Genomic DNA, 144,179 nt, shown 5'->3' with positions numbered 1-144,179 from the left:
TTATCCTAAAAATCTCTACTTTGGCCTAATATAATCATTAAGTATCCTTAAAAGTGGAAGACAGAAGCAGAAAAATTGAGAGTGCTATAATGTGGAAGGACCAATCATTGTTAGATTTGAAGGTAGAGGAAGTGGCCAAGGGCCAGGGAATGCAGGAAGCACCCAGAAGCTAGAAAAGGCAAGGAAATCGATTCTTGCCTTGAGCCTTCAGAAAGGAATGCATCCCTGCCAACACTTTGATGTCAACTCAGGGAGGCCCACCTTGAACTTCTGACCTACAGAACGAGAAGATAATAAATACCTATTGTTATAAGCCACCAAGTTTTTGATGATTTGTTATGGAAGCAATATAAAACCAACACACTCACCAACCAGTGATTATAATGATTTTGGAAATTTGTGTGTGTGTAGTTGGGGGGAAGTGTACAAAATTTCCAGATCTTTTTATATGCATGTGTTCTTATAACTAGTGAGATCATAATGCTGCAAACTGCCTTTGTCCATTTTCTGCTGCTATAACATAGTAACTGAGGCTGGATAATTTATAAAAAAAAATATATGTATTTGGGATCACCATTCTGAAGGCCTAAAAGCATGGGGTTGGCATTTTCTTGGCTTCTGGTGAGGGCCAAGTGCTGCTCCATGGGTGGCGGAAAAGTAAAAGAGATGCTGCCATCTGTGGAAAACATCATATGGTAAGAGAGGAAGCAGGAGAAAAACCATTCTTATGACAACCAACACACTTCCATGGGAACTACATTAATTCCTTCAAGAGAATGGAGCCTTCAGGACCTGATTACCTCTGAAGGAGCCTCTCCCCTCAACACTTTCACATGGGCAATGACTTGGTGGGAGTAAATCACATCCAAATTGTACTACTGCCTGTTTCTTTTAGTATAACTCTTTCTGTGTTGATAGATTTTCATATCTAATATTCAGATCATACTCCAATTACCCCAGTTACCCCCCAGATGTTCCCCAAAGCTGTCTTTTCAAATCAGAATTTAGGTCAGGATCATGCATTGTATCTGGATTCTATGTCACTTAGGTATTTTAAAATCCGAAATTGTCCTTTTTCTTTTTTAAAATAAATCTTCCTATACAATATTTGTGTGATTGCTTCCTCATGTGTCCAACTTAGCTTGTTCCTCTGGCCCCTACATTTTTGGTAGTTATGTCTAAGTGTTTGACCTGTGTTAATAAACTTAGTCTAGGATACATCTTGGGTACCATAGTGTGTTTCATTTAGCATTACTTAAGAAGGCACATGCCAATTATCAAAAATACAAGTGATAATAAATATTGTTGAGGATACACTCATACGTTGATAGTGGGACTGCAAATTGGGGCAACTACTCTGGAAATCAGTATGGAGATTCCTCAGAAAACTTGGAATGGAACCACATTTGACCCAGCTATCCCATTCCTCGGCATATACCCAGAGTACTTAAAATCAGCACATCAATGCCATATCAATGTTCAAAGCAGCTCAATTCACAATAGCTATGGAACCAACCTAGAAGCCCTTTAATAGATGAATAGATAGAGAAAATGTGGTACATATGTACACATGGACTATTAGCCATAAAATGAATGAAATCATGGCTTTTGCCAGTGAAAGAATAAAACTGGAGGCTGTCATGCTAAGTGAAATAAGCCAATCCCCCCAAACCAAAGGCCAAATGTTCTCTCTGATGGGTGGATGGTAACATATAGGTAGCACAATAAGGAAAGGAAGAATGGAAATGCATTGTATTAGACCAAGGGAAATGAAGGGAAGACAGGAGGACGGGAATAAGAAAGACAGTAGAATGAATGGGACATAACTTTCCTATGTTCATATATGAATACACAACCAGTGTAACTCCACATCATATACAACCACAAGAATGGGAAGTTACATTCCATGTATGTATTATCTGTCAAAATACATTCTGCTGTCATGTATGACTAAATAGAATAAAAATAAATAAAAAAGAAGGCACATGCCAGCCATTACTAAAGTTCAGCTAACCTGCACACACATTGCATAATTCCTTCTATAGAAAGTTGTTAAACAAAATGAACTCATTTGTGGGGACAGAATTCAGAATAGTGATTGCCTCTGGGACTGGTAGGAATGAGCTGGTTGGTACTTGACAGATCTTTCTGGGGCAATGGCCGTGTCCTGTTGCTCCCTCCTCTGGGGTATAGGATGAACTCCCAAGCTTGCTACTGTAGAGTGAAATCATCCTCTTTCAGAATGCATTTTGTGTGGAATTATTTTAACACCATAGGGATAAAAAAGGTTTTCCTCAATCATTCATCTAATGATCAAATTTGATTTCTCTAAATTGATATTAGATATTACAAACCAGTGATTTTCCCAATATTATTTCTATGTCTACTTTATTAATTGTCATTCCTTGATAAAGAAAAGCTTTCTCTAACTAAATCAATTTGTTGCCTTGGAAAACATATGCACTGGGAAAAACAGGGAAGTGCTTTACCCGTTATTAATTTTCAAAGAGACAGTTATTTGTCAATAACTTCAGTGTTATTAGCTCAGAAACCAATAACAATGTTCTATATCTTAATTGAGTAGTAATTATATGCTTGTGTACAATGGTCAAGACTCAAGGCTGAGTACTTAATATTTGTGCAGACTTTTTCATACTATAATATAAATTATGCCTTTAAGTTTTAAAAAATGTATTCCTCAGCAAACTTTATAAGAAATGACACAGTCCTCTTCCCTCATATGCCAACCCTGGCTCTTCCCTTGCTGTTGAATTTCTTAACTCTCTACGTCTCTGACCCAGTCTTACATGTAACCACCATGACTTCTACAGGCCCAAGTTATTGCTCCCCAGGTAGATCGTCAGAGCCCTAAAACAGTGATGATTATGTTCCTTCAACACCCTTTATAACAATGACTGTCAATATGTACTCCATATTATTAGAATCACCTGGTGTGTCAGTCTATCACAACAAAATGTGATGAGTGGTTTAAATAACAGAGATGTGTTTTCTCAGTGCAGTTTCAATGTGGAGAAGAATTCAATTCTGGAGAAGACCATCTTCTTGGTTCGAAGACAGCTGAATCCTTACTATTCCTGAGAGGGAGAAGAGAGAGGAATTGAGAAAAAAATAAATAATTGGAGATTTGGCATCTCTTCTTATATGGGCACTAATCCCATCATGCATTGCCTTCTTGACTTCATCTGTCCCTAATTACCTCCTAAAAGCCCATCTCCAAATATCATCACACTAAGGGTTCAGGCTTTAACATAGGAATATGAAGGGGTCACAATTAAGTCTAAGCACAAAGGGAGCATGAAGATTCTGATTCAGTTCAAGGTGGGACCTGGGCTTCTGTATTTCTTTTAAGTTTTCCCACAACATAGAGCCAGGATGCAGACCTCTACTCTGTACCTTGTCATTCAAAGTGAATTCTGTAGACCAGCAGCAGCAACATCACCTGGTCAAAAGTGCAGACTCTGGTTCCATCCCAAACCTGAGAATCCAACTCTGAATCTCAACAAGATCCCCAGATGATTCGTTTGCACTGTACATTTTAAAAATACCAGTCTACGGCATCTTGCGTAGACTTCTACACAGGTATGAGAATGCCCCATTAATCATTTCTTGTTTGAATTGAAACAGGTGTGCATTTTGTCAGTAAATCCAGTTTCAGTTTTTTTTTTTCATCTTGGAAATCTGTCAAGGTGTGGATCTTGCCTACAAATAATTGCACCTTAGTGTGAAGATTTTATCCATTGCTCGTTTATCATTGTCTATTAGCAAACAAAAAATGAAGCATATATACTCAATATTAACAACAAAGTCCTAATATTTTTGAAAATATACCACCACCCCAGCCATTCTATTGCTATGAATTACTTCCTTGGCTTCAAGTGGATTTTAAAATTCATTATGAAATAGAATATGCACTTGCACTCCAGTTGCAAAGGGGAGAGAAGCAGCACTTAGCATAGAGCATGAGTACTGAGTAACTCTTAAATAAGTCAGTCAACTAGGGAAAGAAAAAGCATGCATGCTTAAGTAAATAGCAGAGAATCCTCGATGTTTAAAATCTCCTTAAGGTAAGGAAATGAGAGGATCATTATGTATAATGATATTATATAGCATATAGTGATAGTTTCCAGAAGATTTGATTACAGTTAACTATGCTTAGTACTAGAAACATTGAAATAAATACAGTCTATCTTGAGGTTTTAGAAAGCCATTCAAGGTTTTGTCATACATCAAGATCATCAACACTGTCGTCAATATGAATGTGGCTCATAAAAGTACTGAATAAGAGACTCCTAGCTGACAGACACTAAAAATGAAAAATTTCTGCTTTCTCTTTTCATATGTATTTAATAGGTGTAGTTCTTTATTTTTAAGAACTACTCATTTCTAAAAATGTCATATAAAACATTCTCTTAATTCAGTATAGCTGCATGTTTAAATTCCAGCTTAAGAGATAATTTCTGCTCCTGAAAATTGAACTTGTCTTTCTCGTTTTCTTTTTCATTTCTAAGTAATAACTCAATTATTACTAATATGAATAAATAGTTTGCTAAACTGTATCAAAATGACTTTCTGGTTTACTTCTGAGCACCATTATATTCTGTCCAATAAGCTCAAAATAGGATGAAAAGTTACTAAACTGTATTAAATATGCATATATGTGTACAGGCAAATAATTCATCTTAAAGCAGGGAAGCTTTAACAATATTTTGTGTTTGAATTCTATTTCCCAATTTCTGAGGGTTGACATCATCTAATTAGTGATCAAATTCAACCCAACTAGATTTATTCAGTATCTATAGTATGTTTAACAGAAATTCATTTTGAAACTAACATGGGATATTCATGATGAGCATTTCTATTCCCAAATTGCAGATTAACTTGGCATTTACTGGTTTAATAAAAATCAATTTGAAAGGATTTACTGGTTATATTTTCCCATTACCTTTCAAAGCAATTCCAGAAGATAGTGTCATTTTCCTTTGAACATATCAGAAAATGCATGCATTGTTATTAGTAAAACAATGGGTGAATTATTTGCTTTTTTCTTTTTAGCAAATATTTTTTCTATATATATTTAATGAAAAAGATTAAAAATAATTTAAACACATGCTAAAAATAATTTAAACATTGGAAAATGTTATTCGGTGGAAAATGAGGAGTTTTATGCATATATATATATATATATTTTACATATAACTATGTATTAGTTCATTCCCTGCTTTCTTCACAAATATAAGTTATACCATGTATTATTCTGTTTCTTAATATTTTTCACATTTTTCAGGATTTTTCCAGTTCAGCATATATTGATTCACCTTGCTTTTAATGCTAAATAGTATTCCAGATATGGATCTAATTGTCACTATCAATACATATTTAAGTTTATTCCATGTCTCTGATGTTATGAGCAATGTTGTAATAAATAGTATGTAAACATATTTGCTCATAGATATTAATATATCTATAGAATAGAATCTTGGAAATAAAGCTACTGTATCAAAGAATATGTGAGTCTAGAATTTGGATATATAATAGCAAATGCATTCAAAAAGCTTGACCAGTATACAGTTCCCCCAGAAGTGCTTCCAAACTCTTATTTGTCTGAATGGGCACCCATATATTACTTGAGCGCTTCTCTCCTTGCTGTCCTACATCATCAGTGTCTTACTCTCTCTACTGGACAATTCCAATAAGAATATAAAGATGCTGTCATTCCTTGTATCTTGAAGAGAACAATCCTTTATGGATACTGGCCCCTTCAACTACTCCCCCATTTTTCTGTCCCCTTTGACTTGTCAGGTCGTAGCACACCTTTTGCTTTACAACTTTGAGAAAAATGATGTCAAACTTCCTGTCTCTGGTCCTTCTCTTCCCATCATCTGAAATCTTCTCCACATAGGACTTTCAGCCCTGCCACTTTACCACAACTTCTCTCAGCAGGTCATCAACAATCATGGGGCTATCCAACACTTGGCTTTCATCTTTACTCTGCCTGACAGCACCTTTGATACGGAGGACTCATCCATCCTCCTTAGACCACTGTCTTCACGTGGCTTCCATGATGCCATGGGGGTCTTCTGACTTTCCAAGCTGCTGCTCCTTCCCTCTTTCCTTTGCTTGTTTCTTTCCACCTCCACAATGTCTTTATGTTGGAGAACCCCAAGATCCAGTCTTTGGACCTTGATCCTGCCTGTGCCCCTCTAATCTAATCATGGGGCATTGAATAAATACTGCCTCACAAATTGTCCCTGGCCCAAGTCTCCATTTTACACACAAGACTTGTGTCTTGAAGTACCTGCTTGACATCTCTACTCAAATGCCATAGAGATGATCCAAATGCACACTTTCCGCGCCCCCCCCCAAAAAAAAACAACTGGTCCTCCAACAATTTCTGGTAATAGCCATTCCATTCTTTGAGAGAAGGACACACACACACACACACACACACACACACACACACACACAAGTATCATTTTTTACCTCACTCTTTTGTTCACGCTTCACATCCAATCAATTAAGAAGGTTTGTGGGTTATATCTTCAAAATATATCGAGGTTCTGTTCATCCCTCATTACTTCATCTCCAACATCCTGGTCAGGCAGCTCTCCTTTCTCACCCAGATTATTTCAATAACTTCCTGCTTCTAATCTTGTACCTCCATAGAACAATGGAGCAGCTGGAGTGACCTGTTAATACTTATCAAGTCACACACCCTCTGATCAAAACCTTACATAGTGGCTCCTATTTCATTCAGAGTTTAGAAGCTGTCTCTGAACCCCTGCTACATGAGGGTGTCTTGCATTCATACTTGTACACATATGCACATACACACCCCATTCCTCTCTGATCTCATCTATTATTATTCTCAATCACTCTGCCCTAATCCCTGTAGAATTTTTGCTGTCTTTCTGCTTTCAGTGAAGCATAGAAAGATGAATAGAAGGCACAAAGCAGAATCCAGAAGACTTATGTATGTACCCATTTTGTCCCATTGTCCCAGATGTGAAACACCTATAAAAACTTAAATAGTATGCAGATATATAACATATATTACGATTATATAATACTAGGACTATAACTATTATAGTAGGTAAGCTCTAGATCATGACTTCCCGCCTCTTTTAATGCATCTGTGTCAATTTCCTTAAAATATCCGCAGAATTAAGAACTTGGGACTTCATGGGCTAAAGACTGTATTTAAACAATTATTTTCTAAAAAGAATGATATTTTTTTTCATTTACAGTTTGGAAACATTCAGGCTTGAAGTTCAGGCAGATAGAAAGTCTGACCCTTTGAGTGATGCTCCATGAAATTGCCATTTGTCTGACCCAGTCTTGTTTCCCACTCAGAAATGCACTAGGGTTGTTTTTGCAAAATGCATGGGTGGGCACATTTGCAAAGTCTTCAAACAATCAGGAGTGAGGGAGGACAAGAGGAATGAAAGACCATGTGAGTGCTTCTTGGGCCTGGGTGACATCCTCACTGCTCATGACAGCATCCATAGCAGCCTATCTCCATGGACCCCTGGGCACCTGGCAAGCTGTGGCTCTGTCTGGAAGCACACTGTCTTATCTACCACCTTCTCTATGGAAATATAACTATCTCCATATTGCCACACTATTCGCCATTATATTTGGTACATTGACAAACAAGTCTTAGAAGCCTCAATTTTAAAGTAACCTTATTTGTATTTTCCAATATCTTTTAGAATCCATGCCAGGAGAGACTTCTTTCTCATTGCCTGAGTAAAACCTAGGCAGGCAATAGTTTCTGACTCCTCCAGGATGTAGGGAGATATCCTGGTAAGAACTTAAAATGTCTTTCTTGATTGATATTATTATGGTCAGTGTTATAGTGTGAATATGAGGTAACCACCACCCATATCCTGTGTTAACACAGGAGGCAAATGACTGGATTATGACAGCCATAATCTAATTAGTCCATCCTTGTATGAATGGACTAATTGGGTGGTTCCTATAGGCAGGTGGGGTGTAGCTGGAGGAAGTGGGTCACTGGGGGTATGCCCTGGCAGGATTATTCCTGTAGTTTCCCACCTGCCTGCATCCTGACTTTCATTAGATGAACACTTTCCTTTGTTCCACCTTTTGGCCATGATGCTCTACCTCATTCTGGACCCTAAGCCATGGAGTTGGCTGACTATGAACTGAACCTCTGAAACTATGAGCCCCAAATAAACTTTTCCTCCTCTAAATTGGTCTTTGGGGGTATTTTGGTCCCACTGATGAAAACTGACTAACATAGAAATTGGTACCAAGAAGTGGGGTTCTTTCTGTGACTAACTTGACTGTATGGTTCTGAAGCCTTTGGAACTGGTTTGAGAGAAGAGTTTGGAAAAGCTTGGAAATACAGGTTGTAGAAGTCTTAGAATATTGTAAGCAGAGCTTAATGGGGGATTCTGGTGGGAGCTCAAATGACTTTAATACAGTAGAAATGCAGACTGTAAAGACTGTGCTCATGAGGTTTAAGAGGGAAATGAGGATTCTATTTGGAATTGGACCTCAGACCATTCATATCACATTTGGGCAAAGGACTTGTCTACATTTTGCCCATTTCCTGAGACTGTGTAAGGCTGAATTTAAGTGATGGACTAATCTGATGGAAGAAATTCCAAGGGGCATTCAGACAGTGGAATGGAAATTGATATCAGCTTTTAGCCAGGTTTATTGTGATAACTGGGAGCAGAAAACAGAGAAGAAGGATTTTTAAAATTTGCAGTTTGTTCAGAAAAGTGTGTGTAAACTGGGGGTAAAGAAGGTAGTTGTTCAAGAGACTGTAGCCATGAAAGAGAAGCTAAGTACATTGCACAGGCAGTAAAACACCTTGAAGGCAGTCTCAGGAATAGCAAGATCACACCCATTGCAGGCTCAAGGATAAAGAAGGGAAAACTCTTTTAAGACCTTGGAAGCACCCTTCTCACTCAGGGGTGCCCAGAAAGTTTTTTCCCCAGGATTTCACTGTGCTCAGCCACCTTGGCACTCAGAGATCTGTGAAGCCTTAGTCCAAAGAGGCCTGGCTATTGCTCAAGCTGGCAGTAACTTGAGCAGATCATGGTGTCATTCATGTGGTGTTGGTTTTGCAGGAATGTAGGATGTTGAATTTAAGAGATCTTGGAGGCTTTCAACAAGATTTCAGAGAAAGGCCTGGGAAGCCAGGCAAAGTGTAGCAGAGTTAGAATCTCTATAGGCAGCCCCCAAGAGGGTAGTACTTGAAGTTGTGAAGCCAAAGCTGGAATGAAGACCCCTGGGATTAAGAGATGCCAATAACACAGATCACATGCCAAGGAAAATTGCTGGCTGTGAACAAAGCTAGTTTGAAAGAGAGCCCATGTTGGCCACAACCAACCAGTCCACAGAGGTGGGGCTGGAGAGCATATGTCTCTGCCTTGTGCCCAGCTGCTGGAGATGGAGCTAAAGGATCTGTTTGTCCAGCTGGTTTGGGTCTTGTTTTGATTGCATTCTTTTTTTCCATTTCCCTTGTCCTCCTTTTTGCAATAGGGATGTTTACTCTGTGCCACTGTATATTGGATATATATAATTTGCTTTTAATTTGTATGGGTGCTTACAGTCAAGAGTTTGTCTTGATTCTCAGCTGAGACTTTGGATTTGGACTTTTGAGCAATGCTGGAACTATTAAGAGGGGGGAGATTCTTGGAGATTAACTAAATGCATTTTACATTGTAATATGAACATGAGCTATGGGGAGACAGGGGAAGAATATTCTAGTTTGGATATGAGGTGTCCCCCAAAGGCTTCTATGTTAATGCAGGTGATAAAATGATTAGATTATGAGAGCTGTAACTTAATCCATCCTAGTTTGGATGGACTAATTGGGTGGTAACTGTATGTGGGTGGGACATGGCTAGAGTAGGTGGGTAATGGGGGTCATGCCCTAGAAGGGTTCAATTTCCTGTGGTCCCTTCCCCTTGCTCTCTCCATTCCTGACTGCCATGAGGTCAGCAACTTTGCTGTGTCCTCTGCCAAGATACTCCTCCTCACCTTGAGCTCAAAGTGAAGGAATCAGCTGATCATGGACGGAACATCTGAAGACACAGCCCCCAAATAAACTTTTATTTCTCCAAGTTGGTCTTGGGTATTAAGCTCACACAACATAAAATTGACTAACACAGTTACGTTTATTAAAATATGGTAGATGTTTCAGTCTGTCTTGTTTGGCCCTCATTGAGGAAAGACTCCTCTATTGAAATAGACTTCTTAACTTTAGTGGATGACGGGTTCCTGGAGGGCAAAGCCAAGTGGCAGTCCTTAACAGCAACAAGGTGGGTAATGTTACTGTCTTTGGCAGAGCCTAGAGCAGAAGCAGAATATCCTAACACTTAGGGATCTTTGATGTTGGTTACTTGTTCATGATTACCCTAGATTAAATGCAGATGGACAGTCTACTAAGAATGACTTGATTTATATAATTGGAAAACATTTATGTCTAGTGAAGAGATACCTGAGTTGTTCAATGTAGGGTCATACACTCTCACCCAAGGTCTAGGCTCCAGTAATTTCAAAGCCATAAAAGGGGAGGGGAACGAGGAAGGGTAGAAGTAGGAAAGGTAGGCATGATCAAAGTAGAATATATGTATGTATTGGAAATGCCGTAATGAAACCCATTAATTTGTACAATTAATATGTTAATAGTTCTAATAAGGAAAAGAAAAAAATGTATCAAAATCCTTAGATGGTTAATTCTCAAACTGTGACCCAAAAGTAGCAGTAGCACCTAGGAATTTGTTAGAAATTCACATTTATAGACCTTATCCAAGACCTACTGACACACAAAAAAACTCTGGAGATAGATCCCAGCAACTTTGCTTTAGCAAGCACTTAAATTGATTCTGCTGCATGCTAAGGTTTGAGATCCCTGAAGTTTGGAGAAAAGAGTGTCTGGCAAACATTGGGGAAGGACTCTATAACACTGATATAGATATCTACTATAAATCTTCCCCAAGGCCTGTAGCTGTTCACTATGGTAACTGTGCACTGAGAAAAGAGGAATATCCAGGGCAGTAAGGGATCTCTGGACATTGAACCTGAATTGATGCCAGTCTCTAGAGATCCACAATACCCCTGGATCACTGGAATCATGGGACAGGGGAGTCTCCTATGGCAATCAGGTTGTAAGTGAGATTTGGGGCTGTAGTTGCCTTATTAGATTCCACATGCTGTGGTTTGTAGTAAGTATCCTCAGAATCTGAAAGAACCCACCTCCATATTGATTCCCTGTCTTGTGTAGTGAGCATTATTATGATAGGCAGGGTCAAGTGGACGTTTCCTAGGATATCCCCTTTCTATGTAAGAGTAAAGTGAAAGCAATATCGTAGCCCTGGTGGAGCTGTAGTATTTCCATCTAACATCCGCACAATACAGTTGTTCTATTTTATATCCTCATTTAACTCCTCTCTTTGGCATGTGTAGGAGCAAGATGGTTGTTGCAGAATAACTGTGGATTCTTACAGCATTAATCAGATGCTAGACCAGATGTGGTCTCCTTAGACTGGAGCTCTTGACACATTGTATGCAGCTAGTGATCTGCAGAATGCTTTATTTTTCTTAACATTGAATTGGCAAACATTACTAGCAGGAGTTTCCTTTCAACCTGCGGGAAGATTGGCAAAATACCTCCCTGTCTTACCTGTGACCTGTGTTGTCTTTGCTGCCTTTGGACAGATCTAATCCACAGAGACCTTGACCATCTTGATAGTCTGCAGAACATTATTATGCTACCCTATTGGCTCATTCACATGATGAGAAGTGAGCTGCACATATTCTAGATTCCTCTTTAAGACCCATGCATGCCAGAGGGTAGGAGGTAATTACACCCCCCAAATCAAAGGTCTAATGCCTGGGGATATTTCTGGGGTCCAGATTCTGGTCTGGAGAATATGACATTTCCTTCTAAAGTGAAAGACAAATTACCGAATTTCACACCACCTTTCATTAAGAAAGGGCTGCCATATTTTGTACCTCATTGAATTTTTGAGATAATATATACCCATTTAGAGGGTACATTTCAAAGCAGTGTTTTGAGTGACCCAGTAGGCTGCAAGTTCTGTGTGAAGACCAGAGCAAAAGAGGACTCAATAGCAGGATTTCTTAACCTCAGTATTATTGACATTTGTGGAGCAGATAATTCTTTGTTTGGGGGGCTTTCCTGTACAAAATCATATTTAGTAGCATCTTTGATGACATTGTTTGAATATGGTTTGTCCCCTATGAAACTCTTGTGGAAATTTAATCCCCGCTTATGAGATAACAAGAGGTAATACAGGGGGCACCTTGAAGAGATGACAAGGGCTCTGTATTCATGCAATTAACGGATTATCCTAGGAGCAAGGTCCTCTATGGAAGCCAGTTTGGCTAAGTCTTTCTCTTGTTTCCTGTTTCTTATCATGTGGTCCTGTGTGCTGCCTCAGAACTCTGCTTATAAGAAGGCCATCAACAGATATGGGCTTTCAACCCTGGACCAGAACCAAAAGCCAAAATAAACCTCTTGCTTTACAATGTCCCCAGCTTGTGTTACTGTGCTATTGGCAACAACTAATAACTAAGAACAGCTAAGAACAAACTAAGACCCTCTGGTCTCTACCTACTAGCAGCACCACTTCCCTTAGTTGTAACAACAAAAATGTCTACAGACATGGCTAGATATTTTCTGGACCTCAAAAATGGCCCTCATTTGAGAATCACTAGCCTTTAGCATGTCTAGTGCAGACTTGGGGTGCCTGTGGCCCTTGCCAACATCTGAAATGCAGACTCTGGAGAGATCCTGAACCAGAGTCTTCTGGCTAAAGTGTTCCTAAATCCCTGGCCCTCTGAAACCATGTGAGAGTAAATATTTGCTGCAGAGTTTGGAAGTAATTTGTTAGTCAGCATATCTTGCCTTCTCAGATAAGGAACCAAGCCATCATGTTGAGCATGCACAGCAAAAAGTCCTTATCTGGTGTAAATAGTATATGCTGGATTGGGTTTGAGCTGGTTATCAAGGCACAGTAAATTTCATAAGCAGATGGTTCTGACTCCCATAGCATCTGCTCTTGCTGCTATATTGATACTCCCTCAGTTCACATCTACAGCCTCTTGGGGTTGACAGAGGAAGAAAGTATTTAGACTTGCTTCAAAGTTGACCCTTGCAGTTTGGAATCACCTGGTATGGGTGAGCTATCTAAGCATTATAGCCCAACCAAAGAAAGTGGTAAGGGAAGTTCTCTCAGGACCCAACAGCAAGCAGGTCACCTAGACCTAGACGGTTACTCTATTACATCCCAAAGGTCACTCATATTTGTATTCCTTCTACAAAGCTTGGATCAGCTGGTTTGAAGGTCTTTATTCCATGGAGAGCATGCTTCAACTGGAGGTTGATTCTGCCATCTGTCCGTTTTAGGTTTCTCATGCCACTGAATGAGCCGACAGAGAAAGGAGTTTCCTTTCAATCTGCAGAAAGATTGGCAAAATACCTCCCTGTCTTACCTGTGGCCTGTGTTGTCTCTGCTGCCCTCTGACAGATCTAATCCACAGGGACCTTGACCATCTTGATAGTCTGCAGAACATTATTATGCTACTGTTCTGGCTGGGGTGAATTGCCAGGAGGCAATTTGATGGCTACGATCCACAAGGAGAGCAGGAGGACTGTGTCTAGAGCTGAGGAAATTCTTCTGGGCACTTCCATATCAAGAAGTAAAAGTTATTGGAATTAGGTTGCAACCTGCAGGACTACCAAAGACCAAGGATTCAGCCTCTTCAGAAATGAGGGTGCAAGTCATCCTGTTGAGTAAAGAACCCCAAACAACCGAGGAGCTAAAAGCAAAAGGAACATGGAATGGGCATTGGAAGAAGTTCATGATGTATTATTATTCAACTTATTGTTATCAGTCAATTTTATTACCAGTTATCAAGACAAAAGATTCACAGCAGTTTGCATGTTTTATTTGCTTGCTATGTACATTGTCATTGATGGTTATCTTTTCAACTTGGCCTTTGGGTTGCAGAATGTCTAAGACGCCACGGTCATTCTATAACTCAGAAAAGAAACATCACCCTGAGATGAATAGAGTAGCTGAAAATGCCTCCTCACAAGGGCCACACTGTGTCACCACCTTTTGGATAGAGTGAACTTATCTTCATCTGCATGAGAAATACAGTTGTTCTGTTTGGTGGAAATATGATATTGTTATTATTAAACAGGTGTAATAGAAAGTGTAGATGCTGAGGAGCAAAAGGGTGGATGTATTGGGTCCTGTCTCCTGGCTCTAAGACTAAATCCATCCTTCCAGATGTTCTTCACCCCTTTCCCTGTCTCACTCACTCAGCCAATTTCATGTTAGATTATTCTAATAGGAAGTTCCCATGTGGGAGGAATAGGATAGCCAGCTTCCCTCCTCTGACAATGGGAATAGGGCCATGCAGCTGGGCTGGACTGCATGCACCACAGGCTCCAACAGCCCGGGGTGGTTCCAGCCTCAGCATCAGTACTGAGTATCTGCTCCTGGGATCCAGCCAAGGGACAGTGGCAGCTTCTCAGTCTTTATTTGCTTCTCAACCCTTGCAGCAGTTTTTAAAATCAATTCCTTGCATTACATTCTTCTCCACTTGAAGTATGTAAAACTGTTTCTACTTTTCTCTTTGGTCACTGAACAATATAGAAATCATTCCACTTCAGTACATAGGAAGCTTCCTTATCCTTGAGGTTTATTTGTTTGTTTGCTTGTTTTTAGAATTCATCATGTTTACATAAGAAGATTCAAGTACTGGATATTTAGGTTGCTTTTCATATTTTCTTTTAATCAGTAAAAGCAATAAGGATATTTTCATTTTAGGCAAGTATTGTTAAGGCGTTTACTTGGCAATGTTTATCTCCCTGCATTTGGAATTACTCATGCCAAAGCTCTTGTGCAGGGATCCAAATGGCTGAAGTAGGATTAAACTAGACTCTGGAATCCAGAGAGCATCCATCTGCAATTGGTTATTTATTGCTTAATATGTGTTCTGAAGTATTGTCCCTGGATGTCCTGCCCTTATCTCTTCTAAATGAATTGGAATCACCTTGAGGCTTAATTTTGTCATCTTTTGAATATGTAAATATGTAGGGAGGGATGTGGTACCTCATCTCTCTGGAACTAATGTCATTGAATATGTCTTCTGACTGGCAGTTTTGGAGGAGGTCTCTGCCTTCATGTGAACAGGGCTTGGGTTTTCTCTGGAGGAAGTGGCTAACGAACAGCACTGCCAACACCTCTATGAAGCGGGCTAGCTCAAATAGAATCCCAGTTTATCATTGGGCTTATTCCATATCCCTTTCATGAGCCAGTGCTCTTTAGACAATTTTTCCCTTTAATTATGAAATATTTTAAATGATTTGTAGGCAATGCAGCAAGTCTCCTGGGTCACCGAGGGACTGGAGGACTTCCAAGACCAGCTAGATATCTTCTGTTCCCTAAGGCTCCCTCATCCCCTCTCAGCCAAAGGACATTCTGCTTCTGCAACATAGAGAAGGAAAGCTTCTTCAGCTTTGTGTGGACGCCAATTCCCACCTCTGTTTTCTGATTTATGTTCTAAAATTAATTAAGCGGCATTTTTGCACTCTTCTCAACTTTAAGGTGTTCAGATGATTGTGCCCTACCATTTCCAGCTCTCAGATTTTCTGGAACTTTCTGAATTGGGCAAGGTTAGGCCCTGTGTGCAGTTGCCATGCCAGCTTTTTCCTCTCAGGAGCATTTCCCTTCTGTGGGTCTACACTGTCATAGCAACTTAGAGAGTGACAGGAATCCTTAAACACTCACAAGCATCTTGGCCAACAGGCATTTGGAGCTGCATTCCTGAAATGAATATTCAGCCTTGTTCCAGAAGGATTCAACTTCTATAATCTTTAACATAATCCCTTTAACGCATAAATCCTTGGCAAATCCAAACTGCTGCTACGGTATGAAAATTCTAATTAAAGACTAAAACCAAAGCTGCTTTTGGTGGTAATGCTGTTACACTGTCAGTCTGGTTGTCAGCCACATTAACAAAATACCTTTCTGATAATCAGCTAATGCTGGTAAGAAATCAATAGCCAAATCCACTTAACTTGAGCAGCATAATGCTGTTAAATCACATTTCCTGTCTGTGGGGCTAAATCCTAGGAGATGTGCATGGATTGTATTTCCACATACTGGGTTGAAAAAGCAAGGAAGCATGAAAAGGAAAATTCATTTACATTTTACATGTCAATAATAGCCACACACAACATTTATATTCATTTTTAATACATTTGACAAAATTGTTAATGCTGCATATTTATTACATGAAATAGTAGTTAAATAGGTTTGCTCATTTTCTAGGAAACCACCCCTACAGGTGAGTTTGCAAATGACTCATATATACTTTTAATAAAAATTGATTTTAAAACTCTCAAGACAGGAGGAACATGGAAATCCATCCTGGCATACTTACTGGTGCATTGGAGATCTCTCAGTGTGGATGTTTCTCTCTTGTCTGGAATTCCATGTGCAAAAGGAACACTTAGAAGCTCCAGATTCAAAATGATTACAAATTAGTTTTATGTCTCGCTGATTGGGATCTGCTCTGTTCAGGTTCAAAGAAAACCCAGAAACATCACAGGTCTCTACCTGAACTTTGTTCAAAGGATTCCATTCTCTTTTTGTCCCATCCTGATTCTGCAGCTGGAGTGACAATGACTTTTTCCTTAGCTATCAATATATTCAGGACAGACTTTTCTCTCTGGGAAAAGGTTATACACCAGTCTGGATTTTACTTTATATTTTCATTATAGATGAGAGAGATATTTTAAAAGTCACTTAAGAATTACTGCCTGGCTTCATGGGGACTGGGGCCAATGGTTGTTGGCATTCTAACTATTCAATCAACTTTTTTTGTAACTGAAAAGTGAAGGTTGGAACAATGCATTTTCTAAGCTCTCAACCATTAGCCCAAGTTCTAAGTGTGATGAAGAATAAAACAATATGGAGTATTTTTCAAACTAAAACACCCTTTTTTAAAATCCATGGATGAAAGACTTGTGAATATTTCATCTTAGTATATCTAATTGAATCATAAACTACCAGAATCTAAAATCTTCTTCCCCAGCCTAATGTAGAGGAATAATCACTGTGTGATTGCTGGCAGGTTTTAGCTTGCCCCTGACAGAGGAGTCCTTGAGTGTTGCTAAAACACAAAATGGAATTTTTATTTGTAATGGAAGAAGGAGACGACTTTCTAAATACATAGTGGGAGTTTGCAAATTTAAAGTAAATCTATTTTAAAGATTTTGCTATCTCCTAAGTGTGGAACTAGGTCAAAATTTTCTTTATCTCTAAGATGGAATAAAAAGTTCTATTTCACATAAAACACCCCCAAATTCAAAAAGTGTTTAAACTAGCATTTTTCCTATTAGAAAACCATTTAACAATAAACATGAATCAATATTTGCAAAATGCCAGGTCTCTACTAGAAACCGTCAATACAAGAGTAAGCACAATAGGCAGAAGTTCCTGGCCTCCTGGGGCTCATGTCACTTATTCTTAAGGGCTTCTGGGTTGAATTAAAACATTAACAAATGGTTGCTGTGAAGAATTAACCAGTGTTCTTCACTAAATGGGTGTGGCCCCCAGCGTGATAAAAACCAAACAAGAAAATACTAAGAAAGAATTTCTGCAGCATTCTTTTCTTTCTGCAATACCAAAATCCCTGAATGTTTTCACCATAGTACGTTTGTAATGAACAGAACTTTTATGTTCATTTGTTTCATAGAAGTTGTTGTTTTCTGGAAACCATCTTGCCAAAGTGGAGGGGGGGGGAAATCCTTTCTGGGGAAAGTCAGACACAGAACTGTAAATGATTCTGGCAGGATGAGCGTAGAAGGGAAAGGATATTAGCAATTGAAAATGACTTTGTTGCCAGAGGCACTGTTGATGACATTAGAAACCACATGATGGAATTAGACTTGAGGTTCTGTGTGGGTCTGCTTCAGCTCAAAGCATCCAGTAACCCTCCACGGATTGATTGTGAGACAACCACAGAGGCTGTAGAATGTACCTTTTATTATCTCAGGGATGGAAGTCTTATTTTGAAATCCAGACTTTGGAGAGTGTGATAAAAAATCATGTCTACAATCCTGGACGGCCACAGTCCTAAACAATTCCACCTACCTCATCCTTCAGTTTTGGTCTCCAGCCCCGTCACACTGAGTCTTCTCATTTAGAAATGTTTCAACATGGAAACTCCCCACACTGCTCCAGGAAAAGAGAAAACAAGTCAAGAGGTGGCAGAGAAGGAGAGAAAGAAAGAAAGGACAGAAATACTTCTCTGCTCTGCAAGTGGTTTGGATGTCTCGGGCTGTGCCAGCCAAGACGAAGCTGCTTCTGTCCTCAGATATCCCGCCCACCTGGGCACCTGGGATCCATTTTCCATCTGGCTCTAATCATCTCAGTCAAACTGAAGATTGTTTGTTGGTGGTGGTGGGATTTTTTTCCTTCCCTTAAATTTCACATTAGTTTTGTCCTGCCTTAGGTTTGTTTTCCTTTCAGTAATTCAAGTCTTGAATAAATCATTTGTTGCTCATGGGCAAAACCTGCTTCAGCGTAGACAAAAAACATCTTCAGACCATAAAAATGTTGGTTCACCTGTAAAATTTGCATGTGCTCCAAAAACAATCAGTGGAGCTTTCCTTTTTGGCCAGAAGCATGCCCTTCTGCTCCTCCTAGGGCTAGGAGGAATCCTTAGCATAGGCCTCACATTTTTTCACAATGCTGTCCCCAAAGTATAAGGAAGGATAGGAAACCACATCAGAGAAGAGCTAAGACTTGCTGTCTGATTTCTATTAAGTCCTTTCTGAATTTTTTTGAAACCCTGACACATGTTTATTTTCATAATTGAAGAGTTGTAGTCTTGGACATTGAAAATAAACTCATTTTATGTTTTCAAATTTATAATTACAGCCATGGATGTTTTTACTTGGTTTGAGCTGTTTCATTTTGTTAACTTGTGACTTTAAGAAGGCACAAGTTGTAGATGGTGAATCAAGCTGCCATTCATCCACAGAATCGGGAACAGTTATTGGGGCAGATGGGAGAGTAAAAGCAGAGGCCTGGGTAGGGTGGGGTGGGTGCATCTCTAGGAAATGTTCCAATGCCTCACATCAAAGAAGAAGAAAGTGAAGTTTTTCCTGGACCCCAGACAAGACTGTGGCATCCTGCAGCAAGGGGCCAGAAGGGGCCATGCTATCCCTGGTCTTGGTCAACAGGGTTTGGTGGCTCATGGGTTAGCTTCCTCATACAACCCAGTGGCTACTGCGTGCGCACCCTCTGTGGCCCCCGAAAGAGTAATTGCCTCATGACCCCTTTGTCCAAGTTGCTGAAGCCAGTTAGAAACAGAATTTCAATGAATTAAAGGATGACATTAAATTTTGTAATGTGATGAAGTAAAGAAAACATGACCTAATATTTTCTCCAATGTGGAAATAAATCAGAATCTAAATAATAAAAGACTGGAAGAATAATTGATAGTTGAACAGTGGTTCTGTCTTTCTGTGAGTCATTTTGTTGTTGTTGTTGTTGTTCAATATATTTTTATGTTATGCATTATTTATCAGTGTGTCACAAAAGCCATATGTGGTCCATCCTTTTTATGGGTTGGGTCTGGAACGTTCCCCAAAGGCTCATGCATTGAAGGCTTGGATCCTAGTGCAGGGGTGTTCAGAGGTGGGGCCTTCAAAAAGGTGAGTGGGCTTTAGCCTCCCAAGTGGATTAATCCATTAACAGGTTCATGATTTAAGGGGACTTCTGGAAGGTGGTGGAAACTGTAGAAGGTGGGACCTAGCTGATGGGAGTGGGTCCTTGGGAGCATGCCCTTGAGGAAGATTTTGTCCCCAGCCCCTTCCTCTTTCTCTCTCTCCCTCTGCTTCCCAGCATCCCTGAGGTAAGCAGTTCTGGTCTGCCATGCTCTTCTGCCTCATCTCAGGCCCAGTGCAATGTTGCCAACAGCCCATGGACTGAGATTTCTGCAACCATGAACTGAAATAAGTTTTCCTTCCTGTAAGTTGTTTTTCCCATGTATTTTGTCACAAAGATGCAGAGCTCACTAATACAATCCTCTATTTACCATACTACCTAGTACATATTGTGTAAGTGGAATTCTGGGGGGTAGGGGGGAGTAAAGGGAGCAAGTCCTAAGTCATTACCTTGGTCTGCCACCCACTGCACATGGCTCTGACAGCCCAGTCACTGCTCTCCCCTTATCCCATGGTTGAGCTTTTATTCTTTTCTCAGGGCCTGGGCCTGTGATGGGCTTTCCCCAATACAAGCAAGAGTCATCAGCCCTTCCTTCAGGCCCTGCTCAGATGCCAGCTGTCAGGAAAGCCTCTCCGGACTGCTTATCCTTTATTCCAGTCACCCCACTTAGATTTTCTTAACACACTTCTCAATATCCACAGGTTTGTATGTATTAACACTGACCTCCCACCAACATGTGATGTCTTTGAAGCCGGGTCTTTGGTGTTGTTTATTGCTATATCTCTACCATCTAGAACAGTGCTTGGCACATTGTAGGTACTCAGTAAGCACTGTCAAATTGATACCAGGTTCCCTTCCTCAAGGGGACAGTTGTGATGTGTGTATTAAAAATATCAGGGATGAATATCAATCTACAAAATCAGGTGATACGAACTATGACTCATCTTTCCTTTTTTGTGGATTAGGGTGTGGGCATCTTTGGGGGCCATTATTCCACTTAATATGATTATAGATAAAATAATATGTCAAAATCAGTAATGAACATATATTTTTAAAAAATAGGAGCTGGGGTTGTGGCTCAGTGGTAGAGCGATTGCCTAGCATGTGTAATTCTCAGCACCACATATAAATAAATGAACAAAATAAAGGTCCATCAACGTCTAAAATGATATTTAAAAAAAATCATCTTGTGACATAAGAACACATTTGTCTTTTCTTTATTTGTTCTTTCTAGTTATACATGGCAGTAGAATCTATTTTATATATTTATGCAAGCTTTGAATATATCTTATTCTAATTAGAATCCCAGTCCATGGTCGTACATGATGTGGAGATTCACTGTGATGTATTCATGTATGGACACAGGAAAGTCGGGTTAGATTCAGCCTAGTGTCTTTCCTGTTCCTGTCCCCTCCCTTCCCTTCATTTCCTTTTGTCTAATCCAATGCACTTCTACCCACCCCCTGCCATTGTGAGTTAGCATTCATATATCAGAGAGAACATTTGACTTTTGGTTTTTGGTGGATGGGCCTATTTCACTTAGCATGATGGTCTCCAGGTCCATCCACTGACTGGCAAATGCCATAAAGTCACTGTTTTAGGTGTTATAGTTTGGAGCTGGACTGTCCCTTTAATACTGTCCCTATGTATTAAAGCATGGTCCCCAATACAGCAAGGTTTAGAGGCAGGCCTTTTAGGAAAGCTTGGGACATGAGGGTTCTGATCTCATTAATCCATTTCATGGATTAATCCATTGATAGCTGGATGGATCATTGGAGGTAGAACCTAGTTGGAAGAAGTATGTCACTGGAGGTGTGACCCTGAAGGGTTTATCTCCCCAGCCCCTTCCTCCTCACCTCCTCTCTGTCTCTCTCCCCACATCCACTATGTTGTTCTGCCTTGATGTTCTGCCTCACCTCAGGCCCAGAGCAATGGAGCTGGCCAAGAATGGATTGAATCCTCTGAAACCATGAGCCAAAATAAATCTTTCCTCCTCTAAGTTGTTCCTTTCAGATATTTTGGTTCCAGTGATGAAAAGCTGACTAACACACTTGGGCAAGTGGGAAATTTCATCTCGGTTCCTCCACCCCTCCAGCCCACCCAGGTATGTTTCAGGATCAGGGAGTCCTAGGCAGTCACAAGGGCTTCAGGGAGGGTCGTCTGCTAATGAGGCTACTACACCATAACTGTCCCCATGGTCCCTCATGTAGGTGGCCTTCTGCTGCTTCTAGGAAGGCTGAAAACCTCGGTGCTTGGAGCCTTGGCTCCCCAGGTCTTCCACCTGGAAGCTCTGCCTGTCTGGGCTACAGCCTCATGGTGGCCCCCGCCAGGAAGCAGAACCCACCGAACTTGCTCTGCTGGGAGAGTTACCTTTAAGTCTGGCCTTTTGTGCCTGTTTTTCCAAGTCGTTCTGCTTCCTCAAAACTTATCCTCCCTTTGGGCCTCGGCCTTTTGGAAAACAAAAGCCAGAAACGCTCTCAGAATCCTTCTGCTTCTCTTCCTGCCACTCACCTCCCTGAAGCTGGGACTCTTGAGTCCTGGAGTGGGCTGGCTACCTGCTGGAATGAGGAAAGACAAAGGAAAACTTCAAACAACGCTGATGGAAGGCAGAAATGTGTGTTCCAGGAGGGAGACAGATGATGCACAGAAGAAAGTGACATTATTGAGCAGGAGGGAGTGGGTAGAGGAACCAAGGGAGGTGGAAGGCCTAATGGTGTCTTATACTGTTACCTGGGCTGTGAGGCTGGATGGGTGTCGTTTGACAACAGGTGGTGAATACATAGAGGTCTGAACAGAGGAAACAGAGGTGGGGTGTGGGTGGGTGCAGGTAAATCTCATCTGATTGGATAGATTTGAGCAGTGGGAAAAGAAACCAAAAAAGGTCAGCTGGAGCCAGTTTGTGGTGGGCCTTCAAAGCCAGAGGGTTTTGATGTCATCTGTTAGTACTTGGCAGTCGTTGACTGGACGGAGCAGAGCCAAGTTGCGCATTAGGAAATGAAACAGCAGCTCTGTCTAGGATGGCATAGAGGTGCAGCCAGGGCAAGGCCAGGAGCAGGCAGACCTTTCCGTAGACAGCGGCCTAGAATCTAGAGGGAAGAGAACAGAGGTGCAGAAGCGATTGCTGAGGTGGAATAGACAGACTTTGTCCCTGGTTGGGGGTAAGAGAAAGGCAGGAGAAAGGTGGATTGGGAGAACAGGAGCATACTCAGCAGACCCCGGAAAACTAAGGGAAACTGCTGGTTGGTCTCATCTTGTTGAATCTGAGTTTTCATCAGGGCAATTGGAGTGGTGGGCAGGGAGCTCAGAAGAGAGGTGGGGATCAGGAGAGAGTGTGGGTCATGACACTGCAGCAAGGAAAGCTTATGTGGCTTGTTTTGGGCTTCTCCATCAGGTAGGGACAAGCCCACTCATTGAGAGAGAAGGGAGCTATGCTGGGGCCTCCTTGGAGCTTGAGAGTGAGCATCATTTGAAACAGCTGCATGGCTGGCCACAAAAAGTGGCAACAGGCGAGGAGCAAGAGAGAAGAGTCCCGCCACCTCAGGTTCTCTCCAATAAATACGGCGTCCTTTAATGGTGGCATTCGGAAATCTGTCCAGGCAGATATAAGAAGAAATAGCCTTCGAGTCAAATATCTAGTTTGAGGCATATATTAAGTTTTATACTCTGATTTTGACTAGAAAATTCTCCCTTACTTATTGCTATGCCACTCATTAGGAATGTATTGTTTGGAAATGTATCATGAGGCCGGAATCCCTCCGCAGGGCACACATGGAAGCAGCTCTTCAATGCCACCATTTCCTTCTCCGTGACATGTTTCTTGGTGCTGAATTTCTGCTCATCATTATTTTTACCCCACTCCAAACGAAGTTTTTTTTTTTTTTTTTTTTTTTTTTTTTTTTTTTTTTGCTCTACTTGGTGGCTTTGGGTGGGAGAGGTACAGCACATCACAGAGACAGAATCACTTGAGGATTGATTGATTGATTGATTGATTTTGGTACCAGAGATTGAACCCAGGGACACTTAACCACTGAGCCACATCCCCAGCCCTTTTTCATATTTTATTTTGAGACAGGGCCTCACTAAGTCTGAGGCTGGCTTTGAACTCACGATCCTCCTGCCTCAGTCTCCCAAGCCACTGGAATCACAGGCTTGCACCATCATACCCAGCTGCACTTGAGGCTTTTGAGGCAGCTGCTGGACTTGCTGGGGAGAAACAGACAACCCCAGACTCACGGGCATTCTCTGTGGAGAGTGCTGAGCACCAGCCCAGTGTTTTAAGGACCCCGTTCCATTCACCTTCTTTTGTTTTTTGTCCCCCTTGATTCCAATCTTTTACTTTCATTCTATGCTGTCTGCTGTTGGTAATGGGGTGATTTGCTTGCAGGGACCAAGAAGGACTTACAAGAGAGAATAAGGCACGTCTCTCTGCATACTTGACCTTCCGGCATTTCCTTTCTAAATGACTCCTCCACGAGAGTGTTGACGCTTGTCGTTTTAAACCACCTGGTTCTGGTTTTCGTAGGCAGACGTGTCCTAATAACAGATTACTGGATGCTTTTTCTCTTCCTAGTATTGCTTCTAAATTGAATATAGGACGGCCTCCTCTTTTCCTTTACCGCAGCCCAAACAGAGAAAAAGAAAAACCCAATGAAGAACTGGAAATAATGGAAAAATTTGGACTGGGCTTCAGAATCGCAGGCCCACTGGGCTCCTTCTTCTTTCTCTCCGACCATGCAGCAAGGGAGGCTTCTGAGCATGGAGGCTCCCTAGAGCTTGGTTTACTTCTGGGGCCAAAAGAGAATTATATTTCTCATTACATAAGAAATTAGAACACTCGGGGACCTATTCAGAGGCTTCAGCCTGACAAACATGAAGGTTTCTCCTCTGGGACAGAGGAGCCCGTCTGGGGAGCAGTGACATATTTGATATCCCATTACCCCTGCTCCCCACAGCCCTACCAAGGGAAATGCATTCTGCTGAAATTTCACTCAGAACCAACTGCCCCACTTGAGTAAACAAAGTCCCTCTCCACTCCTCGCTCCATGCTGTCCAAGATCCTCTTCAATATTGCAGTACAACATCACTCAAGCCGTTTTTGATAGAAGCTACATTATTATTTTTACTTTTGTTTATTTTCACCCCAAAGCCTCTGGCATTTCCCTCCAGTGAGTCACACTATGGAACCATTTCAAAAAGTCCTCCTTAAAGAACATTCCTTTTCCCAGGGGAGAAGGGACCTTGGTAAAGGACAGCCTATCCCACCAGGCGCCTATCCAGCATGTGAGGATTTTAATAAAGAAATGCCATTTCACATGCCACCAAGGCCACTCCATGGATGGACTTACAGGAAGCCTTCTAGATCTTTCCCTGACTCTGCAGAGACAAGATGGCAGAACTGAAGTGTGGCCATTGGGAGTCTATTCCAATCAACCTGAGAGTCAGTCCATCAACTCTCTCCATTGCAGAAGTTAGGGCAGGTGTGTGTGAATTTGGATTTTGCAAAAAATAACTGCACTATTAAAGATGGAAAGATAAAAATGAGAAAAGAGAAGGCAGAGGCAGGGGTGCTCAGAGCCTCACCATCCGTGGCACACTCGTGCTTTGCTGGGCTTGGCCAGAATCAGTCTTTTGCCCTGAAAAGCCTTCAGCATACCCCCTGCTCCCAATGTGGAGCAGTCACACCTTACTCTCTGCTCCCAGAGCACTTTGGGGACTTTTTCTGCTAATGCACACAGTGGGCTGGGTTACAGTTTGTGATGCTGTGGGTCACTCCATCCCCACACAGCCCTCTCCACTCCATTCAGGGTTAGGGGCACAGGTCAGATTTCCCTGTGTCTTTACCACCCAGAAAGTTTATTATGGCACATGGTGATGGGAGAAGGCAAGCACAATGGAACCAGAGGTCCCAGGGAATTTCTGTTCATAGACTGACAAACACAGGTATCTTGGGTTTCCTATTCTCTATATACAGCATCCTTCTTCTCCTTCAGCCTTCACAGACATTTCCTTGTCATGCTTTTTTTGGGGGAGGTGGGTACCAGGGATTGAACTCAGGGTCACTCAACCACTGAGCCTCATCCCCAGCCCTATTTTGTAGTTTATTTAGAGACAGGGGCTCACTGAGTAAATGTTTAGCACTTCACTTTTGCTGAGGATGGCTTTGAACTCAAGATCCTCCTGCCTCAGCCTCCCCAGCCACTGGGATTACAGGTGTACACCCCTGCACCCCGTTCTTTGTCAGGCTTTGATTCACCTATGAAAATTAAAATATAATCAGAAATTATTAGAAGAGTTTTGATTGTAAATGGTCGTTGGGAAAATTGCCAGTGAGCATCTTGCTGCATATTCAGTTGAAGAGACTGGCCTTCATCTTTCTGCTGAACTTTGACATCTGCATGGGGTGGATACTTTTTGCCTTTTGGCTGCCTGGCAGCCAGGCCCCCTATTTCTCCTGGAAACAAAACCTGCCTTTTTTTTTTTTTAATGGTGGTCATTGTCTCTTGTTGTTGGGGTGCCATCATGGTGGTCCTGGGATGTGTTGTTATCAGCGGTCACCACTAGGTGTGGTGTGGGGTTGGTTGGTGAGGGGGAGTTTTTATTGTTTTGTAGTAGAAAGTTCATACTTTTGCAGTTTGAAAATTAAAGATTTAAGAAAAAGATTAATATTTGCTCGAAAGATCAGGCTAGACACAAGGAAGTTTCCTGTGAAATTCCTTTAAGCACAACCACAGTCCTGGCTTCCTCCTCAGACCCACAGAGCCCGAGGGAATGCACCCAACCCCGCGTCACACTCCTGAGGCTGCCAGAAATCCCTTTAAAATGATCGAACAGATGTCTTTCCTTGGGTTCGAGCAGATATAAATCACAACAGTCTGCTTTTAATTCCTGGGCTCGGTGTCTTAGGGGCAACAAAATTAATTGCTTTCAGATTTGTTTTCTGAATGTTTTTCAAGTCTTCAGAATTTTAATAGCAAGAACCATTACAATATGCAAGAAAAAGTAAACACATCTGTGCAGGTAGCTGTATGTCATCCAGGGCACAATCTCCCCACGTGACGGTGGAGTTGAACGAGCCTCAGTGACAAGGCCTCTGTAGAAGGGACTTGTTGACCACAGGTGGTTCTCTCAAGGGACCAGCATGAAGAGCAAAATGTCTCTGAGGGTAGGATCAGGGGCATAAATGGCATAAGACTGACACAGCCACCACCCATGTATCATCAGCTGGAAGAGTAGAGGTCTGGTTATTCACAGAAAGAAAGAAGGGACGCAAGACCTTCCGTAAATTAGGATTTAAGTCAAACAACTTGTTACTAGAGCTCAGACCCTGGTTTCTGGATATACCTGTCATGTTTCTGGTGTCAAGAAAGGATAATTTGGGAACATCCATGAATGAGTAATTAAATGATAGTACTTAGCAGAGAATCACAATTCAAATATGTATTAGCTCCTCTTGGGCAGAAGGGATATAGCTTCTAAACTTTCAAGATTTGGGCACAACGTTCAAAATAAAGCAGATGATACAAGCCACCCTCTTTCCTTCCTCTCTCACTCTGTCTCTCCCTCCTCTGCTAGATGCTTTTTTTAAAAAAGAAATTAATGAAATTGTTATAAATTTTAAGACTACTTTTGAATTAGACTTTTCCTGTTCTCCCAAACAGTGATTTGCAAACTTCTTGCTGTCAAACCTATCATTAAGAGATTGCTAGCTTGATGCTGTGGTGCAAGCCTGGAATCCCAGCTGCTTGAGGCAGGCTGAGGAAGGAGGATCATATGTGAGACCAGCCTCAGCAACTTAGAGACATTTTGTCAAAATTTAAAAATGGGTTGGGAATGTAGCTCAGTGGTAAAGTGCCCCTGGGTTCAATCCCCCAATCCCGAGAGAGAGAGAGAGAGAGAGAGAGAGAGAGAGAGAGAGAGAGAAAGAGGGGCAGGCCCTGGGGCTGTAATTCATCGGCAGGGCAGCGTGCTTGTCCAGCAATGCAAATAAACAAACAAACAAAAAGAAAACGCTGAAGGCATTGGATAAAATATGGGTAATTATTTATAAAGCATGATCAGTCCACTATTATACAAATAACATATACATTATAAAATTTTACAGTGGAAGCTATAAAAGGATGCAGATGAAACTTAAAATACCAAACTTTAAAAAATTTCATTAGATTTTTTAATGATGCAAAATATTTTTGCTTTCTAATAGAACCAGTGTGTTGAATATGCTTTGCTAATTTTGGAAAATCCTGGGTTATTCTTTGGTAATATAGCAATTAAACATCCATTATGTGTTCAGTTTACATTAAAGCTTGGTTTCAGAGTCCATCAGAGATGAAGAAGACACTTGGCTGAGCTGTGTAGGGTCCAGTGGAAGAAATGCCAGGGTAGATGGTCTGCGTTGAACCCACTCCCCCAAATCATTTCTTAGCTTCATTTGTCTCTTATGCAAAGACTTTTGTTGGCTTTTAAGGCTTGTTTTTGTTTTTGCAATGTGCATCCAGAAAGACGGGAACACTTACAAACATCTGTTCTCAAAATGCTCTTGCCATTGTTTCAATTTTTTTTTTTTAACCTTTACCTTTCTCACTAATTGTGAAAGTCCCACTTCTGCCTTGAAAGGGCAGATTATGTGTTTGCTATTTTAAATATACCTGTTAGGTGACACACTCACAGTACTCCCTTGCCATGACAGGAGATCACAGCAAGTCTGTAAGGCTTGTATTCGTCCAAGAAGGAAGGCATGGTTCTCCTCAGGCCCACAGCACCCTGTGGTGTACCAACATGTGACAACCAGGGTGGTACAAAAGGCCCGCGTGCCCATTCCCCACCAAAGTGCACAGTGTTCCAAAGGCCCTGCTAGTGGAAGGGTTGGTTTTAATGAGTCAACCATAGTGATAAAAACATATGTGAACTGGGCACAGTGGTGTGTACCTGTCATCCCAGCAGCTCTGGAGGCTGAGGCAGGAGGATCTTGAGTTCAAAGCCAGACTCAGCAAAAGTGAGGTACTAAGCAACTCAGTGAGACCCTGTCTCTAAATAAAATACAAAGTAGGGCTGGGGATGTGGCTCAGTGGTTGAGTGTCCCTGAGTTCAATCCCTCAAACCTGGAAAAAAAAAAAAAGGAACCTTTATGTGAATCTAAATCACAATTCTTGACAACATGCTGGACCCAGACCATGAGAGATGCTTCGGTTGGACCTCTCTTCCATACAACATCCCCCTTTACCCATATAATCTATTTACATTTATGTTAGTTACATGGAACACTGGACTGTCTCGCATCTAGGCCAGGGGAGAGCATGGTGAGCATCCAATACTAAATATTAATAAAGCTTAACTGTGCTCTCATTTTGAAATGAAATAAACATTGACAGACATATTAGAATTTTCTCCTTGGACACCAGTGGATTGTCTTGGACAGACCATGGAGAATATGTAATCCATGGGAGGTTCCTTACACAAAAGACTTTCTCCAGTTCAATTAAGAAACTTTGCTTTTCTTCAGTCTTAGAACTCTCCTTCCCTCTGTTTTTTTTTTTTTTTTTTTTTTGTTTGTTTTTTGGGGGGTACTGGGACCAACTCAGGGACACTCGACCACTGAGCCACATCCCCAGCCCTATTTTGTATTTTATTTAGAGACAGGGTCTCACTGAGTTGCTTAGCACCTTGCTTTTGCTGAGGCTGGCTTTGAACTCAAGATCCTCCTGCCTCAGGCTCTGCAACCACTGGGATTATAGGCCTGCACTACAATGCCTGGTATTCCTTCTGTTCTTTTAAAATAAAACCTCTAGATTCAGTTTCCAGGTACCTCTACCCTCAGGTAATGGGGGAAGGCTGCTTCTAGATAGCCTAGCAACACTCCCCCCTATTTCAGTACCTGGGGCAGGGAGATGATAAAACTGAACATTTCAGTTGTTTCCATTTATTGAGCTATTGTTTTGTGCCAGTTGCTGTGTTAAAAGCTTTGAAAATACAACTGATTCTCTTTGTTCATGGTAGTGATATTCTCTGACATCTCTGCAAACACTGAATTAGCAAACTCTGAATCATTGCCCCTTGGGGAAATAGAGGATTAAGTTCCTTCCAGCCTCTGGTCACAGCATTTCTGTCAATCAATACCTAATCGTGCTTGATGTGTGTTTTTTAATCACCTGATTTGATACATATCATTGATTCATTAACACTGAACTCTGGGCCAACAGCACAACCCATGCCCGAACAAATCTTATCCAACTCGCATTTTCTCTGTCAGGCTCATCAGTCTTCTTGTGTTTAGGGACACTAGACAGTACCTGAGCACTACGCCTGGGCCACTGTAGATGACAAAATCAGTAATGAAAAGCACACACAGGGCTGAGGTGTGGCTCAGTGGTAGAGCGCTTGCTTAACATGTGTGAGGTCCTGGTTTTGATCCTCAGCACCACATAAAAATAAATAAATAAAATAAATGTCTATCAACAAGTTAAAAAAACTACAAAAAGAAAAGCACAAACAAATAAGCAAAAAGCATGGCACTAAACAGACCTGGAAAGGACCCTTGTTTACAGTTAGGAAAGCTGAAAAAAGAAGGTGAAGTGGCTGGACGTGGAGACACCTTCCTGTAATCCCAGCAACTCTCAGGAGGCTGAGACAGAGGGATCAAAAGTTCTAGGCTAGCCTCAGCCACTTAGACCCTCAGCCATTTAGCAAGACCCTGTCTCCAAACAAAACACCCTGGGTTCAATTCCCAGTACCCAAGCTTTGGGTCGGGGGAGCAGAGCATCGCCTTTGCTTAATCTTTGTTTAATCTCAGCTGGGAATGTATGTGGTGGACAACTCATATTTTTTGCCACGATTGATTTGTGGGTTACAAATAAATTTTTAGCAAGTAGGCCACGATGTTCGCAAATACAGAATCAGTGAATAATGAGGATCAGCCATCTCTAGTGCCTGGTGAGAAATGTAAGACTCCAGTGCTTCCTGAACTGGAAGGAACCTCTGAGATCTGCTCCTCTGGCCACCTGTTTTTGATACTAGTAGTATGGAGAAGTGACTTATCCCAACCACCCAGGGGTATGTGGCCCATTGGGACAAAAATCCCTGGTCTCCAGCCAAGGTCTGGGCCCTTTCCACTATGTATTTATGGAACCAATGCATCCCATTTAGCCTGCTCATAAAAAGAGGTTGTACCTCCATGCTCCAGCTTATCCTCTCCAATAATTGCAATCTGCTTTGACCAGAAGGTTTGATTTGAGGATACCTAACACATGGACATTATGAACAATGTCTCTTAAAAAAAAAAAGAAAGAAAGAAAGATAGAAAGAAAGAAAAGAAAAAGGAAAAAGGTCAGGGAGGGGAAGATCACAAACCTGAGTGAAATCAGGCACAAGATGCAAAATTAAAAGAACAAACTCAACATTTGCAGCCAGAACAGGCATCCATATTTTAAATTTAATTATCCAGTGAGCTAATTCATAGGTGGGATGTGATATTGTAAAGCCAAACATGCTGTAGAATTTCAAAGAGATGTCTCCATAATGCATAAATAGGAGCAATGTTCTGAGATGTGAGTGTAGTTGGGAAATTACTAATGCATGTATATATCTACATATTTTAAAGTCAGTCTATCTCAAATTTCAATTCCAACATTGATAAAATTCAGTTTCTCTTCGGGGCATGGTGGTGCATGCCTGTAATCCCAGAAGCTTGGGAGGCTGAGGCAGGAGGATTGCAAGTTCAAGGCCAGCAATTTAGTGAGGGCTTAACTAACTCAGCAAGATCCTCTCTCTAAATAAAATACAAAATAGGGCCAGAGATGTGAGTTAGTGGTTAAGTGCTCCTGGATTCAAAAGAAAGAAAGAAAGAAAAAGAAAGAAAGAAAAAAAGAAAGAAAGAAAGAAAGAGAAAGAAAGAAAGGAAGGAAGGAAGGAAGGAAGGAAGGAAGGAAGGAAGGAAGGAAGGAAGAAGAAAAATTAAGTTGCTCTTTGGTAAAAGAATTAAGAGAATTTATAAATCAAATTAAAAATGAATCATCTTATGTGGCCTATAGGCTGCCTGGTAAATATGTATCCCCTCAAACAAACCACCAAGAAAGAAGGAAGGAAGGGAGGGAGGGAAGAAGAAAAGTCTAATTAATCTGATTAAGTATGCTCTCTGTATAAGATTCCCTGCATATCATGATATCATGAACTGGTCTATCACTCCTTTTCCATCATTCTTTTTATATATAAGGTTTCTATTTCAAATAAATCAAAGCTGACTTTCCTCAAAGACTAGATATCCAAAAATCTCATCACAATTGTTATAACTTCATCCTTTCCTAGAGGGTGATCATCGGCTCTTCTTATCCAATAATATTTACCAAACACCTTCAGATGCATCATATGAAAAACTTCTGTTATTTAAAAAACAAGGCATTACAACTTGATTTCTTTATTGCACTTTTCACTTACTCTTAAAGGGAGTAGAAATTCCTACTTGTGATCCGGGAAGCTCATCATCCCCTGCTGTCAGGATCAATGTCAGAATCCTTTCCCTCCATCCTCTAAGTTAAGTCATGTGATCCTTCCTCTTGCTCACTTCCTTCGTGATAAACCATCTCCCCGCAATTCAGAAACTTGCTTGTTTCAAGGATCATTAATTTTTATTGATGAGAAACATTTTGCAGATATAAAAATATAATTTTCTTATTTATAAGACATTTTCAGTTTTTAAGAATTTTCTTTTCACGGATTAAAGCTCCTGACATTCTTGTTTAGGAGAATAGTTGTCTGTCAATCATAAGGATTCCACCCTTTTCCAAAGATGAATCGATTGATCATGTCAAAAGATCTCAGAGGCTGATCCAAGGGTAAAATGTGTCCTCCACCTCGAACAATTACCTTCAAGAAGAAAGACAAGAAAACTTGAAATTTAAAGAAGCAGATATTCTAAGTAAATGAAAAGTTTTTAATTTGGATCAGAGGGTTTAAAGTCTCTATAAAATCCAGAAGAGGGCTGGGATGTGGCTCAGTGGTACAGCACTTGCCTTGTACTGGCAAGACCCTGGGTTCAATTCCCAGCACCCCAAAAAGAAATACAAATGTGAGAACATATTCCACCAATCTGAGTTTTTGGATATGGTGATCATCTTATTTCTGATAGTTTTAATAATAATAGGTTAACTTAAAGGTAGGAATTTTTTTAAAATTGTGTAATTATTTGATTTGTATGAAATTGTGTTCATCTTTCATCTGTATAAGATTTGAGGATTACCTCTCTTCTTCCTCTTGGGAGTGATGTGCCTGCCCCCAGGTCCCCTCATTTGGAGGTACTTTGCTGTAAGTCTCACCGTTTGGGGCCTTGGAGGTGGGGAGTTCCACCCCAGGCCAGGTCAGCCTGCAACGGGGTACAATGCCTGCCCAATGCCACCCTCCAGATAGCCAGCCCCACTGGCCCTCACATTGAGTGGCACCTTTCTTTCTAGCTTCTTATCAATCATAAAGAGTGTATTTGGATTCTCTTTAAAAAGTAACAAGAAATCCTTGACACCTGAAAAAAAGTCATTTTTTTTCTTTTTTAGCAGCAGTTAGAACATTATTTTCCCACAATATCATACTAGAAAAATTTCAAATATACAGCAAATTTGAAAATAAAATTCCATATACCCACTACTTAGATTCCCTCATTACTATTAATGTGTTTTTGTTTTTGTTTGATACCAGGGATTGAACCCAGGGGCACTTAACCACTGAGCCATATCCCTAGCCATTTTTTTATATTTTATTTTGAGACAGGATCTCACTGAGTTGCTTAGGGCCTCACTAAGTTGCTGAGGGGGGCTTTGAACTTGGGATCCTCCTGCCTCAGCCTCCTGAGCCACTGAGATTACAGGTGTTCACACCCAGCAATACTATTCATTTTGTTTCACATATGGGTGCCTCCATCCATCCCACTATGCATCCATTTATCCACCTAATCTTTTGACACATTTCAAAGTAACCCCCCGAAGATTTCAGCATCACATCCTTAACTGGAGCTCAGTGTGTTTATACATTTTCTTCTTTTGCATAAAGTCAAGGTGTGATGAATGTGCTGTCCTAAGTGTAGGACATTCTCGTTTAGGAAAATAGTTGTCTATTTTCTACAATAGACTCATCCGTTGGACCAGTGTGTGCACCTGTGTCGCCCAAGCCCTCACCAGGCTGTATGAAGCATTCTGCTAGCATTTCTAGTTGAGGTGAGTTCAAGTGGATGTGAGCCCTTGAACTGGGCTCTATGTAGACAGAAAGAGTCTTGTTGGTCTCTGCACTCATTGGGCATCCAGTGTGGGTAAATATCTCAAGCAGAGGGCAACAGGAAGCCTCCAGAAAGACTGACACTGAGTGTTTGGAGGCCACTTCTGGGAGAGATCAGTATGGCCTGAGTGCTCTGTCACATGTGGGCAATGGAGAGAAGTCCCTAGTGGGTCAAGGGAATAAGGGATCACTAGGCAATAAGGGATCACTGCAGAAACTTATAGTTGTCAAATTATAATCAGCATGTAAAGACCACCTTCACAAGGCCCTTCCCAAGAGTCTGGGTTCTTTTACATGCATCAATATAAGGGATCTGAGGCAGAAAAAAAATAGTATATTTATTATATGAAAATATCTCCAACTCTCAACACTTATCTTCTCACAATCTTGCTAAGAGGTAAGTTGGGATCAACGTTATAAGAAAAAAAATCTTGCCCTGCTGCTCACAGTTATCCATATATAATTGCAGGTAGCACCTGCAATTTACAGAAGCGTGGAGGTGGTGTGGCTGTTTGGGGCTTTTGAGATGGTTTGTCAGAGTCACGTACTTGTAAGATAACTAGCTACAACCCTGACATTTGATACAAATACCATTGCTTTAAGTCGGATCACAGTACCTGCACAATGATTCTTCATGTTCGAACTGAACCCTGCAGCTTAGTCACAGAAGTTCAGTGCCCATTTCCTAATAGCCCTCTAATGGAGGCAGATATCACTTTCAGCTGTGGGAAGGGCTGGTCCCTGCTTCTACAAAGGGACACTTCTGCCATATGCTCACTAGCCCCGTGGTCATTGATACCCTACTGCAAGGACCATGGATTCATCCACCATTTGTGTCCATGTTTGCATCTGGAGAACTAAGATGTGCCATGTTTTGTCACAGACCAAAAGTAAACATACTTGTGACAAGAGACCCTCAGGTAACTCTAGAGTGAAACCTTTGCTTCCCCACAACCCTAGGTTAGAATTTTCTTTCTGCAGATTCTCATCCAAGCTTTCAGCCAGAGGAGGAACTGATGAGGGATTTCTGTGCAGTTTCAGCTTCGCTGAGGATACTTAATGAGTCATTTGTGTGACAAAATACAGCTGCTTCAACTAGAAATGAGTTTGGCAGCAATGGTCTGGAACAGCAATAAACCAAGTACTCAAGAACTAAAGGTCATCCTGCCTCCAAAATCAGAGCTATGGCTAATGAGGGATAACACAGTGCTTTATAGCCAGGGCTCAGAAGTCAGAGTGCAGGAGCACGACAAGAGGGTACAGCAAGCTGTGTGACCTTGGGCGAGTAACTTAACCTGTCGGAGCCTCCATTTCTTTGTACAATTGGGAAAAGACGTATTAATTCTCAGAGTCATTGTGAGTTGTGTAAGCATATAATGGAATAATGTCCATGAAATTCTTAGTATAGTGCCTGGCCTTGGTCTTAAGCATATATTAGTTACTGGTATTAGGCTTCCAACAATAATTCATGCTAAAAATCCAGGATCAAAATATCCACATTGATATTCAGTGTTCCATATATTCGTCTCAGTAAACTTAACTTCAAGCTGTTATTTTAAATAACAGACTCACACTTAAACCTATATAAAAATACATAGGCTCTCCAATTCCGAAGTTCAGAGAGGGGGCTAAGAACTGCATTCCAACAATTCTGAAGCAATGCTGATGCGGCTGGCCTTAAGACTAGCTGAAGAGAAACCCCAGAGAACTGTTCCTGTTCTGTGGTGAGAGGGGACTCGCTGATCCCACCAAGGGAGGAGATAAGCTGAACGTTATCAAGCCTCCTCATGCGGTCCCCTTAGTTCATTCATTCTGCCTGGGCGTCCACTCCTGTCTCGATTCACACCTCCCTGGACGTGTCTGTGACGTCTGTGATAATCGGGTGGAGAAGGCTAGCTGAAGGAGGGTGGGGTCATCGTGTTTTCCCAGTGGCTTGCCTGCACTAGCTCTGACTGCCATCTGCCATCTGCAAGGACCCAGTGACACGGGAAATGGCCTCATCAGGTCAGAAAGTGAAGCTCCTTTAGAAAGAAAGGCTGTTCACCGCCTCCAATTCCCAAGCACGCACGTTCCCAAGCTGAGACCCAAACAGCATTTTACCAACATTAGCCTCGAAAAAATAAATTTCTGAGTGAGGAACCATAACCCACTTGGTTGTGTATTTCCAAGCCTCACCACTCCCAAACCAAGGACACAAAGCACTCGGCAGCTTTGGGAGGTGTGTGACAAACGTGGCAGGGTCGAGATTGCGAAATTTAATTGTGACAAGACTCATCTCAAGGCTTTCTGGATGGAAATCCTCTCGTCACCAGAAACTATGCAATGTGGGTGCTGCTAAACTCATGAGTTCCAGATGTTTCTGGGGGTCACAAATGTGTCATGAATCAAAAAAAAAAAAAAAAAAAAGGTTATGCAAACACATAAACCTTCAAGCCGTTTCATTTTTTAGAAAACGATCGCTAATTCCCCCAGGATCCAGAGGTGCAGGCCTGGTGTAAAGGCTTCCCAGATGTGCCTTTCAAGATGGAGGATTCGAAGTTCACATTGTCCTTGCTGATGCAGACTTGTCAGGGGGCCCTGGAAGGGAGACTTGGAAGAGAAGGTCCTTGGATAGGTGGGGTAGGGATGGAAGGATGCCCCGCAGAGATGAGGAACCCAGTGCAAACTCAGAGGGCAGGATACTGCATGCACCAGCAGCAGACTGTGAGTGTCTGTGTTCTTGAAGGAGTGGAGGGAAAAGAGAAGGAGCTGAACCCTCAGACACAGGGGGACCAAGGACACCTTTTTGACAACCAAGGAGAGGAGAGAGCTGATCCCTACAGGCTGTGTGTGTGTGTGTGTGATAAAAAATACACTTAGCATAACATTTTTAACTATATTAAAGTGCACAATCCGGTAGCATTTAGTACATTCACAATGTTTGCAACATCACCCCTAACCAGTTACAAAATGTTTTCATCAACCCAAAGAAAACCTTCCCTGTTAGCAATATCCTGTCTCCCAACTCCCACAACCACTGATCTGCTTTCTGTCTGGGTAAATCTTTCTCTTCTGGATCCGAGAGGGTTTTGAGTAGTGCTAACCTCAGATATGCATTACAGAAGTTACTTAATATGTAATGAGGAGGCTGATTTAGAAGGGAGTGATACTGGGGCAAGACTGAGACCACCAGAACAGGGAGACTCCACCACATCAGTGTTGACAGCAGCTCAATTCATTATAGCTAAGCTATGGAACCAACCTAGGTGCCCTTCAACAGATGGCTGGATAAAGAAAATGTGGTACTTATACACAATGGAGTATCAGCCATAAAGAAGAATGAGATTATGGCATTTGCCGGTAAATGGATGGATCTGGAGGCTGTCATGCTAAGTGAAATAAGCCAATCCCCCCAAACCAAAGGCTGAATGTTCTCTCTGATATGTGGATGCTGACACACCATAAGGGCACGCCCACAGGGGGTGGTGGGGTTGGTGGAAGAATAGAAGTTCATTGGATTAGACAAAGGGAATGAAAGGAAGGGACAGGGGACAGGAATAGGAAAGACAGTAGAATGAATCAGACATGACTTTCCTATGTTTATATATGAATACACGACCAGTGTTACTACACATCACATACAACCACAAGAATGGGAAGCTATACTCCAGGTATATATGTCAAAATAGACTTTAGTAACATGTATATCTAAAAAGAACAACAAAAAAGAACAGAGAGAGGTGATGTAGGCTCCTGACAGAGGGATAAGCAGCTGTGGTAGAACTAATAAAATTAGAGATCAATCAGAAATATAGATTTAATGAGAACCCTCTGCTACCTTTCCATCTCAGGCTTCTGACATGAGTAGATTTGCAAAGAGTGTGCTATTAATCAGAGCAGAAGAAAGACAGCCATGGGAGGTACAAGTTCGGGAGGTACAATATATAGGTTTATGATTCCTGATTTCCACTATGGAATGATGTGTAAGCTCAAGAGAATCTTGATACTCGCACTTTCTGATTTATCCTAAAACTCTTTTTCTGTTTTCATTCCACGCTGCATTTATTTAAACTTGCTTTTTAGCTTTCAGCTTTTAGTATTACTAATTGATAGTAGAAATAAATGGATATGCACTGAGATAAAATATATTTTAAAAGAAAGGGTAATTGGAAATGAGAATCAAAAACTAGCCAAAGCTTGTTAGCAGACATCTGTTAACAAAGAACGAGGCAAAAACAAATTGGAGACCAAGGCAGAATTGCTCCAGCAATGCACAGGGACAACTATCCTGGGGCTTTCCCACCATGCACTTGTAGCCTAGCTGGTGATTATCAAATAGCAGGCAGAAAGAGGCTTCTAGGTGCTTCAGGAGGCCCAAGTGCTGCCGTCCCTGTGGTATGCTTTCCTGGTGTAGCCCAGAGAGACCTTCGGTGCTTCTTGATTCAGTCCAAAAGGGCTTCCTGTATGTACCATCTTATTACCAGTTGCAACAGTATTATAATTCAGGATTTCTACTTCTGGATAGTAGCCTGTACCAAACTAACCTCACATTACTGAAAAACAACAGAAGCTGAATTAAAAAGAAAAGAATGCTTTTTAGAGAGCAACCAAGATTTGAGAGGCCAAAATCACGGAGAGAATTGCAGAGAAGTGAGCCTTACATCTAGTGCTGCCTTCCCTTTGAGAAATTCACTGATTTCAAAGATTCCTGACCCAGAAGCCAAGCAACAAGTGACAGATTAAAGAATAAAATGCTAAGGAGAACTTTCAGCAGCGTTATGGTACTTGGGGGACCAAAAAACCAAAACAAAGAAAACCCCCAACGAAAAGAAAATTTGGACCTGCAGACCCGGGAAGGCCAGCTGACATGGGAAGACCCCACAAGCTTTCATTCAGGTTCATGAGAGCCAACACCCTATCAGTGATGGAGAACCAGAAATAGGTGAGCCTCACAGACTTTAAAACCCAGCATTCAAGATCCTCTCAGGCCCTGCCTGAATGAAGGTGATTTGTCCCTCCTCTCACTGCCTTCCAGAAGAAATTAAATTCTCTTTAGGAAGAGATAAGGCCTTTCTTCAGACACTTTGTCCAGCATTCAATAAAATCTAGTATATGTGCCAAAAGACATAATCAAATCAAAGAGTTTTTCCCTTCAGCTACTGGAGTTACCAGGTATAGATTTTTAAATAACTGTGAACAAAACATTCAAGAAGATAAGGGGGGAAATAGAGAATTCACCAGAGAATTAGAAAATATAAAAAAGAACCAAATGGAAATTCTAGAACCAAAAGGTCATTCATTGCTAATTGAAGTGAAGAACTCCATAGAGAGTTTTGCAGTAGATCAGATACAGTAGAAGAAAAAATACATGAACTGGAAGTTCATATTTTCTAGATCTGACAAAAATATCCAGACAGAAGCATGGAGAATACAACAATGAAAAATTCAGAAAAGAGAAGGAAAAACTTGAAACTAAAAAACATCTCATTTACATTGACCTGAAGTCCTAGAATAAAATAAGGTAGGAATGGGGCAAAAGTAGTGGCAACATTTACAAATGCTGACAGAGCAATTTCCAAAATTGCGAAAAGTCATTCAGCCACAGTTCGGGAAGCTCAGTGAATCCTAAACAGGATAAACAAAAGGAAAACTTACTGCATTTAAACACATAATGGTATGTGGTGAGCCGTTTCTGCCGCTTATGCAGACTATGGTCGCCATTACAAGATGGCGCTGGCTCCGCTGTGGTTTGTGACAAACAACTTCTTATTTGGGAGAGTTGGCGCATGGCTTTTCAGCACCCTATGAGAAAGTTCCACGTGGCAGCTTTGCATTGGGCCTTGAGATGCTTTATTAAGGCTGGGAGGGGCATCCGAGGAGTAGTAGAAGAAATATCAAGGGCCTGAATAAACCGCTGAAAGAAGATTCCCGAGTTGCGTCTTCCTTGCGGGCAAGGGGTCGCGACAATGGTACATTGCTGAAAGCAAAGACAGCATCTTATAAGCTGTCCTGGGAAAAGAAGTTGACTACTCAACAGAAGCAGAGAAAATTTGAAGACAATGAAATGATATTATTGTGTGGGAGGAAGAAATTTGGGCTGGTGCTCCAGAGCATGGACTCGGGATTAAGCAGATCTGGTTTGAGTCCATCTCTGGGACTTTGCCATAGTGACTTCACTGCTTCTATTTTTCCTCATTTGTAAAATGCAGATAAGATTTAAGGTGACCAGTCGTCTCAATTTGCTCTGGACAAAGGGGTTTCTAGATATACAAAATTTTCAGTACTAAGAGTTAAAAAAAAAAAAAAAGAACTGCATAATCTGGATTGGTTGGTGACTAACGACCTTTAGTTTTCTTTCAGGATTCAAAGAGACAATGCCTATGAAGCATTACATGGCGCTTAGCCCCCAAATATGTACAAACTTTGAGCCATAAGTTAATAGAGGCAAATAGTAAGCATTAGACCAATCGTCCCTGCACCACTATCTGAGTTTTTATGGTCAAAAGAACATTTTTTCCTTTAATTAGTGGAGTAAGAGCAGACATTAAAATGGTAATAAATATGACATTCATTACTGTATTTTTTTTCAGGAAAAAATGATTATAATGCATTCTTCAGGAAGGGCAACATTTATCTCCCAGGTTTCTTTGATTTCCATATTGTGAGTCCTTCCTTCCCACGGGAAAGGTCCCAATTAAAGTAGGCAAGCAGCTTGAATGAGATGGAATCTCCATCCATAGTCTCGACATAATTGTACCTACAGAGTTTTACCTTGAGACTTGCCAGCAACCATGATCCAGCCCATTCTCTTCCTCACCCTTCTCCCCCTGTCACCACACACAGTGCCAAACGCCCTCTGCTCCCTCACAGAAATGTCAGGCAGGCAAGACCTCACTTGTCTCGCCTCAAGAGCAGAAAGCTGTCCTTTCTTTCTCCCCTTTTAGGAACCCACTTTATAACACAGGATTTGATGCAATTAAAAAGTAATTGAGACTTCCCTTCCTCATCTGGTCATCCCGAGTCCAGGTTTTATACTTGATACCCACAGGAGGATTAAAAAGCACAATTCAGTTCATTATTTACCCTTCCCCAGTATCTCGCTTTGGGATCTACGCTTGTAGTTTCTTTTGGAGGAGAGAATGAGAGCGGGGGAGGAGAGGGCAGAGGTTACAGCAATCAATTCTCTCTGCCCGGGGTGCTGCAAGGACTTGGCTCCTGGCTCTGAGCCTTTGGGTATCATGGAACAAGAGCCAGCCAACCTGCTGAAGTTGTACTTCCTGCAAACAGCCATGCAGGAAAGTTCTGGCAGGGGTGTGCTGGAGTTCTCTCTTGCAGGATCATAAAGGACGATTGCACACACTGCTGCTTGGCTCCACAAAAACTAGTGTCGAAGTGTTAGCTTGAAAATGGTCAAGGTGAGAGTATTTACACCTGAAGCTGACAAACAGTTCAAATCCTTCAGGCCACTGGTTCTGAAATTTTGTCTCTCCAAAGACAGTTGAAATGTTCTGGTGCTGTTCCTCCTTTTCAAGATAAACCCCAGGGTTTATAGTTCGGATATGAAACCTCCCCCAAAGACCCAGGTATTGAAAGCTTGGTCGCCAGCCTGTAGTTCTATTGGGAGTAGTGAAACTTTGGGAAGGTTGGACCTAGTCAAGGAAGACATGCCCTACAAGGAGATAATGGGACCCTAGACCCTTCCTGTCTCTTTCCTTCTGCTTCCCAGCTACAATGAGGTGAGCAGCTTTGCTTCACCATGTACTTCCTGCCATGATGTGCTGCCTCAGCACAGGCTCCAAAACAATAGGCTGACTATGAACAGAAAGCCTGGAAAGTTGGGCCACAGTAAACCTTTCCTCTTGTTAAGTTGATTATCTCAGGTATTTTGTCATAGCGTTGGAAAGCTTCTATTCCACCAAGAAATATCGGCAGAAATGGATAGACTATTGTGGTAGAGCAAAATGGGAACTTAACAATTGAAGAGCTGACAGGCTGTGGTTTTGCACACTGAGACACAGAAGCTCTGCTTACTGACATTTAACTATAGAGACTTGCAGTGGTTAAAAGGCACCTATGACAGATAACCATGGTAGCAGAAGTAGTAAACAATTTGGCAGAGACAGAACAATCCCCCTTTAGGTTTAATGAAGTAAAAATCCCTAAGCCAAATGAGCTAAGAGTCCCTAGGCTGTTGATAAGTTGTACCCATATAAAGAATGTAAGATGCACACTCTAATAGAATTGCACCAACTCTTTTGCCTTGATGTATCCCAAACTTACTTATGTATAATAGTAAAAGCCCTGCTGTGCTCAGGGCTCAGACTTTGGGAATTATCCCTCTTGGATATGGCACCACTAATAAATTGTTGCTTCCAGATCTCGATGTCCTGACCCTCACTTTCTGCTACACTATAAGGTCCCCAAATTATCTGAAACTGTGGCTCAGGGAATCAGGCCAGATTTCAAATAATGGCAGAAAGGTGAGGAAGGCCTGTCACCTGCTTCCATTCCTGTCTATACCCCATCCCCACCCTGAGTTCTGGTATAATTGGTGATGACAATGTTTCAAGACCATGCCATCTCCTGCAAGAGATCCTTGTATTTGTATCAGAGCATGCTGAGGTGCTCCACAGCTGGTCTGTTCAGGAAAACTCCAGAGGAGACAGGGTATTTGAATGCAACTGTATTATTGACCCATTGCTGAAAGGGCCTCCAAATACCGCTAAATGTCCCCAGGTCCAGGAATTTAGAATCCAGACCAGGCCTAATGGCAAGACATCTTCATGAAGCCAGTTGATGGAATAAAACAGGACACACACTCTTTACTGCCAAACCAAAATCGGTGCCAGCTAATGAAAGGGCGATGTTTGAACATGAGTTTACAACTTTACATTGCTCCTTCCCACCTCCCAGGTCTCTGTTCCACTCCACTCTCTACCTTATTTATTTATTTTTTGGCTCTGTTGAACATTCCCACAAGTGATTTTGTGAGTCTTTGGTTACACTTTCAGACTAAAACAACAAAAAGTTACTGTTTAAAAAGCAAACCCCTGTTCTCTTTTGTTCCAAAAATACCATTAATTTTTAAAACCTATTCTCCATGGGTGGATAATTCTTTAAACTTTAGACTTCTTAGCATTTACTCACTTTCCATTTAATGAAATGATTCTCTTTTAAATGTCAATAGATTATTAAAAACCACTCAACAGCTAAGAGAAAATTATGCATTGTTGCCTAGCTGTTATACTTCAATAAATAGATCTGCTAGCCAATTTATATTTTGAATAATACAATGAATTAGCTCACAGAGTATTAACTAAGTGCATATTTGGGTAGCTTAATTTAGAAGCATTCTTCTTATGCTAATTGGTCTTCTCTAATGAAATAGAACCACATGAACTAAGAAAGACTCCTGGCAAATAATCAGAGTAAAATTTGGAGTTGCTATTGTTTATTATTTCCTTTGTTTTCAGGAAGCAAGCTGGGTAAATTTTTTTTTTAAGCAAAGGAAACAAAACAAAACCCAAGAATCCAATTTTTTTTTTTTTTTTTAAAGGAGAGGATGCTCCTCAGTTCTGGTAACTTCTACAATCGCTTCCATGAATTTGTGTTCCAGAATTGTTCTTGTTTTTTCCCTCCTTTGGAACACAGAAAGGAAATACTCTTTGGTGGATGTAAAAATGCAACCTTTATTTAGAGGGAGGTGTTCTAGCTGCATGTCTATTTTCTCAGCATGTCTGTTTCCTAGAACACAGTCTGGTGTGTGTACATGGTGAGTAGCCATGACACAGATGCAGTACTAACACACACATGTAAGCATGCACACACACACACACACACACACACACACACACACGGCTTCCATGCACGCACTCAGAAGCATAGGATAGTGGCTTCTACTGCAGAAGCCCCTTGGATTTTAATTCCCTGAGTACTGACTTGGTGCCAGGAGCCCTGGTAATGGATGTGTGGCAGAGAAAAATGATACATTGTTCTTGGCCTCAACCAGCTCAGTATCAAATAGCAAGGAATACAGTTAAAGAATTAAATTATGAGCCTGGCATAGCTCAGGAGGCTGAGGCAGGAGGATCGTGAGTTCAAAGCCATCCTCGGCAAAAGTGAGGTGCTAAGTATCTCAGTGAGATCCTGTCTCTAAATAAACTACAAAAAAAAATAGGGCTAGGAATGAGGCTCAGTGGTCGAGTGCCCCTGAGTTCAATCCCGGTACCCACCCCTTCCAAAGAATTAAATTATGCAGCCCCAGTCATGCAATTGAACCTAGTTAGAGCTGCAGAGAAGATAATCTTGGGGGCAGGAGCATAGTGGGCTTCCCAAAAGGGATGCTGGAGCTTAGTTTTGAAAGGCAAATGGGTGTCTTCTGAGCAGGAAAAAAAAAAGACCTTCAGAGGAAAGGGAGGGGAATGGGAGTGAACTGCTGTTGTGTGATGGGTAAAAACTGGGTTGTTTTTTTTTTTGTTTGTTTTTTTGTTTTTTTTTTTGCCTTTTTCCTTAGGATTCTAATTGGGAAGGAGGGAGAGTAAGAGTTCAGATGGGGAAATGGAGCAGAAGCCAGATCAAATAAATATCTCACTAACCCATGTTCAGTTTAAACTTCATGCTGCAGCTGTCAAACCTTTGGAAGAGGCTTTAAGCAAGGAAAGACACGACCAGACTTGCCTTTTGGAAAAAAAAAAAAACAAAAAACACAGAAAGGAGGGTGAATTGAGGAGGAAGGAGGCTAGTGAAGACCCCCTGAAGAGGCTACTGGAAAAGGGAACAAATTAAACAGCAGCGACTTAACATACTTATTCCAGAATGTTCTTGAACAGCATCTTTCAAAACACCATGAAGCATAAATGATTTTATTTTGGAATTTACAGCATGGGACAGCCCTCATGTTTTTTGAATGTCCCCAAAATGCTGCACTATGTTCATTGGTTTGTATAAATGCAGTGTTTTTCTTTTTAAGTAGTTCTCTGTGGTTTCTATGACGAGCATTAGGAAATGAATAAAATCAGGCTGAGGAGAAGGATACTATAAAGCAGATGTGACAAATTCCAGCTGAGGAGCTGGGTGGGGAGTGTTTACTGATGACTATTCTTCTTAATTTTTCAGTCAAACTCATGGCAAAGGAACTGGCTAACTCACTTTTCTTCCCTGTTTCCATAGATGAGCGATGGAAGTGAGAGATATTCAGCTAGAGAAAGATTCAGATTGTTTTCCCTAGGGTCTGGGGCTTGTCTGCAAATCCAAGGCATACACTGAAATCTGTTGATTGTATTAGTTGCTTCTTATTACTGAGCCAATATTAGCAGAGTTGAATTGCGAAGGTGCTACAGAAATACGTTTCTGACATTTTATAAAGCTAGATGATTTGGTAGCCAACTATGGCACTGGACATCCAGAAAGAAAGAAAAAATGCACCTGTACCCCACATAGCACCACCAAGATATGAGAATGACATGTCTACACCACCGTCATTGTGTGTGTGTGTGGATATTGGAGCCCTTTGATTTGATGGTATCAGAAAAGAAGACAGGAGACGTGAGAGAAAGAGAAAGCACAAAATGAATGTAAAGATATGGGAAAGGACATTAAGCCTCCTTTCGATTTAACAAGCTCAGGTGCAAGATAACAAGAGACAAGTCAAGTGTTTGCTGAGATCTAGGGATAACCAGAACTCTCAGGCATTCTTGCAAAGATAAAATCAATTTGAAAAACAGACATTATCTAGTGACATTGACACAATCACAAGGAGATGAGTGCAAGAATGTTTGCAGCCCCACTATTTGTAGTAGCAAGAAGTTAGAGACAACCTACATGTCCATCAGCAGTAGAGTGGGTGAATAATATAATCCCCACATCATGAAATACCTTGCAGCAATGAGAAAGAAAAAAGCCCAATTGAGCTTATCAGTATGGGTGAATCTCACAAAACAATGTTGAATAGCGTAAGTATGTTATTGCAAAATACATACAAAATAATTCCTTTTATATAAAATTAACACAAAAAGTAAAATGCTGCATATATATGTCATAAAACTATTAATATTAGAAAGGGGTGGGGAGGAAAAGATGAACTACTGTTAGGTTTTATTTCTTAAACTGTCTGATAATTACAAAGACCTTCATTTATCATTGTTTGACCTTGTAACTATTCTTTGTTATGTATTCAACATTTGGTTTAAAAAAAAAAAGAAAAGAAAAGGAAAGGAAAACTGCCTGTTGGTGCTGCCAAACTCACAAAAATGAGTCTTTAAGAGCTTTAACATGTTCTCTGTTGGGCTTTTTTTCTTTTCTCCAACATAGATGATGAGACAGGGCCTACAGTTCAAACCAGCAGGTAGGCAGGATGGAGATGCCACTGAACTGAAACAAAGGCAAAGTAGGAAGTCCCCCTGGGCCAGCAGCTCCAGCACAACAGACCTGGTGCCAGAATCCAGACCCTGGGACCCTGGTTGCTGTGTAAAAAAAACAAATATTAGGAACAAAAATAAATACTGCATCTCCAAGCCTGACAGCAGAAGAGTGGTAAGTGGCCAGATATTTAGGTCTTTTGTTTTGACAGTTTGTTTTTAACACTCTAAATCTAATCTCTTGTGTTTCCCTTCTTCTCTGTTTCCCTATGTTAGAAGCTCAGTACACACACACACACACACACACACACACCAAAAAAAAAAAAAAAACACAAAACTTAGAGGCTAGATGCACTTTGTTACTGGCTGGCAACAGGGACATTTGGGATGACTGTTAAACTAGAAGGGACTCACCGTCATGCAGCAAAATGTGGAACACCTCCCCAGCCCTCCCTATGCCCTCTTCTTCTCAGCAAGACTGTCTCCCTGCTGTGGTGAAGTTAAAACTGGACACAATTATAGTTGCTCCAGGACTACTTGATAAAATGCTACAGGCCTCATTATCCTATTTGAATTTTTAAAAATTTTGGCAGTGCTGGGGATTGAACCCAGGGCCTCTCACATGCTAGGCAAATGCTCTACCACTGAGCCATAACCCCAGCTCTTCATTATTTGAACTTTTAATAAAAAAATGTCTCTTGAGGACTCTGTGAACATAGAGAGACTTTCTTACCCTGTGAAGATAAAATAATGCTAGGAGATATCCTCAAAAGCAAGAGGAACAAATATTTATGACACGCTATAGGTGCCAGGTAGAAAGGCAAGTGGTTTATAAGCACCATCCCAACTCGTCCTTATAATGGGTCCTCCTGTGAGAGCGGTGAGTGTGGAAGGTGCTATTTCCCCATCTACAGGGGACAATCTTCTTGGAGAGTTTAAGTAAGTTGTTGTTATGGTTTGGATGTGAGGTGTCCCCCAAAAGCTGATGTGTGAGACAATTCAAGAAGGTTCAGAGGAGAAATGATTGGGTTCTGAGAGCCTTAACCCAATCAGTAAATTAATCCCTAGATGGGATTAACTGAGTGGTAACTGAAGGCAGGTAGGATAAGTATGGCTGGAGGAGGTGGGCACTGGGATCGTGGCTATGGGGTATATATTTTGTATCTGGCAAGTGGAGTCTCTCTCTATGCTTTCTCATCATCATGGGAGCTGCTTCTCTTTACCACACTCTTCCACAGTGATGTTCTGCCTCACCTTTGGCCCCAGGAATGGAGCCAGCTGTTTATGGACTGAGACCTCTGAAACCATGAGCCTCCAAATAAACCTTCCCTTCTTTAAGGTTTTGTCAAGTCTTTTAGTCATAGCAGTGAAAAAGCTGACGGAAATAGTTGCTCAAAGTCACACAGTTCATAAGTGGTGGAGCAGGGACCCAAGTGTGGCACAACACAATAGCTATTCCCTCAACCCTACAGTATAATGCCAATAGAATATGGTGATAGTATCACCAGGATAATAAACTAGGGACAATATTCAAGTCTACCTGATAGTTTGGTTCATAACATCTGTATGGGATCACCCAAGATGGTCTGTAGTTTGGGTTGGAGAGAGTCTATTATTTTTTCCAATAATTCAGAGTAGTTTAATGCACTGATTCTGTGTGTGTGTGTGTGTGTGTGTGTGTGTGTGCGCGTGCACGCACACGCTATGTTTGTCTGGTGCAGTCTATGGACACTTTCTCATAATAACATTTGAAATCATACGTCATAACACATACACACACACACACACACACACAGTTGTCTCTCCATTCTTCAGCATTTGCAGGGGATTGGCTAGAGAACCCACCCAGGGGTACCAAAATCCAGGGATGCTCAAATCCCTTATATAAAATGGCATGGTATTTGCATATAACTTAAGAACATCCTCCTGTACACTTCAAAACATCTGTAGATTATTTATATGCTTAATACAATATAAATGCTTTGTAAATAATCATTAGAGTGTATTGTCTAGGGACTAAAAACAAGGGAAAAAAAGTTTGTACATGTTCAATACAGACCATCATGGGTCTAGTACATTTTCAATCTGCAGTAAGTTGAACCAAAAGATAGAGAACCTGTGGATAGAAAAGGCTGAATACACGTATATATTAGATTATAAATAAAGCTGTTATTTTGAAACAACCAACACAGTAAAATATAAATCTGTGACACAGCTTGTGTGTGTGTGTGTATGTATATATATATACTTCTATAAGAGCAACCAGTAGATTGATCATCACTATGGTGATGATCATAAAAGTTTATTTCAAGATATCTATGACAGCATATGTGACACTGTATTTGATGTAAAAATATCTCTGCTTTCTATTGGCAACAAAGTCAAAGGTCCAGATGCCACTGTGATTTGTTGCCTATGTTCAACATGGAAGGAAAGGCTATATTTCATAATTCAAAATGGAAGGAAATGCTATTTTGGTAAAAGGTTAGCAAAAATGAAGATGTGAATTTTTTCCCTTGTAAGTTAACTAACCCTTTGAATTCTAACCAGAGAATGCTTACCCTGGATTAAGAATGCTTATTAAATAAGGGACTAAAAACAAGGAAAAAAAAGTTTGTACATGTTCAATACAGACCATCATGGGTCTAGTACATTTTCAATCTGCGGTAGGTTAAAGAATTCAGCTGGGAGCTTGGCTAGAGCTAAAGAATTACCAATGGGAATGATAAAATTTGTTCATGATAAGACTTTACACGGAACTTTTGTTTTTAATTTGATATCAATCCATTATAGTAGTTGATCGACAATTGATATCCAGGAATGAGTTTATTGAGGCTATTGGATGGCACCTTTGCTGAGAACCACCACTCTGGTGGTACTGAAAGCTGACACAACTTAACAGAGTTGCTCTGTTGGAGGGGGACAGACACACTGCTACCTGGTAAGAGCAAATTTTAGTACAGCATGAAACTGCTGAGAAAACAAAGCTAATGCTTTGAATAGACCAAAGAGTTTTTCTACAAGGCTTAGTTACTAGTGGCCTAGCAGGTATTTGAGAAAACGAAGACCACTGATAAACTGACCATGGATGGCAGGGACTGAGGTCCAAAATTTAGCTTAAGATTTGGGCTGAGGATTTCAGGGATCTGGAGCTGTGGACATCACATTTGTAAATGTGATGCTTCAAGATCAGTGGCTACTCTAATAAGAGCAGAACTATGTTCTCCGTTAACCTGTTAGCTCTGTAAGTAAGTAAAATCAATCAAGATTTCGTGTGGTCTTTAGGAATTGGAATAGAAGTTTATCCACACCACACATACCCCACATGGGTTTCCTAGAAGATGGAGGCCATGCCAGTGTCAACAGAAGTTCAAAAGACAGCATAGTACAGAGTGTTCAATCCAGCTGCCTAGTAGAACCCTAAAGAACCTTAAATACTAATGCTCTAGTTGCAGGACAGGAGACCTGGGAATCCACATCTGCAAGGGTTAAGACACAATGGTTTAGGGAAAAGTAGTGGATTAATGAGGGTTCCAAATTCTTTGCCATTCTTGCTCCCAAGAGGAGTCTGGCCTTACTCTGTGATTTGCTTCTATCAAGACACTGCAATGAAAATAACATTCTGGAGCTTTTGAGTGCAGGCCTAAAAGGGACTGGCATCTTTTGCTTCTCAGTTTGGGAGATCAGCTATCATGCTGTAAAGAAGTCCAGGTCCTCACATGACATAAGAGACTACAGGGAGAGAGCACTAGAGAAGAGGGGACCAGCACAGATGCCCAGCTCCAGCCAAGCTCCGAGCTGAATGCAGTCACCCTTTACGAATCAGAACCACCCAGCTGAGCCCATTCAAGCCACATAATTGTGAGAATTAATAAACTGTTAATTGCAGGCCACTAAGTTTTTCAGTGGTTTGTTATTCCACAATCAATAAATGGGAAAGGAACATATTTACAGACAATTCTTGGTTCTTTTTCCTGAAAGATAGGAAATTCCTACCTTGTTGAAAATCAAGGCCTGATCCATCTTTCTAATGCAGTAAGACAGAATTACACTGAATTGATTGCTTGATCTTGGGTCATGTGAAGGAGGATAGATTTCTCACCTGACCTTAGGCATGTCACTAGCTCCTGTCTCCCTGCCATTCCTGAGTATATGGATTACATCATCTGTGTGGCCTTCCTGGTAGACAGAGACCAGCTCCTGAGATACTTCGTCAGAGAATGCAGTGAACCGATAGCCCCCATCTATCAGCCCCATGCAGGGTAGCCTCAGCTGCAGAGAATGGCCCCTGACATCATTCTGGGACAGCCTATATTTGGTGACCAAGTGGGTGCATGTGTAAGGCCTGGCTGTGGTGGTCCAAAGTGGGACATTCTATTGGAAGATACTCTCCCCAGAATTTTCCCTGCATCCTGATTCTCTCTATCTCCCCTGGTCCAATCCTAGTTCCCCATTCCTTCCACTGCGCTGATAATCAACCTGCATCCCAAACCTTGCCTCAATGCCTGCTTTTGGAGAACCCTACCGTGATGCTCTGGTTGGGAGGTGGGGCATGGTTGGATTGTTATGTTCTAGTTCCCTGTTTACTGATTCCCATCAATGGACAGAAGGACTTTCTCTAGGTCTGGGAGACGGAGATGTCAACAGGGTAAATTAGGATACTTCTCTTCACAGAAAGTGACAGAGCTGGGGGGAGGGAGATGAAGGCTGTTTAACAATAGCTGTAACAAAGCCAAACCACTTTTCCAGGGGACTAACTGTATTCGGTGATCACTGTCTCAAATTTCTGTAATAGACACTTTCCTCCATCAGATATTATTTTTATGACTTCTCATCCCCGTGGACCAGGCAAATGCCTGGGTTGCATTTCTTGCTCTTCGCTTCCTCCCATCATGTCAGCACGTTCGAGGGCTTCTGAAGACTTTCCTGGAGCCAACAGTTCATGAAGTTTAAAATTCAAAAAAAAAAAAAAAGTTGCTCAAAGGAAATCCAAGACAGGCAGGTGGCTCGATGTCTGTGATGCCCTCGGTAGATTGCCTGTGAGAAAGTTCAAGTCCTGGCCTGACAGTCCCTTCCTCTCAAAGGGCTATGCTCATTCTTCCCTATGTTTTTGCATTGTGTGTAGTGAAGGGAACACACTGGAGTGAAGGTCATTTTAGAAAGCTGTGTCTACCGTCACTCTGCCTGCATATTGTGCTTCTCTCACCTCCTTCCTATAAGCAGTGCTATTCTTGCCTCTGGGGAACAAAGCAGCCTGTGTGAGCACTGCACCACACACCCCTTCTGCTGGCCACCACTGCCAGGTACTCACCCCACGGGCAGGCATGTGGCCTAGGCATAGCCAACTGGAGCGTTCTGGCTCCTCCCTCCTTCGCTGCTCTCCTAGGTACTTAGAGATACTGTGGTGCAATGGAAGGATCGAGATTTGGGTTATCCAGTTATAGATACTATTCCTATTTGACGCCTTAGGCAACTTTCTTAGGTAAACTTTCTATTTCCTCATTTATAAATTAGTTAATACCATGCCATAAATTACAGAGTAGCTATTAGGGTTTCATGAGCTCAACACACACATAGAAGCATGTGGCAGACCACAGCCCAAGGCCTCACAAAGGATGAATAATTGGTAGCTGTCCTTAGCATCTCCTCTGAATCCCTGCCAAGTAACTGTCCTCATTCAGAGTTGACAGAACCAGTAACCAACCCACAGCCAGTAAATGGCGAAATTGAACTCACACTGGGTTCTTTAACCAACTGCCTCCATGACTATTCCCCAGCACAGAGAAGCTCCAAGCACACTGTGCTCCTTAGTTTTTTCTAAAAGTAGGTTCTAGCTGAGGGTCGGATTCCTGCAGGAAAACAGTGTTTGGGGAGAAGCCCCTTGGGAAAGGGTGGCAGACCCTAGGTCTGGGGGCTCTATGTGGCAAACTTGGGTCAGGGTCAGGGTCAGGACGGGTCAGGGTCAGGCTGGGGTCAGTGTGTAAGTCTTGGTGTAGGACTTGTGCTTTAGGGCCTGGAGGTTCTTACTACGGCTGAGGAGAGGATCAGGGACACCAGCATATGGTTCTCTCCTGGAGATCCCCAGCTTTTAAGGTGGTACGGATACAGTAAGCACCATCTCTCCAAGAGGGAATCCGTACTCACAGCTTTGACACTACAAAGCTATGTCCATGTTAGGGTCTGAGAATGCAGCGGATGGACAATCTTCTCCCAATAAAAGTCCTAACCTAATATCCTGTTTCCAGGGACTCTGGTTCTAAATTTATTCTGTTGCTTCCATTGTAAACTTCCCAAACAACAGTTGTGAAAATGTTCTCAAAAAACCTTCTGTAGCTCCCCAGTAGTGACAATGGAACATGCACCCCTGAGGCCACCATCCATTTGTTTCCCAAGATCCCTTTCTGGGGTGCTTTTCCAGCTCCCCTAAGCTCCCTGCTGTGAACCAAAGGATGTGCCCTGTCCTGCCCTGTGCTCTCATCCGTGACTCTGCCCACCCTCTTGACTGCTCATTTTGCAATTCCAGCATGCATTTTTTCATTATAGCACAGGTTCTTAGATAAAGCCATAACTCTCTCAGCACCAGATGAGTCTGGCCATACCACCAACGACGCTCAAGCATCTTTTTTAAAAAATCTGATATTCTGTGTCTGTAGTGGGTGGTCACTCAGGATGGGACTCAGAGCTGACCCTGGATATGAAATTTATTACTTCTCATGTCTGATTTAATTGGAGCTGACACATACACAGGCTCCGATTCCACCTGTCCCGGGGTACTGCTGTGATTCTGCCATTACAGTGGCAGGTATACTTAGGAAGCAGAGAAAGAGGGATAGCGGAATCTCATCTCAGTAGGGACCTGAAATAGGAAGGAGACTTTGAGAAAGTCACTTAACCTCTGGGCCTCAGAGTTCTCACCTGGGAAATGAGATCAGAGATTTGTTCCAACCGTCAAATTCTACCTCACTGAGATAACCTATCCCATAACTACTGAATAAACCTGAATCAATACTGCCATGAAAACCTAAAACACAAGTCCCCATGGCTCATCTGGGAAATTGGATTTGTGTTGTTGTTCTTGTGGGTTTTTTTTTTTGTTGTTGTTGTTCTTGTTGTTGTTTGTTTGTTTGTTCGTTCTGGCAACTATGCTGACATCCTGGTATGGTTAACAATACAGAGCTGGCATGAGCCAAGAACACAATGCCAACCAGCTGTTGGCTTCTGTTTTCCAGGCTGTGTAAGGCTGGACTAGATAACTAGGAGGCTACTACAGTGGGGGTGGAGGGTTGTAGATTTATTGTCAATTTATGCAAAACTCATGATGGCAGAAGCAAGAAGAAGGAAAACTCATCAGTGACTCCAACCCTTATTTCAATAAAAATATTTTCAGTAAAATAAAGACAAAATTGGAAATGACCCTGTTGCTTTCTTTGGGACATTTAGCTTAATAAGGGTTAAGCCAGAAACATGCTTTTAAAGAAATTCATTCAATGTGGCCATAGTACTGATTAAAATGTCTTATCCTAAGTGTGGAGTCAAAATATCCTTGGGGCTGATACAAGGATTCAAGAACCTAGGTATGAAAATGGTCTGATTTCTAAAGCAGTGTGAGAACATCAACGCAGACTGGGACATTGAAATTTGGAGAAGGGCACGGGAAGATTCCAAAAGGAGCAGGTGGGTGGCCTTGACAGTGATGGCCACGGGCTGTGAACAAGGAGAAAGGATCAGATCTCTGGGACCCAGTGATAACATCAGAAAGAGCTCAGAGTCATTGCCAGTGTGGAGGCCACCCATGATCTTGGCTCCGTTAGCCTGAGAGTTGCCTTTAAGATAGAGAGTGTTTCTCTTCCTCTCTCTGTGGATAGCAACATAAATAAATACATGTACACATATACGTAAGTGTAGAGGGAATTATGACTTGTTGAAAGTCATTCTACTCTTCCACGTTTCTTGCTAACTGAGCACCTCTGAGCATTCATGAAACAAAAGTTATTAATGAAAGTTTCATTAGAAATTATTTGAGAGATAATTCAGTCTGAATCCTGCATTTTACCAACAGGCTCAAAGAGTCTTTGGCTCCAGATTACATTACAGAGCAGGCTCTGATTCTTAGAATGGTACCCATACCAAAGACTCACTACCTTCCAGGCTAGAACCCACAGGTGAAACTACATTCTTCCCATCTCTGAAGCCTGATTGGAGCTGCAGATGGCCCCCTGGGGGCATCGTGGGGAAATGGCTCCTGCTCTGGGCCCAGGTTCAAGAGCACTCCTTGAAGCGGATGTCTGAGGTAACCATCCGGAGACAAGACTCCTTTCGATTAGATTTTTTAAATTAAGAGCTGTGGTGTTTGGCAGAGCATTCAGTTTCTTTCTTGGCAGACACATCCACGTGCTTCTGTTTTGTGTGCTTGATGTTGAAAAGCAAGTCCATGGCTGAGGTCCGTTTTTTTCATTATCAGATGCTTGACATTTGGACAGTGTTCCCGGATCCGAGCCTTACAGAGAATGCCTTTGTTCACACGGGAGCTGTCCCCCCTCCTTCCGTCCTCCCATCACCACGCACCCACCCTGCAGTCCACCGCTGAGGCACTACGGGGGGAGGGTCTCTGCCAACATTTTAAAATCACCTACATAAAATGCAGAGCCCTTGCTGCGTAGTAAAACACTCCCTATCGCAAACATATGTGGGCCCTGCTTCTTTTGTTACCCATTTTTTTTTTTTTGGCAGTCAGAGAAGTGCCATTTCATCTCTAAATGTGTTTTGCATTCACAGAAGAGTCGGCAGGTTTAGTGTGATATTTGCCACTGGTTTCTGACTGGCAGCCAATTCCTTTTCCCACCTCCATGGCTCATGCTGCCCTGAAGCAGCAATCTGGCCTCCCAAGCTGGACGTTCTGTGCAAAGAGCCAAGCACGACACGTGTGCAATGCTAGGCACTGGAGCGTGTCATGAGGCTGATCCGGGACCTAAAATAACAGGTGTTGGACGCAATCCTCACAGAAGCTTGAGGGGAGCCTGTGTGTTCCTGGGAGCTCCTCATCAGGACCGGGAGGTGACATGTCCATTGGTCCTGGCAGCTCAACATTCATATTTACCCTGAATGGCCTCAATATTAACATTACAACTTGCCCTGATGGTTTGGTTTTAAATAAAATATTTTCCCAGATCCTTTATGTATCTGGGAAAATATTTTATATATATATGTATAAAACACTTGTAAGTGATGTAGGGTAAGAAAATAGCAAATTTACTATGTCAGGTAAATTTACTATGTCTAACCTTTTTAACTTAGCTGAATCCTCTCCACAGTTCTGTGCAAATACCATAAAATACCATAGACTAGGTGGCCTCAACAAAAGTAACTTATTTTTAATGATTCTGGAGACTGGGAAATCCAAGATCAAGGTGTTAGGCAATGTAGTTCCAGGTGAGGAATCTCTTCCTGGTTCATTGCATTCTTACTGTGTCCTCATAAGGCAGAGAGAACATAAACCAGTAAGCTCTCTGGTATCTTTTCTTGAAAGGACACCAAGGACATTAGGTCAGAATCTCATCCCTACAACTCCATTTAACCTTAATTATCACCTGTAGATTTTTAAGTCTCTACATTAGGGGTGAGTCATATTAGGGGTGAGGACATTAAAATGGGGAAGGGTTATGTACAGAATCCAGTCCACAGCAGGTAGGTTAAATGCATTTTTAAAAATGAACAGATGGGTTAAACCAAACCTTAAACATAGCAGTAAGAGAAGAACAGAGATCTAAAGGAAAGATCAATAGAAAGTCTCCAAATTGAAGCATAAAAAGCTATAAGGGATAAAATGAAAAGGTCTAGCATTTGTGTAAACACACTCTTCAAGAGAAAAAAGTAGAGCACAAGAAATATTTGAAGAGATAGTGTCTGAAAAATCTTCAAATATAACAGAAGATACGGTTTCAAGAAGTTCAAGAAACGCAAGCAGGATACATACATATATTCACTCTTTATAAGAACAAACAGGAAAATCTCTGGAAAATGAAAATCTTAATAAATAATCAGGTGGGAAAAAAATCCCCAAACAAAAATAAAACAAAACATGGATCACCATCCAAAGAGAAGCAATAAAACGCATTGTTCACTTCTCATTAGAAACGATGCAAATGTGAGGATAACAGAGGAATATCTTTCAAGTGCTTCACGAAAGGTGTTGCCAAGCTAAGATACCACTACATGGGAAATGTCCTCCACAATTAAAGTCAACATAAAGACTTTTAAAAATAAAAAGCAGAGAAAATGTCAACATAACATTTCTAAAATAAATGCCAATGAGATTTCTATAGGTAAGAAATGTAAGAAAAACTGAAGTGCAAATGAAAGGATTAGATTTATGGGTAACTTCCAGGGGCTCCCAGTATCAAGGGCTGCAAACAGCATCTTAGCCTATGTAAACTAGATACGGACTTTTCAAAGAATAATACAAAAAATAAAAAAAAATAAAACACCACTCTATGCTGCTTAAAAGAGATCCCCTAAATAAAAGGATATAGAAAGATAGAAAGGAAAAAGTTCAAAAAAAGTTAAAAAAAAAACCATGTCATGTACATGGTTTCAAAAGAAAGCTCATGTATTGTGCTATTATCAACAAATTAAAGACAAGAAGCATCATTACAGGTAAAAATTTTTTTCAAAAGAATAAAGATTTAATACTAATAAATTGTAACACGTCTATAGTTGTATATAATTAATTAACAATATAAAATAAGGGGCTGAGGTTGTGGCTCAGCAGTAGAGCAGTTCGACTATTGGTGCCAGGCTCTGGGTTCAATCCTCAGAACCACATAAAAATAAATAAATAAAATAAAGGCATTGTGTCCAATTACAACAAAAAATAAATAAATATTTTTTAAAAAACACAACACAAAATAAAGTAAAAATAGTTATAAAAGGAGAATAGATATATCTTCAATTATAGTGAGATAGTGAGAATTGTCTTTGTGTGTGTGTGTGTGTGTGTGTGTGTGTGTGTGTGTGTGTGTGTGTGTGGTGCTGGGGATTGAACCCAGGGCCTTGGGCACGAAGCAAGCACTCTACCAACTGAGCTATATCCCCGGCCCCTATAGTGAGAGATTTTTAACAGGACTCTTTTGTTAACTAATAGAACAAGGAAAAGAAAAAGGAAAATAAAATCCAAGGTGGGCAGGGGTAAGAATATTAAGAATTGAACAAAAAATTGTTAGAAACTGTCCTAATAGACACATAAAGCAATATAACCAACAACCGCAAAATATACCTTCTTAATAAGTATACAAGGAGCATTTACCAAAAATAACCATCTTGGAGGGCAGAAAGTAAATTTAAAATAAACAAAAGTATAAGGAATATATTTTCTATGTAAATTAAACAGTAATTACACTATTTAAAAAGAAAAAAAGAATATGTTTTCTGAACAGCGTATGTTTCCTTATGCTTGAAATAAATGCAAAAACAAACAAAATGTTGGGATACTAATAAATACACTTTAATTAAGTAAGACACCTAGGCCAAAGGAGATAAAACACCATGGAAATTAGGACTTTTAAAATACTAATTAATTAGCTAATATTAATGAGTGTTAAAATTAATTAACATTTTAACTAAATCATAATAAAACTATGAAAAATTTCAGGTGTACTTGAGGCTAGACCTAACAGATTCATCCCATTGAGTGTATACTAGAAATGAAGAAAAGCTTTAAATTCATAAACTAAGTAACTGAAAAAGTTAAAAAAAATAGTAAATCATATATGAGGAAAATTATAGTAAGACGACAACGGTATAAAAGCACAAATTAATAAAACAGAAAGTAAAAATACAATAGAAAAAATCAACAAAAACAAAAATGGTTACTTGAAAAAAACAGGAAATTTGTTTTACCTCAGGCAAGAAAATAGAAAATGTCGCCATACATCTTAAGAGACATTAAGTGATGACATCACAAAAGCAATTTATGTTAATGAATTTGAAATTTCAGATCAAATACAAAAATTCCTGAAAATATTACAGCCTGTGGAAACTGATACAAGAAGAAATAGAAAAGGTGATTTCTCCCATATCTATAGAAATTGAATCACTTCCCCTCAAAGAAACCCTCAAGCCCTGCTGAATTTTAAGAATTCACCAATGAATTTTCCTGACACTGAAAGATTATGTGAGACACCTGACAGAGAAGACACTTCCTAATTCATTTGATGAGGCCAGCAGATCCCTGACTCCAAAATTTAAAGAGGACATTATGAGAAAGGAAAATCACCAGAGTAACATCTAACCCATGAAGGGGAGGTCACACAGGGGTACCATTGAGAGAGACAGCCTTAGGGCTCCATATGGAAATATAAAAGTGTGGTCGCATATCTTCTAGGGGAAATTATATTGACCCTTCCTCAAGTGATTTGTCAAGCTCCTCTTTGTTCCCAAATGAACTGTAATTATTTAGTTAATGATCTGTCACTTTGGGCTAAGTATTCTTTTTCACCGCAGTGCCTATACTCTGTCTGCTTCCACATCAAGTCCTATGTCCTTTAACATGAACTCAGACCCCCCTCCTCTGTGGAGAGCAGGGCCAGCCACACCCAGGCCTTATTAGGATTCAGACTTTGTTTTCAGTCCTACTCTCCCATTTCGACGACCTGCATGCTGCCACGCGGTTCCATACCTGATGGAAGTTTTCCACTTGCCGGACGTAGCCAGCCACTTCATTATCAGATTTAAAGATCTTCCAGACTACTCTTCTTGACTTCTTGTATTTACGGGATCCTTTCCAGTTCATGGTCATCAAGGAGCGCTCTGTCAGGGAAGCTGCCACAATAATATCCAGTTGGCCATTGTAGAGAAGAACCTGAAATGAGACCGAGCTGTCAGCAGAGGGAATTCAGAAGGTAAGGCTGACAAATTTAGCTAGGTAGACACAAAGAGCCAGTGAGAGGGAAAAGGCCACTTGAACTTCTTTGATATCGTGCTCCAAGAGTCTAGCCCCACAGATCAGAGGTTATGTCCTTCCAGGTAGGCATACTCCAACCACCTGTAATAAATTCAAGCCCTGTTTCAACTGTTGTATCCTTCCAAAAGTTTGATTCTTTATAGAAATCTGCAAAAAGGCCTCACCTGATTGTAAAAACCATTTGAGCTATATTAATTACCCAGAAATATATGTTTATTATATGCACACATATTTATACAGATATATATGAATATATATGCACAGAGAGAGAGACTATGTGTACCTGTGTATGTATGTGTGTGTATCTGGGCTTCACATGGATGTCTGGTTCAACGACGACTGTGATTATCTTTAGTGGAACTAAGGAATACTGCACCCTGGAATTTCATGTGGCCTGTGATTCATTAATCGCTTTCAGGCACTGCTGGAGCTGCAAACTGAGCTTTTTCTCAGGTGCTGCTGATCAGTGTTGCTCTGTCTTCCTACCTCAATCGAGTTCCTTAGCAACTGTGATTCATGGAAGCAAACAGATGCAGGTGCCTCAGCTCTGTTACTTGCTGGAGGCAGTGATGCCCTCCTTGTGGTTTCTCAGACTTCCTCTTGTTAAATAAGATGCCATTTGCCCACAGTGGGGACTGTCCTTTCTTCCTAGAAGGCAATTTCCCCCTGAGCTGATGGACAATATAGGAAAAACAATGCTGAGGCAATGCTACTCTTTTCTCCCCAATTTTTAACTTGTGTGTGAAACTGACTTACAAGTACTGAGACTCTCTGGTCCAGCAATCTCAGTTGAGGAGTTTACTCTGTGCAAATAAGCTCAAAGGAATGAATGAAATTTCTATATTCACTGAGTCTCATTATAATCGAGAACTCAAAACACAATCTGAAAGTCCTGTAATTGGTGAAGAGTTAAGTACATAGGAGTTCTATGGGATGCTGTAAAGCCATTTAAAACGTTTAATGAAGTCATGCCACGATGCAGGAGATGGCTTGTCATATAATGTTAAGAATGAACCCTGAAAGTCAAATACAAGGCCTATCACCATTATAAACATAAAATAGGAGGACACATTGACATACGTGGAATGGAAAGTTTGATAATGTTAATAAAGTTGGTTAATTTAGATGGTAAAAATCGGAGTCCTTTCCCCCCTTTGTTTCTTATTCTTCTTACGCTATTGACACTCTACTCAACAAAGAGGTTTCCCTCAACTCCATTCGACCTTTGATGTATCTGGAGGCTTTGGCAGAATCCTCAAATTGGATATCAAATGTTTCACTGCATATGTTTCCATCTCTGCCTTCATGGCACAGGCTTCTTAAAAGGCTTAAGCATAATTAAAAAGCCCAGGACTTTACACACCCCAAATCCTCAAGCAGCGGCGAGACAGGATTCAGGCTAAGATGAAAGAGTCCTGGGCCTCTCCTGCAGGAACTCGGGGCCTTTCATGTTCCTCAGTCACCATCACCACCCCCACCCTCCTCCACAGAAACCCAAGGGAAAAAATCCTGATAGATTTAAAATCTCTTTTCAAAAAAAATTCAAGTCAACTACAACAATAAAATATTTGCATTGTTTATACAAAGAAAAAGTGGGCCTCAAAGACCTTGAGTCCTTACTTCTGGCCTATGCAAAACCTCTACAGCTGCGTTGGCCAAAAGTATGGAAACAATTATATATGATGGGTACCAGCGAACAAGGCTTAAATACTTCAACGTTCTAGGAAGGCCTGTTTATAGCTGATTAACAAAGATAATCCTGTATAAACTAACTCCTCTTTTAGAAATCAATGAAAAGATGCTGATTAACTAGCAAATACACAAGTGCAACTATTTATTTTTGCTCTCCATGGCCCCATATGCAGCTTGCATCTGCTCCCAGAAGTGTTTCTTGCAGCTACCTTTACTATCATCACTTTCTTTCATTCTTTTGGCACAATAGTGAAATCCACGGATTATGGTAAAAATGGGCTTCAATGTACGGTTTATAGTATGTGTTTCCTGAACTGGAAACCCAACCTTGAGCAGTTTCTCTTCGTATTCAATACTCCTCACAAATAAGAGCACAAGTCTGTGGAACAAGGCAGTGAAGAACCGAACTTGTAATCTGGCTTGTGCAATGTGTAGAGGGAGGTAAATGGAATGACTTTGGGAGGTAAATGGAACTCCTTCCTTTGCAAAGCAAAGAAAACATGTTTTAACTTCTAAGGAGCACACAAGCCCAATGCAACAGGAAGGAAATCAGATTAATGATTGTGATGGCTAACCTTGCTTGCCAACTTGATTGGTTGAAAAGATGCCTAGAAAGCTGGTAAAGCACACTTCTGGATGTGTCTGCAAAGGTCCTTCCAGAGGCAGTTGGCATGTGGGTCAGTGGACTGAGTTGGGAGACCTGTCCTGGAGATGAGGATCACCATCCAATCGGCTGGGGTCCCAGATGAAACAAAGGAGCAGGAGAGGAAGTGTGCTGTGTGCAGGCTCCACCCTTCTTTGGCAGGTGCATTTTGTGACTGCATCTTCCATGGGCAGCAGACTACATCAGACTCCAGATTCTTCAGCCTTAGAATGGGGAGTAGTGCCACCAGCTCTCCAGGGGGCTTCCAGCCTTCAGCCTCCAGCTGATGCTGCATCACTCTCCCTCTTATTCCGAGGCTTCCAGCCTCTGAGACTCAGCAGCTACTAGTTTCCCAGCTCTTCAACCTACAGCCAGCCATCATGGGACTATTCAGCCTCTGATCAGGTAGGCCAATCTGATAAAGCCCCTTCTATAATCATATACGCTCTTGGCTCTGTTACCCTGAAGAACCCTGACAAACACAATGATCAAGCAAAGTGATTTTAGACCTGGTATTACAAGTGGCCAGCTTTCAGTGTAAGATTCCCAGAACTTTTATTTTATCTTTAAATTCATTTATTTTTTAGTATTAACCCGGAGCCTGTTTACCATTGAGCCACATCTCCAACTCTTTTTATTTTGAGACAGGGTCTCATAAGTTGCTGAGGGCCTCTCTCACTTGTTGAGGCTAGCCTCAAACTTGTAATCCTCCTGCCTTAGCCCCCCAAGCTGCTGGGATTACAGGTGTGCACCACTGCACCTGGCCCCAGAGCTTTTAATTTTATCTAAGTGTCATATTTACTCCTATATGCCCCTAAAGAAAGATTCAATTGTGTGCCTCTGGGGTGGAGGAGTGGGTGAGGTATCCCAGGATCCAGTGCCCCTGAGCTGAAGTGGCATGGCATTGTAGATGTGGTCCTGAAGCCAAGGACACATGCTGGCTATTTTCACCCTGAGTCAGAGAAGGTCCAGATCAGCACCTAAGCCCAACATGTTGGCCGACCACTAAAGATGGGCACCTCACTCGCACTAACTCTCCCCTGGGCCAACTCTTACAGTTCACCTGGACTGAGGAGTTTCCCAGGATGCAGGACTTTCAGTAGTAAAACTAGAACAGTCTGGGGAAAATCTACCCTTGAGGCTTGTTGGCAATTTTTTTTAAAAAAAAATATTTAGGTGTATATGGACACAACACAATTCCTTTATTTTTATGTGGTGCTGAGGATCGAACCCAGGTCCTGCCCATGCTAGGGGAGCGCTCTACCACTGAGCCACAATCCCAGCCCCTTGCTGGCATTTTTAATGACAAGGTCTACAGGCAGAGAATAGGCAGAGGTGAATACAGCTTTTAGCTACACTTGCCTTATCAGTGGTGATCTGAACAACCACAAGAAGCAAGCAAAAGAAGGGCTGGTTGGAGGTGTTCCAAGTGACCTACCAGACAGAGTCCCAAATACCCACTTTCCTCGCTTTCCCTCCTGGTCAGCTCTGGGGATCCAGCCAAGGAGCCAAGGCATTCCTTTGTAAGAACTTTCCTTGTGAGAGGGCTGGGTGCTTAGCCCATTGAAACTGATGGTTATGCAAAAATGCTTATTTTATTAAAAAAAAAAACAATGGAAACCTGTGATCCTACTTGTTTGAACTCTATAATTACCACATTTTAAAAAACATTCTTCAAACTTGGGGCGAAATACATCAAAATACTAGCAGTTATGGTATTTAAAGAGTAGTTGATTTGTTTTAGTTTCACTATTGTCTGGGAGTTTTTTTGTTTTGTTTTGTCAATGTGGTTAGGATGCTTTAATAAGGAAAAAAATTGCAAAACCAACAATAACACTAAGAGGTTGGGCGCCTCAGTTTGACAAAAGATGAGTCTTAGAGGGGGGAATAACATGGAAAAATTCAAAAACTACCAGCTCTCAATTTTTAATAACAATTAGGTAAAAAGCTTGATTTTAATTTACAGACAATCTTAAAAAACTCATCCCAGATCCAAGTATTTATGAGAGATGGCATTAGGTGATTTGGATCACAAGCATCTTTTTTTTTTCCTTTTATAAAAGGCAGAGATAAGGAAAGAATTTTTATTTTTATTTTTTAACTCTTCAAAGTGCTTTCCTGAACACGTCTTCATTCTCACACTCCTCCACGAGGCAGGGATGAAGGGGACCACAATTGCTACTAAGGAAACTTTGATGCTGTGAGTTCTGGACCCTGGACTTCCAAACTTCCACCTAGAGCTCCTTCAGAAAGAGGCTCCATTCTTTCGAACCAACATGTACTTACTGATTTTCACAACTCAATGTTTATTGCTACCAAAAGCCTCTGGAAACTGAGTTGGCTGAGTATGAGACATGGTTCCTATCTCCAGTTCTGGACTAACCTTGTCTGTTTGTCCAACTCTGCTGACATCTCTCATTTTTCACTTTGGTTCTATGGACAAAGATGTGTATAAAGGTATTATTCACTCTCTGACTTCACTGGGCCTGTATTTCCACCCAGCAAAATGGGCAGATATTGTACACTAGCTGTCCCCCTTGGACATGGCCCCAGTCTTCCCTAGTGTCCTCACACCCCACAGAGTATGCTGCGGTTACCATTTATTCAACATCTGTGCTTTTGTTTTTCTTAGAAGAGAAAAATATTTTTTTGTACCCACATCTCTGTCATGGGTAAAAAAAAAAAAAAAAAAAAAGGAAGATCAATAGGTCTCGATCCAGCTCTGTTCATTTATTTTATTTCCTTCCTGGACCTGAAAGCCGTGAGTGTCACTTCCATCTGAAATGCAAGGGAGGCCGCCTTTCATCTGAGTTGGCTAAGAATGCATGCTTGCTTAGGTATGTAGTGTGCTTGTTTATTTGTTTGCTTGTTTAATCAACTCATGGGAAATAAAACAAATATTTATGGAGAACCTAGGGACAAAGCCACCAGAGAAGAGATATGAGAAGAAGTGACCTTGGTCTTTCTCAGGCTGCAGGTTTTTAAAAAAGGAAAAAAAAAAAACTTTTCTAAACAGTAGACACTCAGAAGAAAAAAGGAAACTTTGCTTGTTCATTCTTGAAATGTTTCTTAGAAAAAGGACCAAGAAAAGTCACTTTTTATTAAACACTTAGAAAAACCTAGTCATTTTCACAATTCAAACTATAAACATTTCAGGTTCTAGATAGACATAAAACAGCAGTTTATTCATGAATTTAACTCTCTCACCAAGAAAACCTCTCCCTAGCATAGACCTAAGGAGCAAGAGCAGATGAGGATGAGTCAGGGTGTACGCCTCAGAGGGGTCACTGTTTCCAAGGCAGGTAGAGAGCACCCAAAAATGTTGACAAAGAAGAGGATCCTGCACACCCACCTAGAGAGTCTCCATGCCCACTAAACTTGGATTTTCACTTCAAACAAGTTAAGGAGTGCCACTAGATACTCAAAGGTAGAAAAAAATAATGGACATGCATGGTTTTTAACAAGAGCCTATACATATAGCTTGGATAAAGGGGTTTGGGACAAGATTGCACATAAATGCATTTTGATATATTTTCATTGTTACCAGTATTAAAACATAAGATTGAAGATAAACCATGTCAGGTCTGCTTACAGATCTAAACTTTACCTATCTTTTTTTGTTGTTGTTAAATGAAACAAAATGCAACATACATTACTGACAGAGAACACAAACTTTTTCTCCTTATGCTCTGAGAATACTCCTCCACTTATTAGGAAAATTACAGAAAGTGCTTCAGGAGGTAGCCTCTGTCTCTCTGTATACACAGGAAAGCAAATTGTGCTTTTGTGAGAAGCCTGAATTTTTGTTGTTGAGTTTTTAGTCGAAAGATTTATGCTTACATTTTGGCCCATTTACAATACATCATAATACTTTGCAGACAAAGTTATGCTCTTTCCCCCATGATCTAGTGACCTTAATCTCTAACATTTTGTGGTTTCCTGTTTGGGGAAATGATTGAACAGCAGCCTAAGCTATTCCAGGCTGCATGGCATTCCCAGTTGGCCTCTATCTGTCTTACTTTTGAATGTTCTCCTGTTCCCTAATCAAAAAAAGAATTTTTTTTTTAAAAAAGCAACTTTCCCTACAGATGCTAAATCAATGAAACTCCTACAACACAGTCCTCCACACTTCCTCTGCTGACTGCTTTACTTATCATTCTTCTATTACAAACTCCAATGGAGCCAGGAGATTTTTCTGCTTGAAGCAATTAGCATGACCCCACCGGTGCCTTTCCTCTGAACAGAAGAGAATTGATTTCACTAATATTCTGCTTCACAAATGATAATTCTCCAGGGTTTCCCAAAAGCTCACTGGCAAAAGAACTTTAAATCAGCTGAATAGAACATTTCAGCAACGTTCCTGACTGAAGGCAGAATTTTGACCCTTCCTTGGACAAGGTCTTCCTTGCCCAAGACTCAAACCTTTGACCTTCCTTCTTCTGGTGATTTGGCAGGGATTTGCAGATGTAGTACTCAGGAAGCCTGAGTCCCCAGGGCTGTTTGGAGAAGACTGGAGTAGAAAAAATTATGCAACGACTGCATAAAACAGTAGTTACTTCTGCAACCAAGGTGTTCTTAAAGTGAGATATTTTGCTTCCAAGTTTAAGCAAAAGGGAAGATAAGGCAAGAGGGAAAATGACAGAGAATAAATAACCTCAATGTACCTGCCACCTCCCTACCAGGTGGTTGTGCCAACCTGTATGAAGAAAAATGGAAGTACATAATAAGTTTGAGTGGGTGTCCAGGAATGATACAAATAATGTCTTTTAGCCAAAAGAATTATGGCTACTTTCATTTTTTTTTTTTTTTTTGGTACCAGGGATTGAACTCAGGGGTGCTTATCCACCGAGCCACATCCCAGCCATTTTTATACTTTTTATTTTGAGACAGGGTCTCTTTAAGTTGCCTAGGGCCTTGCCCAGTTGCTGAGGCTGGCTTTGAACTTGTGATCTTTCTGCCTCAGCCTCCCAAGCTGCTGGGATTAGAGGCATGCACCACCACACAAGGCTTATTGCTGCTTTCTTGAAACTTAATGCTAAAAAAATTTTAGCTGTTTTTAGAGAGAACGAGAAGCCAACTTGAAAAGGATCCAGAAAGCAAGCGCTCTAATCTAGGGATCTTTGAAAGAAAAGTTTAACTACCTGGAACAGCACACTTAAAATGACTTTTAATAATGACCCAGGGTAATAGTTTCTCTTTAATTTGAATATAATAGTCTTGGAGGCCCCACTCCAAGGGGTCTTTAACTCTTCTTCATGTTTCAAGGTCTATTCTCATAGCTTCTGTCCCTCTGATCCCCTCAGTTCTTAAGTATCTCCTCTGACCATCATCAATAACTGGATTATAATGAATTGACAGTACCCCCTCCCCCCCACACCAGGCAAATCTCTTCAGGAGAGTATTGTTCTCCTGGTCAATCAGAAGTCAGCTTCAAGGTCACACTCAAGGATCATCTCCAAAGACTATAGTGTACTTGCCACAATGTTATCACCCCACTAAAAGGCTGGGAGGAACCAATTTATGTCTCTTTTCACATCATTAAGTGTTCTTAATTAACAAGCATACATTTGCACACAACCCAACCACCACAAATAGCCCTATAGAGCAAGGAACAAAAATGTTCTACTGTATACAATCTAGAGTTCCAATCTATACTGTTTGATACAGTGGCTAGTGAGCACTTAAAATGTGTCCAGTCTGAATTAAGATGTGTTATAAATCTAAGATAAACTGATTTGAAGAACTAGTACAAAGTAAGGAATATCAAATACTCCAATAATTTCTTTATATTGCTTTCAAATTGATGTAATAATATTTTATGTATATAGAATTTAAGGACAATATTAAAATATTAAATCTTAAAAATATTAAGTATTAAAATTGGTTGTACCTGCTGCTTTTATATTTTTAATAAGCCTCCTAGAAATTTCAAAATCATGGTCAGGCATGGTGGTGCATGCCTGTAATTCCAGTGGCTCAGGAGGCTGAGGCACAAGGTTTGAGAGTTCAAAGCCAGCCTCGGCAATTTAGTGAGGCCCCAGGCAACTCAGAGAGATCCTGTCTCTAAACAAAATATTAAAAAGGGCTGGGGATATGGCTCAATGTTAAAGCACTCCTAGGTTCAATCCTGGTACCAAAAAAAAAACCATGAAAATTATATATGTGGCTTGCAATATATTTTTGTTGGACAGCCCTGGTACACCTTGGGTTTGGTATATCCTAGAAAGAATCAGTCTCTTTGTCAACAGTGCCCAAAAGAGAGAGGTAACTTTCAAGGAAAATCACTCTTAGCAGTCTTCAGGTCTTGCAGCTGGATTAATGTAACTAGAAAACATGTCATTGTAGAGGAGCAGGAGATGCTCCTGTAGCATCTGTCATTACAGGGAAGTAGCCAGGAGCTTTGGGAAATGCCCCTTCCCTTCACCTTTGCCCTCGCCCTCACCTGCAACTCCCCTTGCCACTGTCTGCTCTTATATCACTATCACCATCCCTCAATTTCAAAATATAATAGCAATGCTAGAAATTGAGTAGATTCCCCAAAGATTATTGGAGAGGGGGACAGGAATAATGGCATGGATGCCTCTTCCCAACTAGAGTTACTCTCAGCACTAGCAAAGAGCAGAGAGGGCCTTGCTGCAGGAGAACTGCTAAACAACTTGCAAAAGTACATGTAGAAGCTCTCAAAAGGAACAGGGACAGTGGCAGGCGAGGCCCGGAGTGTTCAGTGAGCCGCACATTCGTCAAGGTGCATTCAGTCCACTGTATATCTGGCCCGTGGCATTCCCTTCTCCCATAATGTATTTTCTTTCCAGCTTGAGAAAATACTAGCTGTTTGTGCATGAAGATTACTTTATCTTCCTCTTACAAGAGCACCTGAGAGTGACAGCATGGAGGCACTCATCCAAAGAGCTAGATAAAGCTACACCCAAGAGTCTAATTCCCATCTGCTGTTATCAATCCCAAGACCCCCAGGCAGGTGGGTAGCAGAATTAATGAAGGGTTTCCAATCAGGTGGATTTCATAAAAGAAGGCAGGTGTCTGGTGGCAAAGCTTACTTTTCCTCACCAAGTTGAAAAGAGAGAGAAGACTAACTGCTGCTGTGCTCTTTATGTTTTTATCTACACAGGAAAACCTGGTATCAAGTCAGGTGTGATTCTCCGCCCCATTCTCTCAATGACTCTATTCATCAAAGCTTCCCCATTAACTTGCAATTAAGTTTTTTGGTTGTTTGGGTTTTTTTCCTTCCCAAAACACAACAACTCCCCCCTGTTTGGAGAATAAAGCATCCTTTCCCCATTTTTTTTTCTAGTGAATGTCAAATAGGCACAAATGGGTGGCACAAATCACTGTAACAATGATGGTGACTCTCAGGAGTCTGCAGAAACAGACTGAATACACTCAGTGACAAGTGTGCTGGGGGCGGGGGCAGGGAAATCAAGACAGAGAGGTGAGGGATACCTACCTAGAGAGCTTTCTGAATGCTTCATTGAAGCTTCCAGCTTTTGTTCAGTTATGTGTCACTCAGCAATCCTGTGCAGTTGTGTTGACTGCTCCCCAACAACAAGACTTGGGAACAATAATCATAACAACAACAGCAACAATAATTATAATAATAAGCAAGTAGATGGCACAATCACCTCGTGGAAGGGGTGAGGTGGGACAATTTCTACATTATAGGCCAGTCATATCCAGAGATGAGATACTAGGAAGAGCCTAGAAGTCCGAATCGTGGTTCCCTTAGGCAATTAACTACAGAATGCTGTTTTCTCTTTTTGACAAAGAGATCAGGGCCCATTGCCACGGGATAAGTCATTCATTCTCAGATAGAAGAAGAGGAAACTATCATGAAAAGAACACTGGACTTGGAATCAGACTAAGAGGCAAATGGTTTTAAATGATGATGGTGATGACAATGACTAGGGGCAGGGAGAAGCCTGGCTTTGCATTCTGATTGTCCCGTCTGACTTGTGACCCTCTAACATAAATAGACTAAATCAGCATCCCAGGCCCAATACATACAATAAACATGGGTAAAGTTTGAGTAAAATTTGTTATTTCCTCTTTTCAAAAATTTTAAGCTAGAATTTTACTTAATCCTTCCATACCCCCACAGATGGTGGTGGGCCCACACTGCTTTGAGACCACTGATTCCCAGTGGTCTAGACCTTTAGAACATTCCTGTGTTCTTTTTGCATCTGATCCAGTTAAACTATGACACAATGAAAAAAGGCCCAGTGCAGACTACACTGTGGTGACATTTATTGCATAATAAATTCTACTAAATGTATCCAGGGAGGAACGGTCCCTCCAAACCTTTCCCAATTTTTATATTTTCAATGTAAAGTCAACTGATGGAACTGCCCGTGTTTCAAGACAGTTGGATTTCATAGCAAGTGGATTTGAATTTGTATTTCTTAGCTTATTGATTTTTAGTTCTCTGGAATCTCAAAAACAAATGGTATTGTCATTTATTATCTCTCTCTCTCTCTCTCTCCAGACCATCCTCACTCACCCTGCCATACTTGTATGACTCCAGATTAAATTCTGCTTTTCCTGCTGTCATAAATCACAGCATACTTTTTAATGTTTTGAGCAGGAGTACTTCAAACAACAAAATAAAGCCCTTGAAATTATAATGGTGTTCTACCAAGCAAAACAATGTGAAACAAAATAAGTCGTGGGGTAGAACATCTTATCGAATGGCTTAATGAAAGAAGAGAAAATAAAAATGTGCACTGGCTTTCATTTTCAATGTTCCTCAGGATAAATCTGAAAAAAGCAAACAGGAAATCAAACTCCTTCGAAATTTATGGATCTTCTCTTTTTCCTCTATTCATTAAAAGGCTTAATTTTTAAAAAAATTAAAGCCTAGAAGAAGTATGCTTCATAAAAAATAATTAACACTACTGTTGTACTTGGGTTATAACAAAAATAAATAGGAACTCAACAAGGACCTCTACAGTATAAACTGTTTTTCAAATGTACTATTATTTTTATTTGCCTGCGAAGCAGCAGCTACTTATCAACAGGCTAAAATGACATAAAACAAATGTCCAGGTTGAGCTTCCTTGTTCTCAACCATGCTTCATTGGGCACAACTTTCTCCTCCCAGAAGTTTCCCATGGAACAGTACTGGCATTGCCCCCAAGGTCTTCACAGGGCTTGGAGAAAAAGTGTAAGCAAAAGTTCAGGGTCAGTAAAGTCAGACTCTTCCTTTGTGGCTGGGGAGAAGCACGGGTCCAACTAACAGTTGAAGAATTAGGCTCATTTAAGTGTTAAATTATTCTTAGAATGCTAGGCATTTATCAAATTTGGCTTTCTGGCCACTGGTACATTAACGTTTTACCATCAGAAGATGTTCATAAGGAAAATGCCACAAGCAATTAGAATGACTGCTAAAATGAGTTGAAATTACTAGAAATATCTGCCTTTCAAACTTCTAAAGCATAGCCATTAATCAGGAAGTGCCCATTCCGAAATGAAGATCTTTTGATAGCCTCGGCTGAGTAAATAAAACTCTAATGACCTGGGTGTTAAGATTTCAGTCTGGTAGTGAAGCTGAGGAACATTAAGATCCTGAATTCTGAACATGCAATTAGGTGGAATTTAATGAGCTGTAGAATGATAAGTGACAGGGAAATGTAACTTTATATTTACAATTTCCTGACTACATGAACTTTTAAACACAGCATACTGAGCCCTATCCCAGGGCCACTGAACCTTTGAAAGCATAAGCATGTGTCAGTAAGAATTAGCATTTGGTGATGGTACCCTCGAAAACTGCAGTAGCTTTCCAGACAACTCTGTAATAGGAGTGACATCAAATCCAAGAGCACTGCATGGCTTTGAATCCAAATGGCCTTTTGGTATATAGCCATGGCTCTTATTTGTTGAAATAATGGTTTCAAACAGGAAATACACAACAACACACACACACACACACACACAGAATCATGAACACATAGTCTTTGAAAATAAATTCCATATATTTTTTAGGAAATCAAGAACCATGACCAGAAAAAATGGAAGTTGAAAACACGTTCTGCATCTTAAAAAAAAAAAAAAGAAGAAGAAGAAGAAGAATAAAACTCTTTTATCACAAAGGACTAAGGGACCAGGGGAACTTACAAAGAGAAATTTCAAAGCCAATAGCTCTTAAGAGTATGGACTGTGTTTTCAAGATTATTAAGATGCTCTTTCCATCCACCACCAAATTTTACTACTTTAAAAATCAAGATATATTCTTATGAAGAACAGAAGAGCGTACTTATACTTGATTCTTTTAAATGCTAATAAAAAGAGGAAGGAGCATAATATAGAAATAAAAGCAATAGTGATTGAGGAGGTGAATTATGTGCACTTATTATGATTGAATATATTTACTGCAAAGGCAGCTTATTGTAGAAATAGACAGGCATTTTATTTATTTCAATTAGCTCTGTCTTTTCTTTCCCTCTTTTCCTCCCTTCTTCATTCTTTTCTTCCAATTTCACTGTACAGTGCAATATGCTACTTGCTATCCTAGGCAACTCAATCATCACCTTTGGTGGAAAGGGCCCTAATTATGTGTCTTTAACACTCCCTAGGTGCTTCTACTGCAAAAGGAGCCAGGGGAACCACAACTGTGGTGAAGTACATTTTCAGTATGAAAGAAAAGGAAGCAAAAGGAAGGAAATCGTATTAAGCAATGTCAATTCTCTGTCAAGGCTTTTATCACTTTATTACAATGCCAAGTCTTCCATTTATTAAAGATAATATTGAGTGTCTTCAATGTACCAGGTTCTGTGCTAGTCCACTGATACAGAGTGGTGAACAAGACAGGTAAGATAGATGCCCTTGAAATGTTTATGCTTAAGATACATATAATTTGGGGGATTAGAAAATAAAAGGGAGACTGGGGTTGTGGCTCAGTGGTAGAGCACTCATTTAGCACATGTGAGGCCTTGGGTTCAATCCTCTGTACCACATAAAAATAAATAAAATAAAATTATTGTGTCCAACTACAACTAAAATAAATAAATATTTTTTTAAAAAAGAAAAGAAAAAGGAAACTTAAGTTCCAAGTAGTTTGATTTCTGATACTGAATGCACTTCAACCCAGCCACCAAGGAGATGTAAAAATATACCATGGGCCAGGTCCATCATCTGGGCATGCCCACCACTAAGCATGAAGAGGCAGACTCAAAAGATTATTTAAGCCCAGAATGGTGGCACATGCCTGTAATCCCAGCGGCTCAGGAGGCTGAGACAGGAAGATCTCGAGATCAAAGCCAGCCTCAGCAATACAGAGGTGCTAAGCAACTCAGGGAGATCCTGTCTCTAAATAAAATACAAAATAGGGATAGGGATGTGGTTCAGTGGCTAAATGCCCCTAAATTCAATCCCTGATACTACTACTACTACTACTACTACTACTACTAATAATAATAATAATAATAATAATAAAGTTATTTGAGCCATCTGCTATTTTGGATGATGTCATTGTTTTCTATCAGTGAGGAAAAGTGGCAGGATCTGTGAGAATAGCTCAGTTTCTTTGTCCCTGTCCCCATGCTCACAATTTTTTGTAGGATATTGAGAGATGCTCAGGGCATTGCTATATATTAGCAGTCCAAATGCTCACAAGAGACCTATGCAATCTCTGTAGATAATCACAACTTGCCTCCTTTAAATTTTTATTATGTATATTTGATGCAGGGAAAAAATATATTGTAGCCTATCTGTAAGTTTGTAAGCATAATAATGAAGACTGCAAATGTACCACCACTTTAAAAATGGCCTGCTACTAACAGCACTGAACCCACCTAGTGTACTTCTTCCCTGTCCCCATGCCAATTGTCACACAGAGGTGACCACTGTCTTAGGTTTAGAATTCCTTTCCTTGTGAAAAAACTTTTTAACATAAACAAATGCACCTCATAATGGTATATTACGTATGTGCTAGTTTCCATGCATACTTGTGCTTGTATTCTTTTGGGACATGCTTTGTTCACTTCAGACTATATTTCTAAGAATCTTTGTGTTGTTGCATCTAGTTATAGTTTATTAATTTTCACTGATGAAAACCGAGAGCTAAAACTGTCAAACTCCCAGGAGTAAACTCAGAACTAAATCCTTGTTACCTTGGGTTCAGCACTGGTTTCTTAGGTATGATACCAAAATCATAAGCAATGAATGAAAACACCGACAGATAAGACACCATCTGAAAATGAAAAGACAACCCAAAGAAAGAGGAAAAATATCTGCAAATCGTATGTCTGGTAAGGGACTTGAATTTGAAACAAGTTGTGTTTACAACTCAAGAGTTAAAAGATAAATAACCCAATTAATAAAGGGGCAAAGGATATAAAGATGAATGGTGGAAAGATGCATGACATCATTAGCAATCAGGGGAGTGCAAGTCAAAACTCAGCAGGACGGCACTTTCCCACTCCAAAGATGGATATAATTAAGATGTCAGACAAAACCAAGAGCTCACAAGGACATGGAGAAATGCAAACTCATCCACTGGTGGAGCTGTAAAATGGTACAGCCAATTTGGAAAACAGTTTGGCAGTTCTTCAAAATGTTAACTATAAAGTTAACATATGACCCCGTAATTCTACCCCAAAGTATCTGAAAACAAATGTTTAGACAAAATCTTGTCCATAAATGTTCATAACAACATTATTCATAACAGCCAGATAGTGGAACCAAACTAAGTGTTCTTGAACAGATGAATGCATCAATAGAATGTAGTATGGCCATACTAAGAAATATTATTTGGCAAATATTATTTGGTATCCTGTTTAGTACAAGAGCAGAAAGCTTCTTCTAAGTTTTTGGTAGACTTTTATGAGATCAAGGAAGTCCCATATTGTGGTAGGCTGAATGTGCTTGTCCCCTCCAAAGACTTCCCTTGCAAAACCCTAGAACATGTGAATGTTGCCTTATATGGTAAAATAGAATAAAATGAAAGACTTTGAAGATGTGATTGCATTAATGATTTGGAGGTGATTATTATCCTGGATTATCTAGGAGGGTCCTAAACTACAATCACATGTATCCTATAAAAGGGAGGTAGAACCTAAAAGAAGAGAAGATAATGTGACCCAAAGGGCAGAGTGGAATGATATGACCATAAGCCAAGGAATGCCAACAGCCACTAGATACTGCAAATATGAAGAAATGGAACCCCAGGAGGAGACTGTCGTATCAACACCTTGATTTCAGCTCAGCAAAATTGATTCTGGATTTCTTATCTCCACATTTGTGAGTAAAAAAAAAAAAAAATTCTGCTGTTCATCCCAACTTGGTAGTAATTTGTCTTTTGAGATAAATGTTTTCTCTCTTTTAATATTTTATTCTGGTGAATTACATGATAGACTTTCTCATGGGAAAATATTTTTGTACTTATGGGTTCAACTCAACTTGATCTTTTTTAATCACTAGTAGATTAGGGTTCTTAAATAATATGTTTAGGATTTTTACATACATATTCATAAAGAAGATTATTCTAAAGTTTTCTTTTCCCTAACTTTTTTATCTGCTTTTAAATGTGACATACTCCTCCTGAACAGTTTGAGGCATTCCCCTTCCCACCTCCACCTTATTCTCTGTATAAGATTGGAAAAATACATTTTTGGAAAGTTGGGTGGAATTTAATATACAATCATTTTGGTATGATGCTTTCTTTGTAGTAGAATTTTTGGCTATTGATTCAATGGTTAATGACCATTAGAGCTTTTGATTGCTTGAATCACAAATTGTAAATTATGTACTAGAGAATTTTGTCCATTTTAGCTATTTGTTGGCATAGTGTCCCTGCATTATCTTTTAGAATTACTGCTGTATATGTAGCAATCTTCCCTTTTTATCATGTTTTGTTTTTGATCTATGAGTTAAACAGAACTACATTTTTATTTGTACTTTTGATGCTTTTATGTTTCTTATTGACTTCTAAGTTAATTGCATATGATCAGGAAATATGGCATGTATGATGCAAATTCTTTGAAATATTTGAGATTTGCTAATTATGGTACTCAGAGGTACATACACATTCAATAAATCAAGCTAATTATATTGCTCAAATATTTCCTACCTCTACTCATTTTATATGCTAGATTTATTAATAATTAAAGGGGGTATCTGACTTATTCAGTGTGACATTTATTTTTCTCTATATATTCTGAAGCTATTAAAGTGTACATCAGTTTAGAATTTTTCTATTGCTTAATGAGATGAATGCTTTATTTTTATCATAAAGCTTGTTTTGATATTAATAGAGCTATTACGTTTTTAACTTTAAAAAAAATGGGGGGCTGGGTGCAGTGGTGCACACTTGTAATCCCAGCAGCTTGGGAGTCTAAAGCAGGAGGATTGCAAGTTCAAAGCCAATCTCAGCAATTTAGCAAGGGCCTAGGACTTAGTGAGACCCTGTCTAAAATTTTTAAAAATGTTAAAACTTGCTGGGAATGTGGCTCAATGGTCAAGTACCCTTAGGTTTAATTTCTGGTATAAAAAATTATTGTTATTATTATTTTGCCTAACCCTTTACTTTCAATATATTTATATTTCATGCATAGGTCTTAAAATCTTTATGTAGTTTTAAATATCTTATCATCTAAAATTTAGTCTATTTATATTTACTATATAAAGTTTCCACCATCTTACCTTGTACTACTGGTGGCATGATTTTATGGTTTTCATTTTTTACTCTATGTCTTCCATCAAGCTCAGAACTGCACAATCTATTTCAATTCTTCTAGAGCATAACCATCACATTTAGGTTTTAATACCTAATAATATTCCAATCTGAAGTTAATAAGCATGTTAATCTCTTCATAAACCCTCAATAAACTTTCTGTACTTCAGTTTAAATTCCTGGGCTCTAAACTTACATGCTATTTTTGTTCTTTCTTCTTAAATGGCACATGTTAAGCTTTTGAAAAATGGCTGGCATTCTTTAATGCTAGTTTAAGATTTTGTGTTTTAAAAATCATCAGTTTTTCATGTTAATATTTCTTCTCTGTCTCAGACCCTCAGGTCTGTGATTATTCCTTTTTCCTGAGATATATTCTCAGAAGTGAAAACTATTGATTCTAAATGCACTTAAAATAGCTGTTTTTGTTCAATCCAAAATTACTTTTATTCTACCTTATTACTTAAAATGTAGCCTTGACTAATCATAATTCTAGTTTATTGCTGTTTTAACTCGTGGATGATATTACTTAACTGTTCTGCCTGCCACTATTGACAGGGAATTGTCTTTATTAGTCTAATAGACCTCCTTTTAAAGATGGCCTTTAATTTGTTCAATTTTATTAAACCCAACTTAAGTACTAATATTTTTTTCTCTCTTCTCTCCTGCTGCTTCATGTGCTTGTGCTTCTTGTGCCTGTGGATTAATAATTGTTATCAAGATATGGAAAATTATCAGCAGTTGTTTCTTAAAAATTGCTTTTCTTCTTTCTATTCTTACCTTCAGTGATTCTGCTTAGAGAGATATTAAATATCATCTCTTCAATGTCTATTGATCTCTCCCTTTAAATTTAATATCTCTTTTCTTCCTGTGTTCCATTTTGGTTAATTTCTTCATAACTACTTCCTGATTCAATAAATTTATTTCAGCAATGCCTAATCTGTTTACATACATTGAGTTTTAAATTCAACAACCATTTAATTTTTAACTGCCAATTGATTCACTTCCAAATTGGCCTCGTCATATTTGATAGTTTCTTGTTTAATGCTTATTTTGTAATTCAATTTTTTGTCTTAAAGTATTTTACATACAGTTATTTATATTCTAGACCTCATATTTTCTACATTTTAAGTACCATGGTCAGGCACATCTGTTTGTAAGTGTTTCTATTTATTCTCAGTTATGGTAACTTGTTATTTAGGTGTCAGGGAATTTTTTATTACTAACTTACATTTTTATTGTGAAAAATCTGAGAAACTAAAACACCTCTGGGTTTTTCATATTTGCTTCAGCTGATTTTAAGAGAGCACAGGACCAAGTTAGTCCTTCCACTGGTCCCAGGTCTGGTGCTCAGCTCTCAAATCAGCGGCCTCACTTTGCATGGATCCACAGCACCATCACCAACTGCAGAGCTGGGGACCTGGTTCTCAGGGCCACCCAGCCTTATTGCTTCTGCTCCACAGAATTTACTTCACTGCTTTTTGTTTTTCTGGTGGCTTTTTGGATTTCCCTTTATTTTGTTAGAGGCATTACAATTGCATCTGTACTTATTTATCCTGGATTTGGTTGTACTTTGGGGGTCCTGCAGAATGTCTACCATTCTCCTAAAAGAAGAAATTGAGTTCATCTTTTATCAAACTTACTGACATCTACCTCTTTCACTGGGAAAAAAATCAAGTCTTGTTTTACCCAATAAATTTTAGTTAAAGCAGTTTTAGATTAAGAGCAAAAGTAATTAGAAGATACAAATTCTCATACACTTTTTTTTTTTTTTTGGTACCAGGGGTTGGACTGAGGCACTTGACCACTGAGCCACATCCCCAGCCCCATTTTGTATTTTATTTAGAGACAGGGTCTCACTGAGTTGCTTAGTGCCTTGCTTTTGCTGAAGCTGGCTTTGAACTCACGATCCTTCTGCCTAAGTCTCCTGAGTCACTGGGATTACAGATGTGCACCACTATGCTCTGCATATTCATGTACACTTTGTATCTCATTCTTCCGGAATATTTTCCTTGGTACATTTATTGCAATTGGTATGCCAGCACTGAAACATCATCAAATCACCCCAAATCCATATCTTACATTAGAGCTCACTCTTGTTGTAGTCTGTGGGTTTTGATACATGTATAATGACATGTATCTATTACTGTAATATCCTACAGAATATCCTCACTACCTTAAAAATTCTCTGTATTCTCCCCATCATTCCTTTCCCACCTAACCGCCGACATCCATTACTATCTCTGTAGTTTTGCTTTAGCAAAAATGTCTTATATCTGGAATTGTGCAGTAGGTCACCTTTTCATATTGGCTTCTTGTACTTGACAATATATATTTATGTTTCCTTCAAGTCCTTTTATGCTTTGGTTGCTCATTAATTTCTAGCACTGAATAAAATTCCATTGTCTATCTCATAGTTTATTTTCCCATTCACTCACTGGAGGATATCTTGGTTACTTCCAAAATTTAGCAATTGTGAACAAAGCTTTTATAAACATCAGTGGTTTTGTGTGGACATAAGTTTACAATACATTCAGGTAAATCCCAAGATGCATGACTGCTGGAATGTATGTAATACATGTTTAGCTTTGAAAGAAACTGCCAAACAGTCTTCTAAAGTGGTTGTACCATTTTGTATTCCCACTAGAACATGAGTTCCTGTAACTACGCATCCTAGTCAGCATTTGGTGTTGTCAATGTTTGGGGTTTTGACCTTTCAAATAGGATGATAATGGTATCTCATTGTTCTTTTAACTTTCAATACTATAATGACCTATGCTATTAAACATCTTTTCATGTACTTACTTATTATCAGTATCTATTCTTTGATGAGTTACCTAGGTCTTTTGTCCATTTTTTTTCCATTTTTACAGGGTTGAGCTATAAAAGTTATTTGTAAATTCTGGATAATAATACATTATCAGATGTGGGTTTTATTTTCTCCCAATCTGTGGTTTATCTTCTCATTCTCTTAACATTGTCTCTTGTACAGAGAGTGACTAATTTTAATAAAGTCCACCTTATTAGCTATTTATTTCATGAATTATACCTTTGGCTCTGTATCAAAAAAGCCACGACAACTGGGCATAGTGGGACATGCCTGTAGTCTCATCTATTCTGGAGGCTGAGGCAAAATGATCACTTCATCCCAGGAGTTCAAGTCAACATAGCAAGACCCTGCCTCAGAAAAAAAAAGAAAGAAAAAAAAAGAAAAAAAAGTGATTGCTAAACCCAATGTCATCTAGGTTTTCTCTTGTTATCTTCTGTTTTACATTTAGATCTATGATCCATTTGGAGACCATTTTTTGTGAAGGGTATGGACATCTTATTCTAAATTCTTTTTTCTTTTCTTTCTTTTAATTTTTTTTCATGTCACTGTCTAGTTGTTCCAACACCATGCATTGAAAAGATACCATTTGCTCCATTTTATTGCTTTTGCTAATTTGTCAAATACCTGCTGCATAGAGTCATATGGGTCTATTTCGGGGCTTTTGATTCTGTTCCATTAACCAATCTGTTTATTCTTTTGCCGATGTCACATTGTGATAGGTAGCTTTATAGAAAGTCTTGAAGTTAGATGTTGTCAGTCCTCCAACTTCATGCCCCTTCACTATTACATTGGTTATTATGAGTCTTTGCCTCTCCATGTAAATTGTGGAATCGCTTTGAGTGTATCTACAAAATAACTTGCTGAGAGATTTTGATTGGGGCTGGTTGCACTGAACCTATGGATCAAGTGGGGAAGAACTGACATCTTGGCAGTTCTCCTCCTATCCAGGAACATCTGTTTAGTTCTTTGTTATTCTTTGTAATAGTTTTGCAGTTATCTTCATACAGACCTTGTATGTATTTTATTGAATTTGGGGTGCCAATGTAAACAGTACTGTGTTTTAATGTCAAACTCCACTGGTTTATACAGGAACAAGTTATATACCCATATGCTGATATTGAGGAAAGTGATCAACTCTTGTACATTAACCTTACATCCTGAAATCTTATAATTAATTGCTTATTCATTCCAGAAGATTTTTTTTTCCTGGTCAATTCTTTTGTAATTTCTACATAGACAGTCATGTCTTCTTCACTTCCCTTCTTTATGCAGATCCAAAATTTCTAATTTATATTATTTTCTGTCTCTCTAAAGAACTTATTTTAACATTTTTTTTGCAAGGCAAGTTCACTGATTAAAAAATTCCTTCAATATTTGTCTGTCTGAGAAAGGCTGGAAGATGATATGCCTGGTTAGTTTTTTGGGAGTTTGTTTGTTTTGACATTTATGCTTGGTTTTCTCTAAGCTTTCTTGATCTGTGGGTTTGGTGTCTTTACATTAAATTGGGGAAAGTCTCAATCAGTATTGCTTCAAATACTGCTTCTATGTCATTCGTTTCATCCTCCTTTTGGTAGTCACATTATGAATAGGTTACATCTTATTTAGTTGTCCCAGAATCTTGGGTATTCTCTCTCTCTCTCTCTTTCTCTCTCTCGCTCACCAACCCCTCCCATTTCTCTTATCTGGGGTGGGTGTTCCTTTTGCCTCTCAGTTTTAGAAGTCTTTATTGTCATATCTCAAGCTCAGTGCTTCATTCCTCAGCTATGTCTAATCTATAATAACCCATCAATCAAAGGTGTCTTCATTTTTGTTACAGGGGCTTTTTTGAGGGAGAGGGTACTGGGGACTGAATTCAGGGGGACTCAACCACTGAGCCACATCCCCAGCCCTATTTTGCCTTTTACTTAGAGACAGGGTCTCACTGAGTTGCTTAGTGGCTCACTTTTGCTAAGGCTGGCTTTAAACTCGCCATCCTCCTGTCTCAGCCTCACAAGCTGCTGGGATTATAGGCATGTGCCACCATGACCAGCTTCAGGTTACATATAAACCCTTTCAGACTTTTTTTTTAGACTTCTGCAAATATTTTTGAATATTCTTTTTTAAAAATAATTAATTTATTTATTTGTTATACATGACAACAGAATGCATTTCAATTCATAGTATACATTTGGAACCCAATTTTTCATTTCTTTGGTTGTACATAAAGTAGAGTCACACCATTCATGTCTTCATGCATGTACCTAGAGTAATGATACCCATCTCATTCTACCATCTTTTCTAGCAGAATACCACTTCCCTTCCCCTCTCTCCCCTTTGCCTTATCCAGAGTTCTTCCATTCCTCCCTGATCCCCTCTCCCCAACTATGGATTCTTAAAGAAAACATTCAGCCTTTCATTTTGGAGGGATTGGCTTACTTCACTTAGCATGATATTCTCCAACTCCATCCATTTACCTGCAAATGCCATGGTTTTATTCTCTTTTAATGCTGAGTAATATTCCATTGTGTTTTTTTATTGGTTGTTCAAAACATTACAAAGCTCTTGACATATCGTATTTCATACATTTGATTCAAGTGGGTTATAAACTCCCATTTTTACCACGTATACAGATTGCAGAATCACATCGATTACACATCCATGTTTATACATACTGCCATACTAGTGTCGGTTGTATTTTGCTGCCTTTCCTATCCCCTACTATCCCCCCTCCCCTCCCCTCCCATCTTCTATCCTACCCCATCTACTGTAATTCATTTCTCTCTTTTTTCCCCCCTTTCCACTCACCTCCTCTTGTATGTAATTTTGTATAACAATGAGGGTCTCCTTCCAATTCCATGCAATTTCCCTTCTCTCTCCCTTTCCCTCCCACCTCTTGTCCCTGTTTAATGGTGATCTTCTTCTCTGCTCTTCCTCCCTGCTCTGTTTTGAGTTGCCCTCCTTATATCAAAGAAGACATTCAGCATTTGTTTTTTAGGGATTGGCTAGTTTCACTTAGCATAATCTGCTCTAATGCCATCCATTTCCCTGCAAATGCCATGATTTTGTTATTTTTTAGTGCTGAGTAATACTCCATTGTGTATAAATGCCACATTTTTTTAATCCATTCATCTATTGAAGGGCATCTAGGTTGGTTCCACAGTCTAGCTATTGTGAATTGTGCTACTATGAATACCGATGTAGCTGTATCCCTATAGTAAGCTCTTTTTAGGTCTTTAGGGAATAGTCCAAGAAGGGGAATAGCTGGGTCAAATGGTGGTTCCATTCCCAGCTTTCCAAGGAATCTACATAATGCTTTCCAAATTGGCGGCACCAATTTGCAGTCCCACCAGCAATGTACAAGTGTACCCTTTTCCCCACACCCTCACCAGCACTTGTTGTTGTTTGACTTCATAATGGCTGCCATTCTTACTGGAGTGAGATGGTATCTCAGGGTGGTTTTAATTTGCATTTCTCTGACTGCTAGAGATGGTGAGCATTTTTTCGTGTGTTTGTTTATTAATTGTATATCCTCCTCTGAGAAGTGTCTGTTCAGGTCCTTGGCCCATTTGTTGATAGGGTTATTTATTTTCTTATTGTTTAATTTTTTGAGTTCTTTGTATACTCTGAATATTAGGGCTCTATCTGAAGTGTGAGGAATAAAAATTTGTTCCCAAGATGTAGGCTCCCTATTTACCTCTCTTATTGTTTCTCTTGCTGAGAAAAAATTTTTTAGTTTGAGTATATCCCATTTGTTGATTCTTGTTTTTAACTCTTGTGCTATAGGTGTCCTACTAAGGAATTTGGAGCCCGACCCCACAAAATGTAGATTAGAACCAACTTTTTTCTTCTATCAGACACAGAGTCTCTGGTTTGATATCAAGCTCCTTGATCCATTTTGAGTAAACTTTTTGCATGGCAAGAGAAAGGGATTCAGTTTCATTTTGTTGCATATGTATTTCCAGTTTTTCCAGCACCATTTGTTGAAGATGTTATCCTTTCTCCATTGCATGCTTTTAGCACCTTTGTCAAATATAAGGTAGTTGTAATTTTGTGGATTGGTCTCTGTGTCCTCCATTCTGTACCATTGGTCCACCCACCTGTTTTGGTACCAGTACCATGCTGTTTTTGTTACTATTGCTCTGTAATATAGTTTGAACTCTGGTATCGCTATACCGCCTGTTTCACTCTTCCTGCTTAGAATTGCTTTTGCTATTCTGGGTCTTTTATTTTTCCAGATGAATTTAATGATTGGTTTGTCTATTTCTACAAGAAATGCCATTGGGATTTTGATTGGCATTGCATTAAACCTATAGAGAACTTTTGGTAATATCGCCATTTTGATGTTAGTTCTGCCTATCCATGAACAGGGTATATTTTTCCATCTTCTAAGATCTTCTTCTATTTCTCTCTTTAGGGTTCTGTAGTTTTCATTGTATAAATCTTTCACCTCTTTTGTTAGGTTGATTCCCAAGTATTTTTTTTTTTAGGATATTGTGAATGGGGTGGTTGTCCTCATTTCCATTTCAGAAGATTTGTCGCAGATATACAGGAATGCCTTTGATTTATGTGTGTTGATTTTATATCCTACCACTTTGCTGAATTCATTTACTAGCTCTAGTAGTTTCTTTGTAGAGCCTTTTGGGTCTTCTAGGTATAGGATCATGTTATCCGCAAATAGTGCCAATTTAAGTTCTTCTTTTCCTATCTTTATGCCTTTAATTTTTTCGTCTAATTGCTCTGGCCAGTGTTTCGAGAACTATGTTGAATAGAAGTGGTGAGAGAGGGCATCCTTGTCTTGTTCCAGATTTTAGAGGGAATGCCTTCAATTTTTCTCCATTTAGAATGATGCTAGCCTGAGGCTTAGCATATATAGCTTTTATAATGTTGAGGTAAGTTCCTGTTATATACATACCACAGTTTATTTACCAATTCATCTATTAAAGAACATCTAGGTTAGTTCCACAATTTAGCTATTGTGAATTATGATGCTATAAACATTAATGTGGCTGCTTCACTGTAGTATGCTGCTTTAAGTCCTTTGGGTATAGACTGAGGAGTGGGATAGCTGGGTCAAATGGTGGTTCCATTCCAACTTTTCTGAGGGATCTCCATACTGTTTTCCAGATTGATTGCACCAATTTGCAGTCCCACCAGCAATTTATAAGTGTACCTTTTCCCCCATATCCTTGCCAATACTTATTGTTGCTTGTATTCTTAATAGCTGCCATTCTAACTGGAGTGAGATGTAATCTTGGAGTGGTTTTGATTGGCATTTCTCTAATTGCTAGAGATGTTGAACAATTTTTTATACATTTGTTGATCAATTGTATATCTTCTTCTGAGAAGTGACTGTTCAGTTCCTTAGTCCATTTATTGATTGGGTTATTTGTGGTTTTGGTGTTAAATTTTTTGAGTTTTTTAATATATCCTGGAGATTAATGCTCTATCTGATGTATGTGTGTGGTAAAAAATTGCTTCCATTCGTTAGGCTCTCTACTCACCTCACTGATTGTTTATTTTGCTGAGAAGAAGATTTACAGTTTGAATCCATCCCATTTATTGATTCTTGATTTTATTTCCTGCGCTATAGGAGTCTTGTTAAGGAAGCCGGGGCCTAATCTGACATGATGAGGATTTGGGTCTACTTTTTCTTCTATTAGATGCAGGGTCTCTTGTCTAATAGATGTTACTGATAAATACTTCCTAAGCACCAGGCACTTTTTAAAAGTATTTTACAGGAATAATCTCAATGATGTCACAAACAGTCATGCATAAATATTATTTCTATTCCCATTTTTAGCTAAATCACAAAGAATCAAGCATCTTCCTCCAAAGGGCCACAGTAGCTGAGTGGTAGAACCAGCCCTTAGACTCAAAATGTATGACTGGAGAGCATGCTGTCAACCCCTATGCTCTTGTACAGATAGATCAGCTCTTAAAAGTCCTGATAATATTTTGACCTGATGTAATAAAAAAAAAAAATTCAGATAGTCAGGGCTGGGGTTGTAGCTCAGTAGTGAAGCATGTGCCTAGCACACGTGAGGCACAGGGTTCAATTCTCAGAACCACATAAAAATAAAGAAATAAAATAAAGGTATTATGTCCATCTACAACTAAAAAATTTTTTTACAAAAAGAATTGGGGGAATCTAACACATTGTTTCTCATTTTAGTTATTTTGGAAACTTGCCGATACAATATTTCCATTTACCACCTAAACATCTGAAATTACCAAAAAGAAAATGATTTGGACTGTGCACCTCCTGTACATCATTAGCAGAAGAGAATTTTGTTTTCATGCAGTTTACACAGAAACTACACAAAAATGCACCAGATGCACAGGAGGACATTCCTGGTCCTGTCCGAGATACTACATATTGGCTAAAAGGATTCTAGTGCTGGAAAGACTTCTATGTTCCTGCGAACAGAAACAGGCACACTGCTCTGGATGACAAATTAGAACTGAGTCTTACATAAATAGAACTTTAAGGGTACTATAATGTCTTAAGCCAACTTAAGTTGTTCTGGTTCCATTATACACACGTTGAGGTTCACCATCAATAGCAGACAAGCCAAAGATAATTTCTGCCCACAGGGCTGTGCCAGCTGCCCCAGTGAACACGCTGCCTGTTCTGGAGCAGCCACTTAGGGTCTGCATGCAGATTGACTGCATAGTTTGTCTCTTCCTTTATGGAAATGTGGTTTATCTGCATCACTAAACTTTTCTCTTTTTCTGGAAATGAATTCAGAGTTAAAAAGTGTAGAAAATACTCTGGTTTCAGTGGAATTCATGATGGTAGGTGTTATGGTCTGAATGTGTCCACCCAAAATGATGTGGGGACTTTGGGGTAATTAAATCTGAGGGTGAAACCCTCAGGAATGGAAAATTAATAGTCTTATAAAAGAAACCAGAAGGAAGCCTGTCTGCCCTTCTAAAAGCTGGTAAAGATGCAGCAAGATGGCACCTTCTATGAAGCAGAGTGCAGTCATTACCAGATGCTACATCTGTGGGCACCTATCTTGGAATTCCCAGTTTCCTGAACTGTGAGTGATAGATTCTTATTGTTTATAAGTGACCAAGTCTAGGGTATTTTTGTTAGAGCAGCCTGAATAGACTAGGATAGTGGGTTTGGGTTATGTGGGCAACAAGGACAGAGGTGTAGGATCATCTCTAACCAATATGTTCTATTTTATCAAATGGCGAACGGTCTGTAGCAATTGGTCAACATTAAGAGGATTTCTGTCATCAGCTGAGCTCTATGCCTCACCCTATCCTCTTATAGCTGAGAGGGAATCATATTCTAGTTAAATTTATACAGTGAGCCAAGGGCACAAATAATGTACATGGGAAATTTTTTCACTCAACAAAACCACATGGCATTTCTCAATGTTATATTAGATATTTTTTTTTGTCTTAAAACCCAAGTGCTAAGCTCTTTTTGGTTAAATAAATTTGTGAACCATAAATACCTCATGGATTATGGAGGAGTGTTAGATATATTCTTTAGTGTAGCACCAACCTTTCTTTCACTCATTCCCTGGTCATGGACATTGGCTCCTAGCTGGTGCCAGGATGGATGACAGGCTGAGAGCCCATAATGGCAGGACCATGTGCCGAGCATAACCATGGAGGAGACCTCAGAGAAGAAGAGAGGCAGCAGTGCTTTGAGGAGTTGTTCAGAGAAGGCTGGAAGCAGGTAAGCACAAAGGGCCGCTGCATTTCCCCAGCAGAACCAAACCCAAGAATGGTTGCAATGCTGGCTTGATCCAGTTAGATACCTACTTTCTTTCCTAGAAAGTATTCCATCAAGTTCTGTGAGATTATAATGGGTGTGCAGTCTCTGTGTGCCATTGACCATAGATTATTTTAAACAAGGGTTCCATGTCAAACTCCGTATGGAGGCAGGATCAGAAAAGTGGACTTTCCAGGGTTGCCATGATCTGAAACACACTATACTAAGGATGCATTTGAAGTGATGTCCTGAACAGTAGCACAGCTTGTGCACTGAACCATCCTGAGGCATACGGTTCCTAACAGGCATCTTAGAAATGTATATTCCTCATGCCAGCAAATGGTAAAAAAGAGTCAGGTAGTTGGAAATAAAGTATCTTGAGGATGAATTTTCTTTTCCTGATTTAGAAGTATCTTACAAGCTACTGGCTGCTCTGGTTTTTGTTTATCCCAAGTTCATTAGCCTTGTCTCTGCCATATAAAAATAAGGAAGCCTCTGCTGGTTGTCTGTTCTGTCATTAGTACATTGGCCCCATAGACCATCCCCATGACAAACAACAGCCATCCTGGGGGATCAGAGCAGGAGGGGAGACGGGATGGGGACAAGATGACTTCCCCTCCTCCCCTATGGGGAGGACACCGAGGGCCCAGGCCCCCTCTGCCTGAACCTGCAGGGCCACTTCCTGTGAGCTCATCTCCTCTCCTGTCTCTAGCAGCTGAGCAGGCAGATCCTCTCCAGGTGGACACACAGAGCCGGACTCATGGGGCCTCAGAATAGGACCTTTCTCTTCCTCTCTTCCGTTATTTCTGCCTGACAGCCTGGCAGATCATCTGGTTAAAGCAGATACTGCAACAGCTACTGCTGAGCAAAGTGAATGCACACGATTATTAGGGAAAATGAATTTTTGGAATAACCAGTTGCTGTCCCGGATCCCTGACTTCACTGAGATTCATATGATACGGCAAACACCGAAGGAACTGGCTCAGGTACACCAGACCAGTCGGTTTTTTTTTTTTTTTTTTCTGCTCTGAGAGTCTCTTCCCAAGAAAGAGTGAGAGCTGGCAAGTGCACAGGGAATTTCATTTTAAGGAATGATGGGGGAGGGGAGTGGGTTAATTAAAAGAAAAAAATCTTTTAATATAAAGAAATCCAACAAACCAGAGATTATTTATGTTTGCAAATAGTATAAATTGTTGTTGTTGTTGTTGTTGTTTGAAGACAGAGGCAAGTTACAAATAATAGAGTCAGCCCTGCCCTGGGAAATCTGAAAAGTTCTTCAGAGACAGTAACTGCAGTCACCTTCCTACCTTGTAGTCGTTATTCATGATCTCCGTGAGCCAGGTCTTGACCGACTTCATCGTGTCCTGTCGCAAGTACTTTTCAACATCAGCTCCATCACTGAAGGTCTGGTTTCCCACGTGGATGGCTCGTCTCACTTCTGAGAGTGACAGAAACTTCCCATAGTAAGTTTGGTCCCCAGGTTCCTGGCAGAGGGTGCATCAGAAAGATATTAAGAAACAGCATGCCGGGGAAAGCTGTGGGTTTTTCATAGCACAGAATACAGTAAGTAAGAGAGGACAGGTCTCTTAACGTGGCCCCACTCTGGAAATTTTTAAAAAGAAGTTTGTGAGGTGGTTTAAATGAAATCCTCGTACTAAGGACAAATCAGGATGATCTGACACTCTTGGAGCCAATATCCAATTCGCAAGTGTGGGATTTTCCTTTTCAGAAACTAATCTTTTGCAACCTGTGACTCCACTTAGAGGAAGAGACAGGGAGGGCAAAGGGTAGGGGTGAGATGGTCCATATCAACTGCTCCTTGTTGGTGGCTCCATGGAAAGAAGGTGAAGTAGCTCTTGGAGGCCAGAGGGGTAGTAGATTAAAAGCTAAGGATTTCTTCTCTATGGTCTGCTGTTTATTAAAGCCACACAAACAATACCAGCTGAGTACAGGGGGAAATACATCAGGTGTAAAAACAGATATTTTATGAGGAAGATAAAAGAAAAGTAGTTCATGAGTCTTATTTTAAAAAAATTCGAACACAACACTGCATAAAAGCCTCTGTAATAATAATTATACTGAAAAGGAAAAAAAAAGAATAAGGGCTTTAAAAATACTTCAAGTTACAAAAGGATAAAAATTTGGGGGTTTGAGTGTGCCAATTTTCTGCTTTGTTAGCAATTTTTGTTAACTGTGAATATATTATGTTGTGGAGAAAAATGAAAATCACAAATATTGTTTCTCTCTTCCCCGCCATATGTTTTATTCATGGTACCATAGAAACCCAAAACCATCGGTTAGACAAATTCCACTGAAATTGAATTTATAATTAATAGTTCACAAAATGTGATCATTTTAAAAACAGAACACATTGTCAGACAAAGATTATACAAATCCCAACCCCCATTTGGCTCCCTTTCTCTTACTTGGCTAATTCTACACAAAAGACATGACTCTGGCCTACTTTTAAGAAAGAAACTACTTTGGTACTTTAAGAAATATTCTACAGGACTTGAAGTAGGGCTGAACTGAATGCACTAAACACCTCAAGTTAAAACGAAGACAAAGCAAATATTTTCATACAGGCTTTGGTAGCTTTGATTATCCAAGCCATCTTAAGTACAGAACAAAGAATGTGGGCATTTTCAAGAGGTTCATGAACAGGCTTGAAACTCTGAGACCTCATACCCAGAGCTGCAATCCCAGCTTCCACCCTTTCCACAAGCTCTTCTGCAAAACAAGCTCTGGAGGGGAAATCGCCCCATCAGGAATTGTTCTGTGTGATATGGGATATCACACATTGTGGATGGTCGGATTATAACACATACAACATTGGTGGGAAACAGACTGCAATCAGTTTAGGAGACCAACTCAGGCACTCCACTTTGGATATCTCTGTCTAGTAGAAAGCCAGCTACCCTATTTTCCAAATCAGAGGAGGTTTGGTTTTGCCAAAAGTTTTAAGCAGACGTGACTACGGTTTGAAAAAATGTTATTACCGTGCACTGTAAAATGTTGTAGTAGTTAGAACATCCCGTCACATTCTCGAAGTAAGAAATATCACTCGTCAAGTCGCCATCCAGTAGTCTATCCAGGATCTGGGTTGAGAAGCGGGAAGGAGAGAAGGAAACATCTGGGTGGATGAACATGCATAAGTGTTTGTCATTCAGCTTCTCATTTCCTTTTCTGTTTCATTCCTTGAGCATTTACTACACATCTTCTCTGTGCAAAAAGCTGTCCTAGGCATTGGGAAAACTTCAGTGAACAAGACAGATCAAGCTGATATTCAAGGGGAAAACAAAATCCCCAGCATTTTTAGGTGAAATATGCAGTATGTTAGAGTGTACAAACTCTATACGTTAGGGAATGACAAGGAGAGGTGTCATGGGTATGTGCACACGTCTGTAGGGGACCCTAAAGAGAGGGCATCTCTTAGAAGATGGCACTTGATTTAAGATCTATTGGAAGGAAGAAAGCTATACAGACAACTTGGGGAAAACACATTCTAGACAGAGAAAGGAGCAAGTTCAGAGGCCTCAATTATAGGAATGAATCTTGTGGGAAGGGATGCCTTAAGATGGATCGTGGACCACTCGCCACAGTACTAGGAGAGAGGACAGAGGGTGTGGGCATACATGCAGGTGCCTGGAACTGATAGAAGTAACCTTTGGATGGCTGACATTAAAAACTTGGTCATCAGAGGAGGGCAAGAGCAGTCAGTACGGCTGGGTGCTTTTCTCCAGCCAGGTGCAGCTGCCTGGAACAGGCCTGGGGTGCAGGGAGGTGGATTCAGTCAAGGCTGTGGTTTAGCCAGAGGAGCAGGAGAAAGTGCTAAAGGGGTTCAGGAGTCAGGAAGGTCTAGACCTTGGTATTAAGTTTGGTAATTAGAGAAATGAGGACCAGAGAGGGTTAGTTAGATCATGAAGAGCTAGATGGGTCAGTGGATTTAGAGACCATGGGGCTGTAGGACTCCTAGCACTGGCATGTCAGCACAAGTGAGCTGGAAGGGTAGGAGGTGGCAGTTGGAGAAAGCTGTTTAAATTTGAGATTGTGAGAATTCAAAAAACTTAACAACAACAAAAAAAACCAAACAACCCAATCAGCAAATGGGCCAAGTAACTGAACAGGCAGGCACTTCCCAGAAGATGAAGTACGAATGGTCAACAAATATATGAAATATGTTCAACCTCTCTAGTTATTAGGGAAATGCAAATTCAAATATACTAAGATTTTATCTCACTCCAGTCAGAATGGCAATTATCGAAAATCCAAGTAACAATAAATGTTGGCAAGGATGAGGGGGAAAAAGGCACATTCATACATTGCCAGTGGGACTGCAAATTGATGCAACCACTCTGGAAAGCAGTATGGAGATTGCTCAGAAAACTTGGAATGGAACCACTATTTGACCCAGCTATGTCACTCCTCAGCATATACCCAAAGAACTTCAAATCAGCATACAGCCATATCAATGTTTATAACAGCTCAATTTACGATAGCAAAGCTATGGAACCAACGTAGGTGCCCTTCAACAGATGAATGGATAAAGAAAATGTGATTATATATATACAATGGAATATTATTCAACCTTAAAGAAGAATGAAATTATGGCATTTGCTGGTAAATGGATGGAGCTGGAGAATATAATGCTAAGTGAAATAAGCCAATCCCCAAAACTCCAAAGGCTAAATGTTCTCTCTGATATGCAGATGCTAAAACACAATAAGGGGAGGGGAGAGAGAATAGAAATTCATTGTATTAGACAAAAGGGAATGAAGAGAATGGAGGGGATGGTGTGAATAGGAAAGACAGTAGAATAAATCGTAGGTAACTTTCCTATATTCATGTATGAATACACAACCAGTGAAACTCCACATCATGTTCCCACCACAAGAATGGGAAGTTATATTCCATGTGTGTATAGTATTCAAAATACACTCTACTATCACGTACGCATCTAAAGAGAGCAAATAAAAAATTTTTAATTGAGATTGTAGAATGCCTAATGGCTTTTGGTAACAAGGAATGAGCAGCTGAGTAGAATGTGATTGTAGCAAAAGAGGAGGCCAAGGGACTGAGGGATAGAGTATTGAAAGGATCATCAATGCAAACACCATGGTCACCAGGAGTCCTAATGAGAGAGTCGCATGTTCCTTGTCTCTGAATACACAGCATACCTGAACTTCCCCCAGGTTCTCTAGCCCTCTGGGTGTCTGAGCCTGTTGGGCCTCAGTCATCTCCCTGCTTTCTTCGCATCTTTCGGCCTCTCATATGTTCTTGCTCTTGACACTGCTGTGTGCTTTCAAATCACTAAATGTCTCATGGGAAAACTGGCCTTATGCCAAAAAAAATTAGTATTAATTCTAAATTCTAAAGGTTTCTTTTTGTCCTGTTCAACTACCAACAGTGGAGGGCCTAAAACCAATCTTGAGAATATTGTCACGGTGGGTTGGGGCGTGATCCTACACATCTCCAAGAGAATCCCTCTTCCTTCGCATTCCTTCCTATGACACAAAAAATCCTGAATCCACACTCTGCAGCCACATTTGGTCACAGAAGAGGAAGTCCATAAGCATGGCGCTGGATGGCTATGACTTCTCTATCTCAATCTGTTTGCACAGGTTGCCGCCATCAGAATCCATAGCAAGAATGGCCACTGCCTTGGGTGACTTCGGGTAAGTGTCCTCAAGTTTGAATGTCTCCCATTTTGATCTGAACAGGCTGATCTGGAGTGTCCAGTAGACTATTAATATCAGGCTTCTGCCTTAATAAACCATAATGAGTCCTAAAGTCCTCAAAATTCAGTCCTTGCCTCATCAAACCAATATGTCAATCAGGATGCCTCTATAGAAAACATGACCAAAAACCCCAGGAGAATTGTTTACACACAGCCTTTGTCTGCAATTGTCCCAAACACCTAACTTCCTATATTGTAGTTTAATGTACTCTTATGTTTTAAATACCAAGAAAAGGCTGAAGAATATAAGCATATTATCAGATTCTCAAGTTTGCTTTTAGAGGAGCAACATCATCATAACTACAAATACCAATGGCTCTTTGCAACAGTCTTAGATCACTACACTTCACAATCTCTTGTTCCCGACACATGGGAACATGTGCTGTTTGTCAAGCACTGTGGTCACTTCTCCAGCTGAAACCCTGTCTGTGGACATAAGCCTTCTAAATGGTTTTGCACACATGTTGAAGTTTATGCATTTACTTCCGAGGTTGCCTTTCTTCTGATTTCCATATGATAGGAGAGGCCTTTAAGTCCCACACAGCATTTAAAGAAATCAGAACACTTAATGAACACACAGCTAGACAAACACTCCAAGATGACCTCAGGCTTAATACAGCCAAAGTAAATTCAAAGAAACACAGACAGTTCGTTTCTGCACGCCGTGCCCACTCATCTCTCCAAGCAGATATTCCTTCTCTCATAAAAAAATGCCTGAGCACCATGGGGCTTCACTGACCCCTCCTCTCCTCAGATGGTTTTAATTGCTTGAGGGCAGCACAGGGCCCCAGAACTCACTTCAAAGGCCCGTAGCCAGTTCTCCTCCTTGATGTATTTTATACACTTATTGCACTGCTTCTGGAAGTACTTTCTCTGCCTCTCATCCAACAAGCCAATTTCGTAGAGGAATGGCGCGTAGCCCTTTATAATCTGAGGACAAAAGAGACACACATAAGTGCCAGACACTGAGAAGGAGAGAAGGCAGGAAGCCCATTTGCTTTGTGAAGTCACACTTCATAACTTTCAGTCTGGTGCTAGAAATAGCCAGATAGGACAACTCTACACACACGCCCCTACAAAATACACACGTGCACACGTGCAACACACACACACACCCTACAAACACACAAAACCCACCCAACACAAACACACAAAATACACAACACACATAACAAACACACAGCACAACACACATAGTACAACACAGTCGGTGTAGGCTGGCAGAGCAAGTTGAATGAAACATGGTAAAAAAAAAAATGGAAGAGTTCAGTCAAAAGGTCTATTGGTATTGCCCTTTATCAAGTTAAGCTTTTAAGGTAAAAGGAGCTCGTCCACCTGGCCCTCTGATCTCATTAAGTTACAAAAGGGAAACAAACATCATCACACTTACTGATTCAGGGTCAGAATATGCATTTCCAAGAGCAATTCCTTTCAGGTGGATCTTGACCTGCTCCTTGGGGTTGAGGGCGTGGATGTAGTGCGCAAGCGCGGGTACGTACTTCCCTGCATAAGACTGAGGGGGACAGATATTGAAGGGAACAGTCACAAATCGGAGCTAGTACAGGTACACAAGCTTATGCTGATGAAATAACAATGAAGCTTCAATTAATTCTGTAGAAGGTTTACCTTGGATTTCTTAACCTCACATTGAAACCCCCAATAGAAAGGAGTGTATTTGCATGCACATATTTTCTTTCCTTTCTTCCTTCCTTCCTTCCTGCTTCCTTCCTTCCTTCCTTCCTTCCTTCCTTCCTTCCTTCCTTCCTTCCTTCCTTCTTTGCTTCTTTCTCTCTCTCTCTCTCCCTCCCTCCCTCCCTCCCTCCATCCTCACTTTCTCTCTCTCTCTCTCTCTCCCCCCCCCTCACTTTTTTGGTCATTACCAAATAGCACCCAAGTGACATGCCAGTCGGGGACAGGTGCACACATACAAAAATTAACAACAAACATGTAATAAGGGAACATTCTAATTTCCTTATGAAATAAAATAACGTGGACCAGTGAACATGATTCTGCCATCAGTCAGGCTTTTCTTACCAGAAAGTTCTATTCAAAGCCTTAATCAAAAGGGGAAAAAAAAAAAGTCTCGCATTGAAATTTAAGACTTAAAAGTCTGTATAATGATACAGATTTTGAAATCAACAGGCATTAAAGGAATAGGAGAAGGGGAAAAGGAAAATAATGCCTATTGGCCACTAAAATTTTCACTTAAATATATCTTTATTTCCAACCTTTTCCAGCACAGGGTCTTTTTCCAAAGTCAAAATATCTTGTAGACATCCTTTCACCTAACAAACATAGTAGTTCTTCTTTTAGAGTATGCTGAAAAAGTGCTATGTTGACTCAGTAATATTTTAAAACAGTTCCTGTGTATTTTCCATTGAGAGTTACATTCCTTGGTGGGGGAGGCAGTACCAGGGATGGAACCTAGGGGTGCTTAACCACTGAGCCACATCCCCAGCCCTTTTTTATTCTTATTTTAAGACAGGATCTCACTAAGTTGCTTAGGGCCTCGCTAATTTGTTCAGGATGGCTTTGAACTCATGATCCTCCTGCCTCAGCCTCCTGAGCCCCTGGGATTACAAGTTTGTGCCATTGTGCACAGCCAAAGTAGCCTTGTTAACATCTCCACTTGTTATTAAACTTGCTATGTTCAAAATGAAGCCCAAGTCCCCAAACCTTCCCTTTCTTCCAGACCAAAAGTCTTCAGGCATTCTCCATATCTTTTTCTCATGTACACCCCACCAGAAATCCACCAGCCAAGCTTGTCAACTTTACCTATTCTATCAAAATGTGTCTGGAGTCCATGTCTCCTCATGCCCCCACTCCTCACCTTGCTCCTGGTCACCATCATATCATCTCCTGCCTCCTCCATCTTACTGCAGGAACCTCCTCAATGGTCCCCTTGGATCTATTTTTAGACAGTAGACCTGTAAGATCTAAACCAGATCACGCCAGTCCTTGGATCAGATCCTTCAATGACTTCCTCCAACCCTGAGTAAAAGCAACGGGCCTTTTTCTGGGGCATAAAGGCTAGCATGATCTGCTCCCTTCCCCAACCTTCCCCCTATCTTCTTTCTCATTGTTCCCCAGTCCTTCTGGGTTCCACAGTGTTCCTTGCACATGCCACCCACGTGCCAGCTGGGGCCTTCACGTCATCCATCCCCTCCACCTGGACGGCTTCTCTCCCAGGCTCCCTCCCTAAGAGAGGCCTTCTGAGCTACCCTCCCTGGCCACCCTACCTAAAAGTTAGCATCCCTTCTTTTCCATTTTATATACCCCCCCCTCTCCTTCCTCTTCCTCTTCATCCTTATCACCATCCAACTTTAATTTTTTATCTTGTATATTGTTGTTTTCCCACCCATACTACAGGATAAGATCTCCAATCTCAGGGGTATGGTCCGTTTGGTTTATTTGTGTCCACTGTGCATTCATATTGTGAAATGCTGTCCCTTTGTCAGGGTTCAATACACAGTTGTTGAATGAATGAATTTACATATATTTGAAAAAAAGTGATGCATGTTTGTTCAAAGTAGACCAGAAACCTTCTGTGGGTACCTGTGTGTCAACAGGTCCTTTACAATATCTCCAAGGCTTTCCAGAGGTCTGTGGTTCAAAGGCGGGGAGCTCCGGAGGGCTTTCCTTTAATCCATAACATCATCACAGGGAGACAACTATTCCCTTTTCAAGATAGGACAGCAGGCAGGATTGAGACATTAAATAGAACAGCCAGAATTATACCTGGTCCAACCTACTCTAAAAACCTCAACTCCTTCCAAGTTATGGTAAAAGAACATAATTTAAGTAATCTATTCACCACCTCCTTACTGATGCAGGCTTCTTAGGCAATAATAATTATTTAGGCAAAAGTATTGAATCATAGTAATTTATTCATAGTAATTTAGTCATGAGTACATTTAGCTGCCTTGTGGTAATATAGAGATGTGTTTTCCTGTCAGAAATTCAGTTTATTTTATAACTGTGCTATATTATCATTAGTGGCAATAAGTGAACATTTATCAAATAAAATTTCTGTAATGACAAAAAAAAAGCACATTTTCTTGAGCGATCATTTTACTGGTAAAGATGTACCACATACTCTTTATTCAACAGCGGCATATTGAGCAACTCTGCTGTCAAAGTCATTATATAGATACTTGAACAGACACAAAAATGAGCAGGCACAAGACTTATCCTTGTAAAATTCACAATTTCTTTTGAAAATACATTCTGAAAACTTTGCCTCCAATGTTCAGAAGGCTTACCATTTCATGAATTATTATTCCCATAATATATGTATATTGACTGGCATAAAGGAGATACATAAAAACTTACTTGATAAATGAACAACCTATCTGGCACGACTTCTAAATATTTTTTCCCTCTGGAAACTGGTACAAACGCTTAAAAATATATGTTCTAGTGATATTGTTATTGAAGTTGTCTTATCGTGAGCCTGGTAATAAAACTCCTCTTTTCACCTCTGAGATGGAAGGGCACAGACTTTAAGTTGTTCTATAGTGATGACAAATTAAGTCTAAAGCATCCACATTTTTATGGCACCTTCCCCATGTGACCATCTAGGATATCACCAGGCAGGAAATTAAGAAGGAACACGCATTTGACTTTTGAGCATCTACTTATACACCAGGCTACTTCACCTATTGTAATCTGAGTCCATTTACCGTCAACATTATTTTCCTATATTTTACAATGATGAAAACAAGGGTTTAGGTGTCTCAAGTCACATGGCTAACTGGAACTCCACCCAGGCATGGCCCCTCCCCCGCTCTCATTCCTATCAAATCCCATTTCAGTGAGTGGCCCTGGAATGCCTGGGTCTCTGGCCCCCATGCTGGGACCCGATCTTGTTTTCATCCTTTCCATGCTTGCTCTGCTGACCATTTGTGAAAAACCTGACAGCAGGATGGGCAGTACTATAATCATTTCCAAAACCAGATTCTTCAATATTCAGTCCACATCTGCTAACCTCACGGTGATGATGTTTATCTCATTTTTTCTGCTTCTAATGACTATCACACACTTCCTTGCTTTGTGACAGTGTGACAAATCCTTCATTGCCTTTTTCATTAATCATTCCACTGGTTGAGCGACTCAGGCTGTCACACAGTAGACAATTATAGGATTATTCTATGGAAAACAGGCACCAAAACATTATAATGAAATTTTCAATTATTTTCACCTTCCTTGTTGAGATATATTTCTTTTTTGTTTGCGAAAGCAAACTTCTTATCCTTGAATCATTTATTTCTCAATTGAACAATTTTCTGACCACCACCAGCACTTCAAAAGACAACCAGGCAATAAATCAATTATGTTCTGTTTTACCTAGGTTTTCACTTCCTGTCTATATTTTAAAATAGAATAGAAACTCATGTTTGGGGGGAAGCTTTAGATGTGACTGCCTAATGGGATGTGATCCTGATTCTAAGAACTCTTGCTCCTTTTCTTCTGAGTTCTGCCCATACTTATGACAACAGCAACTGCAACCAGAACTCTTGTCCTGTGGTTTCTCGGACCTGTCCACGGTGCTCAGCAATGTGGGCAGCAGCCGGTCAAGGAAGGCCCTAAAGTCTGCAAATTAACATTGACCTTCTAACATCAGATCAGAACCTGGCCTCATAAAAGCTCAAAGCAACATCAAAGCAATTATAAGAGGAAAGAGAAAAAGCACAGCCAGAAACTGTCTGATACGTATTATTTCAGAGTTTGGCAGTGACCTTCAAGTGAGGAATTCAGCCAGATAAACATATATACCTTACACAACAAATAGGACCAGGTTTGCAATCGACACATCTGGATTTTAGTCTCCCCTTATTATTCCTTTCTGATATTTAAAGCTGCCAACTCTAGCACTGCTCTTGTTTGGTTAATTTCTCCCAGGGTGACCCTATTTGAACACACCTCCAACAAGAGGGAACAGAGACACTAGGGTGTGTTTGTACATACTTCTATTTGCTGGAGCTTGGCGAAGCAATAAACTTCCAATTCTCCTACGACATCAGAAGGATCTCAGAATTCAGTTCTCAATTTTTTATTTCCCCCATGAGAATAAGACCTCCACATCATAGCTGAACTGTAGTTTTGCCTCTTGGTCTGCAATCATTCTAAGCACTTAAATGATGTTTGGAACAGCCTAATGCAAATCACATGAGGAGCATATTGTACTTGTAAAAATAGTCTAGAGAGAATGTAATGTTTGGTTAATTATCCAGATATTTAAAAGTACAATGAAATTAGACTTAAAGAAACTTGTAATTGTGTGTTCTCAGTCTCTCCCCTCGTACATGTTTCAACAATATCCACTGCTGACTTACTGCACCCCTGCAGCCCAGTTACTTGTAAGGGAAGGGAAAAAAAGAGTACATATTTAAAATCCAGTTTCAATCAACTCCTCCAGAAGGAGGGAAAAAAAAAAGAAAAACAGTGTCAGAGAATAATATTATAATGGAAACAATGTTCTCTTGCAGAAATTTCACATATGTTCACAGTTACTATTCTTTAAGCTATTCTCAGCCAGCCATATATTTCTTATTGAGGTTTAGTAGAAAAAAAAAAGATACAGTTAGACTCCTTCTCTGCCTTGATTCTCCATATACATTTCATGGGAAAACATTCAGAACTTTATAGGTGATAATAAGCAATGGCTTTGGGAAGTGAGGCACACCTCCACCTGGACACAAAGATCCCCCATCCACAGCTCCTAACCTCTGCCTGGCAGAAATAGGCAGGGGGTGTTGTCAATGTCAGCAATGATGTGTTGAGGATGCTGAGGGACATTCTGAGCCCCTCTGCTCTGTCCCCCCTTCCTCAGATGCCTCTCTGAAGAATTCTGAGCTGGACGGTGAGAACTCCTGTCACCTGAAGGAAATGAAGTGGGCTACCTTCAGGAAGGAGTTGTGCACATGCCCTGCCATCCCACCCTTCCCAGCACAGACTATGGAATAGCCACTCCCAATGATGGTGGTGAACCAGAGGGAAGAGGAGAATTGCAATTCCCTGAAGAGAACTGAAGAGAATTTCATACACCCAGAAAAACACACAGAAAGTCACAAAAACTGGTAAGAGCCCTAAGAGCGATGGTGGTAACACCAGGTAGCAGCCAAGGATTAGGCTAGGGCAGCGTTGTTGACTTCATCTAGCCTGAGGGTAGCTAGACTCTCACATCACTCAATACCCTTATTTCCTCTGAGGAGAGAATTGTGTCCTTCGAATGGCCAGTTCAGAAATTTAATGAATCAGGAAAGCTGGAACTTCAGTGTTGTGGTAATCTCTACAACTTCCTAGACATTTCTAGACCGTGCGTCATCTAATTTCGAGACCACATTGCTGCAATTAAAAAAAAAAAAGGCTTCTAAGAAGAATATGATTTTATCAAAGCAGCTATTTCTCTTGAAAATGAGCTTAAAAAGACTCTTGCAAAATCTACAGGCACAGACACATAGCAAGAAGATTTTGATCTGTAGCCAACTTTTAGTCACATAAACTGAAGCAAAGGTACGTGCTGCCTTCTGAATGATATATTCTCTTTTAGTATTGAGAGGATGCTTCTCTTAAATAAATATTCACCAGGGTCAGATAGAGGTGAACAAGATGCACCCTTCCCCCAACTTACTCTGACTTTTTTTTGGTGCCAATTTGGAGAAACCTAGCTTGAAGCCAGGTGATTCAAGGAAATGAATAAACTCTTCTGTTTAAAATGGAGAAGACAGTTAATTTGGCCTTTAAATAAAGAGATGGAACATTCTGGGTCACAGACAACAAATGGAGACCTTTTTTAGATCCCTGTAGAGAATTCAGAAGGCTAAAGCTGAATAATAGATGTAACTTAACATTTCCTGTCCCCAACCTGGACATCTCATCCACTCAGGTACTGCTGATGTCTCTACACTGCTCAGTCTGTGTAGTAGTTCACTGCAGACAAAGCTTTCCATGATTTCTGATTCCCTTCTCCATGCAACTAAATCAATATGGTAAATACGTATTGATTTGATTTGGATTTGCTCTCCCAAAGCCAGCGGCCCAACTTGCAAACATTTCCATATGTCTTTGTTCAGTTCTTTGGGTTGCAGCTAAACCTTAATTTTTATAATATTAAACTCATTAAATAGTCACAAATCCGTTTTCAATTCTAAAAGAAAATATTGGCAAGTGCAGATGGACATAATTGAAAATAGACATTTGTCATGGGCTCAAGAGTTAAAACAGCTTGAATGCTATCTAATAAAATTCAGCAAGTTCCAAGCCTTGAGAAATAATTGCATTCCAAGGACTTCAGGTCTTTATATCACTTGAAACTTCCACTTAACTCTATAAAACTTTATGATCAAAGCCAAGTCTTTATGATTAAAAGTAAGTCTTGGCCAGAAAGACAGAGACATTCAAAGAGCTAAGGAGCTTCTTTTCTGTTTGTATAAGGTTATAACCCTAGAGATCTGCAGGAAATATGAAAGTGGATGTCTGACTCCCTTCCATGGAAAGAGGATCTGCTCTGCAGGGAGAGGCAGGTCCTGGAGACCAATGTGGTTTTGAGGAGGGGGCCCCAGCTCCATGGAGCATCTCCCCAGGCAGGGCTCAGCCAATTCCTGCGATGCAATTCTCAGGCTCTGGAGTCCAACCTTGCAGGCTTCAATTCTGGCTCCTCCACTTTCTAGCTGGGTTACCTTGGTAAAGCATTCCTAACCTCTCTAAGCCTCATTCACCTCACCTGTAAAATAGGGGAAATAATAATATCATTGATATTATAAGTTGGCTGTGGGACTTTAATGAAGTAATACATGAAACCATACTCAGCAAAATGCCCATCATATAATCCTTTCTGAATAAATATCTTTTATTTTAATATGAGATTTGCAAATAAAACCTGTAGCTGAGATGTTCTTAAAGCTGTCTTTTAGCCACCTAATTCAAGGAACCCAAGTCCGGACTAATAGGATAACGATATAGGCCTTCAGAGCATGATGACTGGCCTATTGCAAGTAGAGATCTCCACTCCACCCCTCTGCTTGCACTCAGTGCTATGAAGTCCCTATTACAAATACCTTTCCATGGGCAGGTGCTGTCCTCCATTCAAATGCAGACATGTTGATAGTATACCACATTGGCTTCATTTATCAGATCTTGCTAATGGACAGTGAGCTAATAAGTCAAAGTGGGGACAGACCAAAGAATAATCACAACAAGGATGGAGAAAGCTGCAGAATTAAACCTGAATATAATACAGTCAAGGCAAGCAGGGCTGGGGTAGGAGGCTGGGCATAAAATAGGCCTGGAAAATAAGAGTAGGAAGGAGAGTTCTGAGGGACCAGGACATAGGAGAGCAGCGGGGTATGGTCAATGAGAGGGAGATGAAAAGATGAGGGAGAGAAATAGCATCAATATTTTAATTTTATCTAATGACAACCTTTCATGAAGCCACTCTATCTCATTCATTAAACAGCGTGCTTAGTATTGCATGATGCACATTTTTAAAACATGGTTCCCACATACAAGGAGCCAGCTGCCTCAAAGCAACAGACCATTGTGATCTCAATGAAGGTCATCCGACATCATGTTCCCCACAGACCTTCACTTGTGTGGGTGAAGATAAAGCATCCAATTAAGTTCACTAACTACTATATAAGTAGCTTTAAAATTCTGTCTGTATTGGCCTCAAATTAACCATGCTTGAAAAACTGCTTGTAGAGAGACTCTGGCCTTCTCTGATGCTGGAGAAGCAATGCCCAGGTTGACCCATCTGCCCTGCCATTTTGGATGGTTTCCCATCCATCCATAACCACTCAGGAGCACAGCCTCTTCCCTGGGAGTGGCTCAAGGAAGCCACATGGCCCAGGGATAATGGGCCATCCCTCCGTCTTGCCAGCTTTCTCCTCCATGAGGCTGTTCTGCTTTACCATCTAGCTGGGCTTCCAGTGACTGGAGAGGACTCTACAGTGTGCCTGTGCTTCAAGAACAAGGGCAGGCTCACTAACAGTTACTGGCTTGGGAAGGATAACACTTAAAGAAAGTTAATTATGGGAATTAAATGGAGCTTGTTTCTTTTTGAAGTACATTTTTTTCATGCCTTGAGGAGGGTGATTTACAGACACATTTGTCTCTCTTTAGAGAAAATTAATTCCAGTTGGTGTTCTGGGCAGGAATAAAGAGAAGGAAAGGGGACAAAGAGGCTTCTTCCATCTCCCTCACACCCACAGCAGGCTCCCTCTGGGGTGCCACGCCTGGTGTATACTACAGGGGCAAGGAGCCTGGGGTGGATCCTGGCACATCTGCTGTGCTATCCATATGAAAAACAAATAAACCCAACCCTAATATCAACTTCTAAGCTCCGTCTTCATCTTTTAGATGAAGCAAGTTATTTCTTTTAAAAATGATTTCAGCTAGGAATGTAGCTCAGTGGTAGATCATCTGCTCAGAATGTATAATGTCCTGGGTTCAAATCACATGCACATACACACACACACACACACACACACACACACACACACACATTAAAAAAAAAAAACATAGAAAACACATTGCCACGTCCCAACAATAAGAGGCAGAGCATAACACTCAGCCCCTGTCTACATGCTTTGGGCCATATGCTCTGGAGCCATAATAGATTAATCCAGCTTTTCAACATGGATGGCAATAATAGGCATCAATGTTGGGTGTTTGCCACAGCTGGTCACTAGGCTAAATATCTGAGGAGGATTACCTAATTAAATGCTCAAAACAGTGCTAAGAAGTAGGTACTATTATTATTTCCAGACTCCCACCAAAGTCAGGGCTCTGAACAGCTGCTCCAGACCCTCTAGCATGGCTTCCCCCATTCACACACTCACTGTGCCCCGCCCCACACAGCACACAAGATGAAGGGTTTGAGGTCTGGGGTGTGTGCACAGAAGGCAAAAGACCACTTCTGAATTTATGCATTCATCTTTCAAGAATGATTCTACAAATTGAGCAACATTATTTATTCAGTCCCTCTAAGAGTGTGGGCAAATTAAGAGCTCAGAAAAGAAAGGGTTTTGTTTGTTTTTTTTTCTTGAAAAATATGTAATGATTTGTTTTGGCAGGGGGGAGCTGAGAGTGGTGAGAGGAAGGATGGGTAGGCACTATGTTAAAACTGCAATTATATATAGATGCTAGAAGAGTTAAGTGTAGATAACCACAGTTCCACTTTCAATGAAGCAAAATATCCCTAGAAGTGATCTAATTTAAAAACCAACCCCTCTGATTGTAAGATTAAAAGCAGAAGCCCAGAGAAGTTAAAAAGCTTTCCCAGAATCATCCGGTGAGGTCCCAAGTCTCCTAATTATTGATCCAGAATTCCTTCCACATCTTTATTCTGTTTCATGGCCTTAAAACAGATGACAGACCAGATGAAACCAACTGGACTAGAGAAACAGAGCATTGTAATAATGATAGACCATCATGGTGTTATCATCTGGTGCTCTTCCTTCTGGAAAGAGACGGACCCTCAGGCAGAACAGACCCCACGCCATTCATTGCTACCTGGCAACCTGATATCTCTACCTCAGGCCTAGCCTGCCCGCTTACATCTTCCTTCATTGATTAGAAGGTACAGGTTCCCTCAAGTGTATTCATCCTGGCAGCAAAGAATGTAAAAAGAAAACTGTGCATTCCCATACACATTTGGAAATTACATGCATAAAACCACCAGGCAGAAATAAAATAGACAAGTCAAATTTTTCATCCGGGATTTGGCAGCTTTGCTGAGCATTCAACATCATGGTTAAAAACAGTGCCATATTACTTGCAAGACAAGGAATTACACATTAAACAGATCGCTCTTCTGTTGCAGAGGGAGAGAGGGCATTTTCCAGGGCTGCTGCCAGATGACAGGAGTGTCACAGCCTGCCCCATCTCCAACCTGCCTCTGAGACTGGTTAAACAAGTGAGAATGAGAGGGAATTATTGGTAGAGGACTAAGTAATCTCAACTGGAGAACTAGCTATAGAAACCCTGAAGCACAGTGTGAAGCAGTCCATATATTCTTTCCAAATGACTTAGAAAGAGAGGAAAGCAGGCTTTAAAAGAAAATGTTCCTAATTCTACTAACTTATCATTCCCTTGAAAAATGGACATTAAATTTCTCTCAGTCCTTTAGAGTGCACATTTGCAGATGCTCTTGCTCAGCATCCTTCTAGCCCTTCCTCTGGAGCTCAGTCATCCCCTGACTCAGGCTGTAAGCTTCAGAGGGTGAGGACCCCAGCATGATCCTTCCCTTCTCAGGCATTTGGGATCAGCCTTGGGCTCCATACTAGCCAATCTACATGTTCCATTCCTCCAACCCAGTTACTGGTTTTCAGATGGACATGGGACCCAAATGCATCACATGTAATTCAGGAATATGGATGGAATTAGTAGGAAAGAGCTTGCAGGCTACGTGAAGAGAAGAGACAGGGACTTCAAGTGAAAAGAAATTACCTGAGAATGAAATCAAGGAAGTGCAAAGCCAAGTGAAAAGATCAGGAGAGAATGAGAGGCAAAGTCCTGATGAAAGAGACTTACAGGTTTCTTGTTGGCCATACTGATATAGGAATTCTGAAGCTGTGTTAGGTGTATTATAGAACTGGAAAAAATAAAGCAAACATGTAATACTATTGGGAACCATGGTCATCAGTGTGGGAGAAGGCGTATACAAATAAGTAATAGGGAAAAGGAGAAGAGAACCCTGTGGTGGGAAATTAGAATTATGGGTCTTGGTGTGAATTTTACTTTTCTAGCTCTGCCCATAGTCAAGATCTAATGATACCCCAGTGGCCATGAGCCAGTGGCAATGAGCACAATAAGTGCTCAGGACTTGGCTTTAATAACATCCCCCCCACCACACACACTAAAAGGAACCAGGTTTGAGTAAATGACTGATTCCAGGAGTGTTAGTCGACTTTCTGTCACTGTGGAAAAATACTGTATTAGCTCTCTGTCTTTGTGACAACAATACCTGACATAAGTAACTTATGAAGAGGAAGTTTTTATTTGGCTCACAGTTTCAGAGTTTAAGTCCTTGGTCACTTGGCCCTGTGGCAGCGCAATATATCATGCTGGGAGTGCACGGTGGAGGATGCCTATTCACCACATCATGGCCAGAAAGCAAAAAGAGAAGAGGAGGGGTTAGGCCCCAATGTCTCCCTCAAAGGCATCCCCCTCGTCACCTAACTCCCTTCCATTAGGCCCCACCTCCTAAAGGTTCCATGGGCCAGGGACCAAGCCTTCAATACATGAGCCTTTGGTGGACAGGCCAGATTCAAACTATAACACAGGGAGAGAGTAAGGAAAGTAGGAGATGCTTCTGGAACACTTATTTGAGCCAAAAACCAAGGAAGTGTTCAAAGACAAAAGGACACTGGAGCTATCTTGTTGGGGCTCTCAGTGAACAAAATTAGAACAATTTAAGCATCAAAACCTACAATGATCACAAAAATTTTTGACAGATCAAATAAAAATGATACCTTTAAGTATATAATAGAAAGAGGTTAGGGTAAAGATTGCTACAGAAGGATACCAGAAAAGCAAAATGGTTCCTGATTTCAAATACGAAATCTATTGCCAAAGAGTTAGTTTTGAAAAGTCATTATATTCATGAATAAAATCACCATTTTATAACTCCTGGGTATAATAACAGATTAAGATAGGGATCATCAATGGATGTTAAAAGTATTGGCAGACAAATTCAGGAGAACAGATGTTCACATGGTCTTGGATTATTTATTAATTACAAACAGAAACAAGTGTGTTTACAATGGTGAGATCCAGCAGAGACCACCTTGGCCAAGTGATCAAGTTTAGTATTTTCATAAGGGGACAAATTGACATCCTCTGCCTCCTGATGGCATTCCACAGAAAATACCACATCATCTCTGCACTGTTCTTGCTGGTTCTAAGCACAAAGGGCAGAATCCAACAAGTTCAGAATATGGAGTACTCTGCAAGGCACTTGGTCTGAATTCTTCAAAATCACCCTTAATAGCCAGGTGCAATAACATAATCCCAGAAGCTTGGGAGGCTGAGACAGAAGGATTGTGAGTTCAGCTACAGTGAGGCGCTAAGCAACTCAATGAGACCCTGTCTCTTAATAAAGTGCAAATAGGTTGGGGATGTGGCTGAGTGGTTAAGTACCCCTGAGTTCAATCCCTGGTATACCCCACTCCCTTAATGACAACAACCAAAAGGGCAGATGACTAAGAAATAACAAACCAACACTAAACCTAACACATGAATCTTTATTAAGCCCTGGATTTCAAAATATGTTATGGAGGATCTTTGGAAGATAGTTGGAAAATTTTGAGTATGGGCTTACTCAATCTTTAAATGTACACACACAAACACATATGCACGTATTTATTCATATATGCATTTTTTAGATGAATATACCATCTACCAAAACAGTCATAGTAAATTTCAATCTTGATGATGTTTAAAGCACACAAGAAAACATGACTTTGACTCACCTCGCCAGTGGCATAAAAGTCATTAGTTTCATACTCAGGAAACAACTGGAAAAACTGAACTAGTGCACTGCAAAAAGAGGAACAACAAATACACAATTGAAAATGGAATCAGAATCATTTCAGATGATGCCACCAAAACTAACTCTTTGGCAATAGGTTTCACATTTGAAATCAGGCACCAGTCTGCTTTTCAAAGACTCATGGACATAATAACACTGCATTCTATGTGGATAGTTAGAAAATAAATATGTATGGGCTTACATTGAGATACTAAGAAGTTTGGACAGTGGACATCAAAACTTTGGGCACATTTCCAAATCTCTGGGTTACCACTTTGGATCACCTGACTTGAGGGGACCTTGATCCAAGGATATTAGGCTTTCACCTATTACTTAACATTCTTATGCAAACCTTAGGATTCCATTAACTCAGATTTGTGGAGAGGTATGGGAATCTTAGTTCCTTACGAACCCCCACTGTAAGAGGCCCTAAATATTTCTAATGGAGCTCCTGGAATTTTCTAGTTTTAATAACCAAAAAAACAGAAAATCTGTAAAAGGACCATAATTTAAAGGGAAACCAGCAAATGACCACAAGTATTGAAATACATGAACAGTGGCCTCTGAGCTCAAAAAAAAAAAAAAAAGAGAAAAATCATATTTCCTAAAGAGTGCCAGCAGCCACAGAAATGAACAACATGAAACAGAGTTAAGTCAACTCAAGGAATTATTTCAAAAGAAGCAAGAAAAGGGGAAATGTTTGAATGATTTCCTACTTGACTAAAATCTTCCCCAAAAGGAGGGGAAAACTCGTGACACTCAGATATTTTATGAATGTTCTGACCCAAACTGCAATGCCTGAGATGCTGGGGATGGCTTCTGTCCCAGCTTCTTGAGGGACTGAAAGCCATGAGCCATACAGGGAAGATGAAAGGCAAGGAGACTCTAGGGAGGGAGGAAAGGGAGAGAGTTCGAGGGTTACAGAAGCAAAATTGGGTCATTACAACCACTGTGATCTTGGCTATACTTAATTTTCAAAGGCTCCATAAAAATTCAGCATGAGCCACTAGTGCAGAGTTTTGGTGTTATTTCTCTATTTATAATTTATAGTGGCCTCTGTAGCAACTCAATCTGGGAAGCTGCAATTTTATGGCCTCCATGTTAGTACTGACAATAAACTGGCTTTAGAGCAGGGATAAAAATAGGAGTTCATCCTCCACCCTTCCCTCTCCAACCTTCAGGCTAAAAACTGCTTCCCTTGCTCTCTTCCTGATTCTTGGAATGGCAACAGACAATGGAACAGAGTAAATCTGTTGAAAGCTTGCTTCCTTGTGGTGCTGGCTAGAGAGTTGTTAGGATTGCTAGATTTAGCAAGTAAAAAATATAATATGTCCAATTCAGTTTGAAGTTCAGATAAATGAAAAAACAATGTTTCAGTATAATTGTGTTCAAATATTGTCTGGATTATACTTACATGAAAAATTATTCACCACTTACCTGAAATTCAAATTTAACTGGGTATTCTAGGCCTCATCTGGCAATCTCAAGTGAAGGAGTTAATCTTTCAATTTCCCCATTAGAAGTTTTTAAATTGACTGCTTTTTTTTTTTTTAAAGTGAGCCCTTGATAGGTCTCTCTTAAATGGGAATGAAGAATGGAAAAGGTAGATTTACTAAAAAATTAGATTCACATATGCAATTGCTTATTTAACTGTATTTTTATTCAGGGATATTCTTATTACCTGGTGAGGGTCTGCTTAAAGATAGAGTCTAGAATAATGTCTTCATGAACATTCAAATTTGAGAGTCAGAGTTGCTAAAATATACATAGCACACATCATGTGTGTGCGCGCGCACACACATCATGTGTGTGTGCGTGCACACATGTGCTCCATGCATTTATTCAGGTGGAATTATGTGGCACAGAAAACATGCATCTGCTATAAGATTCCATTTTGCAACCTTACTTGTCTAATAAATAGAATCTTAGCTAAAGGCTATCTGCTGGCAGACAGATATATTAAAGGACAATACGGAGAAACGGAGATTGCAGGGAAAGATGACCAGGAGAAAATTACTCCTTTGATAAGTTTTTTGAAAATGGAAGTTGGTGTGTGCAGAATAGAGAAAGTGAAATGATCAAGCACTATAGACCTAAAGAGAGTACAGGAATCTGATCAGTTCTGGTGGAGCCACAGAATAATACATACAAATGACATTCAGAAAGATTGAGGTTCTGATCATCTAAGTGGGAATATCATCCTCACTAAAGCCAAGCAGGAGTTTGACAGCCACCCACAGTGGACAGAAACCAACTCAACAAGGAAAACTGTGGCTGTTTAGTGGTGCTGGAGAACACAAGAGCAGCCTCTTCTCATTTATTTTACACCCAGGGTGACCTTGCTGGGATCCTCTCCCTCCTGTGTGGATCATAGTGTCTTCTTTCATATATGAAACCTGCTTCATGGCAGCATTGCTGGGAATTTTCGTGTGGCCAATCAAAGCATTTCCCATCAGAAAGCAACATGGTGGGCAGAACAGCAGCAGCACATCCACTTGGCTGCCAAGGTGACTTCAGGCACCCTACTAGACTGCACATCAGGAGGGCAAGGTCTGCCTGGCTGCATCGCCTGCACCCAGAACAGTGTCCTGCAGACAGTGTGTGTTCCCGGATGGAGAGCAGCACGACACGATGGCACCGGCCACTCTATGCAAGTCCAAGTGAGCAAATGTATTACGTTTTGGTGGTTTTATTTTTTTCTAAGCCAGAGAAGCACTAAAGCTCTCTAACACATTCCAAAGAGTGAAGAGAGAGAGAGAGAGAGAGAGAGAGAGAGAGAGAGAGAGAGAGAGAGAGAATCCTAACACTTTGTTACTGAAAAAGTTTTATTTTCAAACACACACAAAAGATGCGCAACATCAAAGTGAATTTGGGAGGCTACTCCTTCCAGACACACACTGTTAATAGGAAAAAGGAAAGGGACTTTCAGAAGAAGGAAAGATAGTCTTCAAAGGGAGAGGAAGAAAGGTCTACTCTAAACCCTCAGTAGCCCATTTACAGGTTTCAAAGCGACCTTATTATTCCCAGTACCCATCTGGAGAGCTGGACAGAAGAATGTAGGCACAAAAGGAAACGAATAGCGTAAACTATAAAGGAAACAGCTGAAATCAGTTTTCTGCACTACTCTTGATTAGCTATTTTCCAGTTCTAAGAGCCTGAAGCATAAAGAACTAAAACAGCTATAAACAATGGATGCTTTGAAATAGGTTCTCTTTACATGTCATGCAAGTGGAGATGTACCACATGTCAGCAGTAAAGATCCACACGGAGGGTACTGGAAGCTGGGAGCTTCTTCTGGGAAGGGGAGGGAGGGGGATTTTGCAATGCTGTGTCTTCCAAGAGACTGACACATTTCTTTAATACAGAACCTCAGCCCTCAGGGCGTTTGCTAGTTAAACAATTGAGCTTGTTTGGATTTAAGCCAGAAGGGGTTGGAGTCCGGTGGGGGGTAAAGAGTAGGTTCCTATCAGAAGAATGAAAGCTCCAGAGACAGGGTGCTGGAGGAGACTTCTGAGGGCAGGAGGAGAGAGTGTCTGTGGGGGGAGGAGAGAGTTTGGGAACTGGGGTGAGGAAAGGGGGCCATTTGCAAGGACAGGTGGTTATTATGTTCCCAGGATCTACTGTACCTGGGAGCAGAGGTGTGGGGACCTAAGAACTCCCGTGGAAACTGAGGAAGGGTTAAAATCATAAGATGTGGAAAAAGGAAAGTGAAGAAGATATACTCTTTTCAGGGTCAGCAGAGGAAAAGAAAATTGCCTTTGGGGAAAAGGCCAAGAAGTTTCTTTCTACCCTCCACTAGCCATCTGCCCTGGGGAGAAAGAAGAGTAAAATGGAAAGGTTTTATCAGAGATCAGAGAACTCTGACTTCTATTAGAGACACTTTCTCTTTGGGGACTAGTGGATTTTGCTCACCAAGTAATTAGCAGCTGGATGGTGGAGGTGGGGTGGGGAAGCACCTAGTGAACTCCCCAGGCCACTAGGGCTCTTTTAATAGATTACCATGATGCAGCAAGTGCTCCCCTAGTGACCTGAAAGGACTCAGAACTTGATCTCAAGGAACAATTTACAGACTGGAAAAATCTGACCAAATAAGAAAGGTCGCTTACATTTTTTTTTAATGTGCTAAAAATAGCTATAATAGATGTGAGTAAGAAAAAGGAAGAAACTCTATGTGCACTGTTTAATCAAGCTAACAATTTTATATTTCCCCTCTCCCCTTTTTAAAGCAAAATAAACATTTTGTAAGAGGAAGGGGAAAAGGAAGAACGAGCTAATAAGCTGTTCAGCCTGAAAAAATCATGAGGGAGAAGCAAGAGAGTAAAAACAAATGCGTATGAAGGAGAGATCCTGGGAAATAAGACCCACCTCCGCAAAAAAAAAAAAAAAAAAAAAAAAAAAAAAAACCACCAATTCTCGGAGAAGATGCTATTTCCTAGTAAATGCAAAGTTAAAAGATAATTTTGGGGGAAAATAAAACAACTTTAAGGCATTTGGTTGAAAGGTTTAAAAAAATCTTTGGTTGAAAAATTCTGACTCTTAAAAGGATTTTTTTTTAAAGATTGGTATTTATTTTATTCATTTATTTTTATGCGGCGCTGAGAATCAAACACAGTGCCTCATACATGCCAGGCAAGTGCATCATTTCTGAGCTCTTTATGTTCTCTGCTGGCCAATTATGCAATTATCAATGATGAGGTAATAACAGAAAAAAAAAAAGACTACAAGTGTGCACATGTGTGTGTGAGTGTGTGTGGCCCTGGGTAGAAATTCTCCCAATCTTTCAGAAATTGGGCAATAAGGACCCATCAATAATAATTCCAGCACTGGAAGGGGTTTTCCTATTGAGATAGAAAAATGTTTGGTCTGAAGAGGTCCAGAGACAGCCTACACATCTTACCTGTGCAAATTGTGGGCCACATCATCCTCATTGACAGCATATCCCTGGGAATTATTGGTAAAACTGAAGCCAGTGCCCACCTGAAGGGGGAACAGACCAGCAGGTGAGCAGGCAGACATACACTCCCTGCGGGTCTTTAGGTGGAACTTGTGGGGGGGAGGGGCAACCTTACTTACTCCACAGGCCAAACCTCTGACTTCAGGTTTTTGCCATCACCTAGGTATGTTGGCTGTCCTCACAGGGGCACACTGGCTTCACTCATCCCCCACCCCAAACACAACAGCAGCAGGAGCCTTGCCCTGGGGTCTACCCTTGCGGGCTGGGCTGTCCTGATTCCTCAGTGGGGACCTGCCCTTCATCTTTCTTTGTCCAGCCACAGCATCAGAAGATCCAAAGCAGTCTCCTTTCCCTGAAGGGTGTGCTGCTCTGTCCTGCCAAGAAGGAGCTCTCTGGCTGGAGAAAGAAGAGAACTGGATGTATTTTCTTCTTCTTTTCTTAATTTGTGATATATACGACCATCACTCCATCTCATTTTCAGTAGGTGAGTTTTAAAATAATTAAGACTAAATCTAACCCAATATTGTCTCTGCCTAAGATTTCATAGACAACTGAGCTATCAATCAAAAGAAGAAGGTACAAGTGAGTTTGTGTCAATAATTTGTGTAGGAATGCACTCCCCACTAGCTGGAAAGATTTTTTTTTTTTCATTTATCCTGCTGCCCCCAAACACCCAAGATAACACATTTAAATCACCTCCTGTTTAAATATGTAATTATAGACTAAGGAAAAGGATGACTGACAAAGGATCAAGGACAAGTGTGTTGACTTTTTTTTTTTCCCTTCCTAATTGTTTTCTCCTTGGACCCTCTGAAAAGAGAGAAAAGTTTTGAGATTTTAGTAAGGGAGTAAAGATACTCTGAATCTGTAGAACCAGACCCTGAGCCACTGTCCTATTTTATAGTTTATTGAAAACCAATTTCAGAAAACTTCTAAAGGAGAATATCCGTTTTTGTCCCCAAATAAGGCATACTGCTTCTCCTGATAAGGGAAGGAGACTAGTTTGGGCTTTATTTATCTAGAACACTACAGGACAGATTAGGAATTCTGATACTAAACAATAACCTATACAGGAGCATCCTATTCCATCCGAAAAAAGACACTAACCCCTGATCCTCAACAGTAAAAACCAGTGAACAGGACATTTCCTGGGATTCAAAACTAGAAAAGAGAAGAAAGCAAGAAAAATTCCCCAACACTAATTATGACAAAACATGCTATAAATCTCAAAATAGTCTTCATTTTTATAGATTAAATTCTATTTTATTCATTTATTTATCTTAGTTACAGATGGACACAATATCTTTTATTTTATTTATTTGTTTATCTGGTGCTGAGAATCAAACCCAGTGCCTCACACGTGCTAGGCAAGCACTCAAACACTGAACCACACAACCCCAGCCCTAAATTCTACTGTAAAAAGAAAAAATATCTCTAATGTTTAAAATGTACAGTCATGCATTGCTTAATGATGAGGGTACATCCTGAGAAATAATGTATCCTTAGGTGAATTCATTGTTGTGGGAACACCCCAGAGTATACTTACACAAATCTAGAAGTTGTAGCTTACTACACACATGGGCTAAGGGTTGTGTGTATGTGTGTGCACTATACACAAATATGTATATATAAATTTTGTATAAAAACACAAGTGTATATAGTATATATTTATACCAAGCCCTTGCTCCTAAACTACAAACCTATATAGCATGTTACTGTACTGAATATGACGGGCAATTATAACATAATGGTAAGAATCTGTGTGTCTAAAAATATCTAAACATGAAAAAGGTAAAAATACTATAGTGATGGGAATTTTTCAGCTCCATTAAAATCTGAGGGGACCACTGTCACATATGTGGCCTATTGTTGACTGAAGCACTATTATGCACATGACTAAATTTAATAAAAAGTAAAAAAGACAAGAGAGGCCAGCACAGAGACACTTCATAGACACAGACATTTCATTCACAGGTGGCATTGTACTCACCGGATTATCCATATATAGCATGGACAAGGTGGTGGTCCAAGGGAAGTTTCTGGGCAGGACTGTTAAAACAGAGGAGGAGTCTGAGTCTGAGTTGCTAACAGAATATACCATGTAAGGCCCTGCTGCGGTCAGGAGTCCAGCACCCTCCTCCCCCAGGAACTGTGGGTGTGCCTCTGATACTGTATCACACTTTCACAGTGGGGACCTGGCCCCAGCACCCTGACCTCCTCTCCTCTCTTCTCTTTTTCTCTTAGAAGGATTCTACATCTAAGACGAAGCTTGAATACAGAACCCGGTACAACTGGGCCATGAGGAAATACCCAGGGACCATCCATGTGATAATTCCCATCTGTCCAGTCCTATAAATCATCCTTAACAGTCTAATCCTCTTGAATTCTCTTCTGACCACCCAAGACCGAAGAGAACAACAATTTCAACAAGCACAGAAGCTTTTTATGAGTCACAAGTGGGTTCATACTCTGAATTCTGACCCAGGGAAAGTAAACCATCTCCAAAATAAGACAATGACCTGGAGATGAGCCTGGGTGACAGATGTTGCTTGTTCTGCATCCTTCCTCCACCACAGCATCCTGCTTCCAAGGTAACAGGTCGTTTCAGTGACTGGAACCATAAGGTATTCAGTTTGTCTGAATAATCCCCCCATTAGGCCCATGCAAAAGAGCTCTCCCAAACGATAACAAATACCAACTGTTTCTGCAAGCCGAGAATGCTTGAGTCAGCCAGCAGAGCTCTGAGAAAAGAGCTTAGAACCTTTCACCCAAATTTCAAGGGAGAAAGTAGGCCAGTCAGGACACTCACCCCAGTGGCTCCTCCTTGGACAGGCATTGCCAGAGAGCTGTGTTTTTATAATCTGGAGCTGTTAAAACTATTCCCAGTGACTCAGTGTCTACCTTAAGTTAGTTCTCGATTAGATATAAGGCCCTGGTGAAGGATTCTCCATAGGAGACACAGTTCAAGCCACACTTACCAGTCATATTACTTGTGATGACATAAGGTCCATGTTCCACAAAGAGTCCAAACATGGATGAGCCTCCCGGCCCGCCCTGCAGCCACAGAACTACTGGAGCAGTCTCTGGTTGTACCTAGAAGGAACGGAGAAGCTGGTGACCACACAGAACACTCACCAAGGCTACAGAAAGCCTGTGTGTCTTCCATGTCTTGACTACATCCCATTAAGTCTTGCCAGACCCCCAAAATGAACACATTTCAGCCATGAACAAGGTACTGGTCATCTCTTGTTTCGCATTCGTACTTGCCACGCATGATGGTGTCCTCTTCTCTTGCAAAGAGATAGAAACCACCTTGAATGTGGAGGTCTTGCTTGTGTATGCTGCTAAACACTTAGCACTCTGCCCGGAATCTGGGTTAATTTTTGCAGCTGTTTGAGTTGGGGCTAGGCGGGCATTCCGTTGGACCTGCATATTCCCAACAGAGGCACAACAAAGAATCCATCCTCAGGGATGGTCTCCCCCATAACTGAAAGCCCAAACTGCCAGGGATTAGAGCAACTTCATTCAATATGGGAGAAACTGAGGAGCTGTGGACAGGCCTGGAGTCACTCAACCAATGGAAAGAGCAATAACAAACTCCCAAGCAAGGAATGGGTTTATTTAGGACATAAGAGACATGAATTAGAAAGGGCCATGGGCAGAACCTGGATGTTGACCATCAGGAACTGGTAGTGGTGTCGATGCCATCAGCTTCAACGGCAGAGGGATTTTCTATTCTTTGACTCAACACATATTTACTGAGCACCTAATATGGGACAGGGTATAGGAGCTAGGTACCTGGTCAAGCAGTGAGTGACAGCAGAAGACTCAGAATTCTTTTGGAGCTTACAGTTTTGTGGGGAATGCAGACAGAAAATAAGGAAGGAAAAAATAAGTAAATTCCATGATTAAGGATTGTGAAAAGAACATAAGGGTGATGTAAAGAAGGTCCCTGAGGGCTGGGAAGGACCTGGACTCAGGGAGGACCTGAGTCCTGGAGGGAGACCTGGAGGTGGAGGAGGATCCAACCACAACAGAGCTGGGAGCAGAGCTGCAGCCGGAGAGAGAAGAGATGGGGTGGGGGGGGGGCTCCCAGCAGAAAAGAACTGGGTGCAGAGGGTCACATGGCCCTAACATGAGTCCTCCACAGCCTGGGCCCTACAGGGCTCAAGCAGCCCCAAAAGTGGATCTTTATTTGATGTCCTGGTTCTCTAGATGTTTGGTCCACGAGGCATGCCAAACAAGGACGCGACTGGAATAAGATAAATCCTGCATCCTCCTATGCAGCCCAGACCAAACCCACCAAGGCCAGTTCCACTGAATTGGAGCAGGGAGCTCCCTCTGCCTGGAGGATGTGAGAAGGCTTGACTAACTCAGGAGGAGACTGGGATGCCATCCAAGAACCAGGCACTTCTCCAGTCACCAAAAGTGTGATGTAGGCTCCTGCAGTGCTCTAGAAAGGGGGTCCTGAGGGTCTTGCTGGGACAGAGTGCTGGTTGGCACAGCCATGGGCTGGAGAAGAGCCCCCGGGGCCCACTCCCAAGCACGATGGATTAAGTGACATCATCAAAGCCCTTGGACAATGCCTAATGTACAGTAAAAGCACAATAAGTGAAAATGATCATTATAATTAAAAAAACAGGCAGACATAGTAGAAGCTGGAGTCAGCCTGGGACCTCTGACTAGCATAGCTGTAACTACAGGAGCCAACTCTATGTAACAGATAAATGTGTGCGCTCCTGCCGCAAAATGATTAGATGTAAACCTGGGCTTCGCTATCAGCAAGCTGGGTGATTTGGGGTGAGTTGCCTAAGCTCTCTGGATCTCAGTTTCCTCACCTGTAACATGGGGAGTAATCATAATACTTACAACAAATGCCTGGCTATTGGGAGAATTGAATGAATTCCTTTTCATAAAGCCCTGCAAGTGGCACCAGGCATGTGTTCTATAAATGCTAGCTACTGCTGTGATGGAAGAATACTAGGGATTCATGGACAGTTTGAACACAAACCATCTATAAATGGAAGAATAGGAAAGAGTGTTGTTTGGTGGGTTTTACTTGGTCCACATCTTTCCTGGTCAGCAGGAAAAATAACATGAAATACAGCTATTCATTTTTTTTTTTTTTAAACAGGGAAGCAAAGCGAGCCGTGGAATTTGGAGCCAGGCAGATTGTGGCTCTACTTGGCCACACAAGAGCTAAGATATCCTGGCCCTCCACTTCTTCAGGCCTCAGTTTCCTTATCTGTCAAATGGACATAGCGCCAACCTCACAGGCTTGCCCGGATGCTCTGATGAGAAGAGGTACGAGCAATGATACCATAAACTCTAATGTGGTAAATAAGTAGAATGAGCTCTGCCCCAACCTACCTGAACACCTGCTATGGGTTTTGTTTGAACATGTGATATCTTTTTCCTCTCAGACCCTCTGCCTTCCTATTTAATAGCTATTTAATATTTAAACTCAGTCCCATCAGCTCTTCCTCCAATACACTCACTGAGACCGACTTCTACTTGTATTCACTCAGTGGGAGTACATTATCTATTTCAAAAGTTAGGTAAAGCATAGGACCTGGAAGGAAGCTGTCCCTGATCTTCCCCAGACTCACAGCAATGTCAGATGCTTCAGGTCCACTGATTCCAGGGCATGTCCAGCCTCCACTTTCTTCCTTATGTCCCAGGGAAATCCCAAAGGCCCCAGTAAGCTGAGCCTCACATGAAAATAACTGGGAGAGCTTTTAAGAAATACTTCTGCCTAGGCTCAAACCCCAGAGTTTGCAATTTTCTTGGCCAGGAGTGGGGCGGGCACCCTCAGTCTTTCTCAGAAGCCCCCGCATGGCTCTCAGGGCAGGGCTGAGCATCTGTGAGCTGAATGTGTGCCAGAAGTTTCTGGTCTCCACTGGTCCTCTCCTATCCTCCACCCTGTTCTTCCCTGGCTTCCCGTGACCCTTCCTGTGACCTGGCACAATGAAAGGAACCTCTGGACTCTCAGAAAAAATAACCTGACCCTGAGAGGCCACACTACAAAGTCAAGTCAAACACCTCAGTGCCAAACAACTTTCTTATGCAACTGTGAAGCCCAGGACACTGCATTCTTGAAATGCTTAAATAATAAGAGATCTGCACACACCTCCAACCTCAGCTGACCTGGCTCCTCAGTGTACTTTCCTGAAGGAGGTGACTGAGGCTCAACAACCCTTGAAGAAATTGTTTTCAAAGAAAACCTCACACATACATCTTTGAACCAACCAGCCTGTGAATGAATATTGCCCTGACCTGGGATAGAATGCAAAAGTCAGATGCCTGAAAATAAAGGTGTGCACGTTTAACGCCAAACACCCAAGAGTGAGTATGATTCATGCAGACTTTTATAATATAATGTGGCATCATAACATCATGATACATAATATTATGTCCATAGTGATGGCATGGAATTATCATGTGATAGTCTTTAAAATAAATAAATCCAGCTCTCAATTATAAGAATGCAGCTCATCTCCCATGCCCTAACCCTTACTCAGGCAAACATAAAAGTAAATGAAGAACAAAACCACATTGCAAAAGTTTGGGATCAAATGAAACAAGAAGTAACTACTTCAAAAATATTCATTACACTGAAGCTATGATTCAGGGTCCATGAAATAAGAGAATGGGTGCATTTATTGTTTTCAAAAGCTTTAAAAGATTTCCTTAAAAATTTCCATCTTGCAAAAAGAGACTACTTATTTTTTTCTTTTGGTACCAGGGATTCAACCAAGGGGTGCTTTACCACTGAGCCACATCCCCAGTCCTATTTAAATTATTTTTCAGGTTTTTTTGAACAGGGTCTTGCTAAGTTGCTGAGGCTGGCTTTGAACTTGCAATCTTCCTGCCTTGGCCTCCCAAGTGGCTGGGATTACAAGCAGATGCCACCGTGCCCGGCAAGAGTACTTATTCTTAACTAAAGCTTTTTTTTTTTTTTTCAATTAGGGGTATTTAATCCCCCTCCCCCACCAATCTTACCCACTAAGGATGATCTTCATACTCTCCTGGGTATTTCCCTGTGCTCCCCATGCCATTGTATATGTATCTTGTAGCTCTTATATATGCAACATACATAATTTTTTATTGTTTTCAAAAGCTTTAAAAGTTTTCCTTAAAATCTGTCCCTTGCCTTTCGGGGTGGATATGTCTCCCTTGGTTAGGAGGCCTCGTCTTATCCAACATCAGATCCTCTTTCAAAAAACGGATCAGGCTCTACCTAAACTGGTATATTTGCTGTGTTCACTTAACATGTTCAACATGCTATGGACATCTCTTCACAGAAGCACACATATTATCAGTTGGCTCACCAGCATCACACTTGATCAATTTACCACAGTGTACTAATTCATTTAACATGTAACACCAACAACTCATAGGACATGGTCTAGGGCTGTGAGTGCAGACCAATTCCTACTCACAGTTAGTTAGAATACTTCATGATTAGTATATAGATTCTGGAGCCAGACTTCCAGGGTTGAAATTCCAATTAAATTATTTTACAGCTGTGTGTGTCCTTGGGCAAGTTACTTAGCTTCTCTGTGTCTCAGTGTCCTCTGCTTGCAAATATGGATAATAATAATGTCTCTCTCATAGGATGACCATGTATATTTAAACAATAGACGTATGCATAGCACTGAGAACAATACTGAGCACATCTTTTATGTGTTATTTCTGATTATTTTTTCTGGTGGGGTGGCAGTAACTAACTAGATGGATAGGTAATGTGAAAGAGTAAATGAGTACTCAAAGAGGGTCTCTGAGGATGAGGTTACATTTCAGCTAAGACTCGAAGGATGCGTGAACCCCCAACAGTGAACAGTTATATATCACTTAAGAAGAAAATCATCTCTCTATTAATGACTATAGGTCAGAGTACTGTGGCAAGAACTTATGATCAAAAAGAAGAAACAAATAAATTCTGAGTCTTAAAGAATGGACAAAGGGATCCTAGGTCTTTAGGTGGAACGACTCTCTAGCAACCTAAGAGGGTGGGCCAGCCTACAAGGCAAAACTGAACCCTTCCTAAGGAAACAAGAAACAGCACTGGTTTTGCCTCCAAAGCCCTTTCAATTCTCCTGGCGACCCCTGGTGGTCAATTCATGAACCTGGCCACACCTGCCTCAGGGTTTGTTCCAGAATGAACAGCCCTGAAGGAGGCAAATGATTGGGTCTATTAGAATCTCCTGCAGAAGAGAATTTCCCTGCCTCCATGTTTGCAAGTTCCAGAGGTCAACAAGAAAATCCACCCTCTGTCTTCATGAACTGTCATTCCAAGGAAGCAACATTCAATGCAACTGAATTAGCGCCTGTCTATCCCTTGCCTCTCTGGGTGGATATGTCCTCCTTGGCTAGGAGGCCTCATCTTATCCAATATCAGACAGACCCCAGGTCCCCCTTTTCAGAGAAAGAAATGGAGAGGCAAAGACAGTGACAGAGAGTAGAGAAAACCTTCTACCCAAAGTGCACACTGTCACTGAAACAGTGAGTTAAGATATTGTGGTGGGGGCTAAGCACTTGACAACTTAAGTATTTTGAAGTAAAACAGTTTACACAATAATATGTCACACAGAGGATCTGATGGGGTGACTTTAGGGAATTGTATATGCTAGGGCCATGATTTGGACCAGGAAGTCACTCAAAGCAGATGGGCATCTGTCAGTTCCCAGGACTAGATGTGCCTGTAAGGCCCGACACCTGGTGAGAAGCAACAGCAACGAAACCACTGAGAGACCCAAGTGGAAGTTGCCGCTTAAGATGCACAAGGGCAATTAGTAAATTAATGAGGGCCTTCTTCACACTTCTATATGCAGAGGCTGAACATTTGCTTGGTTTAAGTAACGTGTTCTGTCTTAATTGAAGTCATTAGTACCTCAAGTAAATGTCTTTAAATTCCCCCAAGTATGTTGAAATGGACTCCCACTTTGCCATTCAGATCCCAGTTCTGCTGATACTACGGCTGCCACACTGATGGTGTTAATCAAGGCAGAGCGTTTATTTAAAGCAATTAGTTTTGTGACTAGAATTGTTAAATAGGTATGTAATGCCATTTTGATTCTACACACATACTCCCAACATATATGAACAACCTGCTTGCTTACGACATCTGTGATTTTCAAAGGAAACTTACTCGTAGTGTTTGGTGTTAAGTCTTCCTTCTCTGTGATCATTGCCACTGTCTTATCATATGAAAAATTAACTTTCTCATTTTTTTTGCAGCTGGAAGGCTCCTTATGTCATTCCCAAACTCCCGGATTCTCATCAAGCTTTAACCCGTCCCTTCAATTTGAACCAGATTCCAGCCTGCTGGAATCCTCCCTTTCATCCTCCTCCTGGTTCTCCTGCCTGAATCAGTCCTTCATGGGGCAGTTACAGGTTCTCTGTGCCTCTCACCAGAAAGATGTGCCTTAAAGGGAATGGGATGGGGTAGGTGGAGAAGAGGTTTTATCTTTGCTTTCTGATGCACAAGAAGAAAACGGCTAAAGAAGTTAGTTACTTTCTTTCTTGTGTTTAATTTTCATTCCCCAAAAGGAATCTGACACACAATGGTTTTTGCAGAGTTCAAATGTACCTATGAGTGGAGTGACCTATAGCACCATTTGTAGTTATTGTGTTTTGTTTCATATATACTCTGTTCTTCCAGATCCCTGATGCTATAAGAATACAGCAAAGAGAAGATAAATAGGGAAAGCTCTCTAATGGTTTGTTTCATTGCCAAAGGATTTGCAGCCCCCTGAGATAGACAAATTTTAAGAAATCTGTCCAAGCCACATTCCATCTTCTAAGAACTGACTCTCTCCATCAGGGAGAGGGTCCTTTAGCCATGTTTATATCACATGACATGCACCTTAGCTGATAAGTTCAAACTGGGCCCATAACACTGTGCCTCTAGGAGAAGGGCTAGTGAATCCCTGTGGGTTGATCCAAGAAAAGGTAAACTGGAAACTGTAGTTTGGCCCATTCAGCCAAATGCCTGGAGAAGCAGAGAAGTTGACCAGCCAAGAGAAGCCTGGAGCTCAGATGGGGTGATCCTGTGGCTGTGGATAAACAGGGCAGAGCCAGAAGTACTGGCTGCTCTGGTTCTTGAGGCCTTTCTATTTCCTGGCTCCTTGGGCCGGTCCACTCTGCCCTGGGTGCCGCTGAGCAGAAGAGAAAGAATGAGTGGCTAACTCACTTAGGGTCCAATCAGAAATGGAAACCACATGTAATTTTCACTTTATAATTAAGCAATCATTTTTTTTCAGCTGGAAACATCAGCCTTTAATTCTGCTAAGAGTTCCAGTGTTTGCTCTGGTCTCCGTCAGCAGGAGTGTCAGATACCCTGGGGCAAGAGGAGGAGGATCCGCCAGCAGTCTTGCTCCTCCGTGAGCCACATCTCAGTGACAGCAGAAGACCAGAATGGAAGAGTTCACCATGGAACAGAGGAACTTGACTCTAAAGAAGTATAACTACAATAGGAGATTAACCATGGGAATGTAAAGAGACCTCTAAAGAATACCCTGGGCTAAGGGGAGAGTTCTCATGGATGGCCATGCCCATAAGGAGGGGACCAGGTTCTTCCCAAGGCTGAGGTCCAGACCTCATTGGAGGAGGCATGATTGCAGCCTACTGAGTAGCTCAGTTCACAGGTCATCTGGCCCAGGGTGTTTCAGGCCTGGTGAGGGGGCTGCAGAGAGAGCAGGGCTGTCAGGAGCCTGCTGGCAGGCAGGGCCTGGGGTGCATGTGTCCATGTCGGAAGGGCGACAGCTGGTCAATCACCTAACCAGAACTAGGGCTATCCCCTTGCTGAGGATTTCCGTGGTCTGGGAGCACAGATATAGCAGAGTGCCGCTGGATGTTCCCACACACATACTGCTGCAGACTGGGCAGCCGGGCCAAGAAAAACCAAAACACAGGACTGGGAGAAGGAAGGGAAGCCAACTTCCTCCTGCAGTGTCCCTCCAGCGCCCTCTACTGACAAAGCTTAATATTCTATTCAGTGTATAGGGAAAACGCTTACAGCTCTGATCTCCTGGAGCAGGTAAGAGGGAGATTTGGAGGCAAGAGGCAAAACAACAACAACACAAACAAGAATTCCCAAGGTTCCCATCCCATAGGGGTAGGAAGTAGAAGCTGGCTGCCACAAGATACACCCACAGCCCCAAAGTTCCAGACAAGGGCCTCTATTAGTTATCCAAAGCTGCATAACGTCTCTCTAAACCTCAATGTCTTAAGACAAAAATGATGATGTATTATCCCTTATGCTTTCTGGGGTCAGGAACTTAGGGATGCCTGGCTGTATGGGTTCTGGTTCAGGGTCTCTCATGTGGGTGCAATCAATATATCAGCTTGGGCCGGTCATCTGAAAGCTTGACTGGGACTGGGTGTACCTTTCCCAGTGTTGAGTATCACTGGTCTCATTTCTCCTCCATGTAGACTCTTCCAGGTGGCTTCTTTAGTGCCCTCCCATTGTGGTGCTTGGCTTCCCATAGAATGGGATGTAAGAGACCAAGGTACAAACAACACCGCCCTTTATAATATAGCCTGGAAGTCACACACCACCATTTTTGCTGTGCTATTGTAGTCACGAAGTCTAGCCTTGGTTCAATGTGGGAGGAGACCACACAAAAGCACATGTACAAAGTATTATTGGGGATGATCTTAGAGGCTGGCAACCACAGAGACCACAAATCTGAGGCTTGTTCCCTGAGGCCACACTCTGGTTTGGAGTTTTCGGATGTCTTTATGCCTTAGGTAGCACATTTAAGTATGTCTCATAGGCAAGCTCATTTGAACTACGGAGCCATAGAATGTAAGAGTGGGATAGGACCTTAGCCCTCAACTAGGTGAAACATCTTAAATGCCCATCCCAAGTTATACAGCCAGGAATTGCTGACCTGGAATTAGATCTCCGTACCCTAACATCCCGTTCTCTTTTCTCAGATTCAAGCCCACTGACTAGGTACACTGGACTCACTGTGGAGTGTGTTGGGTACACTGATCCCTGGGCCTTCTCTGATCAGCAGCACCAGAATCCCTGATGACAAGCAGCGAAGTGAGGGAGTGCTGGCCACTGAGCAGGGACCTATCATGTTTTCCAAGCTCCCTATTGTATTTTTCAAGCTCTGAAGGTAGTGTGGATGAGAAGCATTAAATTGGGAATCCCTGTCCTCTACTGCATTGACTGAAGAAGTTCAGACTTCAGAGCAGAGACTACATGACATCACGTGGAGGCCCAGCAGGTCCTGAATCCACGCCTATACTTCTGGGACAGGGTGTCCTGCTGGCTCCTGGTGATGGTTTGGAATGTACTCTTCTATCACTAGGAGCATCAGAGCAGTTCCTATTCTCTTCACTGAATTCTTTTTTTAAAAAATATTTATTTTTTAGTTGGACACAATACCTTTATTTATTTATTTTTATGTGGTGCTGAGGATCAAACCCAGGGCCTCGCATGCGCTAGGTGAGCATTCTACCACTGAGCCACACCCCAGCCCTTCACTGAATTCTTGATTCAAGGTGCTGTGTTGACTTTATCCTGGGCCACCTTGATCTTCCTGGGGTCTGATGAAGCAGGGCTGACCTGATTGGTGGCCCCAGGTGGCTAGCAGCCTCACCAGTCACAGCCCTTTGCAGGACTGCAGGAACCCTGGCCATTCCTGGGCCAGAGGAGCAAGTTGGAGCTTTCAGTAAAGGGGCCTAGGCCTAACTCGGAATGTCTTGAGTTGGGGCTCTGTAGCACCTGAGGCAACTACTTTGCATATCTTGCTCAAATGAGTCCAGATTATCTGTTCCTATGAGACAAAGTCAAATACTCTCAGGATATCTCTTTCTAAGGAGAAGGATGATCATTTCAATACCAATCTATATGTTTCCTATCTTCTTAGTCCCGATTTCACTTAGTAATTTCCTCGTCCAGTAGCAATTAATCTACATTTTTGGCTGGTGATCCAGTCCCTCTGATTCAGAACTTCCCTCCATTCCTGTCTTCTTTAACCTCCGAAATTGTTACTGGGTTTAGTTCTACACAGTATTTGTGTTAATAACATCCAAATTAATCATAATCATGTTGAAATAACTATAGCAACTCCACCTACCCGTGTATCAGGCACTAGTCCTATGACTTTGCTACATTGAGTCTTCTGGTCTGAAAACCACTGCCAAGTAGCTATTTTAATCACCATTTGTGTGTGTGTGTTTGTGTGGTGTGTGTGTGTGTGTGTGTGTGTGTGTGTGTGTGGTATGTGTTAGGTCCTGAACCCAGCACCTCAGGCAGGCTAGACAAAGTGCTCTACCAGCTGAGGTACAGCCCCGTCCTTGATCCTCCATTTTAAATGAAGGAAACCAATGCTGAACAGCATTAGGAAATGTGTCCAAGGTCCCAGGTGGACCGCAATTTCTACCCAAGCCCGACTAACTCCAGCAGCTTCTGACCACTGTACTCTGGAGCCTCCCATGACTACTTTTACAGGATCTATGATACATGATGGGCCAGAGCAAAGATTTCTAGGTCAGAGACCAAAGCTTCAGATTCCAGTTCTGCCAGTTTCTGGTTGAGTAACTTGGGGCAAATTATTTGCTCTTTGTCATACTCTTCATTTATAAAATGAGGAAAACAATTCCTCTCTCTTGGGGGTTCTTGTGAGAATAAGGAAAAGCAGGGTGCTTAGCGCATCGCTGGTGTTCACAACAGCCATTCTAGCCGAGGCCTTTTCATGGGCTTCATTGTACTTTTAGCCCGTGCAGAAGGCCCAACTCATCTCTCCTGCAGTATTCCCTCTGCACACCAATTTCGAGTCCTGGGACTCATTAGGCCCTGATTTGTATACAATAACAGGAGAATCTCAGCAAAATAACAGGAAAGCAAACCTAATTTGAGAAACAGCATCCGAGAAAATGACTCAGAGGACATGACAAGTGTGGCATCCTTCCTGGATCTCTATTTTCTCTACCTTCGGATTTTTTTTTTTAAGGGGTCATTTCTTTCCTGATGAAAATGTCAGCTGCTTCCCCTGCGACAGGCAAGGAACTCATATTTCTGCCAAATGAAAGGTAGTCTCCCCTGTCTCGGTGACCAGTGCTTCTCCTTCTCCTCTTATGCTTTATCTGGTCCTGTTCCATACTTCCAGCTGTAAGTCTCAGGTATCTGACTCCACGTGTAGGCTTCCTGGCAGGGAGATCTTGGGACAATCTAAGGCAGTGCCAGGCGGTGACCCCTGTCTGTGTACTGTCCTTTCATCTCTGTACCCTGTCCCTGAAGCCATGTCTATCACTTCTAATAGAAAACTGTGCTTAAAGTCCTCTTTCCTAACTTTCCTAAATAGGAAAGAAGTCATGTCTTCCAGAAACATCTTTCTGGATAGAGAACTGGACCCAAAAGAACATAATTGGGTTAGAGGATGCACAGTAAGGTTTTCATTTAGTTAAGGGCGGGGGGGACTTATAACCAACTGCTCCACCATTGTTTAATACAAGGAGTTTCCAACCTCAGTCTTGCAATTGGCAAAGTATGCAGAACCTGAGCAGCTTCATGGTCCCAGTTCTTTCCCCATATTCTAGACAAAGCCATGCTAGACAAAGCCTGATCAGAGGCAATGGAAGAAAGAAAGAGAGAGAGAGAGAGAGAGAGAGTTTTTGTTTTGTTTCTGTCTGATCTATTCCTGAGATCCAGCCACTCTGGGTGAAATACCAAGCAGGATTAGGAAAGCTGACCCCTAAAGGTTGCACTTGACTCTCCACATCCCCATTCTAACCTGCACTCCACCTGAGGAGGCAAGGCCCAGCACACCCCTCCATCTGCTCTAGACATTTCCTTGTGGTAGAATGTGGGCCACTTTGGGGCCAGGAGCTATGGGCACAGGCCAGTAGGCTGGAGCACTGGTTTCACAAAGCATGGTCCCCCTGGTAACTCTGAAACTTGCAGGTCTCTCTCAGTTTACAAGACAGAATTTCTGGGGGTAGTTAGAAATAACTCTCTCTCTCTCTCTCTCTCTCTCTCTCTCTCTCTCTCTCTCTTTTTAGTTGTAGATAGACATAGACATGATACCTTTATTTTATTTATTTATTTTTATGTGGTGCTGAAGATCAAACCCAGTGCCTCACACGTGCTAGGCAAGTACTCTACCACTGAGCCACAATCCCAGCCCCAAAGTAATTCTTATATAAAATAAAATGCAAGAAACACCAAGAATGAACATAAGAAGCAGCAATCTAACAAATTTGTCAAGTATTCATTATGCACAAAATAACGGCTCCCTGAAGATGTCCATGTCCTGATCACCCGAATCTGTGACTATACAGAAGAAAAAGGAATAAAGGTTGCCAATCAACTGGACTTAAAATGAGATTAGACTGGATCATTTAGGTGTAGACACAAGAGTCTTTAAAAGTAGCAAGAGGCAGAAGACAAATCAGAGAAGTTCAAACAGTGATGCAATGGGAGAGGGAATCAATCTGCCATTACATGCTTGGAGGATGGAGGAAAAGCTGCCAGCCAAGGGATGTGAATGGCCTTTAGAAATTGCCAGAAGCAAGGCTATACCCCTGTCAATGTCTTGATCTTATTTCACTGAGACCTGCACCAGACCCATGACCTACCAAACTGAGATCATAAAGTCTGAGTTGTTTTAAGTCTAAGTTTGTGGCAATGTTTTATAGCAGCAGTAAAAAACCAGTACAAAGAAGTTAATAGTAAACAATTACATTCAAATACATTGATAGATGTGATATAATGTGATATAAAAAAATGAGCATGTACAGAATTATTTCTGAAATGAATGAGGTTTAAGAGACTTCAAAGAGCACAGGCCCAGGCTGATTCCAAATCTTGGCTAGTGTGAGGATCTTGAACGTCCCCCGAGGCCCACTGTGTTGAAGGCTTGTTCTCCAGCCCATGGCACTATTGGGAGGTAGTGGAACCATTAGGAGGTGGGGTCTAGCGGAAGGAAGTCAGAGCATTGGGTACATGCTCTTGAAGGGAATATTGGGACGTCAGTCTATTCTCCCTTCTCTCCTGCCCTCTCTTTTCACTTCTTGGCAGATTTGGGAAAATATTCATCAATGGTCCTAAGTCACAGTTAGGAGAAGTAAGTTCATACATTTCAGTACCTGTAACTTTCTCCACCTCCACAATCAGACACTCTCTCCATGATATCCTGTGCTACCACAGGCCCAAGACAACAGGGCCAAGCAACTATGGACTAAAACCTTTGAAACTGTGAGCCAAAATAAACCTTTCTTTCTAATAAGTTCATAATCACAGGTATTTTGTTATGATGACATAAAGCTAATCCGAGAATGCTGCAATAAATATGTAAATGCAGTTATTCTTCAATATACTGATTTCCTCTCCTTTGGATACATACATACCCATTAGTGGGATTGCTAGATTGTTATAGTTCTATTTTTAACTTTTTGAGAAGCCTCCACACTGTTTCCACAATGGCTGTACTAATTTACATTCTCACAAACAGAAGTGGAATCAACCTAAGTGAATATCAACTGATGAATGAATAAAGAAAATGTATATATTAAATACATATATGAATATTATTTGGACATAAAAAGGGATGAAATCCTATTATCTATGACAACATGGGTGGAACTGGAGGACATTATATAATTACATTGTTATATTTTTGCAGCATTGCTATATGCAAATAATATGCAAATATGAACACCACCCTTTATGAGGATAAATTTTTCTTTGATTTCTCTGGCTTCTAAAGCAAATCCCACTTGGAAAATAAAAATAGAAAATTAATCTGTGTTGGGTTAAATTTTGTTCATACATTTCAGTACCTGTAACAATGCTCCCAATGGCACCCCTAAGCTTAAAGTGCCTTGTTCATGCAGGAGAGTATTGTGAACTTGAATTGAGTTAGATAGTACTAGTGATATATAAATATTAGATAGTACTAGTGACATATAAAGAAACCAGGCACAGAAAGACAAATACTGTATGATTCTACTTATTTGTGAAATATAAAATCGTTAACTTATAGAAGTTGATAGCAGAACAGTTGCCAGAAGATGAGAAGAGTAAAGGGTGAGTAGGCAGATTTGGGAAAATATTCATCAATGGTTCTAAGTCACATTTAGGAGAAGTAAGTTCTGATCAGTTATTGCATACTAGTGTGCCTATACATAGCAGTAATGTACTGTATATGTCAAAAAAGCAAGAAAAAAGATTTTGAATGTTTTTAACCACAAAGAAATGATAAATGTTTGAGGAGATAAAATACACTTACTTATACAATGTATGCACATATTGGAATGTCACATGGTACCCATAAGTGTGTCCATTATTTATATGTCAATTAAAGTAATTTTAAATAAAAGAAAAGAGTAAATATATCTTTTTATTTCCCCAGATAAGTGTGACTTGGGGATTTGTTATATAAATAAAGAGATGAATTAACAATGTGTAAAAAGAAGAGATACTTATAAATGCTGAAGGCAGAAAAAAAAGGTGATTCTGAGAATAAAAATTTGCTAGAAATTGGATCTGAGTATAAATCTGAGATCTGAAATAAAATCAAAATTGAAAAAAAAAAACAAAAAAAAATTCCCACCTGTTAGAATGAGATCATATTTCTAGGTCCTGATTTCTATCAAGCCTCCTTATGACAGCTGCACTGGTTATTTCCATGTTAGCTTCTGAAGGTCCACTTCCCACCCATCTCCCTGAGGCTCTGTGCCTGGTATAGGTTTATGGATGGCACCACCAACTCCCCTACCTTTTTGGAGGCAGCTGGGTTCCACCAGAGGGCAGCACCTGCAGGAGACTGGAAGGCACTCCTGCTAGGAGCTGACCTTGTTCTGGTTCCACCCTGAAAGGGTATCCTTAAATTTTATGCACTAGGCACCTTCCTTGCCTCACTCCACAGTAACACCAAGGAAGAAATAAGGTCTATCTAGGATGCAGGAAAATCTTCCAGAGAAGGTGGCAATTTGATGACTACTCTGAGCCCAAAGAGTATCTAAAATTCTCACGTTTTTCACATAACCTATTCCCACCCCACCCCACAATAGACTAGTTTGGATGAATTACATCAACGTTCACATAGTTAGGAAAGCAAAAATGAAGTCATGAAAATATAACCTGACAGTACTGCTGAAAACAATTTAACTTCAAATGACCCTGGATTAAGCAATTTACATTATTATTATGTATATGCAACATTGTTATATGCAAATTATATGCAAATATGAACACCACCCTCCATAGGGATAGCCTTTTATTTGATTTCTCTGGCTTCTAAAGCAAATCCAATTTGGAAAATAAAAATAGAAAATTACTCTGTGTTGGGCTAAAATTTGTTTATGCATTTAAATGCCTATAACAATACTTCCAATGGCACCCCTAAGATAAAAGTGCCTTGTTCATGAAGAAGAATATTATGAATTAAAATTGCACTAAATGGTACTGGTGAATGACAAAGATATTTCCATCTGTGTCTATAGGGACTTCAGCAGGTGAGTAACCCAACCAGCCCATAGGCAAGGGTGGTCATGATAGATTAAATTTATATATGCTTAGACATGAGTTTCCTGCTAATTTTGGTAATTTCTCATTCCTTACCCTCCTTGGGATCTTGAATGTCCATCTCAACCTCAAATATTTTTATGAAAAATATAATAACAAAAGCATAGGAAGAAGACTGTGGCAGAAGAAGGTGGTAATATTAATGTTCCAAATAAGGCTACAAGAAATTCAGAAGTGGAACTTCCTCTACCTCCACAAGCATTTGTTTCCTGCCCATAAACAGGAATGCCATACAGAGTTGCTTCCAATTATTTTTAGAAAAAAAAATGTAAAAAGATTTTTTAAAAATAAACCCCATGGATCTGCAGGCTAATGTTTCCACTCTCCAGTGAGCAGCACAGCCAGCTTTGCTTGTTTGTTTTGATTTGTTTTTGTAATGGTACTGGAGATTAAACTCAGGGGTGCTTTTCCACTGAGGTACATCCCCAGCCCTTGCAATTTCTTTCTTTTTCTTTCTCTTTTCTTTTCTTTTCTTTCTTTCTTTCTTTCTTTCTTTCTTTCTTTCTTTCTTTTTCTTTTTTTTTTTTTTTTTTGAGACAGACCCTCCCTAAATTGCTGAGGCTGGCCTCTAACCTGAAAACCTCCTCTTTTAGCCTCCTAATTGCCCATGGTGCCCAGCTAGCTCCTGAGCATCATGTTCCTTCTGATGGCTAACTTCACAGGCCTACCTGAGCCGGGAAGAACCAGAAGAAGAGGTTGCTGTTGTAGGTCTTATTCACAGTGAGGTAGCCAGAGTAACTGTGTATGTTCAGTCCTAGAAAAGCAGTGACTGAACTCAGTTTTCTTCCTAGTGGGGAAAAAGAAAATTTACCCGAAGATTAGAGAAAAATATACAAGGTGAGCTATCTCAGTCTTGGCGAGTCTTCACCCAGGTACCAGATTGGGGATGAAGTGAGCAGAGAAGTCACAAAGGATTTAGCAGACAGGTACTTAACTCAGCCAATGCCAGCTTCCTCCACTCATCCCACATATTCCACATCCACAGTTTAGCCAGGAGCAAGTGAAATTTTTAAACCCTTTTTTTTTTTTTTTTGGTGGGGGGGATATATTGAGTTGTATAAGAAGGAGGGAAAAGAAAACCAGCTATTATCACATCGCGAGTAAATTAAGGTGTTCGCACTGGGCCACATGAAGAGGAGCAGGATAAAGCTACCTGACCCCAAAGAGTCATATACAAGAAAAACAATGTGGTCACAAAGGTCTGGGTCCTGGGAGCCCTATGTTCTCCACACTCTGGTTCTCATGAAGGCAAAGATCTGCCATGTCCATTCAGGGGAGCAGATAGAGGCCTACAGGACCAGGGGTAGTTGGAGCTGGAGGGAAGAAGCAGGCAGGGAGCCTGGTGGTGACCTATGGCTACTCAGAGAGAGCCAAATAGGACAATGGGGCAGTTGTAGAAGGCAGAGTTCTGGGCTTTAGGACCAAGCAAACAGACAAGGACAGGAACAGGGAAAGAGGGAAGGAAGCTCAGACAGCTGAGGACACCCAGGAGTAAATACTTGGAGGAGTTAACACTTCTAAGGCAGTGGTACTAAGGGCCTTACATTATGTGGGAGTTTTACAGCTGAGAAAGATGAAGCACCGAGAGGTTCAATAACTTGCCTGAAGTCACACAGTCAGTGTAGCTGGGATTTAGACTTAACTGCAGGGTTTGTTCCTTCCCACCCCCTACTACAGGGCCGCTCAATTAGTTAGTGAGTAGGTGTGAGCAGCAGGGAGCAGAGGGGAAGCAGTGATTAGGAAGGGCGTGGAGAAGGAACAGAAAGTGGGTATCAGGGTGTGGAAGGAGGAAGCAGAAAGGGATGTCTGAGTGGAAGATGAGAGTCCTTCAGTGGCGATGTGCAATAAAGATTAACTACTCCAGAAAGGCTACTTAAGTCTGAGACAAGACAAAGAATATGTCCAATAAAAGTCAATGCCTCAAGAAAGGCTATTTATATCTGACACATACAAAGTTGGAGGCTGGTTAGTTTACATGCCACCAACTAAAGGTGGCTTTGGTGGTGGACTAGAGCCCACAGGCTGTGGAATGCTGAGTGCTGATCCCCACATTCAGCCACATCACTGCCCTGGTGAGAATATTTACACCCAATGGAATGGGTGCTACAAATCAGAGCCCTGAGCCCCAGAGCAGTTGTTGACCTTTCACCAGCACAAGTGGCTCTGAGACCGCAAGCTCCTCTTTTACAATAAGCATGCCTCCCAAAGAGGAAACTCGTCTTGCACACACAGTTCTTTTTCCCTAGTACTTTGCTGTTTCTAGCACTACTAATGGGCCAGTTTTGTGACCCCTGGAGCAACCATTTAACCTTCCTGTGCTTCAGCTCCTCCTTTATGAAAGATGGGCTCCAGATGGTACAGGAATACAAGACTCCCCATGTGCAAAACCTGTGGGGAGGAGCCGGCATGCAGCGGGCACAGCCATCATCTGCGAAATACATCTTCTGATGAACAGGAGAACCTGGGAGCAGAGGTCATGGTGGGGATAAGGGAAGTCTCCAGGGGCAGTTGCCTGAGGGTCCTGCTGGGCTGGCACAGAAGAGGAGGATGGGTTTCCAAGTTGGCCACCCCTGGGTTTGTGTCCTCACTAGGCCCCTCAGCAAGCTACTTCATCTTGGAAACTCTTTTCTTTGATGCAAAATGTGGATAAGCATTCCATGGCCATGCTTTCTGTGAGCATTTGATGGAAAATTTGCATTTACAGGGGCTGGGTTTGTGGCTCAGCAGTAGAGCGCTTGCCTCGCACGTGTGAGACCTGGGTTGGATCCTCAGCACCACATAAGAATAAACAAGTGAAATAAAGGTATTGTGTTCAATTACAACTAAAAAATAAATATTAAAGAAAAGAAAAATGTACTTACAAACGTTCCCAGCAGGGAGCTGGACACAAAGAAAGTTCTGTTCAATGGGAGGCTGGGTGTCCCTAGCCCATGGACCATCCCAAAATGGCATCTAGAAGTCTGGAAGACCTGCCTTTTCCTAGATCAGCCCAGTTCTCCCAAACTCTATGTTTCACACCATTCTCTTCTCGGTGAGACCTACCCCTCCAGGAAAAAAGAAAAGAAAAAGTGGTGTTGGGGGTAGAGAAGGGCTGTAGGAGAAAGAGATTTCTGGGAACCAGGTATTTGCTGGCCCTCCCTCGACCCCTCTAATCTTCCCCCCAGCTGTCATTACCTCCTCTCCACTGCTTCTACTCTCAATTAATCCAAAGAAAGCTCACCCTCCAGGGCTGGACAGCCTTGAAAATGCTTTTGAAATATTTTTAGCAAAACTATTAATCTCAAAGTCAAACAGAGACACCTCTCCCCCAACCCAAAAAGAGAGAGAGAGAGGAAGAGAACAAAGACATAAAAATTGAACATTTGGAAATGGGTGAGATGTGGACCAGAGAGAGGCAAATAGTCAGGAGGGGATTTGAGGAAGAAGACAGAGAAAAATGAGAAGGGTCAAAGTATAATGAGAAAAATAGAAAATATATAATGGAAAAGAGCTGGAGGGAATGGAATATGGGCGAGAGATGATTGAATCAATCTGTCTTGAGGCCAGCACAGCACAGGGTCCACTGGCCTGCTCAGGGAAGGTTCAGAGACTCACCCCTCCCTCCCCTCCTGGGAACACCAAAGTTGCTCTCTTGCTACTTTGTCCTTAGGTCCATTCCATGGTTTCCCTCCTCCATTCCAAACTGCCAGAAAGCAGGAAATTCTTCCTATTTCTCTTCATATCCCCTGGGATTTAGCATCCTGATTCACAATCTAAGACACTGAATAAATAATTCTTAATGAATGCACATTAATGAGTAGGTGGATGAATGAGAAAATAAATGCATGAACTATACCAGGCCGCGTGACACCACACTAGGATTAGTTTACTTCCACCCCTGTCATCCCAGTAGCTCAGGAGGCTTAGGCAGGAGAATCGTGAGTTCAAAGCCAGCCTCAGCAACTCAGCAGGCCCTAAGCAACTCAGTGAGACTCTTGTCGCTAAATAAAATTTTTTAAAAGGCTGGGGATGTAGTTCAGTGGTTAAGTGCCCTTGAGTTCAATTCCTGATTAAAAAAAAAAAAAATCTAATGAAAGACAACTTCATTAGTATTTGAAGACACTTAGAAGCCTTCCCTGTTGTCTATAAAGATGTGTTTGGCCCCTTTCACATCTTAAATTCCTGTTCACCAAATCATAGTAAAACAATTAAAATTTCTTTCAATCAATGGGAATTTTTGTATTTTCAAAGGTCCTGTTCATCCTTCCAGAGTCTATTAATGGAATGTGGAAAACAACCCACCAAGATGGAGGAGTTTTTATCTTTCTGGCACCGTGACTAACCATACAAATGTTTAAAAAACAGTTTTTCAAAAAGGAAGAGGTTTTCTTTGAAGTGATTTCACTTCCTCGTTGGTATTTACTGCTGTCACTGTGTTTGTGATATTAACACTTAAGGAAGATCGGAGTGTGGCCAAGGCAGGCTGGATCCAGCTAATCAGGAAGCGTGTCCTGTTCACCAACACTCATCACCACCTAAACAAGATGCGACCAGCCCATAAGGAGTAAGAGGACCCAAGAGCAAAATACCCTTTAGAGTTTGGGAGACGCCCTGTTTGTAAACATGCTAAAATCTGTCTTCTGCATTCATCTTGTTTCAGAGAACAAGGATTTATTCTAGCTGCAGAGAAAGTAAACATGCAATTACAATTACATAAAACTAAGCCAGCTAATTGGGGATTAAAAAAATAAAAATTTCCCTTGTCTTTTTGTGAACTACTGTTTATCTCAAAAACGCTCAGTTGTGATACCAAGACTCATGTTCCTAGGGTTCTGACAAACTCGATAAACAAAAGGGATTTAGGGGAGTGATCTGACCATCTGTCCAGAGCTTCCTGAACTTTCAGCAAAGCGGATGAATAAAATTATCCTTAATTATGTTGTCAGGGCTGCATCTGAATACCCAGATGTACCAGCTTTTGGATCAGCCACTTAAAATTCCATGCAAAGATTTTGACTGCATAACAGAACTTTAGAAAGTGACATTCCATACAGATTCAGTGTCTTAAACGTTGTCACTCATAGGGTGAAGATCTACCAGGGTTGGTGCAGAAGGACAGAAGATCAAACTATACTCCCTGGATTCTTTCTCCTCTGCTGCTCGTACCCAGAACTGTAGAGGGCTCATAGGCAAGAAAAACAGAACAGGAGAGATGTGGACAACTCGATATTGTTTTCACTTGGTTCTACCAGATTTATGACACAGACAGACACACCAAGGTCACTTTCATTGAATGCCTTTGTTTAAGCTATCTTCCTCTTTCAGGGGGCACAGACCTTTCACTATTTTCTCAAAATTTCATACATACCCTCAAGTCTGGAGCTGATCATGCAGCACAGGGTTTCACAGCATGGGGTTCTGGGGTTGGCAGGCACAGGTTCTAATTCCGGTTCTGCCACTAATGAGCTTTATAGCTCTGGATAGGATACTTCATTTCTCTGAGACTCATTTTTCTCATCTACAAAATGGTAACAATAATTATGCATACTTTTTTTTTTTGGACCCAAGATTAAACTCAGAGGCACTCAACCACTGAGCCACATCCCCAGCCCTATTTTGTACTACATTTAGAGACAGGGATTCACTGAGTTGCTTAGCTCCTCACTTTTGCTGAGGCTGGCTTTGAACTCGTGATCCTCCTGCCTCAGCCTCCCAGGCTGCTGGGATTATAGGCATGCGCGACCACACTCAGCTCACATTCTTCATTAAGGTTGCTGCAAGGACTAAATAAGCTAATGGATATAGAAAACCATGCCTGACATGTGGCTGGGACTCAAATTTAAATTCATGGCCAGGCACGGTAGCACTCACTTGTAATCCCAGCCTCTTGGGAGGATGAGGCAGGAGGATGGCGAGTTCAAAGCCAGCCTCAGCAAAAGTGAGGAGCTAAGCAACTCAGTGAGACCCTGTCTCTAAATATAATACAAAATAGGGCTGGGGATTTGGCTCAGTGGCTGAATGCCCCTGAGTTCAATCCCCAGGACAAAAAAAAATGTTTTTCAATTTGCAAATATGTACTAAGTGCTTATGATATACAGGTACTATGCTAGGTACTGGGGCTATAATGACTAAATGTTAATTATTTATTATTTTTACTAATATAACTACCATTATCATTTTCTTCCTAGATTATGTCCACCAACAGCTTCCTTCTTCAATTTTCCAGCACACCTAATTCAGATGTGATGCTTCAGTGTGCAGTGCCTTAATTATGTCATGTGTGCACATCTGATCACTTCAGAAAACCCCAAGCTTTTAAACAAAGGAAAATAACTACAGCAGGCAAAACACAGCAGAAGTCAGAAGATTTGGGCACTACATCATCTCTTCTAGCCCATCTCTATTACCTGTACCCCCTTGGGTAAATCATGTCAGGTATTTGAGTCTCAATTTCCCCATATGTGATTGGAAGAAATCCTACTAAATTGATTATCATGGTTATTCAAATCCTTTTATATATATATTTAGTGTAGATGGACACAATAGCTTTATTTTATTTATATTTTTTATGTGGTGCTGAGAATCAAACCCAGTGCCTCACACGTGCTGGGCAAGTTCTTTACTGCTGAGCTACAACTCTAGCCCCCGATTCCTCTTAACTTAAGCGGTTTGCTTTGATTTATCATTAGTGAATGTAGCCTAAGTCATCAGTGTCCAGTAATGAAAGGAGCTGAAGTATAGGTATGTGATCCAATTTTGGGCTTGGGTGAATGATTTGATGCCTCCTCACACACTTCCTAAGGAATCAGCCTCAGGCAACAGTCTTGTAGCTTTTCCACATCAAGTGAAAATGAGTCCTTTTTAGAAATATACTGAATACATTGTCAAAGTTTTTCCACCTTTCCTTAGGAAAGAGATGGTGAAACCTGGAGCCAATGTGCCTTTCAGGAAAGGACACATAAGCAGAACTTCAACCCTTAAAATATGAGAATATCTGGATTTAAAAACAAAAAAAAATGATGACATCCTATTGGCTGAAACCATTTCAAGTGAAAAGAAAATTGTTTCCTTTTAAACTTCCTTATAGAATACTCAGATTTGTTTTCAATCTTTAACAGTTTTCCTAAACTTTCCAGCACCATCCATTCCCATTCCATCTACTAGCACAGGCGGAGACTCAGCCTTAGGCCCTGAGACTAGGGATGAGCATACTCCACCAAGGTCTCCCCTACTTAACCAGTCTCCACCAAGGGATTCCTCGACACCCCCCACCCCCTGCCCAGCTCCTGCTTTCCTCATTTGTGCACATTATCCCTGCCCTCTTCAAGCAGCTTCCTTGACCCCATTGCTTCCACTGACCAACACCCCATCTCTCTGCTTCTCTTTACAAGAAACTCCTCAAAATAGCTGCTTGTAAGCCACTTCAGAGTTCAGGAATCTACTGAGATTAAATCACTCATCTACACGTTGATTTACCTGAGTACAAAGAAAACATAAGGGGAGATGTGGATCATCAACTTTAGTCTCTGATAACATCAAATGACATCTTTCTTTTTATTAACAATAATACTAGAAAAAGCTACGATCTATAAAATAAATCCATTCGAAAACATTAGTGTTTAGAGGGCAATTTATAAGATCAAAGAGTTTTCAGGTGCTTTTTCTCATTGAATTCTCATAACATCCCTGCAAGTTGGGAGAGTTATTAAATCTCCATCTTATTAATGAGGAAACCGAGGTCTAGGCTGGGTGGGTCACTTGCCAGGTGACACCTTCATTCCCTCCACAATCAAGTGGAGGGAATGAAGGTGATACCTCGGTTACCCAGTGTCTATGTGAACTCTGGTAAGTCATGGGAGCTCCTTCTTCTTTAATTTCATGTGTACAAAGTAGGAACACCTCCCTGGGTTGCTGAGTTCATGCAGAATGCTTGATGGACAGGTAGTAAGTTGTTTTTTTTAATATTTATTTTTTAGGTGTAGATGGACACAACACAATGCCTTTATGTTTTTTTGGTTTTTTTTAATGTGGTGCTGAGGATCAAACCCGGGTACCTCCCTTGCTAGGCGAGCGCTCCACCACTGAGCCACAATCCCAGCCCCCCAGGTAGTAAGTTTTAATGTTAACAGCAGCCTTGTCAAGGGCCCATTGCAGGTCAGGCAAATGCAAATGCTGCCACTCCACCACACAAATAATCCAGTTCTAACTCTCATTTTAGCTAAAAATTCAGACAATATACAGCATCAAGTCACTAATATTTGACATAAAACAAGTAAAGATATTGGAATGTGTTTTATGTTCTGTGGGATAATTGTTTAAAAAGAAAGAAAAAAAAAAAACCCCTCCCAAACTGTTCAAAGTATACCAGTGGTTTGCTGATTTAAACTCACCTTCCTTGATCTTTCCAGATTCAATATAAGGGGTAAGAAATAATGGCTGTCCTGTATCTCCCCTAGGAGGCTGGAAAACCTGGGCACGTTGGTACAAGGAGCGAAACAGCCCATCACAAGGGCTGAATGTAAGCAGGGCCAACAAAACAATCACCTTCCACATGGTGCAACCTGGTCCTTCTGGGGTCTAGGATGAATGAAAACAGTTACATTCCACAAATGAATCCAGAGAGTAAATATTTACCTAGCCTTTTAACATGCAAGACAATTCATTTATTCACGTAAAAAGAAAATGCCATTGTGTAGAAAGACGGTAGGCTGAGCAACTTGGACATCACCATGAATAAGACGGGCCCAGTCCCTGCCCATCCTGCCCTGGCCATTTAGAGGGGAATCCTTCAAGGGATTTACAGTGTAACTGGAGGACAATTTACATTTTTAAAAATGTGGTGTGGAAATAAGTTCAAGGGGAAATCAATCTGCTAAACCATGAAGACAAGGGTTTCATAACTGTCACCAAACAGGGATAGAGCATGGTATGCCACCAAAGAAGGGAAAAGGATTGCAGGCACAGGTGACATCTTATCAAAATTAACATGAACAAAAGGTGGGTGGAACTCAGAGAGGTGGGACAAAATATGGAATTTCACTAGTGAGTGGGACAGCTGAGCAGAGCCCAAACCTTGGCTGTTCAGATGAGCTTTGCAGGAAAACTAAAATAAGCAATGGATTTCTGGTTGTCTTCTCCATCTCAATGAATCCTTGAGTTTTGTATCCAAGAACACAAAAAGTAAGAGAGGGAGGGCCCTGCCATTACATACAAGTGTCTTCCCTTTTGTTACTTGATATACAAACTCAAGAAGTCAGGCTCCCAAAGCTGTATTAGTCACACAGCTTTCCAAAGATCAAATCTGATATTAGCTTAGAGTACTCACCTGGGCTAGCTATCATAGTATATATACTTAAACTCATACATAAACATATAAATTATATTTCTAATGGGCTTTCCCATGTATTTTTAGCTGATTGAATCTCCTAATAACTCCACCAGTAAATCCAGAATTATTTATTTATTTATTTATTTATTTATTTGGTACTAGAGATCGAACCCAGGGGTTCTTAGCAACTAAGCCACATTCCCAGAAGCACCCCCCCTCCTTTTTTCTTTTCTTGAGACAGGGTCTCACTAATTTGCTTAGGCCCTCGATGAGTTGCTAAAACTGGCCTTAAATTTGTGATCCTCCTGGCTCAGACTCTTGAACCACTGGGATTAAAGGCATGTACCACCATGCCCAGCAGAAATCCAGAATTATTATTGCCAATTTTAGATATGGAAAATTGACTCAATTAAGTATCTCATGCAGAGACATGAAAGTACAGAAACCAGGACTTGATCTAAGTCAGGGCCAGGATGGGAAAGAAGGAAGTGAGGTATAGAAGCAGGGTCAGAAAACATCTTTATCTAGAATTTTGGCTTATTTTTTTTCTGTCATGGATTTTTTTTGGCCTTATATGGATTGTTTTCAAATATTGCAGTAATATTTATATATTTAAATATTTATATTTATATATATTTAAATATTTATATTTATAACTATTTATCTTGTTTACTGAGTTTTTATGATACTCTTCATCTTTCCACCAGAGGCAGATTACCCTCTTGTCCTACCCTAATCCCAACCCTGCTGAGTGTATTGTGATAGCTACTCCAGCACCATCACATTACCCTGCTGCTATTTAAGTATGATCCAAATCCTTAGCTCTAAATTCTAAGTAAAGTATTTTAAATGAATAAATACTCCATTCACTCAGCTTTCTGGATGCAAAATGAAATATACAATTATGCAAATACAATGGCTGCTTTTGATTGTTCAGTGCTTTAAAATGCCAAGCCATTTAGAACATCTCAAAAATACAAAATGTGTAAAAAAATCTATTAACCACATGCTTAACACAACCCAATTTGGCATAATATGAAAATACTAGTTGTTGCAAATTTAAAATGCTTTTCAGCCACATTTTCCCATCAACACAAAAGTTTATAATCATAACTTGATTGAATATACGACCCTTGTCATGTCTCTCAGGGTTAACCTAATAGAATTCCCTACACTTAATGTAAATAAGTCCAACCCAATATGGTATGGAGTGAAAAAAAATGTTTTTGCATCTTATTGACTATAATAAGGAACAAAATGAATTTAGAAATTGAAATTAAGTTTGCAAGGAGCTCAAGGGTAATGACCACTATGGCAGGGTTAAGACATTTTTTAAAAATATGTGAACTTGTTACACTGATATTTTAATAGGATAGCTACTAAATGCCTGAAATCCACTATCCTATTCTGATGGTGGCGGGAGTATGATGCTAAAAAATAATGGAAAACATCTCTTCCAGTAAGAGGTATTTTTCCTGGGGGCAGAAACAAGAAACCAATCCTGCCATCTATTCTCAGTCTTCTAGCTGTAAACCTCCAGTCCCCTGTAATGGAAATTATTAATAATTAAATAACCACAATAGTCACGATAGAGCTTCCCTTGCAAGCAGAGGTTGACTCAAAGATGCCAAAATATGATAGAGGTAAAACCTGTCTTGTTTTAGTTGACGTATATCAAATACATAAAAGTAAGAGTTAGGTCAATTTAGTAGGTCTCAATAACATTTAATCAAATAGCTATTTGAGTCATAATTTCCCATGTAGGTGAATTAAAGCAACAAGATACTTCATTTCATGGTTCTCATGTAACAGTGACAATTCCTCAATGGTACGTACCTGTTATCTCTCCTAATGAAAATGAATGCTATTATGAATAGTAGAGTGGGTTTTTTTTTTTAAAAAAAAGCATACCCTTTTCTAATGCTTTTGCTTACCCTAGTTAGCCTAAATATTTTTCTTTATTAAACATTTCTTGAGCACTTTCTAACAAACCCTGTACACAATAGGCTATCTCCCACAAAAAGTGATAGAAAAAATTTATTAACCATACACATCATCTCTGCTTGAAATAATAGGAAAACATTGTGGCTACTTCCATTTCAAGTCCATTTTCTTGAAGGATTCAGTCCAAATGGTCCTCTTAAAAAATATTTAGAAACAGAATAAAATCTAGGTGAACTCCAGCCATACCAGCAGAATCCAATAAAGTTTGAAAGTATCTGACTTGCTAAAATAGTCTTATTAAATCTTAAATGTTAGTTGGAAACCATGTGTCCAATATGCAATTTTAAAATATTTAACCAAGCTATTTAACCCAGAGCTCTTCAGAAAAATACAAACTGTCAACAATTTAAACTTTCAGCAATAAGACATGAGACAAGTAAGTTACTATACACAAAAGGATGGAATTATATACACAGCAATTAAAATGACTCTACTGGGAATGCTTTAGAAAATATGATCAACTATTAGGTAAAGAAAAGAAGAACACTAGGTTAGATTTGTGGTATTTTCTCCTTATTTAATAGTTTCAAGTATTAAATAAGTTTTCTATAATAATTACTCTTATAACTAGAAAAAAAGTTGTTTTTCTGATTTTTTGCTTTATCTTAAAGTGAAGCAACTGATAGACATGGCAAAAATGTGCTTGTTCCCTATTCCTTTTTACTACCTGGTTATGACCTCTTGGGTTTCCTAGGAATAAGGTTCTGTTTGCTCTTCTAGAACAGGTTGCTCTTTCTCCAACATTCTGTTAAGATGTGTCCTGATCTCCTAAACCCACAGAACCTCAAAGTCTCAAGATCATGTTTCTTCTTTGGGAAATTAGAAGGCTCCTCATAAAGGTGAGATGCTGCTACATTAATAATTAATAGTACACTTGTATTTAATTCTGCCTAGAGTTCATAACAAATATGCACATAAGTGGCACTGAATAAATATTTTTGTTGAATTGATGGGTCTAAGTAATGAATCACACTATTTTAGGCCTGATGAGACAATAATGTTCATGTGGTCCAATTCCTTCAAATGATGGACTAGAAAAGTAAAGCCAGAGGAGTAGCTGACTTAATCAAGTTGACATCACTGGTGAGTGGCAGGGCCACCCCTCAAAGCCAGGATTCATTTATGGCACTCAATCTAATCTTATTTCCATTGTCCCACCTTTGGTTATTCAAATATTCTGACTCTTACTGACTTATTGAAGAATAGCAGCCTGTAATAATCCCTTTGGTAGATAAATAAACAAACAAGAAACAGGTAGACTTTTCTAGAGAAGTTTGATTTTTAGAAACAACTCTATAATAATCCAAGTTCAGTACTATAATGCATTTGTGCACCCTGGCAAGACAGCAACTTGTCTGACTCACACTCGGTGTGATAGAGCCAGCCTAAGAAGAGGGGCCTGCAAAAGTTTCAGGAACTTTGCAAACCAATTATTCAATATAACCATTGTTAAATATGAAAACATAAAGACTTATCCTGGAATGAGTTGTATTTTAAAATGTGGGTTTAATAAAAGTACTTGAAAAACTCATCATTTTCTAGTAATCTTTGTACATTGTAGCATGCCCTATGATCTGGAGTCGTGGTGTTTGCATCTGATTGGCATACAGTTACAAATAAGTTTGCTTATATTACAGTTTGCTTCTGCACATCCTCGTTCAACACTGCATCCAGAAGCAATGTTGGTAGATCCACATCTATGATGATGGCAGTATTTATCACAGAAATCAGCAAACACCATGTATCAGGGCTTTTCCCCCCAGAGATCCAGCTGTTAAACACCTGCCTGCACATATTGGCCTCGTGTGCATTATTTGTAAAATGAGCTGCATTCTACTTTCCGTTAGCTCCCACTCGGATCCCAACTGGGATGCCCAGAAGGGACACAGGAAAATTCCTGCCCAGTTATCCTCTATGCGTGAAGCAAAGGTAAAATACCAGATATAAAGGCCTCAAAAAAAAGCCCGAGTAAGTCACTGGAAACTGTGCGTTCTATCAGTGAAAAAAATAATAAGAAACTACAGGACAAGGACAAAGAAACCAAGGGCAAACATTTTAACCAGCTTCTGTTCTCCCCCTTTATCTTCATCTCCAATTTAGACTATAGACTACTCTAATCAAGAGAGTAATGATGTTTCATGCAATAAACATTATAGCTTCAATTAAAATAGTTATTTGATTTTCCTTACATTTTTAACTGCTTTAGATCCCACATGATAA

The 144,179-nt window shown here is 40.7% G+C and overlaps 1 protein-coding gene across 2 annotated transcripts; it reads right to left on the bottom strand.

Annotated features, from left to right (window-relative positions):
* Positions 1–32,168: 32,168 nt before the first annotated feature.
* Positions 32,169–139,198, bottom strand: Cpvl (carboxypeptidase vitellogenic like). 2 transcript variants are annotated; one of them, XM_078030699.1, is made up of 12 exons: positions 139,018–139,198; positions 131,317–131,435; positions 115,080–115,194; positions 114,092–114,150; positions 112,045–112,124; positions 107,089–107,155; positions 94,005–94,169; positions 93,413–93,544; positions 89,877–89,975; positions 88,185–88,361; positions 59,037–59,219; positions 32,169–32,633 (listed from the first exon to the last, which is right to left on the bottom strand). In XM_078030699.1, exons 1-12 carry the CDS (start codon positions 139,178–139,180, stop codon positions 32,526–32,528), a joined length of 1,467 nt encoding a protein of 488 aa, XP_077886825.1. In that variant the 5' UTR covers positions 139,181–139,198; the 3' UTR covers positions 32,169–32,525. The 2 variants fall into 2 exon arrangements, with proteins under 2 accessions (XP_077886825.1, XP_077886826.1); XM_078030700.1 differs by lacking the exons at positions 89,877–89,975; positions 93,413–93,544; positions 94,005–94,169; positions 131,317–131,435 and having other exon boundaries at positions 139,018–139,196.
* Positions 139,199–144,179: the final 4,981 nt, after the last annotated feature.

This window comes from Ictidomys tridecemlineatus, chromosome 2 (assembly GCF_052094955.1).
Source record: "Ictidomys tridecemlineatus isolate mIctTri1 chromosome 2, mIctTri1.hap1, whole genome shotgun sequence".
NCBI classification, from domain to species: Eukaryota; Metazoa; Chordata; class Mammalia; order Rodentia; family Sciuridae; genus Ictidomys; species Ictidomys tridecemlineatus.
The sequence above is the reverse complement of the archived record's forward strand: the minus strand, read 5'-3'. Positions and strand labels throughout refer to the sequence as shown.

Coding starts and splice junctions, on each gene's coding strand:
- Cpvl (XM_078030699.1), bottom strand. CDS start 139,180: ATGTGGAAGGTGATTGTTTTGTTGGCCCTGCTTACATTCAGCCCTTGT. Junction 107,156..112,044: donor GTGGCCCACAATTTGCACAG/GTAAGATGTGTA, acceptor CTCTTTTTGCAG/TGCACTAGTTCAGTTTTTCC. Junction 59,220..88,184: donor TCATGAATAACGACTACAAG/GTAGGAAGGTGA, acceptor GTCTCATTTCAG/GTTCTTCTCTACAATGGCCA.